At 34.9% G+C, this 138,738-nt stretch overlaps 3 protein-coding genes across 6 annotated transcripts; 1 reads left to right on the top strand and 2 right to left on the bottom strand.

Moving 5' to 3' along the window:
- Positions 1–16: 16 nt before the first annotated feature.
- Positions 17–4,107, bottom strand: LOC129754658 (putative zinc finger protein 286B). The gene is made up of 6 exons (XM_055750836.1): positions 3,874–4,107; positions 2,569–3,803; positions 2,306–2,513; positions 1,057–1,226; positions 846–987; positions 17–782 (listed from the first exon to the last, which is right to left on the bottom strand). Exons 1-6 carry the CDS (start codon positions 4,027–4,029, stop codon positions 630–632), a joined length of 2,064 nt encoding a protein of 687 aa, XP_055606811.1. The 5' UTR covers positions 4,030–4,107; the 3' UTR covers positions 17–629.
- Positions 4,108–17,046: 12,939 nt separating this feature from the next.
- On the top strand, positions 17,047–35,296 carry LOC129755277 (zinc finger protein 718-like). The gene is made up of 4 exons (XM_055751693.1): positions 17,047–17,398; positions 17,471–18,694; positions 18,753–19,263; positions 34,979–35,296. The coding sequence occupies exons 1-4, from the start codon at positions 17,240–17,242 to the stop codon at positions 34,993–34,995; spliced, it is 1,911 nt and encodes a 636-aa protein (XP_055607668.1). The 5' UTR covers positions 17,047–17,239; the 3' UTR covers positions 34,996–35,296.
- On the bottom strand, positions 24,856–108,936 carry LOC129755278 (uncharacterized). 4 transcript variants are annotated; one of them, XM_055751694.1, is made up of 6 exons: positions 108,497–108,936; positions 77,275–77,415; positions 54,048–54,213; positions 42,307–42,653; positions 35,065–35,264; positions 24,856–25,997 (listed from the first exon to the last, which is right to left on the bottom strand). In XM_055751694.1, the coding sequence occupies exons 1-6, from the start codon at positions 108,591–108,593 to the stop codon at positions 25,743–25,745; spliced, it is 1,206 nt and encodes a 401-aa protein (XP_055607669.1). In that variant the 5' UTR covers positions 108,594–108,936; the 3' UTR covers positions 24,856–25,742. The 4 variants fall into 4 exon arrangements, with proteins under 4 accessions (XP_055607669.1, XP_055607670.1, XP_055607672.1 ...); XM_055751695.1 differs by having other exon boundaries at positions 42,376–42,653; positions 108,497–108,935; XM_055751697.1 differs by having other exon boundaries at positions 42,382–42,653; positions 108,497–108,935.
- Between the last annotated feature and the right edge of the window lie 29,802 nt (positions 108,937–138,738).

Below are 138,738 nucleotides of genomic sequence, written 5' to 3'. Positions count from 1 at the left end.
GAACATTTTTTCTCCGCCACAGGATGCCACCTCGATGGAACCGACCGAAACGTTCTCGGAACGGGTGGAACATTTCCGAACGGATTTCACCAACCAGCTGATGGCATTGCTGCGCAAAATCACCGTCATCGCCACCCAAAACCCATCGGAGAAGTTTATCAATCTCATTCACAGGTAAGCTTTTTTAAAAGTCTTCTCATAAGAACGTATCACTTATCGGTTATTTTTTCTGGTTTTTACAGAGTCAACTTCAATTCCTACTACAGCGACAACTTCGATAGTTGAATTACTGTAAGTCGGTAACGTATCACGCTTTCAAATTTACTCGAATCAATCATCATAATCTCTCTACTTGTGGCCAAAGCGTACCTGTTTGTTCCTTAGTAGCTAATCGATCTGTCAATCGTCAGAGCCCAGTGTCAGCAGCACACGAGAAACAAATCATAAATGCGGTAATCGGAAACGCTTAAGCAAACTACCTACCTACTCAAATAATTGTCTACCGTGGTTGTTAACAGTCTAAAGAATCTCTTTCCATCGCTAGGTTTAGCCATAATAAATTAAACTAATCCCGTGAATTTTGACAGTAGGTATATTTTTCTTCATAGAGAAAAAGTGTTCCTTTTTTGTTAAACTTCAGCTGACGGTTGTATCGTTTTGTCGTCCCCAACGGGTTCTATTTCGAAAATGACCACTTGCCCTTCGCAACTCTCCATGTGTTGTTTCTTGAGTTTTCGAGTTGCGAAAACATACTCACATTTAGTGCAGCGTTCGACCGGTTTCTGTTGAAAGAGAAAAACAAAATTAGAATTTTCCTTACATCAAATGATTTCAAGTTTCCTAACCCTCATGGCACGTTGTTTCCCCATCAGGACACCCGCCTTCGGTTTGACTCGTGCATTTATGCTGACCCCATGGGTTAGGAACATGTGACGGTTGAAGAAGGAATGATACCGGAAATCTCGTCCACAGCACACGTAGTTATCCCTGAAACCGAGGTAAAAGACAAATTTTATTTAACCTTAGAACTCCCAAGGTAACACTTCCGAAACATACTGGTAAGTGATGCACATGTGCTCGTTAAATTCCTTGGGAGTGGTGCAAGCCGCCAGACAGATGCCACACTCCATTTCCTGGGGACTCTCGTGCCGCTGTTTGTGCTCCTCCAGCTTGTCGTTCGTTTCGAACGTCACGCAACAGATGTCACACACGAAGTACGTTTGGATCTATAAAATTTTCCAAAACGGAACTAGAGTTATTATTTAGGTTCATCAAAAAGGATATCTGTACAAACACGTGAAAAGGATCTATCTCCATATATGGCGAATCGAGAAAAACGCGTTTGAAAAAAGTACAAACTATTTTAAATCGCTAATTAAAAATTACTTGAAATTTTTTATCTTTATGATAGCTTAACGATTTTTAGGAGCATCCTCTATATGTTGGAATAGAGGAATATCAATTTTCATGAAAAAACAACGCGCTATCGTAGATAGAACCTTGATCACGTAATATTTTATCTTACTTGTTTATACACCCTTTGCTATTTTCTCATTTCTAGCTTAAGTTTTAAACTCGCGTTCATTTGCAACTATGTTTTTATGTTGAATAAAGTGTCAAATATTTACCAACACACACAAAAGATCTATATCCATGATGGCGTATTGAGAAAAACGCGTTTGAAAAAAATACAACCTATTTCAAATCGCTAATTGAAAATCACTTGAAATTTTTGATTTTTATGAAAGACAAACGATTTTTAGAAGCATCCTCTATATGTTGGAATAGAGGAATATCAATTTTCATGAAAAAAATAACGCGCTATCGTAGATAGAACCTACTTCACGTAACATTTTGTCTAACCTGTTTATACACCCTTTGCTATTTTCTTATTTTTAGCTTTAGTTACAAGCTCGCATTCATTTGTAACTATGTTTTTATGTTGAATAAATAGTTAAATTGATTATTTTGAGTTTGTTTGCGGAGTAGTAGCGAAAAATGGTTTCGGAGTAAAGGGTGTATATCCATGTAAAGACAGTTCTGGTTTAAGAATGTTTATAGATCCTTTACTCAAATTGAGTTTTTAATGTAACGGAATCTTATTTTCTCAAAAGGGTTTTACCGTTAAGTAGTGCAAGTGTTGGCCTATCGCGAGGTACTGAAAATGGTTTTTGTTTACTTTTGGAGATAGATCCTTTTCACGTGTTGGTACAGATATCATCAACGTTTCGAACTCCAATCTCCAGCAGTCCCGTCATTTCAACAACATTGACAGAAAAGCTACCCGATCTGGTATAATACTCACATCATGAACCTTCTCCATGTGCATCCGTAGCTTATCCCGGCGACCGTACGACATCGGACAGTGTTCGCATGCAAATCGGATTTCCGAGTGGACCGTACGCGCATGACGCCGCATATGGTTAGCCGTTTTGAAGCCCATCCCGCACTGCTCACAGTTGAAGTTACGCTCCACCGAATGCGTCAGCATGTGTTGGTTGAGCAGCATTTTCCTGTAATAGTCAAAATTTGAGTCAATCGTCGATTTTTAAAGAGCTCGCAACATACTGTTTGAAACCCAGTCCACACTCTTGACACTCGAACAAAAACCGAACGGCATGTTGCTTAACAGCATGCCTCTGAAGTTCCGGCTCGGTGCAAAACAGTTCCTTACATATTCCACACTTGATGGTCGATTCTCGCTTCCGTTCGTGTGAACGGACATGATTTTCATAGGCGACCAAATGCCTCATCACCTTATCGCAAATGACGCAGATGTGTGTGTTGTGGAAATCATTTTTATGCTGTATCAACAGTTCTCGGCTAGGAAACAGCTCCCCTTTACATCCTTCTCGGAAGCACGATAGAAGTTCCAGCTTCTTGGGATGACGCTTCCTCAAATGCTTCTCGAAACGGGACGGCCTATCTGTGGAGAATTTACAATCCTCAATCGTGCAGTGCTGTTCATCGACTGCTTCTTCACGGAGGCGCAAATTTTTTCTACGTTTCTTCTCAGCTGGCTCCTCGTCTTCATCTTGCATCAAATCGCAATCTTCTCCAGCTTCCATCAAGGTGTACTCCGAACATTGTTCACCGTCGTCATCGGAGCTTTCATTGTCACTTTGCAGCTCTTGATTTTCCAACGTATTTGAGATTAGATCCTCTTCTGGTCCTACAGTCTCTCCGTAGAAATCAGATATATTTTCTTCCACAGTAGAATCGATGATGCTAGACATTTCAACATCTGTAAGGCTTTTTTGGATATGAACATCATGTTCATTTTTCGTGACTTGAACGAAATGTACATCTTTTATTCTTTCGGAAGGATCACTTACATCCAGAATCGAAATTTCCTCGAGTGACAACTTTTCCGAAAGTTCACTTCGGTCAGTTTCCTCCACTAAACTCCTAGGAATTTTAGTTATTTCAAATATTTCATAATCTTGCTTAATCAACCCATCCAAATCAGGTTCCTCAACCTCAAGCCCACCATCGGTTTCGCTATCACTCTCGATTTTGACGCATATGGCCGAGGAAATTTCGTACTGATCAAACTCGGCCAACAGATCTTCGGCCTCCACATTCTCCCGGGTGCAAAGATTCAAATCTTTAAAGAGCATCTTCAGTTGGTCTCCTTCCAGCTCGAAGAGCTGATGCATTGCCTGTGGGTTGCCACATTTGATTTCGGCCAGCCCGAACGAGAATCGCTGAATCAGATGAATCTTGCGCTTGTACTTGTAGAAGAATTCGAACACTCCCAGGCACTCCTCGCAGATTTCCATCGGAAGAAAGACCAGCTGTTCCTGATTTTAGAAAGAAAAATATAAATTTCCTCCAAAAAATATGCTAAATTTAAATCTAAAAAAAACTTACCTCCGGTACTTTGAAGGTGACTAGTTCGAGCATCTCGGCAATCGTTTTGCCGAACTGGAGCCGGAAGCTGTCCAGCGAAAGCAGTTCTTCCTGGGGTTTCGACTGCAGACATAGCCGGCACACTAGCGGGAAGGATTTCAGGTTGAAGGTGGTCATTTTCACGGTGAAATTAACACTATTTTAGCGAAAAATTCCGTTGAAATCTGGTGAGAATTCGCCCTACAGAAATTACTGTTGTTTGTAAACAGAAAAACTAGAACAAGTTTTGAATTCGACGCGAATCTTCATACGCCCACACAAGCAAGTGGAAAAATATTTTGATTAAATTTTTTTTATTTTATTTTTTTTAAATTGAAATGGAAAGAATGAAAAACGGGAAATAAAAATTAAAAAAAGGGTTCAGAGAAAATTTTGATAAAACTCATTTATTGGAAATGCCAAGAGATCTGCTCCTGCATTAGACCGAAAGCAAAGATATTATATTATTTGTCGATTGTAACAAATTTAATCAATCTTCATGTCTTATAAAAACCTTTGTTTCTGCAACCTAATTTTTTTTAAAGTATTTATATGTATATGCATATCTCGCGTGAGCTTTCATTACGTCGAATGAAACAAAATTTGAAAAACTGAGATATTCACTAAAAAAGCTTCATTATAACATTATCTACCTATGTGATTGATAAAACAATCAATTTAAACCCTTTTAATATATAAAATTTAAGACTTCCAAAATGACGAATGAAACAAAACCTTGATTGCCAATTTCAATGTTGCTTACGTCCCTTCTTCCAAACGGCGAATGTGCAGAGGAAGAAAACACTAGCACATTCGCTATGGATTCTGTAGTATCCAAGAGCTGGATCAATCTGCTAATAAAAGTTACGTGTATCTTATAGAATGAGAAATAAGGAATTAGTGTGTGTAAAATAAAAATTTGAAGGCGAGTGATCGCTTATAGAGAAAATGCGAAATGTTTGCTACATCTCACTCGCACACGTGAAGAATCATATTGCGGTTACTGGGAAAATTTCTAATCGCGCGACGGTAGCCTTCCGTGCGGTAGGCTAGCCGGAGCAGTAAACACAGTTAAAAAAATCACTCTTATTCACTAATTTCATTGAAAAGTTAAGAAGTAAATTCTTGAATCAATCTTCAAATCATTATTTTGCAAGAGAGGACACATGAAGTCATCGGAATGAAATATTATTATTCTTAGTATTCATGGAGATTGAATTAATTACGAGACAAAACAAAAAACAATCTACATTATTGAAAACACATTTTTCCATAGCCTGAGAATTAACGAATTTGGCATGACGAAGATTTTTGATGCGATAAATGCGTCTTTGATACTTTATATGCAAGCTTTATATGCAGGTCGAATTCAATTATGTTGTCGTAAAATGTAACAAATCGTATATGAGAAGTTAAAAAAAGGAGTTGTGTACGGTGAATAATCTATTAAGGTACACCGGGGTAAGTAGGGACGCGGGGTAAGTGGGGACGGTGGCTATTAAAACAATAATGTGAACTATTTTTTCAAACTTTAAATGCAGAATGTTAAATTTACTTGTAATCTATCCAATAACTGTAAAAGAGATACGGTTCCGACAATTGCGGATGTTTACGGTGACTTTTTGTAAATTTTCTATTTTTAACTACGATGTGGAGTTGATGTGCATCATTTTCAATCACAAATTTCTCGTAAACTAGCTGGCTCTTGACGAAAAACTCTACATTGAAACAATCCTTACATTCCAACCAACCAGTTAGGAAAAGAAACGACGGGTAAAAATTGCGAAAAAAGGGTTTATTTGCAAAAATCTAAAATTGTGTCTCCAAACCCTACCTGGGGTAAGTGGGGACGGCTTTATACATACTTGATGTTTACGCATTTTTTCAATTTTATCTTCTTCATTCAATACAATTTAGCTTTATTTAGCATTCAGATCATGAAAAGTTGATAAAAGTACTTGTTTTTTTTTCTAAAATAAGTATATATTTTCGATAATATCGGATTACACACAATAATCATTGAAAGATGCCTTATTAATAGTACCATGATCTTTTTTCAAAATTTCGGACGATTCGAGCAATAAATTAACGTAACGTTAACCAAAAAAACACACATTGAAAATTTCCTGAGAAATCAAAGGGAAACTCTACCGTCCCCACTTACCCCATAAAGCGGGGTAAGTGAAGACACCAGCCGTCCATAACAATTTACGTGATAACTTTTTTCGCTTTGCGTCTATCAAGCTCATCTCTTCAGCATTTGTGAACAACATGTTCTGCATCACATTGAATGCGATTTTATCAAAAATGACCCACTGCTGAATTTTTAATGATTTTTTAAAGTTGCACTATACAAAAAACCGTCCCCACTTACCCCGGTGTACCTTATAGGAAATAATACCATTCGCATCGCAAAAAATTGGACTGCGCACTCATAACTGCGAAATTTGTGCAATCTGTCGAATCAGTATAAAGTCTGACGGTTTTCTACACGCTAACCGCTTTTCAGTTAAACTTTATACGGATAACTCCGACTGCAAAACATAGCCCGAAATCCAACATTCAATGAATGATCGCTACCGTGTCGTCGAACTCTAAACTTATTTAAACAACTACAGGTTTTCATTTTTTTTCGTGAATTTGTCCGCTGATTGAACCCATCGCAAACAGGTTTTTTTTAATATTCATTTTTCCGTGATTTTGACCGCTGATTGACCAAGCTCAAGGCAAACACAATTTTTTGTTTTATAAACAATAGATAATCCGATAATAATATTTGGTATACATGTTTGTTTGACAACTTTTTATTAAATCATCATTCAATGTTTTCCGCTTGTTCATCCGATTTAATTTCAGTCGATAAATAATCCTTATGTAGAACAATGCTCATTTTTTTCTTGAATACTGTAATTTTTTTTACAGTGGTACCCTACGGGAGCCCAAATCAGCTATCGCAGAAATAGAAAAAAAGAGTGCATCAGCAATACATCGAATCTGTGCGTGAACTTATCATCAATGGAATGAGAGTTAATGATGATGTGAGAGCGAGATGAATGTTGATGACGTCGTATTCACTTGCAGTGAATGGAAAGGTGTAAATGAAAAGGCATGATGTTGGAATCGACGATCCTGATGCATTCATTTGATTGCGTCATTCAGTTAACGATTTTTGGGAAGGAAAGCTCGCGTCCTTTCGAATAAAATTTATATTGTCATTGAAGTTGAAATCCGAAGTTTTCGCGCTGGTGATCGGCAACCTTGCCAACTAGCGACGTTGTGAAATATCATTACTGGCAACGCTTTTGTAAAGTAATAACCAGCGTGCCTATACAGCTACGGGTGGTTGCATATTGAGCAACAGTAGGCAAGGAGTACCAAAAGTTTCTCATTGGTGGGGGGTGGAGACGGAGCGTTTTTTGACAGCGAATTGTTCGCCTACCATGCCTATGATTACGATTGCCTGCCACAAGATGGACGATTCCGTGTATTCACGCAAAGTAAACTTGAATTTTGGAACGAATTAAATCTGACTTTGATTCAAAACATTCATTTTTTTTAATCCAGCTCCTGTTTTCTTTGAATCAATGAATTATAGTATTGATTGAAAAGAATAATTTTTGAAAGAAATAATAAATTTTTTGAATTGAATAACTTTGAACTTTGATTTCAAACAAATTCTTTGATTCAAAAGAAATTTGTTCAATTGCATATTTCTTTAGAAACAAAGTAAATTTTTTTTCAACCGAAGAAAAATGTTTTAAACTGAAAAGAATAATTTTTTGAAACAAAAACTTCAAACTTAGAAGATATTTTGCATTTACTTGCAAGAAGAACAGAAAACCGAAAAATCGAATAAAGTACGGCCGCTCGTTTTAAAAATCAAACCAGTGAATCGGAGTAAGCTATAAATAAGGAGGATTCAGGATGCAAAATGGTAAGTGTAAGTTAATAAATACTGAATATTTAAGTGAATTCAAGATTTTCTAAAACGCTTGTATAGTTACAGGACCACGGCCGACGGATAGATTTCCAAGTCTCTCGAACATGGAGAAAGCTGCGCAAAGTAACACCTCCCCAAATCCCGCGGTCGTATTTTTTCGGCCCGATCTTCAACGGCAATCACCAGTCGGACCAGCCAGCAGCTGGAGTGGCTTTCGGAAGTTTATTGACCGGCCCACGGAGAAGGCGAAACTTTGTCAACGATATCAAGGACCCTATTCGGTTATAGTGAACCAGTGTTTTATGTGTTTGTGAATAAAAAAGAATTTAAGAACTAAAATTGTATCTTTTTATTATTCAAACTCCTAATAGGAACTTCGAAACAACAGGGTAAAAATCTTCCAATTGGAATAAATGGAAAATGGTTCAATGAATAAATGCTTTTAAATCTATATCTAAATTACCTTTGAGCAAAGATAATAACTTTAAATCAAATGAAACTGGTTTTTGTATCAAAGCATTAATATTTTGAATCTAAGATTTTTCAAAAGAAAAAATCTTTGAAACAGAAGAAAATGCATTTGAACCAAAGGATTTTTTATTTATACCAAAACCAAAGGAAAAAATCCTTTGTTTTTGCGGCACTTTCCTTTGAAATAAAAAAATTTGGTATACCCGAAATAAAAAATTTTTGGTACACCCGAAGTTGTATACGTTCTGATAATAACTTGTCGCCAGTGAGTGTCGCCAGTAAATGTCGCCAGCGCTCATTGACGATAACTCCGGTTTGGGGATTCAGCGACTTGTCATTGAAGTTGAAATCCGAAGTTTTCGCGCTGGTGATCGGCAACCTTGCCAACTAGCGACGTTGTGAAATATCATTACTGGCAACGCTTTTGTAAAGTAATAACCAGCGTGCCTATACAGCTACGGGTGGTTGCATATTGAGCAACAGTAGGCAAGGAGTACCAAAAGTTTCTCATTGGTGGGGGGTGGAGACGGAGCGTTTTTTGACAGCGAATTGTTCGCCTACCATGCCTATGATTACGATTGCCTGCCACAAGATGGACGATTCCGTGTATTCACGCAAAGTAAACTTGAATTTTGGAACGAATTAAATCTGACTTTGATTCAAAACATTCATTTTTTTTAATCCAGCTCCTGTTTTCTTTGAATCAATGAATTATAGTATTGATTGAAAAGAATAATTTTTGAAAGAAATAATAAATTTTTTGAATTGAATAACTTTGAACTTTGATTTCAAACAAATTCTTTGATTCAAAAGAAATTTGTTCAATTGCATATTTCTTTAGAAACAAAGTAAATTTTTTTTCAACCGAAGAAAAATGTTTTAAACTGAAAAGAATAATTTTTTGAAACAAAAACTTCAAACTTAGAAGATATTTTGCATTTACTTGCAAGAAGAACAGAAAACCGAAAAATCGAATAAAGTACGGCCGCTCGTTTTAAAAATCAAACGAGTGAATCGGAGTAAGCTATAAATAAGGAGGATTCAGGATGCAAAATGGTAAGTGTAAGTTAATAAATACTGAATATTTAAGTGAATTCAAGATTTTCTAAAACGCTTGTATAGTTACAGGACCACGGCCGACGGATAGATTTCCAAGTCTCTCGAACATGGAGAAAGCTGCGCAAAGTAACACCTCCCCAAATCCCGCGGTCGTATTTTTTCGGCCCGATCTTCAACGGCAATCACCAGTCGGACCAGCCAGCAGCTGGAGTGGCTTTCGGAAGTTTATTGACCAGCCCACGGAGAAGGCGAAACTTTGTCAACGATATCAAGGACCCTATTCGGTTATAGTGAACCAGTGTTTTATGTGTTTGTGAATAAAAAAGAATTTAAGAACTAAAATTGTATCTTTTTATTATTCAAACTCCTAATAGGAACTTCGAAACAACAGGGTAAAAATCTTCCAATTGGAATAAATGGAAAATGGTTCAATGAATAAATGCTTTTAAATCTATATCTAAATTACCTTTGAGCAAAGATAATAACTTTAAATCAAATGAAACTGGTTTTTGTATCAAAGCATTAATATTTTGAATCTAAGATTTTTCAAAAGAAAAAATCTTTGAAACAGAAGAAAATGCATTTGAACCAAAGGATTTTTTATTTATACCAAAACCAAAGGAAAAAAATCCTTTGTTTTTGCGGCACTTTCCTTTGAAATAAAAAAATTTGGTATACCCGAAATAAAAAATTTTTGGTACACCCGAAGTTGTATACGTTCTGATAATAACTTGTCGCCAGTGAGTGTCGCCAGTAAATGTCGCCAGCGCTCATTGACGATAACTCCGGTTTGGGGATTCAGCGACAATATTAAAAAAAAGTTACTACAATGGCGCAGACGGTAGTGAAATTTTACTGGGTGTAAGCGTTAAGTGGAATCTGTAGTGTTGATGCTGCAATAAGGATAAAAAAAAAGCAAGGAATCGGAAAGAAAACGGGCAAAGAAACTTCTCCCAATTGTGTGAAGAGGTGTTGCTTATTGTAGGATGAAGAAAAATGGGTTGATTGTGGCCGGTTTTTGTTTCGACGTGCATATTGTGATTGTGATATGTAATATTGCGAATGAAAATAAGTAAAGGGATGATTTTTAAATTATTGGCAGAAAAATTGGTTGGATGTGCTTTGTGTTCAAAAAAATAGCGGGTAGCACGTACTCGTTGGTAAGTTTAGGATGGCTTGTAGGTTTAAGTGGAATTTATTAAATGTTGGCGACTAACGGTAAGTGAACTTAAAAAATTTTGATTGCTGGATGAAAATTTAGAAGTTTAAATACTATATTATGATGAGACTATGTGTCGAAAAAGTATTTCGTTTTTTCTAAGTTACATTTTAAAATGAATGTTGAGTGGGTTCAAACGATTCAAAAAAGGGAGTTGGATTCCTGTTCAATTTGATCATTTTGCCAAAAAAGTTGCATAAAACGTTCGTTCTTTGAAATTAAAATAACTCCGTTTGACAAGGATACAGTAATAAGAACCATGATTGGAATTTTGTTTAAATTATGACATGATGAACGAAATCTTTTTTAATATTATTCTGTTATGTGTTTGAAGATGATAAAAAAAACTGTGAATATCGATTATCGTTTTGATTCATTACCAACATGTTTCTCCCTTTAGGCAATGTTGTTACTCTTTGATTTTGAATATGAAATTTCGCTTGCTGTAATTTGAAATTCCGGCACTACAAAAAAAGAATTTTCAATGATAATGATCTCTTAAAGAACAGGTTTTGGATGAATTTTCCTCGTTGCTCAGGCAAGGCGGATTGTGTTAGTTGAATACCTTAATAAACTTATAACGATCAACCTTTTTTTAGGTTTGGGAAGACTCTGATCTTTATTGATTTTGGATTGGTAAACTGAGGACGATAAACATAAAGAAAATGATAATGAGAAATTTATAATATTGTAGAGGAGAAAATTTTAATTTTTGAAATATATCAAAACAACGCAAATGAATAGTTTTACGTGGTTAAAAAAAAAAAATCCGAAGATTTCTGTTCGTACTTGAGAAAATAAACGAAGTTTAATATAATCGAAAGGGGAATGAATCAAATGAATGATTGCTTGAGTTTAAGTCCAGTTTGTTTTGTGCGAAGGTCACACTCCTAATTTGAAATTATGAAAAGTTATTGAGATGATGATCAATCAAATGAAGACTTGCGAGAGGTCGAGTCCAGTTTGATTTGTGTGAAGGTCACAAACCAAATTTGATCAACATAAAAAGTTATTGAGATGATGATCAGTCAAAAGAAGACTTGCGAGGGGTCAAGTCCAGTTTGATTTGTGCGAAGGTCACAAACCAAATTTGATAAACATGAAAAGTTATTGAGATGATGATTTATCAAAAGAAGGCTTGCGAGAGGTCAAGTCCAGTTTGATTTGTGTGAAGGTCACAAACCAAATTTGTTAAACATGAAAAGTTATTGAGATGATGATCAGTCAAAAGAAGGCTTGCGAGAGGTCAAGTCCAGTTTGATTTGTGCGAAGGTCACAAACTAAATTTGATAAACATGAAAAATTATTGCGATGATGATCTATCAAAAGAAGGCTTGCGAGAGGTCAAGTCCAGTTTGATTTGTGCGAAGGTCACAAACCAAATTTGATAAACATGAAAAGTTATTGAGATGATGATCAGTCAAAAGAAGGCTTGCGAGAGGTCAAGTCCAGTTTGATTTGTGCGAAGGTCACAAACCAAATTTGGTAAACATGAAAAGTTATTGAGATGATGATCTATCAAAAGAAGACTTGCGAGAGGTCAAGTCCAGTTTGATTTGTGCGAAGGTCACAAACCAAATTTGATAAACATGAAAAGTTATTGAGATGATGATCTATCAAAAGAAGACTTGCGAGAGGTCAAGTCCAGTTTGATTTGTGCGAAGGTCACAAACCAAATTTGATAAACATGAAAAGTTATTGAGATGATGATCTATCAAAAGAAGACTTGCGAGAGGTCAAGTCCAGTTGGATTTGTGCGAAGGTCACAAACCAAATTTGATAAACATGAAAAGTTATTGAGATGATGATCTATCAAAAGAAGACTTGCGAGAGGTCAAGTCCAGTTTGATTTGTGCGAAGGTCACAAACCGAATTTGATAAACATGAAAAGTTATTGAGATGATGATCTATCAAAAGAAGACTTGCGAGAGGTCAAGTCCAGTTTGATTTGTGCGAAGGTCACAAACCAAATTTGATAAACATGAAAAGTTATTGAGATGATGATCTATCAAAAGAAGACTTGCGAGAGGTCAAGTCCAGTTGGATTTGTGCGAAGGTCACAAACCAAATTTGATATTAATGAAAAGTTATTGAGATGATAATCTATCAAAAGAAGACTAGCGAGAGGTCAAGTCCAGTTTGATTTGTGCGAAGGTCACAAACCAAATTTGATAAACATGAAAAATTATTGAGATGATGACGAATCAAAAGAAGACTTGCAAGAGGTCAAGTCCAGTTTATTTTGTGTGAAGGCCACAAATCAAATTTTTTATTAATGAAAAGTTATTAAGATGCTGATCAGTCAAAAAAGACTTTCGAGAGGTCAAGTCCTGTTTGATTCGTGTGAAGGTCACAAATCAAATTTGATATTAATTAAAAGTTATTGAAATGATGACGAGTCAAAAGAAGACATGCAAGAGGTCAAGTCAAGTATGATTTGTGCGAAGGTCACAAACCAAATTTGATAAACATGAAAAATTATTTAAATGATGATGATCAGTCAAAAGAAGACTTGCGATGGGTCAAGTCCAGTTTGATTTGTGCGAAGGTCTCAAACCAAATTTGATACTAATGAAAAGTTATCGAGATGACGATCTATCAAAAAAAGACTTCCGAAAGGTCAAATCCAGTTTGATATGTGCGAAGGTCACAAATCGAATTTGATATTAATGAAAAGTTATTGTGATGATGATCAATCAAAAGAAGACTTGCGAGAGGTCAAGTCCAGTTTGATTTGTGCGAAGGACGCAAACCAAATTTGATATTAATGAAAAGTTATTGAGATGATGGTGATCGGTCAAAAGAAGACTTGCGAGAGGTCGAGTGTAGTTTGATTTGTTCGAAGGTCACAACCAAATTTTAAATTAATGAAAAGTTATTAAGATGATGATTAATCAAAAGAAGACTTGCGAAAGGTCAAGTCCAGTTTGATTTGAGCGAAGATCAAAATTGAATTCGATGTTAACTAAAACTTATTGAGATGATGATAAGAAGACCAGCAAGGGGTCAAGTCTAGTTTGATGTGTGCGAAGGTCACAAACCAATTTGATATTGACGAAGTTATTGAGATGATGATCAGTCAAATGAAGACTTGCGAGAGGTCAAGTACAGTTTGTTTTGTGCGAAGGTCACAAACCAAATTTGATATACATGAAAAGTTAATGGGATGATGATCAATCAATAGAAAACTTGCGAGAAGTCAAATCTAGTTTGATTTGTGCGAAGGTCACAAACCAAATTTGATAAACATGAAAAATTATTGAGATGATGATTTATCAAAAGAAGGCTTGCGAGAGGTCGAGTCTAGTTTGATTTGTGCGAAGGTCACAAACCAAATTTGGAATTAATGAAAAGTTATTGAGTGGATGATCAGAGGTCAAGTCTAGTTTGATGTGTGTGAAGGTCACAAACAAAATTTGGAATTAATGAAAAGTTATTGAGATAATGATCAATCAGAAAAAGACTTGCGAAAGGTCAAGTCCAATATGTTTGGTGCGAAAGTCAAAAATCGAATTTGATATTAATGAAAAGTTATCGAGATGATAATCAATCAAAAGAAGACTTGCGAGAGGCTAAGTCCAGATCGATTTGTGCGAAGGTCACAAACCAAATTTGATATGAATGAAAAATATATTGAAATGTTAGTGGATAAAAACGAGACTTGCGAGAGGCTAAGTCCAGTTCGTTAAGGCGAACGCCATAAACCAAATTTGAAATGAATGAGAAATATTTTTATATAAATACCTGTGAATAAATGAAAAAGAAAACTTGCGAGAGGTCAAGTCCAGATTGATTGGTTCTACGGTCACAGACGAAATTTAATGGGAATGGAAAGGTTATTGAGATGGTAAACAATCAGAATAAGACTTTAGAGCTTCTAAGAAATAATTATGAAGCGTTAGGAAAGCTAATTTCAACACAATATTCTAAGTCAGATATGTTAAGACTGATTTAAACGAGTTATAGTTTGCACTAGAGGCCACAAATCAAATCTGATGGAAATAACCGGAAATAAGCTTGCAATAAGTCAGATGAGCTTGGTTTGTGCAAGCTAGGTTTAGTGAAAAAAGGAAGATGTCTGAAATTATGACCAGGGCAAGGAAGGTTTTGAGCAAGTCAAGATAGAGATAACAAATATATTTTGTTTGAAGGATCAAAGGTAAAAACTCTAACGAAAGGTCAAAAACGTTTCGGTTTGTTCGACGGTCGCTTATCAAATTTTATGAAATTTGAATGTCAATTGAAATTAAAATATCAACCATAAGACTTGGATTTACTTCAAGGTCATTTATGATATGTTTATGGAAATTCGAAACATTTTCGTTTTCTGCTGTTATTTTGAGCCTACATGCGCAATGATGTGGATAAAAGAGGTACTTAATGGATTATTTATATGTGTTGCTTTCTGCGTAGTTAGCTCTGCTTGTAATAATTAGTTCGGATTACTGCGGATGAAACGCCCGAATAGAAAAGACAACGGTTTTAAAATAACCGAACAATGATTTTCAGTTTAACAGTAATCTTCATCGTAGTATCTAAATATCTATCAACTGTATTTTATTTTGAAATAACGTTGCGCGAAATCCAATCTTTATCAACAAAAGACGACTTGAAGAATGAGGTCACCATGAGATGATGACACATATCAATAAGTTGGTTTAAAAATATAATCTGTTGCACCTAAGTTAGAAAACTGAATGGGAATAGGGGTTTTTCTACTTGAACATTTATTTACAGTCGAATGTCTTTTTAGTAAAGACAAAACAAAAAAAAAAAAAGGTAAATCCAACTGCACGAATACAATTAGAAAATTTAAGACAACTTACTTTGAGTTTTGTCTATAATATGAATTCAAAAAAAATATATTATAATAAAATTAAGTTAAGCTAAGCTTTGTTCATAGTCCCCAACAGTAGTAAAACATTTTTTGATCAAATTTTAGCGACTTTTTATCTGATAAGTTGGTATTGTTAAGGTTTCCTGAAATATCAGTAGTATTTGATGCTTTTTATTTCATCATTTTGTCAGAGTAGAGACAGAAGCGAATGTAGTATCCAAGAGCTGGATCAATCTGCTAATAAAAGTTACGTGTATCTTATAGAATGAGAAATAAGGAATTAGTGTGTGTAAAATAAAAATTTGAAGGCGAGTGATCGCTTATAGAGAAAATGCGAAATGTTTGCTACATCTCACTCGCACACGTGAAGAATCATACATCGAATCTGTGCGTGAACTTATCATCAATGGAATGAGAGTTAATGATGATGTGAGAGCGAGATGAATGTTGATGACGTCGTATTCACTTGCAGTGAATGGAAAGGTGTAAATGAAAAGGCATGATGTTGGAATCGACGATCCTGATGCATTCATTTGATTGCGTCATTCAGTTAACGATTTTTGGGAAGGAAAGCTCGCGTCCTTTCGAATAAAATTTATATTAAAAAAAAGTTACTACAGATTCCATGAGCAAACAAGTGTAGGTATACAGGTAGAGGTTTTCAGAATATCAACCTGGCAATGAATATTATTTCAGATTCTTCTTTTCAAGCGTTCTTAAATCGATACTCAAGCAGGCTTTGGAACGCTGTAAAATAATGCAGCAAGGAAAAGAAACCGAACAGCAGCAGTAGCAGCAAACCTAACTACTAACTGCATCAGGCTGAGCGGCAGCAGCCTGCTGCTGTTAGTCATCCAATCACCCGATTCACACTTTTATTACGCATTCACTAATAAATTTACCGCTGCACTCGACAACTCAATAAGTTAAAATTCACTATGCCGAGAAAATTGAAAATTTACCGGTAATTGCCTCAGAAACATTTGGGCGTAAGTGCAAGTTGAACGAATCAAAGGACGAATGAGACAAATTTCCCCTCCAGCTGGTCGGCAACAGAAAGCTGATCAGCAGCAGCGAGCTGGTTTGACCGATGGCGCACCCGGTTCACACATTTCATTATGCATTTACTCACCAATTTACCGCTACACTAGATATTTCACTTATTAAACAGCCACTATTTGCATCAGAAACATTTGGGCGTAAGTGCAAGTTGAACGAATCAAAGGACGAAAGAAAAGAGACGAATGAAACAAATTTCCCCTCCAAACGACGAATGTGTTCAGACGTATGAACGATTTATGTTTGAATATGTCGTATGTTTCTCTATGATTAAAAAATAGCTCTAAAAATTGTAAAAAAATAAATTCATAATGTGGAATATCTGACACAATTAGTTTCCATGAATATTGCGTATTTTTTGAAGGGTTATCGGCGGAGGAATGAAAATAGGATTTGAAAAACACTCTTCAAATTTCAGAAGCGTTTTTTTCGGTTCGGTGTTTCTGTTTCATTCGACGTAATGAAAGCTCACGCGAGATATTTATTTTTTAATTAAAAGTTACAACTACAACAGTGTTTTTGTTCTCATTGCTTGAAGGTTTTAAGATTGGGAGCCACTGGCCTGAAAAAGGGCTAACTTGGTGCTAATGAATTTGGTCCTCCATTGTTTGTAAACAAACCGATCTCGCAAAATATTTTTCGATTTTTTCTCAGTTTATCGGTTTTTTTCAACGGATTTTTGTGAAATATGTGATTTTCGAAACCAAGGAACACTTTAAGGTATATACTAGAAAGTAATATAATTCACTTTCCAACTGCCCCAATGGCGGTGTACAATTTATCCACCTTTCCGGATGTGTGTCGACTGTGTCTGCAGTCGAAACATCCCGACGAGCTGATATCGATAGACATCGAACGTCCCCAGATGGACCGAGCCAAGTTGGGCGATTTGCTGGAGGAGCTGACTTTCAAGATTCCATCGGTTAGTAGTAGACTGAACAGTTTTATATTCTAGACTAGAGTTCTAAATATAATTATGTATTTGAAATTTTAGAGAGTATCCAGTCTAATGCCGAAGGAAATTTGCTCCATGTGCCTGGAAGTGTTTGAATTTTTCTACAAGTACAAACAGAAGGTATATCACATCCACCAGTTTCTGGTGGCCTTTGTGGACGTTCGGCTGGGAAACAGCAGTCCATTGGTGCAACTTTTCAACGATCGCAACGAGTACTATTCGATGTTATTCAAGGATTTGGACCTATGCAACAAGGACGAGCTGCTGGTAGAGGATATGTTGGCTGAATATCCGCAGTATCTGATTGCCTCACTGGATGTGAGAGTAAAGCAGGAAATCGTAGTCGAAGATGTTGATGGAGATGGGGAAAGTGAAAAGTATGATTTGGAAGTTCTGGAGAAAGAAAACCCGGATGTTTCCTTAGTTGACCATTTACAGATTCAGCTTGAAAATGACACTCGGCATGATGACGACTGTCTAAAAATCATGGCAGAATCAGAAGATCTTGATACGATGGAACAAGAACAGCTCGAGGTTTGTGACTCAGAGTCAAACCAGAGCAGTTTGGATCAAGCGGAAGCTCTGTCGAATGTAAATCAGAATATTCTGTTGGAGTTTGTAGACACTGAAGATACTGAAGACATCTCAACGGAGGTTTCAACAGTTAAAAAACGAACAATCAAGAAACGATTAGAAAAGCCAATAAAGACACTTATCACCAGTAGAAGTAAACACAAAAAACTGGATTCTCTTTCGGAAGGAATCCATTGTAAATACAAAGGCTGTTCGGAGGTTTTTTCTACCAGGGAACAGTACCAAAAACACCAAAAATCCGACGCCCACAAGCAGCATTTATGTCCCATTTGTGGCTTTGCCTTAAAGCACAAACATTCGCTTAAAGTACACATGGCGAGACACGTTGAGAATCCCGAGTTCCGGTGTCAGTTCTGTTCGGCCTCTTTCTACACCAAAACGGAACGCAAAAATCACCAATCGTTGGTGCACAGCATCGGAGCCAATTGTAAGTGCGATCAGTGCGGGCTTCTGTTCAAATCTAAAAAGCTTCTGAACCAACATCAGGAATCGCACGTACTGGAAAGGAACTACACATGTGACACCTGTGATTTTGCCTTCAAAACCCATCAACACCTTCGCAGGCACGTAACATCCGTGCACTTGGAAGTTCGGTATAATTGCGACCTGTGCGAAGCTTCCTACAAGCGAAAGGATAAATTAAAAATGCACATGGAGAAGGCACATAGTGTAAGTCTTCCATTTTATTGTATTTAACGTTTGAAAAAGTATCAATTTCTTATTTCAGATCCAATCCTACTTCATCTGCGACATTTGTGTGCGATCGTTCAAAACAAGTGAAGCATTAACGGAGCACAAAGACCACCACGCCAATCCGAAACCCCTAGAATGTTCAACCTGCCTAATAGCGCACGACAGCAAAGCCGCCTTCGATACCCATGAATGCATAACCTATCGAGAGGATTACATCTGCTGCGATAGGGACTTCCATTTCCATCTGCACTACAACCGACACATGCTGACGGCGCATGGGGTTCGGTGTAATGTGCGGGTTAAACCCAAGGATGGTGTTCTGGTGGGTCAACTTAAACGGGCTTACCCGAGCAGCAAGAGACCGGTGAAACGTTGTGGCCAGTGCGGTAAAAGTTTTCGGACTGCGGTCGCTTGGAGAAAGCACGTTGGATCCGGAGGAAGTTGTACAGGTGCCGGTGAGATGGGAGAGGAAGAACATCTAGAGAACATGGATGACATGGAGAATGAAGGGCAGGATGAATGCTTAGGACAATCCAATGGTGAAGGTGAAGTATAAATGTTTTTAAACTCATTTTACGACTAAGCAAGTGACTTTCATTCTGGATGACATGTCCTTTAAACGTTTAAAAATTCGATGTTTTTTTGTATGATATAAACCGACAAAAAAAAAACTTAGCAGCGCTATTATGACCGAGAACCTTTAAAAAATCGCTTGGAGGAAAAGAGGGTATTTGATGAGCGGTCAGGCTCATACGAGATTCTTCAAGCAATTCGGAAGGTAAAAGGACGAACTCAAACACGCGGTTTTACGAGTACAAGAGAAACTTTATTATAGCTCACGACAGCGATACGTCTGCTCGCGATAGTGGACTAAAATGAACAAAAACGATCATCACGCAGTGTTGCCGATAGCTCTGTCAGTCAGGAAACGATACACACTCAATATGGAATAAGCACAAGTGTGCACATTGCTTCCCAACACCCCTCCCTCAATGGTATCACTTTCAAAAAAGTTCAAGTAACTCACAAAACTTGTTGTGCTTCAGCGGTCCCAACGGTTTCGTAAAGACGTCGGCAACCATATCATCCGTTCGAGAGTACACGATGTCAACGACTCTTCCTTCGACCAGACCTTGGGCGAATCGCTGCTTCGTGTTGATGTGTTTCGTACGACGCCTCGAACGCTCCGTGCGCACGAAAGTAAGAAAACCTTTGTTGTCCTTCTTTATCACGGTTGCTTGCTGTTGTGGTTCGTGGAAATCGGCAAGAAGCTGTCGAAACCAGACAGCCTCCTGACATGCCGCGCTCAGGGCGATATACTTGGCCTCCATCGATAACAGACTAATACTCGCCTGCCGACGACTTGCACATGAAACAACTCTTCATGCGAAACTGAACACAAGTCCGGACGTGGAACGACGGCTGTCGGGGTCGCCCGCCAATCAGCGTTGGAGTAACTGGTTCTGGTTCTCCTCCTGGGCGGAGCCAATAGTCCGCTGTCCTCTTGAGATATCGAAGGATTCTTTTGGCTGCAACCCAATCGCTTTCTTCCAGTGCCGCAAACTTTCGACCTAGTATTGAGGTACAGGCAGAAATGTCCGGCCTACAGACGACGGGTATAGATACAGCAATTCTCTAACTAAACTTCTGTACAAGGTTGAATCTTCAAAGGACTTGTCAGTTTCACTCTCGAAATAGCCGGTATTATTATGGTGTTTGCTTCGGTCTTTACGTGACGCTAGATCATTTACTTGATATAACTTCGCTATCGTACATGGAACACACCGTTCTGCAACTTCACCTCCATGCCAAGGAAATGCTGGACTTATCCGAGACACGTCAATTCAAACGCTTTGCTAAGATCATCACAAAAACTTTCAAAACTTCGTCTTCGTCTTCGGTCGCAATAAGAAGATCGTCCACATAGACTGTAGGATCGTCTTCTTGCTCCCTTGCTTCACAAACATTCATGGGTCACCATTCGATACTTGGAACCCGACTCTTTCCAATACTTCCGTCAGCCGCCGGTTCCAACAGCGCGCTGATTGCCGCAAACCATAAATGCTACGATTTAGTTTGCATACCCAAGCTTCCTTGCCTGGAGAAGCGAATCCGGATAGTTGTTTCGTTTTTATTTCCTCGTTGAGTACTCCATTCAGGTAGGTGGTCTTCACGGCTAATTGAAGTGGTTCATTTTTATTCTCAGTGTATGGCAGTGTAGGCGCTGTTCGGACCGCGGACGTACCTCGGAAAGCTACGTAGACACAGTGGTCGGAAACAATGAGGTTAGAGCGCGAACTTGGGAGGGGGCTTTAATGGAGTAAATAAAAAAAATCTGAAAGCACCTGTGGTTGCCCTCGGTTTTGTTGAAGAGGTACCTCCACTGCTGACGATCCGGAGCCAGCGTCTTGACTAGCTGCCAGCCAAGGTTCTTGTCAACTGTGCGGATTTCAGCGGCTAGACTACGCCGCCACGAGCTTCTGGGCCTGCATCTTCTTCGATGCCCAGCTGGATTCCAGTCAAGCGCCTCTCTGCAAATCTCGTTTTCATCTCTTCGCAGCGTGTGCCCAATCCATCTCCACTTACGTTCCTGAATCTCAATTTTTAGCGCCTTTTGATGACACCGCCGATGAAGTTCCACGGTCGAGATCCAATTGCCAGGCCACCAAGCGCGAATGATGTTCCGCAGGCAGCGATTCACAAAAACTTGCAGTTTTCGCGTCGTCACCGCATATATGCACCAAGTTCCACACCCGTACAACAATACGGATTTGACGTTCGAGTTGAAGATTCGGAATTTAGTTCGTAGAGAGATCTGGCGTGAGCGCCAGATGTTTCGGAGACTCGCAAATGCAAATTGGGCTTTACTGATCCGGGTTTCGATGTCCTTCTTGGTAACCCCCTCAGGTGTAATCTGGCTACCAACATATTGGAAGCACTCCACTTTCTCAGCCTGTTGTCCAGCTACCACGAAATTGGAACGGTTTCTGTGTTGATTTCCATCGACTTGGTCTTTCCGACATTGATTTTGAGGCCTGCTGCCTTGAGCTTTCGGTGAGGTCGTGTTTGCTCTGCATGTCTTGTTGTCTTTGGGCGAGCAAAACAATATCGTCTGCCAGGTCAAGGTCGTTCGGTTGATCCATTGTCGAAAGATTCCACGGCAGTCCTTGGCTTGGTCTACAGTCAATCGATCAGTCAAGATCTCATCCATTACAATGAGAAAAAGCAACGGTGATAAAATACATCCTTGTCTCATTCCAGCAGTTACCGGGATTGGTTCGGACAAGACACCGTCGCGCAAGACTTTGCACGAAAATGCCTCGTACTGTGCTTCGATGAGATGGACTAGTTTCTCTGGGACCCCTCGTCCTCTTAGAGCAGCCCAGATGTTTTTGTGGTTCAGTCGGTCAAATGCTTTTTTTCGGAATCAACGAACACCAGCAGAAGAGAGTCGTTGATTCCAGTATGATTCCAGTATTCGTAGCGTTGTGATGTGGTCCACACATGATCGTCCGGATCGGAATCCAGCTTGTTGCCGTTAGGAGTGTAGCGTCGATTTTCTCCTGGATCCTGTTCAGGATCACTTTGCAGAGTACTTTGAGAGTTGAACAGATCAAAGTTATGCCACGCCAGCTACCGCACTCGGTCAGGTCTCCTTTCTTCGGAACCTTTACAAGGATACCCTGCATCCAGTCGACCGGGAATGTTGCAGTATCGCAAATGTCAGCGAAAAGACGGTGAAACATTTGTGCTGACAAGGCAGGGTCGGCATTGAGCATTTCAGCTGGAATGCAATCGATTCCAGGCATAATCCTGGTCACGGCACCATTTTATGTAAGGGCAGGTCAAGGCTCGCCGTTTGTCCACAGTTCACTAAGGAATCGGCCACAGATTATTGTCCACAGTTCTTAGGATCTAAAAGCTGCTGCACCCAAACGGAGGTGAAAATTTAATGAAAATCACCTTTTTCATTTTCCGGACACTTTGTTGTGTAATAATTCACTCTGGTAAAGTACTTTTCCCTATTACAGACCTTTAAAGCCACTTTTTATAGAGAAAAAATCAGCGTTTTTAGGGAGGTTGAAAAACGGAGTATAACTTCTGCTCTTAATTGCTATCAAGAGAACACTAACTGCCTAAGGAGTGTATCAAAAATTAACTATAAACATATTAACTATAAACATATTAACTATAAACATATTAACTATAAACATAATTCGTGTGTTGGACACTTGGATGCGAGAGAAGGACATCTCGATGAATGAAGTGGCGAAACGTTTCGTCATTCATCCGGCGAGCGTAAAAACTATCATCATCCACAGGTTCAGACATACAAGAAGCAGAAAGTGCCCAAACAAACGGCTGAACAAAAATCACGAGCCGAAACCAGAGCCCGGAAGCTGTATCATCGGATTTTGCAGAAGCCAGATGCATGCATTCTCATGGACGATGAAACTTATGTAAAAGAGGATTCCAGTGCTCTTCCGGGACCACAATTCTACACTGCAGCTATTGGGGAGGATGTGAGTGACCACGAGAAGTCGATTGAGGTGGAAAAATTTGGCCAGAAAGTGCTTGTTGTTGTAAATATGCTAATTATGTGCAACAAAGCAGTCCTAGAATAATTAACCATAATCCTAGAAGGCATGTAGTTATTAAGAAATAAAATATAGTCAGTCAATGTTCAACAGACAAACCAACAAGTTGTTTCAATAATCACTGTTCTGCAACACTTGTGTGGCAGGCAATCTGTTCCTGCGGATTGAAGCCGGCGAGTTTCTTTACAAAAGGAACAATAAATGCCGATATCTACCAAAAGGAGTGTTTGCAGAAAAAGTTGCTGCCACTATATAAGAAACATACGACTCCACCATTGTTCTGACCGGATATGGCGTCAGCCCACTACGCTAAATCCACTCTTAGATGGTTTGAGGATAACGATGTAGATTTCGTTGAGAAAGATATTAAACCACCAAACTGCCCCCAGCTTCGCCCCATAGAACGATATTGGGCTTTCGTCAAGAGAGTTTCCAAGAAGGATGGTAAGGCCAACAGGACCATGGCGGTTTTCAAGAAAAATTGAAATGCTACGGCCAAGAAGTGTGATCAATCAGCTGGACAAAACCTAATGAAACGCGTCAAGTCGAAAGTGCGAGAATGTTACCAATAATTGAATTTTTAATTGTATTTCTTCATAAACTGTAAGAAAAAGCTTTTCAAAACACTTCCGAACTGTTTCTTTGTTTGAATCATCAATAAAATCAATACAATGAAAAAAAAATGTGTTTATAACTTATTTTGCATAAACTCCCAGCAAACATTTTTGTAGGTATATTTCTCAATAAACTTTGCTATACGTTTCATATACATTATTAAATCATCTTATATAACTCGAAAAAACAGCATTTACGTACTAAAGTGGAGGCAATATACATACATATTTTTAACTTCTGGCTTAAGCGATAAGAGTTGAAAAAATTGGACGATATACAACACCTTTTACCGTACATCCTGACAGTATGCGAGAGAGCGCAAGTTTTGCTCTCAATGCATGCAAACCGTTGCCAGCGACAATATTTGCTGCTTCTCTCATTGGCCAGTTTATCCAAATGCTCTCCAATGCTCTCCAAATATCCTCTGATTTTTAGAAATCTGGTTGCACTGCTTATCGTAAAGAGAGCAACAAGGTTGTTTTCTCATTTAAATCCCGCACGCGGGAGACAAATTTGCAAACATGGCGGACTTTTGTCATATACGAGTCGGTAGACTTTAACTAACCATTTTTACGATCATTTACTTGGTTTGGTAGGATTTACGATTCGCATTAACATTGTTAACGAGTTGAGCTGACATTTCTAATGCGATGTTATGTTTGCTGGGCTCCTTATTTGAATAATAGCTACGAAGAAGCTGATCAAGCAATAGTTGGAGTAACTCATGCGAGCACTTTATCCGTTCTCTGTGGTGGGTTCGGAGCATTTTGTATAAAAATTATGTATAAAAGACTTATAAAAACCTTTATTGTCTTCAATTTACATTTTTTTAATTGAAGAGAAATTTTATTTTGAAATATCATTGAGTTATTTAATTAAAAAAAAGCATAAATTCGGATATGTATTCAATTAAAAATATTTGGCTATTTTTGAACATTTTATTCTAATTTGTCGTTGTCGTTTTACGCGTTTCACAAACACAGCGAATATCTCTACATCACTACGCGCATACGCCTCAATTCTCGTTCTTCTGTGTTCGAAGTTATATCAAGAAGGATGTTTGAGTTGGGTTCGTAACACGCTGTTGCGTTCTGAATTAGATTTCAAAATTGTTTAATTTATTGTTTCTTTTGTTTGTATATTTCATTCAAGTTGGTAAATTTTAAATAAAAAATCACGTGGCCTACAAATCCAACGCAAAAATCTCTTTAGATAAACTTCTCTTACATTTTAGCCTGCCAAAATGAAAACTGAACCTTTTCGTTGAAGCTTGAATGCTCTCTAGTACTTCTGTTTTTTTTTTAATTATTCATCAGTACTGTTTCAACTTCCGACTTTCGACCTTCCGAAGTGTGTGTGACAAATGCATGATTGTTTTTTGTTTAAATGTTATAATGCTTGTGATTTTGTTGTTTTCTATGAATGATTTGAATGATGTGATTTAGTAAATCCTAGCCGACTGTTGGCATTAGTTAAATAAATAAATAATTGTATCAATAAGTTATGTCAATAAATAACGATGTGGCAAAGATGGGCAACAACAATGAATGATCGGGATGATTGATGAAGTGATGAATGAATTTTTGAATGAATGATTCGATTTTTTTATCTCGTTTGTTTTCTTTAAGATGAACTAGCTTGCAGAATGTATGGGATTGCAGTTAGTTTGTACATGATTCGATGATGACTACTGAATGAAGCGCGCGATGATGACGATCGATGATGGACTGATGGGTGGATGGATGGGATGACTACGATGAATGAGTGATTCGGGAACCGTCTTGCCTGGGAACGGCAGAAGTACGACCTCTTCAGGCGTATGGCCGCTGCTGATGGTACGCCATCTGGTGGGGATCGTACGGATAGTGGCTGGGACTGTTGGGTACCTGAGAGTACTGGGAATGGACGTTGGAGTAGACTCGATCGTCGGCCCGATCCTGGGCATAGTATCCGGCGTTGTCATCATCGTGCAATCCGTGCAGGGATCGCTTCCAGTAGCCGCCATATTCTCCGTCGCCATGTTCGTCGTAATGATGCTGATGCTGGGCATGCTCGTAGTAGATTACCTGTAGTTCAAATGGACTTCCTTTAGTAGGTTTAGTGCGGCGTGTTCTGGCCGGTGCTGTTCCCCGGATGGGATGTGTAGGGCCGTATTCCGGATTAGGGAAAACATGGGAGGGAATTTTGTGCAGGGTATGTGCAGAACATTGTTATTGCTTTAGTTTTGTATAGGATATTGCCTCACTTCCATACCTTTATAATGTATTATACCCCAAAAAGCCAGGTGAAACCGAAAACTGTTTTTATTGATTATTCTATTAAATTCTCAAATGCCTTGATTTCAATTTATAAGGGTATTTTTAGATCTTTTTCCGGGAATTAATTTTTTTAATTATTAAAAACAATCCCGGGAACTATTTTTCTTAACATGTGAAAATTAAACCTACTTATGATAGGATTTGATCCCTCTTGTTGCGGTTTGGTTTTCTGCTGCACAATTACATTAATAAACTTCTATCTGAAATGAAAAATGTTTGTAGCTCGTTATAAACAACGTTGTGAACAAATTCATATTGTAGAAGTATCGAAATTGTTGAAACTTTCAAAGGTGTCGAAATTATCTAAATTATCAAAATTGGTGGCTCTGAATTTTTGGTAACCCTAATTTTTTTTTTTTGCAAATGATAGAGAATTTGATGTACATCATTTCATCAGAAAATTTTAAGACTGTAAAATCAATTTAGATAAAATTTTTGAAAATTGGACGAAAAATCTGGCAATGTTGCTACATCCTTTTCATGAGAAAAGATTGCTCTGTTTGAGGCGTTATAACTTTGTTTTCGATACCACAACCGGTTTGCCGTCTTCGGCATAGTTGTAGCCAGAGAATTTTCCAGTATGCTCCATGCATATTGGAATTTCATGTGCATCGCGTGAGAACCAAATGTTCAGAAAAAAACAAAGAAAGTGACATTCTCCGGAAAAAATTTCGCGTTTTTCGATGCAAAATTTTAAATCAAAACCAGAGTACCTAAAGCTCATTTTAAACATCAGCAAAAAATCTGTCGTTCGTTTTGACCGCAAAATCAGAAATTTCACAAACATTTGGAATGTACAATAGCAGCTCAAATTTATTGGAAACCCAAGCAACCAAAACCACATACTCACTTAAAAATGGAACTCCGATGTTAGCATTTGGCTGAACTAAGGTTTTAAGGGACTTTCAGGTACTCATATCGCGTAAAAGTTACTCAGAAACTTCTATCGTCTTTTTTAAGGTGAAAATATCGATAACGGAACTTCTAAGCCTTTCAATGCGGCTTCTTACAAGAAGGATCCTTACGTTCTATAAGTACTTTCTAATGAGCCATCAATGAACCTTCACAGTACCTAGTACAGAACCTGTTTGAGACTTTCATGTGAAATATTTCTGTCATGTTTTGCGCTTTGTTAACATTCGAATTATTTACAATGAAATCCAGATTGAAAAATCGTAAGTAAGTCGTAAGTTGGAACAATTATGTTAACAAATTTTCAGTGTTTTTAACATCTTATTCTTTAATGTTCAGACTTTTTACCAACCACCGTGTAGTCGGGCAGCGGATAAAACTGCATGGTTACCATCGAATGCAGGAAAGATCGCAAAACATAAAAACGCCCAGCAGCACCTTCAATCAACACCATTTCGACCACGACCGGTGTTGACCATGCACTTCGATACAAGTATTTCCGATGTGCACCCTGCCGGCTCACAGTGGTCCAAAACCCAGAAAAGCTGGCAGAAAGTCGATTTTTGAAGTGCTCATATTTATCTATCCAAATATTTCATCGTGTTCCGGCATTTTCAGGCTTCATGAAACCATGAAAATGCTAGTCATAAGTTTACCCTTTTAGGAGTTCTCAAAGAAATGCTAAGAAAAGTTTGAATATTTTTTGAAAATTTCGCAAAGATTTGCTTAACCTTCCAAAGCCGTTCGCTAAATATCCGTTTCGGGGAAATATGCGTTGTAATTTGATTTCGTTCTCCTGGCTGTAAATGTTAACCGATTTTGATGATATTATATTCATTGTGTAGGTAATTTATTCTAATTACTCAACATTTCAAAATAAAGTCGATATGTATTACCAGGATTTCAGAAACTGGTTCAGAAAGTTAAAAGTCCGAAAAATCAATTTTATTTTTAAAATACTCATAACTTCTGACAGCTTTTCTGTATTTAATTATTTCATTGATGTTTGAAATTGTCAAGAATCCATCTATCCGACAATGTATAAATATGTTGGAGTCCAATGAAAGTTTTTACCGCTATGACAGATCTTCCGGTAGAAAAAAGTCTTACTTTAAAAAAACGACATCCAGTTTTTGCTTTGCTTAGCTGTATTTCATTTCTCAATGAACCGATTTTAAAAACTCAAATTTTAGTTTTTTGGCGTTAATTTGATCATTATTTTCATAGAACATACTTGGTCTGTCAAAACTACCAGTTCATCAGTATATTGGAATGATGATAAAGATGTTTGAAATGTGCGCTTCGGGTCATATTGACCCGAACGGCTTTGGAGGGTTAAATTGAAAAACGAATAGGTATTCAAATCGCGAATATATTTTGCTTTGCAATAATTTTTATTTTTTTAAACATATTTTACACCTTATCTAATCAAAATTTGTGTTAAAATTTGTTGAAATTTTTTATATGGAATCTAGTTGCAAAAAACGATAAATATTTTGAATTTTATAACTTCAACTACAGATTAAAAAAAAACTCCACATAACTCCACTCTAATTTTGCGTTGGATAGATTCCCACATTTCTCGACTACAGAATATTTGCAAATTAGGCTGCCTTTTTTGCCATTTTTGGAGAACGACGTCAAAGAGTAACCACTTTTTTCTTCAAATTTGACTTCTAACCAATAACGTTCCGGATCACGAACTGAATTGATATTTGATTGGATCTCTAGGTTGATTTTTCTTAAAAATACATTCATAAAATATCCTTTTCATATTTTGAAGCATATCAGTATGAATTTCTGTGTTATTTTTTCAATTAGGAATAACTCCCAAAACATAATTAAATTACGGTTTCCCAAATATCTCTTCTTAAATATTTCTCAAATCATAGATGCTGTTCAAAATTTATGAGAACCAATTGAAACTTGAAAAGTAGCTAGTAACTTTTACGGTACCTATTATTATAAAAATATGAAATATGAAATAAAATAAAAAATAAAAATTAAAAGTTAAATAAAAAAATAAGAAAAACTACGATTTGTTTTTCTTTTTTAAAATGTAAATTTAGTGTTTGGTGTTAAAACAACTATTGATATAATAAATGATTATTAAAGAAAAAAACTTACATACCTTGTTTTAAGAATTTTGATCAGTAGTGGCGAAAATGTTAAATAATTCTCATCCATCATAAAAATTCAAAAATTCACGTTAATTACTGGAAAATTAGAAAAGTTATCAACACCAGAGCGTTATCATGTCAATCTGTTTTGATTTAATTTCATATGTATTGTAATTTTGAGATAATTTTAGATATAATGAACCTTTCTAATATGTGAGAGGTTTTACAGCAATCTGATGGAAAATTTTAATACAAGAATTCACTTACTGAGCTATTAATTGTTTTAAAAATTCTTACAAAATAACAAAAAAAGAAAAAGAAATTTCAAATAAAATATGAAAATAATATGTTATGTGAAATTATGATTATTGAATAACTTTAAATGGTTTGAGCAAAAAATGTTGAAAACAGACTTTTTGCCAGCTTTTTTGAGAATTGGACCACTGTGCGGCTGATTATCGTTTCGGGCATCACCTATCGAATTGATGAATTGATTGAATGAATTCACATGGCTGCCCCCCGGTCAAAACCAGTGAAGAAGATCCTTGGCCCATTTCGTTCATTGAATTTAACGTGTGTGAAGAAAATAGAAAATTGGTTAGTTTGAATAAATTTTTTAAAGTGAATTATTTTGTTATTATTTACTAGCTGACCCGGTGTGCTTTGCTACACCTTCCAAAAATTAATGTAATTTTGGAGAATTTTTCAATATTTTGATTTATTTGGTCATCATTTAAAATAACATTATTCAGATTCAATCATTTTAAAATGAGTGTGAAATTGTTGTACAAAACTGAATTTTTCTAATTTTCTAGAACGATATTTTTTATTTTCAAAACCTGATCCAAAAATTATTCTTTAATCGTTATTTTAAATTTCTAGAGCTATGCACAAAAACTCACTACCTTCCCCCTACTAAAAAAAAGATCCTAAATCATTGAAGTAATATTTTTCGTATGTATTTATGCTCTCACGGTGAATAAATTCTCGGGTTGTTACATAAACTTCGTATGTGTGCCCCCTTGCTGACCATCTCCTGGAAGAAAAGAGGGGTCTCTTTGGCAAATTTGCTTACACTTTCTTGATTAATTTTCAAGACATACAACATTATATGTATGCATGGCCGTAGAAAAGAGGGGGGAGGGGGGTTTGGTTTAAGCCCCTCCCATGAGGGTCCAGGAAAAACAAGCAAGGTGTTATACTTAACACTCGAAAATTTAAATTCTTAACCAAATTTTGATGATTGTGTAAGGTTATTCAAGATTACTCAGAACTGATGTAAAAACTTCGAAAACTAATCCCAGGTTTAGAATTTTGCTACACAATTAAAAAATTTTCTTCACAATTCAGAATTTTATCCATAATTTTTGAAACTCATATGCATTAAAATAATTATTTCCCGAATATGAAAAAAAAACACAATATTAAGGTTATGATCATTTAGAATCCGGGCAGTTACAATCGCCTGCATTGAAAAAAAAAAAAAGAATCTTTTGGTCGAAAAACGTGAGCATTCTAGTGAGTGTCCTTATGCTTCTATCTATTTGAGCCCAAAAAAATCAGAAAAAAATCAACAGTTCATGTGTTTTTTTTCACCATGTCTTATTTTATCGTTAATTTCTCAATAAAAAGGTAAACTTAGACATCTGAAAAAATAGGCAAGGCAGACTTTTTCATTACCAACATAACGCTGCCAAAATTTTGGATATTCGAACTCTAGGAATGCTGGTTATCAACGAAATAAAGTGCCCGGACTCTAAATGATCGTAGCTTTAGAAATCATCCTGAGATCCGAAGTTCTTAAATTTTATTATTTAGCAGAATTCAAAATTTCAAAATGGCGATCAAGAATTAAAAACAGAAATTAAGATTCATCATTGAAAAATCATCATTTGATTCAGATAATTAATAAAAAAAATAAATACCTAAAGAATTCAGATTGCAACCCAAGACATCGAACAAAAAATACCAGCTTGATGATTGAAGATTCTGAAACAAATTTAAATTCTTGGCTCAAATAGAAATGGTTTTTTTTCATTTCAGATCGTTTTGAAACTCGGAAATAGATCCAAAATTCAAATTTCATAATTATTACTATCTGGATAATTTTAACTCATTTATAAGCTTTATCTGAATCTTGAATATTAATGCTGTATTTGAATTCTAAACCTTAATTCACATTCTACTATTCATACTATTTCGTTGAGGAATTCAAATTGCAGGAGATCGCAGACTTATAATTTTGTTTGTTATTTAAATTTCAAAATTTCAAATTTGTAACGAAAGTCAGTTAATTTTATTTTAGAAAAAAAAAACATCCAAAGGATTGTATTTAAGGAACTTATTTTTACGAAAATTATTTGCGGATTTAAAAATATGTAATCGTATAAAAACTTATTATTTGTTAAAATCAAATAAGTTAAATTGACCATATTTTAGAACAAATTAATTTAAAGATTTTAACCATCGATAAAAGTAAGTTCTCTAACTTGCTGCTGAAGGATTTTTTATACAAATCTAGTTTACCATTTTACAGATTTTCGGATATTTTCAATATTTTCTATATTTTCTAGTTGTATTACAATACAACTTTTAATGTAAAATAACTTAAAAATGGTTAAGTCAAAAGATTTTTTTTTAATTCGGGCATTATCATAAAAACTATTTTCTAGCTCAAATATCCTTCTTTCCCTAATTTGGTTCCATTTGATTAGTGTTCAAGTCATACAAATCGAAATACATAATTAGAAGCCCGTTCCGCTTCTTATCCTCTCGCTGAAAAACAGGAAGGGTCTAAAATCGTTGTTTAATTTGCTAGATAAGTTCTCGAATTGTATGAGAGACCTCTTCTCCTCTTCCTTTTTATCTCACTGGAATGAAGGGAGGGTACCAAAACATCATAGAATAGTTTTCGAGTTTTGTAAAAAAATGTATGTGAGCCCTCCTTGGTACTTCGTATTTGTATGTATGTATGTATGTATGAAAACCCACCAGTGGCTGTTAGGTCTTTCGACCCGAGTCGGTACGGGAAGTCTCAATCGCACATTAAAATATTGTTCATGCTTAACTCATCAACAATAATTGCAGCACTACCAAGGGGTCCGTTACCACTGGTTTGGGGCAGGTTTGACTCACCGAGCTCACTTCCAACTGTTCGAAACATATAAAGAATCCTGAAAAGGTACCGAAGTATCCTCCTCATGATTCTAAATATGCCGAGATACTCCGGCTGGCTTGAACCCACAATCCATTGTATATCAGCTTTCCGATCGTTTGATGCCCTGCCCAACCCCCCAAAGATCCCCAATAATAGAGTTAAGCTACTTTGAACATTCTATCAATAAATAATTATGCATTTTTATTCATATTACCTTGAAACCATTTTAAACAATAAAAATGGAATAAAATGTATAACAATTTGATACTTAGCTGAATTTTCTGGATCTTGATTAAGGCCGCATTTTTTTTTTAAGTTTTTCCATATAATTTTAATCACAGTAACCATAGTACAACTTCAAGCACCTTTTCACCATGTGGATATTGAAAATCGCCCAACGAACAGTACATATACAGTATAGCAATTTTTATAGAATGCTGCTCATCGAGTCGACATTTCTGTTATCAATTCCTAGCCATTACTATATCAATACCATGATCACAAATCCAAAAACCTTACAGGTTTTGATCAACTGGTTCAACTAATAAATCTTAGAACTTATCAATATCCTGTGTTTAGACACGCACACAAACACAAACCATGTAAAAAAAACACACGCATTGTGAAAATCATAATCTTTAAATATATGAACTCATCATATGAACTCATCGTCCAACTTATATTTCCCCTAGATTTTAAAACCACTCCCCACTAGCGCTGGAACTTGCATTTTGTCTCTTTTTCACCATGTTTCCTTCTGTCTCTTTCTGTCTTCCTTCTGTCAGGCAATTTCTGAAAAACAAGAGAAAGTTTTCCCTTATTTATCACTGTTTAAAACCAAAACTAGCTGGATCCACGATTCCGAACGACTGAGATTCCTTTTTTTTCACAATTGCCGAACGTGCATATTCTTCTCAGATCTACATAAAGGCAAGTAAAAAATTTCACTGCCCTGTTGAACTTATGAAACTTAGACATGAAAATCGAGAAAAAATAAATTTTGTGGAATCACGAAGCAAAACGCGACCGCGGAACAAATTGCAACCGCACTCGAGCAAGGCCAACTTAGATCTCCCCCCTCCTTGGTACTTCGTATTTCTCCATTAATTCTTAATCGCCTTAGAAAAATTCACGTACCAAAATGTCTTTCCATGTCAAATGTGGTTCCATTTACCTAGTGTTAGAGTAACACAAAAAATATGTATTACAGTGCTCCTCCTCGTTAACTTTCTGCCAACGTACCAATGTATAGATAGAGGGGTCTGAAATAATCATAGAAACATTTCTCTTATTCAAATAACCTCCCTCATCAAATTTGGTTCCATTTGCTTGATTGGTTCTCGAGTTGTGACAAAATTTTCATTGGAGATCCCCTCCGCCTTTCCTACCTCCCCAGTAAAAAAAAGGAAAGGGGGGGGGGGGGTGGTTGTAAAATTATCATAAAAACATTTTCCGTACCCAAGTAACTTTCCATACCAAATTTGTTTCCATTTACTCGGTAAATGTTCGAGTTACGCAAAAAAGTAGGAATTTCCACCGTCTTTCTATTTCTCCACTAGAATGAAAGAGGGGTACCAAACCATCATAGAAACAATCCTCATCCTCAGTTTCCTTCCATGCCAAATTTGGTTCCGTTTGCTTGATTGGTTTTTGAATTTTGCGAAACATTGCAAGAGACCTCCCATCAGGATTTTTTTTAACATTCCCTTAGAGGCTGAATAGCATTCTCTTCAGCCACCTCAACGAACTTCAAAGTAGCTTTAAGAACTTAAATTTTGAGCTGATTAGCATTCTCTTCAGACAGAAACAAGAGCTCTTTAAGCTTCTGTGAACCCTTTCAAACGGAATTCTGGTTGCTTGGGGATGTACTTAAAATTGTCCAAAACTATTTCTTAAATAATTAAAAACGGAAGAATTATGTTATTCATTATTGTATTTGGTGTTCTTTCCATATCGACAATATTTGCGTGAAATTTATACAGACTTCCGACCCTTGGTAGATCTTCTCAAGAATTGTCAGTTGTACAAGAAGCTTGAAAGAGGTGTTGGTGGTGTATTAAGTGTATGAGAAACTGCCGTCACTTTGGTGTAAGGTTGTATTACGATGTCGACTTTAAGGCGAGCTCAAGAAGTCTAACTTTTTTTTATTGTTGGTTTTAGAATATATTTTACGAGGATGGACCAATAAGCTGTTAAAACAACTGTAAACGAGTTGTCAAAAGTAGACGTTGTGACAAAAATTGTTGGTTACAATGAATTGGTGGAAAATTCCAGCATTAAAGTGGTCATTCAAACATCATCGAAGGATTAAGATAATTTTCCAAATTAGTGAAAGTTTGCTTTACTGTATTATGTCTTGTTTTTGTCCCGATTTTACGGTATTAAAGTTTCAATAATAACAGCGCTCCACAGAAAATCTATAATATTAGCACGTTTTACTTCGTAGCTTTTACTTCGATCAAGCATAATGCATAGTGTCATTATTTTTTTGGCATTAAAATCGTAACGTTTTGCATCTAAACTCTACCCAACCCCAACAGTTTGGCGATATATGTAACAACAGAAACGAAAGCAATAACAACCACATACGGCCCGGTGCTGCCGGGCCGGCATCCGTGGACGGTACCTTTTGCGGCGACGGCGACTTCTTCAGGTCGATCCAGAACCGGGCGATGTTGATCAGCATGCCGATGAACGCGATCGCGAAGAACTTCAGCTGGAGGTGGAAGGACAGCACCTTGAGGAGCAGCTCGATCTTTGATTTCAACACGGCACCAAGGATGAACAGCTTCATGTAAGTCTTCTTCTTCTTACCCTTTCGTTTGCCTGCGGTTTTTTTCGTTAGTGTGTGTGTGTATTTGCGTGTAGAAAAACGATTTTTTTCAAAATAGTGATAAGAAAGATGAAAAGATATTTTATTAGGTTTTTCTTTTATTTAAAAGTGTGTTATATGTCAATGGTTAGACAAGCCAATCGGTTAACAGGAACTGGTTCAAATCTACGATGGACTCGGATTGTGATTTGTCGTTGGAGTATTTACTACTGTGGATTTGTTAATCGTGAAGCATAACATAAGCGTTATTAGTAAAGCACTACTACAGTTAGGGTTTTTTATATTATTCTACTCTACAGGGTCAGTCATTCTTCGCTAACAATCTACTGGGTTTTAGTAAAAGTAAAACATTGATGCAGATGGATGATTCTAGGATGATGGATGAAGATCAAACTAAATGTTTTCTAAGGTATGAACACATCTTACCAAATGTATTTCATAATCTATGATTGTATGAAGGTATGAAGGCTACGACGATCTATATGTTGGATGAAATGTGATTCTTAATGATCGATATTTAAATCACGCACACTTAAAACATAATTGGCATGCAAAAAAAAGTGTTTGTCAAACAACACACACAAACACAAACATCTACATATTGAGGAGAAAATTTAGCTAGAATACTAACTTGATGCTTTCGATAAATACTCAATTAATCGAGTTCATTAGTACAAAATAAACTTAACACACGATGAAATCTAAGCTGAGAAAACGCCTAAATTCGGCATTCTATACATAAGATACGATTGCGTTTGACCAAATTCTAAAGATTTTGTGTTCGAAACAAAATTTTTGATTTTTGGATTTCAAATATTAATGGCAAAAACTGAGAAAGATCGCAGTACTTTTAAAATGAAACCAAATCAAAAAAAGCATCTTTGTCATTTTCTAGGTAAATTTATCCTCTTGGACAAATAACTCAAATAAAAGCATCTCAAGCAGGTGTTTCAAGCTTGAAGGTGACCGTTTTTGTGTGGATTTTTTTTCATACCTTATGTTAAAGTTTTGAGAATAACCTAGAGATGGAAATGGTTGTATGTGAAAAATAAAAAAAAAAAACCCGGTTTGAGTAAGGCATTTAAAAAATTATTAAATTTGGAATGTGCACAAACTTCTTTTTTGTCCAAAATTTCCAAATTCTTAAACTGGTACTCTGATACAGGTTCAAATATTTGTTTCTAAAATTTTAAATCTCCAAATCTGAGTTCTGAATTCTTATGCGAAAATTGTTATTTCAAAATGCTTTGAGATAAAGTTTATTTTGCTAAGGTAAATTAAATTGGATTTTTTAATTTCCATCCAACTTTATCGAACTAATGCAAAATAATGGGATGCATTAATCAATTGCTCAAAATCATGGTTCATGGATTTTTTTATTTCAAATTTTCTAGCAATATTTTTTATGGAAAAAAAAAGTTTCAATCTTAAGTATAAATACCGTACTTCTATTTCACGTACAAAATTCGCTGTTCATACAGATAATAAATCCGAACTTATTTTTGATTCATATTTAGAAATAAAAAAGGATAACAAAAATATTGTAAAAAGTAAAAAAAAAACCTAAAACAAATTAAAACTAATTTAAGTTTTAAAAATGAAAAAAGTAAAAAAATAGAAATCAGAACTGAAAACTTGAAAAAAACTACATAAATAATTAAAATCCTCAACCAAATTAAAAAAAAACACAATAAAAACTACAAAAAACCAAAGCAACAGAAATATTTAAAAAAAAAATAAAAAGAACAAAAAAAAAAAATAAAAATAAAAAAAAAAAATTAAAAAAAAAAATTAAAAATAATAAAAAAAAAAAAAAAATTAAAAAAAAATTAAAAAAAATTCACGAAAAAAATAAAAAAACAAAAAAAAATTAAAAAAATAGAAAAAAAATGCAAAAAAATTAAAAAACAAGAAAAAAAAAACAAAAAAAAAAATAGAAAAAACAAAAAAAAATTAAAAAAAAAGAACAGAAAAAGTTAAAAAAATAAAAAAAATTGAAAAAAATTCTAAAAAAAATTAAAAAATAAAAAAATTTGAAAAAAATAAAAAAAATTGAAAAAAAATAAAAAAAAATAAAAAAAATTGAAAAAAAAATAAAAAATCTATTTATATAAAAAAAAGAAAAAAAAACTAAAAAATAAAAAAAAATAGTTTTTTAAATGAATTAAAAATAAAAAAGAATAAAAACAATTAATTAAAATAAAATAAAAGAATATGAAAAAAATTAACAAAATTAATAAAAAAATGGAAACAAATAACAAAAAAAAATATATAAAAAAATTGAAAAAAATGAACAAAAATTAAAAAAAAAAGAAAATATAAAAAATTAAATCAAAATTAAAATACATAACAAAAAATTACAACAAAATTAAAAAAAAAAACAAAAAAGGAAAAAACCTTGAATAATGAGAAAAAAAACACAACAATGAAAACCAAAAGAATGGAAAAATTCAATGAATTCTGAACAAATTAAATAAAAACGACTAGTCGAAATACAAAACAGAAGAATACAAAAAAAAAAATGAAAAAAGGCACAAAAAAACTAAAGTTGAAAAAAAAAACGGAAAGTATAGAATTAAAAATTATGCTGAGAGTACAGCAAATAGCAGTCAACTAGTAAAATAGTATTGAGAAACAAAAAATAAAAAATAAAATAAGAGAAAAAAATCAAAAACTTATTTTTAAAAACACAAAAATATTAAAAATTAACAAAAAATAGTAACTACATAATTAGCACGAAGTGCGAACATTTTAAATTATGATCACAAATTAAAAAAAATATTAGCAATTGAACATAGGTATTTTGAACGAAAAGGGAAAACAATAAAAAATAGATAAAAAATGAACAAAAAATTGAAAATCTTAGAGAGAGGAACAATTAAGGCTGGAAAAAATATCAAATTCTTTTCTTGTAACCCATCCCCCCCCTCTATTTGATTTTTCCAAAAAATCCGATGGGGGGAATAAATATAGTTTAACCCTTTAATGCATGACTTTTTTTAAATGAGAATATCAGCTATTGATTCATTGAAATAATAACATTTTAATTCGAATAACACAACACAACAGGTTTGAAGTCGTTGTTTTGAGTATTATAAAAGTTATAGCCAATCAAAGTTGAAAAATATTTTTTGAAATTCTTAATTAATTACAATACGATTTTACCAATTTCTTCCAAACCTTGATAATTAGGTGCAGGAAGGTGTTTCTGATTGATTAACATTAAAAAATTTGTTAGAACTTGCAATTCTGAAGAAATAACAACGACTTTCCAAAAACTACTTTTTTCAAAAAAATAAATAAATTTGATTTTTGCAATTTTTTCACATACTTTGTTCGATATCTCACACATACGTTAGAATATCGCAATAAAAATACCATGGACTACTTTCTTTTAATCTTTAGAATATTTTTTGTGAATACATCACTCAAAAATTTCCACGCGTTTTCGAGATATTTGGATTTCGATTAGTGTTGTTTTAAAACAACACTATGCATTAAAGGGTTAAGGTATTTTTATTGAAAAATTTGGTTAATTCTCCGAACATTAAAACTGTTGAAAGAGCGAAAGTCAAACTGTAGGAGATCGGATTTGTATCCCCTTTTCTATTCGGAATTTTTTCAACCATCGATTTTTCGATGTTGTGCAATGTAGATTGTATGCAGGTTTGTTGCAAGCAAGCTTTTGTCCAATTTATATCAATTTATTGAATATTTGGATTTATTTTTAATTATCCCCCTCCCGTGATGTTTCAACTCCAAGTAACAAAAGAAGGATTTAAAAATTTTTCCGACCTAATTCGTTTTTGCTTGAAAAAATTGTATAATATTTGATTTTTTCAAGCAAAAATGAATTTCGAGATTTGTTTTGCCAAAATCGACATTCGTATGAAGGAAATGTAACCAAATTGTAAATATTCCGAAAGATCCAAAATTCCCATTTTTTTTACCATTTTCGGAATGAATAAACCAAGAAAAAAGAGATAAATCACATGACTGCTTTTTGCTAGTTGCGAAGTTTCAAAGATGATAATATTCGAATAGCGAAAAACTTTTTCTTGCAGCTAAATCCATAGTTTTGAATTATATTTTGTTGATTTTGAGTAAGATTTTACAATAAATATCATATCACCCAAAAACCAAATCGAGACATTTGTTTTTCGAATTTAACCCTCTAGTGAAATGATTAAAAATATGATAATCTATCAATTCTTGTTTCTGAAAACTGTTTGACTAGCAGTTTCCAAAAGTAACAGCTAGGAGAAACTTTTAAACATGAGAAAACTGTAAATAGATCTATTTTATGAAAAATGATCAATTTGAAAAATAGCCTCAGAAATCCTTAGTCAAAGTATTTTTTTTTTTTCTAAAATAGAGGATTGACGGTTAGTTCAAAGAGTTACCACCATTCTGGATTGGTTTTTTGAGAACAAAAATATCCTAAGTTAGGAAGGAGAGATGAAACATAAATTGGGAAAGTACGGCAACAGTTCGAAAAATATGCACAATATTTACTTTCCAGAAAAGTTAAAATATCTCAGTTTTTTGTGGGTCAATTTTAACTAGAACTACATAAAAATATAGCTCTGAATCAGTGTTAATATGTTTCAAAATTTAGGAAAATGATCTAAAAACTACAACCGAAAAAGTACTGAAAGTCAAGTTCCTTAGCCCCTGTGCTTATGCAATTATTGAAAAAATTGGAAAAAAAATTGTTTTTTCCCATCTATGAAGTTTTTGTTGAACAAGAGTTGTTTCTAATGATAAAACTAAGCCTCTGTTAATTTTACAGAAAAAAAAACCAAATTTGAACTCTAAAGGGTTAAGACTAGATTTTTTTCTTTTTAATCTTTACAAAACTTCAAGAATCAAGAATGTAAACTGTAACCCAGATTCTTTGGCGAAATTCGCTTATACGCCTGTGAAATCATAAATTCTTCTAGGATTTCGACCACCTTTCTTAACTACCCACTATTCGATTCTTTGAACTTTAAGTTAAGTTCCTCATTACGATGGTTCAAAACGGAGTTCTAACTGCGAACTCAAAACTAATCCAATTTGTGCCATTTTTGCCGAACTGCATTTTGCGTAGCTACGAATAAAGGCATAAAAAGGTCAAAATGGAATTCGATTGTCGAACTTAGTTTTGAGTTTGAGTGAGAACTTAGTTTTGCGACTGCCCAGTCAAACTCATCGATCGATCTAATGAACTAAAATTTGAATCCTCTTTGTGTATGTTGAACTGAAAGGACTAAGCGAGTTCGGCTGCCGAATTGCATTTTGAGTAGCTACGAATAAAGGCATGAAAAAATCGTAATTGAGTCCGGCTGTCGAATTTAGTTTTGAGTTCGAGTCAGAATTTAGTTTTGCGATTGCTCAGTGGAACTCAAAGTTGAGGGCTGCCACTGAAGTGCTGTTTTGAACCAAAACAACTTAATTTTGAGTTTGAAAAAAGGAGCGTGTAGTTGAAAAGCATCTTGAATATACACCGATTGAGAAACTTATGATTTTTTTTTTCAAATTGAGGACTCAAATTTTATCATCACATTTTAATTACATTAACTTATTTCATTCATTTTATTCCTAGTTTGATTTATTTATTCATTTTTTTACCGAAATAGGATGATCTTGTTGTGATCAAAATTCCCCAATTTCAATGTCATTTTCAATGCCATTTCTAAGAACTAAGTACTCATAATCTAGAAACTGGAATTCAGAACCCAGAACTCAGAAATAGGATCTCATAACTTAGAACACAGACCTTATTAGAACCTAAAGACCTAAGTAACAAATTAGAGGCAAATCTACCAAGCAAGCCTCTCTAATAAATTAAATTAAATTAAATTAAAAGTAACAAATATTATAAAATTTCAATTCTCAATTCATAACTCTGAACTCAGATCTTAAATTAAGGATAAAGAATTCAGAACTTATAGCTGAGAACTTAAAACTCAGAGACAGAAATAATATCTCATAATTTATAACATTAAACATGGATTTAGAACCGGGAACTGGAAAGACAAAATAAAAAATAAACAACAACTCAACGAATGTAAATTTTCGCTTTTCCATCACACTTAGAATGATCTCTGTTTACAGGTGGGAAATGTGGGTGGGTGGGGGTCGGCTATAGGTACAACACTTAACTATTCTAACTACGGTTTTTTTTTTTTCTAACATGACTAGGTTGTAAAATGACACTAAGTTGTAAATAATTGTAAACTGAGAAGCAATTTCTTGTTTTTGGCTTTGGTTTACTGTCGATTAGTCTGTTACCGAGCAGCGTGGTCTATGACGCGTATGTAAAAATGGCTGTAAGAAATAAATGATTAATGGATTCAGAGGGTTGACTACTGAGAAGAATAGAAACTGGGAATGGGCGATGATAATCTATCGAAATGTTCTAGTTTGAGAGGGCATTCTAAGATGATAGAGGTGTTCATCGAAGTGGAGATGAATTGAACCTCCTGGAAACCCTACGGGTTTATAATGAGGGTATAGGTCGTAAGAGAGAATTTTACACAATAATATAGAATGGGGATGCGCTCTTCTTGTTTGTTTTTTTAGAGAAGCGCTGAATTTTTTGAAAAACACCAAAAAGAAATTTTCGCCATTGACGGCAGCGTAGAAGAATTTGGTACGTTTGCTGAAAAGGATAATGTTTTTTTACATGAAAAATCTTACATGTTTTGGGAAGTCGTGGTAGATTTGGAAACTACAACATGTAACCGAAAGTTCTGTGGAAAAATTGTACAAATCTGTAAAAGAATAGAACAAGATTTGGGTGGGGTTTCTTGAAATTCCACCACGAAAAAAGTATTGTTGTGGGCCCAGTTGGAAAAATAGTTTTCTGGTCGGGGGGGTCAAAAGAATCACAACAAATCGTACTGCGCCGTTTGATCCTCTGTTTAGCCCCGGCGCGGCCAGTTTCGTGCTCTTCCTCATCGTCTTCCTCCTCGTCCGTTTCTTCGACATCAACAAGCGCTCTCGCTTCTTCTTCTTCTCCTACGCCATCTTCGCTTTTGTTGGACCCACCTCCACCGTCCTCCTCCTCTTCACCACTTTTGTTATCAGATTCAGTACTCTGGTCACCCTCTCGCTTGCCTCTACCAATTGCTTTTTCCGGCCCGGCGCCAAATCCGTAATCCACCAAACCATCCTCCACTGCGGAGACATCGTCATCGAAATCCCGCTCCGAACGTGCAACACTCGCTTGCTGTTGTTGATTTCCATCGACCATGGTGGCATTCGCTTCCGGTTCCCGCTCGAAGTTCATACCTAGCAGTTTCTGGATGTGCACTATCTGGCCCAGGTCCGTCTTGCCGTTCGCGGTTTTCTTGAGCTGCTGCAGCATCGCCGATTTGCTGTCCGATGAAACGTAGCTGCGGGGAGAAAAAAAGAAATAAATTTAGAATCTTAAAACGGGCGTTTTCGTGTTCGTCTTCATGGAAAATTTGATGTTTTTAACATTTTTTTTTTTTTTTTTTTTTTTTTTTAATTAACGTTTATTAGGCATTTAACTTAAATATAAAGTAATAATTTGCCGAGGGTCACTTAATTAAATTATATGTGGAAAGGGGATATGGGAGGAAATAGGAAGTGGTGGATATGAGGAAGAGAGGATATTAGGATTTCTCTGGTGGCCGCACTTGCTGCATACTGCGCGTCACGATTGATCGGGTAGAGTGTGATACCATTTCTTCACGAACAACTTCTTTTGCCGAAGTTGCAGGAAGAGAGGATGGAAGAGGGGTCCTTTTTCGAGGCGGTGAATCTGAACCCAAACTAATGACATCAGTCTGGGAGGATTGTTGCGGTGCTGTTTGAGTGTGTGGTTTTTCTAGCGTTCTTTTTTGGTTCTGGCTCGTCTGTTGGTTTGATTCTTCTTTTGTTTTATCTTGTGGCTGATGTGTTGTACTCTGTTGTTTCTGGTTGGCTTTAACTGCGTTCGCGTAGCTGGTTGTGCTGCTGCTCGTGGTTATCATTCGTCGGGCCTCGTTGATCGGGATATTTTTGTCGGTGCTGAGTTTTTGTGCTGCTGATTCTGCTGTCCAAATGGGGCACTTTCTATCCAAAGGGGAATGACCTGTTGTTTTGCAGTTTCCACAAAAGGGTTCGGCTTGGCAATCGGCACTATCATGACTTCGGGAGCAATTTTTGCAAGCCAACAGATTTTTGCAACGGCTTTTAGGGTGACCGTATTGCAAACATTGTCGGCATAATAGAGGCTGCGAATAATATATGCGGGTGCGAACACGAAGGAGTCCGAAATGGATAAATTCCGGGATTATAGTGCTGTTGATTGTTAAAATCAACGTTGATGTTCCTATGATCCCTGCGTTGGTTTTTTTGGTTATGCGGCGGACGTCGATGATTTTTTGAGAGGATAATTCTTCTAGCAGTATTTTATCTTCCATTCCATCCACTTCTCGGCAGGTGACCACTAATTTCCGTTGATTTAGGCTTGGATGACGACCTATCATAATCGGTGTACCATCTAATAAGGTAGTTAACGTTGTCAGCTGTCTTCCTTGGTTTTTGTTCCTGATCTTAAGCACGTACCAATTCCGGGACTTTTCGTAAAAGGCTCCTTCAATTTTACCCGCAAAATTCTCGATGGAACGTCCAATCAAGAACGGGTTTTTAGGCAATTGTTTTCCTTTAGCACCTTGAAGCGTTAAATAGTATAACCGACCGTGTAAACTTTGGGCATCCATCCATTCCGGAATGGTCCGGTTTGGATGGTCACCCGGTGATGGGCTCATCACCACGCGCTCTACAACACTTTATCAATAGAAAGAAATTACTGCCTTTTGATCGAGGATCGAGAGTTAAAAACATCCGACTCCGACGAAGGCTAGAAGCAAAACTCGACTGTTTTTAACATTTTACTTCAGCCAATTTACCTCACTAATCTTATCATATTTTTCCATTCTGAACTTAGAAATCCGAAATTTATATTGACATAAAACATTAAACTGCTGGGAGCACGTACAAAATTTCAAAAATCTGTGACATCTGTGAATATTCCTAAAATTCTGTGTTTGTTTGCTAAAAATTCTGTAAAATTACAGATTTTTCTGTGATTTCGGCAACTTTGCTTATGAGGATGACGACCGTCCGGATTGCAACCCTGCTCTAGATAGTTCTAGCGGGTAAGTAAGTATCCTCATATCATGAACAAAATTACTGCCCGATCAGGAGAGCATATTAAAATAATAACTCAAACGTATCTCACCAAGATATTTACATATGATTCAGTTATAATTAAGTACTCTAAATTTTCGATTTTAAGTTTCTTCGATCTGAATTATATCTTATTCTGATTGACAGACTTGAATGGGGTTGAGCTCATTGTCAATGATAAAGATTTTTTTCGGATTGTTCTAAAATAAAATGATTATATCATATTTTGATATACGTGCTACTTTTTATGAAACACGGACATCGAAGTCAACGTCCCAAACCGTGCATTAAAGAGTTTCGCTCAACAGATCCATAAAATTGAATCCACTTTTGGGAAACCAAAAATGGAGAAAGGTTTTAGCATATAATGCGGTTTATCGACATTCCATGAAATCATGAAATAAGCATATCTTAAATTTATATAATTTAGCTATGATCGCATAGATTTTTTTATATAACTTTAGATATTTTAACATCCTACGGATACTGAATAATAACTCATTTAGATAGGAAAAAAATAGTATCAAAATATCTCATCTTAATATAATTTAGTTTTTCCCTCCCGATCGGGTGACGATCTGGTCACAGATTTCTACCATTGAAAACTCGAAATGATTTAACGTAATATCGCTAGATTGATTCTACTGAGTTTTCAATTTCACCTTGCCTTTGAACGACACGATTCCCGACCTACTAAACGAAACTAAACTAGGTACCGTAAACTGGGGGAACTTTGATCAGCGGGGTAAATTTGATCAACATGAAATTTTTGCAGATAATCTTCATTAATTATGTATGAAGTTAAAATATCTAAAAACTGTTTACTACGTTTGAAAGCCTGTAAATTGAGTTACCAATAACCTTAATTTGGTTTTTATTAGGAGATTTTTTATATTACTTAAAATATCATTTTAAAATCTTGAAATATCTGGTTTTTTGAAGGCTTACAAACAAACATCTCTCCTGATCAAATTTAAGCATTTAGGAGCAAATGGGTTGTTTTATGTGAAAGTTAATCTTTTTTCTTGGTTTAGGTTTAGTTTAAGTGGTATTTTTATGGTCATTTGATGATAATTTTTGGATAATGAAAACGAACGGTCATTTTCCATGAAAAAGCCCGAATTGAAAAAATGGCTAAAACCCCTATCAAATGGTTCATTTTGAAGAAACAAAGAACATGGGAATAGAACGAGGACTTGGGGAATTGCATGAAGGTAAAATTTTATTTGTTTTTGAGGCCAAAAAATATTAGGAAAGGTTTATAATTTTTGCCCCTAAATGTATGCAGCAACATTGTCCATCTTTCGAGTATATTTGTTTTCGAAAGAAAACGTTGAAAAATTCAATTGAGTCCAAACAAAAAAATACAGTTATCGATGTTTTGAGCATTCTGTGCTTAATGGCATCAAAACAATAAATTTGATGATGTTGAGATACGTAAAAACCAGAGTGATCAAAATTACCCCGAAACTCGAAATCTGGTTTTGTAACAAACGTTTAATTATAACCACCAATGTCGTTTGAATTTACTGCAATCAATGATCATGTTTAATACTCCTCACCTCAGTAAGGGTTTTAAAGCTTTGAAGTATTACGAAAGAGCAACCCCTTCCAAAATATTCGAAAATGAATGAAAAAAGTGATCAAAGTTCCCCCAGTTTACGGTACTTAAAGGCGCTTAAAGTCTGATTCATGTTTAACGAATCAAAGTTGTCTTCTCGATTTTCGGTTGATTTTTCTCGGTGATTTTAAAATAACTTCCATTTAGTTTACGTTTCGGTTTACTTTATTAAAAATTTTCAACCATCTTCAGAACTGTTTAAATAACGGAAAAAAAATAAAAAATTAACTTATCAATTAAAAATTTAAAAAATATCTTCTTACACTAAAGCTATTATACGCCTGCTGGGGCAATCAAATTTTAATTTTCGCAGTCACTGTTGTTGCTGCTGCTGCCGCTAACTGTCGACGCTACTACTGTTTTCCGCCTGACTTCCGCGTCGTCTTTTTCTCGTAGCTTTTTCCACAGACCGTTGTAGACACTTGAGATACCTTTGGTATCCTGTTGGATGTTTACCGCTCGATTCTCTCGCATTTTGATGTGTAATTTTTCGGCTATCCGTCGGTGGGTCGTGTTGGTAATTCTCTCCAATATTCTCGTTTTAGAGAAACCAAAAACATGACCAGGACCGTTGTCTAAAGCGTGTTGCGCCAACCCCGTGGATTTTTGTTTTAGGCGTACGTTATTCTCGTGCTGCTTGATGCGTTTGAACGATGTTTGAGAAGTTTGTCCAATGTACTCGTTACCGCAAGAGCATGAGATGGCGTACACGACATTCGTTTGCTGCATTAACGGTATTGGGTCCTTGAGCTTCGTGAAGATGTTCGACTTAATTTTATCACACGGCTTGGGAGCAAAGTTGGCTACACACATTCAAGCGTGCTCTGATACAACTCGAATGATTCCCGGTAAATAAAATTCACTCTACTCCGCCACAGATAGCTTAACTGGAATTGCCCTACCTTGCGTGATTTTCTTTTTCCTTACAATAATCACTGTGGAGAAGCCACAGTTCCAAACGTATGAAACGACACTGTAAGGATATTCCCCAAAAGTAGCGTTGTCCTACTACGTGTGAGATATACATAAACTGCAGGTCCTGGACCTGGTGACATAATGATCCAGGTTATAGGCATAGGTCGAGTAGGGGTTCTTAAGGTTTAACTCCAAGAAGTATTTCAAGTACCAAGACCTCATACATACCTAACACATAAAAATGAATAAAAACTATGAGTCTGTTTTCAGTTGTTTTTGACGATTTTTGAGGATTATTTTTATTTGGGTGTATAAGCACTAACTTTCATCTATCAATAGACGTGAACAATGTATTAATACAGTGTAAGCTAAATCTGCAAGATGTACACAAAAGAGATGGTGAGGGTGCCATCAAGCTACTGTTTATCGCGTATTAAAAATGTTCTCTCCATGAACAAGTCCAAGGAAGACGGATAGTGGAATGCCACGGTCTGCACGCACTGTAATTATGATAAAACTGTTCAAGACCTAACTGGAGCGGAATCTAGTAATAAAGTCTGTTTCACATAGAATCTGGTCGCATCTTTTCTTTTACTGCAGCGCCCCTAGTTGTCACATCGCGAACCTATTGACAGTTTTTTGATCCGGATGGTTTGTTTACTTAGTGGTGGAAATTTCATCAAGATTGAAGCAGTCAGTCAAAAGTTATCGACGATGGAACGCGAAAGGCAAGAGAAAATTCTGCACACTCACGTAGAGAAACCAACGTGGTCAGGGGTAAAGATCGCGAAATTCCTGAAATACCCTAAATCGACTGTAAATTCGGTGTTGCAACGTTACCGGGAGACCCTAACGGTGGATTGAGCAAAACAAACCAGGCGTAAAAGTGGAACATATGACCGGAAGCTGCGAGCAAAGGTAATTCGATCAGTTCACAATAATCCCGGAATCTTGCGTGATTTGGCGAAAAAGTTCAAGACGAACCACAGTACAGCTCGACGAATTTGTTTTCGAGAAGGCTTGCGGTTGTATCATGCAAGCAAACACCCCAACCGGACGCTGAAACAAAACCTGGTTTCCAAAACCAGGGCAAGGAACTTGTACGAGAAAGTGTTGACCGAGTACAACGGATGCATTTTGATGGACGACGAAACTTACGTCAAAATGGATTTTGGACAAGTACCCGGTGTTGCGGGTAGATTCAAGTTTGTTTTCGCAGATAAATTTGCTCGTAAGTTGATGATTTGGCAAGGGATCTGTAGCTGTGGGAAGAAGACTAAGATTTTCATCACTGGGGACACAATGAATGGAAAAGTTTACAAAGAGGAATGTCTCCAGAAGAGGGTTTTGCCATTCATTCGGTCCCACAAAGGTCCGGTGAAGTTCTGGCCGGACCTGGCAAGCTGCCACTACAGCCGGGATGTCGTTAAGTGGTATAAGGAGAACTAGATCAATTTTGTTGAAAAAAGTATCAATCCACCAAACTGTCCGGATTTTCGTCCCATCGATAAATATTGTAACGTTACTTAGATCAAATGTGTGTAAATACGGATAATGCACTCAAAAATGGGTAAATGCGAATCACAGTGCTGTAACATTGGTCGAGGGGACATGACCGTGTGTCGGAACAAGAACCCGACAAGAAAATTTGCGACAAAACAACCGAATTCAACTCGGCCTCCTCGAAATCGTGGGGGGGGGGGGGGGGCGAAGGGATGCCACGCGGCGAGTAAAAAAGGAAGGATCGGTGCGTTTTCGATAGGCGGCTGGAAAATTTGGATTCAGCAAAAAATCTTTCTCTAGCGGAAAATCAAGCTCCATTCTTGCCGGAATTTCAGCGTATAGCTGCCTCGGAAGCTGGTTCGTGTTTGAAACGCGGAGAAAAGGAGTGACCTTTCGACGTCGCCCAGAAAAGTTGACTTCTCTCGGAGTTCAAATTATCCGGGAACAGAAGGTTAGGTTTCGGGCTCATTCTTGGGCTGGCGGAAGTGTGCGATTGAAATCACCCCGAGTCGAGTGACGGGAGTGCGTGTGGGTTCGTTTGGACAGCGTGGTACCACTGGGGAAGTTCCTCGAAGAAAAGAGATCAGTGGTCACGCGGCGGAGGAGGAAACAAAGTGCCACGGATCTTTAACGAGCGGTCTGGGTTAAGTATTAGTGCTGTCTCTGCTAGGCGTTCGGTGCGACGGCAAATTCCGAGCCGGCCAGCAAGTTCCAGAAAGCTTGAAGAACTCCAGGCGCATCAGCAGAGCGTGGGTCACGAAGCAGACGTCATCCGGAGAAATCCAAGCACTCCAGGGTGTGCACCGGAAGTGGGCGTATCACACGGAGGAGAGCACGCATGTAAGCCGCAAAATCTTTCCCATTATTACCGAGTGCACGGCGATAAGCCGATAACCAAATAGCCTTCGCCCATCAGCACTTTGATTCAATTATTTAGATTGGCCACAAATTTCGCCAAGCCTCTCTCATAATCTCATGACTCGTTACAATATTGGGCAATAGTTAAGGGCAAACTGAAGAAATGTGGCAGAACCATGAAAAACCCCCTCAAATGGAAAAGTGGTGGAACAAGATGGCGAATGAGGTTACCAGCAGTACTGTGCAGAAAATGATGGGTGGTATCACAAAAAAAAAGTTCGAAAATTCATCCGAAAAGCTGACGAATGATTTTTAAGTATTTTTTCCTTAAAGTGCAATAGAAACCCTACAAAATGACATTTTTACTTTTTTTTATACTTTATTTCTTTGCGGAGAAATGATCTATTTTATCCGACCAGAATCTATGTGAAACAGACTTTATCAATCCAGAGGCTGGCAAAGGAAGCGAATATCTCAATTTTTTTTCATGCAACGATTGATCAAAGATGACTGAAATGCATCATTAAAGGCAAGAGCAAAGCGCCATTTAATAACAGAACGAATTAAAGCACTGCGACTTGAGCGCTCGAAGCGATTTCTAGTCTTAAATTTTTTTTGGGATTGATCTGGTGTCTAATTTACGTACGGATCGGTAGGGGAGAATGGGGATACTTGATCCCCTTTTCAGATTTTTATCATATCTTTTCGGAAAAATTTAGCAACTCGCCGTATTTTGCATTTTCTGACGGCGTGTAACATCAAGTTTATATGCTCCAAAAGTTGGAACGGTACATGAACCCGTAAATGAACTAGAAGCATTTTTGTGGAAGTAAAAAAATTGCTATATTTTTGAAGTTAAGGGAGATTTGATCCTTTTTTGAAGGAGACTTGATCCTTCATTGTGGGGGCCCTAGTCCTTGGAAAAAATCAAACAAAATTTCAAAAAAGAATGTCAATTGACTATTTTGTTAATTTTTTTTTCACAATTTATAAATGTCAGAAGAAGAAAATTCCAAAACTATGTCTCAACCCTAATTTCATTGCATACTTTAAGGCGCTATTTTCTGAATTTAAGAGAAAATCAATTTTCTTAGCCTTTTTTGCCAGACAATAATTATATAAATATCAGTTATTGGATAAATAATCGTAATCTGTTAATTAGCAATGATCACGATCTTTTTAGAAGAAAAAATATCTTTTTGAAATCTAGGGATCGATTGAACCCAAAATGAAAATTTTAGTAAACTTTATCTGAAAAATGTTGAGAGTTTACCATTGTTTTGAAAATATGGTATTTTCAAGTTCATGTTACACTCTATCGATTTATGCATTGGAACATGCATAAGTGATTTAATTTTTTCATGTCAGAAACAATTTAAAGTGATAAAAAAAGATCTTCAAGTCGCATTCTGTGAAATTTGTCGAACAAAATTCAATAACTCAAAAAATTTTTTTGCTGAAATTTTTTGAGCTAATAGCATGATTGTTTTGCTCCATTTAGCATATTTTTCAAGAAAATTTGATCCTTGTAAGCCATTCCAGTTTCAAGAAATAGCTAAGGAATCAAGTATCCCCAGGGATCAAGTATCCTCATTCTCCCCTATATTTCAATCATGAAAGCTAAGCATCTTCCACCAGAGAATGTGAAATTTTTGTTTACTGCTGAGCATCTCACCGCAGCCATGGTATTTGAAGCAGTTGCCTCGAATGAATTGAAGATGCCTCCTGTTTTCATTAAATCTGGAGTGAAAGTTAATACTGAAGTCCACATAAACTTTTTGAAGATTCGGGTTCTTCCATACATTCGGGCAAACTTCGGTGAACCCGAGAATGTAATTTTCTAACAAGATGGAGCCCTTACCAGAACTCGAAACGGACCCAAACCTGGCTGGAGGAGAATATGAAATTTTAACAAAATGATCTTTGGCCTCCAAGCAGTCCGGATTTCAACCCCCTCGACTTTTTGATAAGAACGTAAGTGGACGTAGGCCTATGGACCCTGTCACTCAAGTGTCGATTCTCAGGAGGCTTCCACCTCTGAGCTGTGGGCTTATATTGCGAAGGTATTTATGCTCCCGATTCAGATCTCGCCTGGAGAGAGTAGTTGAGAATGAGAGTGGACACATAGAGTTTTTTTTTAAATATGTTTATCTATATGCCTGTACGAATAAAAAAAAAATTAAGTCATGTTAATATCAAGAAAAGGGTTTTTGAACTTTGGTGATAGATTTTCGCATTTTTTATGGGTCATTCTGTATATGTGCTGACAGAGGAAGTTATAAAAGACAAAGCATAGATGTACATCTTTAACCACAAAGTGACCATCAGCGTTAAAGACCTGGATGATCTCACAACACTCGCCTTTCAACTCCAAATTTTTTGGTAAGGTTGAAAAAGAAGTATACTTGAGTAATCATTGCGTAACTTTGCTGAACCTAGGTTGACTTTTAATTGTTCTGTTGTTATGGACCAAAGGGATGTGCCAAAAGTGAAAAGACACAGACAGCCCCACGATTGTCATAGCGCCACGAATTGGTTCTGATTTGATCTTTCCAACAATGGAATATAAACAGCGCGTATGAAGGGACCGGTTAGCGCAGCTTACGAATTGCTGTAAATAGAAGGATCAAAAGTGGGATGGACAGTCACTCAAATGTTTCCGGTGTATGGAGTACGCAGGGGGCTGCAATTAATTTGTCTATGTATCGTGTGACCAATATCTATTTGCTAAGTGTTAGTGAAAATCGTTTAAAAGCTTTTTTTCCTCAGATTTAAGCCTTTTTGCATTGAGAGCATTGGAGATGAAAGCTCAAATCTGAGAAAAAAGATCAAATCTGAGAAAAAAGCTTAAATCTGACAAAAAAGCTTAAATCTGAGAGATGTGCTCAACGCGGTTTGAGAAGAACTGCATGAGTTTGAATGCACACTACCAGTTCATGGGTGTTTCGGAGTGCCAAGATGTGAGCACTGATAAGCTGATATAACTCCCCTTGCGTAGGAAAAAATTATTAATCGCCCAGAGCTCCTGGCGCCACCTAACTCATCATTCCCGAAGCCTCGTTTTCCGATCATGTAATGATACCATTAACTAAATTTTGACTTTTCACGTAAATCATTTAATTTTAATGAATAATTCATAAATATTTTTCATTGAGAGTTATTTATCTCAGTTAGTTAAATTTTGGTTTCAATGAGGCGGATCAATTCCTTTGTTATTGAAGAGTGTTTCGAGCTTTTGAAAATTTTATCCAAAGGGGAAGATTGAAAAAAAAAGATGATCTTAAGAGTATATTCTCTAATCTCTAATCTCTAATCTCTAATTCTTCTCTAATCTTATTTTGAAGAAATGCGATTCTTTTTCTCAATAAGATTCGCTTCGAAAATCTTCAAATCTATGACTTTTTTACATTTACTGAAAGAAATATAAAAAAAAATCATTTTAATTCGATTCTATTATTAATTTATTTTTCAAATTTTACTATCCAAATCATTATTTTTAATATGAGGAGTTGATTTTTATATGGCCTGACTTCGACCAGACCGAACTGAACGCCACGAGAAAAATTTTATACTGCTGATTTTGGAACTCATCTTATTGTTATGCGAGAACAAAAATACTTGAATAATTCACCGGGATGTGTTTCTCGAATTATAAACTATTGATTCTCGTTGCTAAATTTAACAGATTCCGTCTATTGTTGAAAATATTTGTACATTAAACTCAAGTGACTCGAAAAAATGCTGTGGAACACGTGGAGTAATTTTTGAATGCTAGCGCCATCACAACCAGTGTATCAATCACTTACACTGGTCGAATGATCACATCGTTGGAGGGCATTGGAGTTTAGTGCTTGCGACCCTGCGAGTGAAACTACTAAGCTAGGGCATCAGAACTCCTAAGGCTCAGTGGACCTTCGAGTATGTCGCTTGCGTTCTAGGATAAATTCGTCGACGGAGATTACGTAATAAAACCTGTTTCGGACAAGTGAAGTTATAGGGATAAGACATGTCATGCTTTGTAGTGGATTTCGTATGACGACCTATGTAAATCGCTGGTAAAAATCATTCAAGTCGGCGTAACGTGACCTCATCACCAGGTATTACCTAGCTAATTAGTAAGGTAGAAACTACGGATGCGTTCAGAGCAAGACGCATTTTCTAGGGTAGAAGAAGTTTCTTGAACGTGCAAGTAAAATGTGAAGGATAAGCGTCTGCCGATCGACACAAGTCTAGTTGGGTAAAAAAGCCCATGATTCCTGAAGATCATAGTTCACAAATGATTTCATGCTGAGAGAAGATAGGTTGATATGTAAATAGTGCCCTAATATTGCAAAGTATAGTTTCGTCATGGTTTTTTGAGAGCTCAAGGTCGGAGGTCCTATGTTAGCTTCAGAGTGTAGGGCTATACCGAATCGATCCATAGTATTGAAAAGATCTCAAATGTAAAGTAATATTTACAGAAATGAGTTCGGATATAAACCTGTCTTCAGGGTAACAAATTTGCAACTTGACTGTTTTGAAAACTCACAATCGATCATTTTTTTGCTGGTTTTGTGTTTCGTAGACCTTTTTTTAAGTTATGTGGTTTTAAAGGAATTGCTCACGAATCATAAATCATTACTGTAATAACTGTTGATAATGGATTTTTACTATAATTTCTACTATAACGACTATAAAAGATGAAGCTACTTACTCATCGACGCCGTCTGAAACGTAATCCGCTACCGCCTCCAGTCCTTCCTCGATCTGTACCATCAGATCTGAGGGTGTAATTTTGTTGCTCTGCTTTGGTGCGCTACCATCCTCCGGATCCTTCATGTCCCGGGCAGCCCGCTTCCGGTTCTCTCGGTCCGCTTCCTCTGCAAATGGGTAGGAGAAAAGAGCAAACAATACCTTTTAGTCTTGAATCATTTTTTTCCATTTTAAAAATAAGAGAATGATGAACAGGATAAAGAAGCAGAAGTAATAAACCTTTGATTTTTTAATAAATAAAATGCATATTTCATGATCAAGTTTTCTCTCCCCATGTCGAATCGGAAGCTATTCCTCGCCCACATATTTGAGTTAATTTTTTTTCTTCTTTCGATCACATCACGACATCCCCCATCTTCTGAACTTTCTAAGCTCCCACGTAATCCCAATAGGTATATCAGCAGGTATTTTTTTCCCGGAGAAAATCGCGCCGGGAAAAATCGGTGGAAAAAAGTTATGCGCTTCCTCATATCGTCAGGAAGAAGTACATATTAGGTGGAATCAATCGATTCGAAAAGCGAAAGCATTGTGATGCAATTACCCAATCAATGTGTTTTTTTTTCCGTCGCGTGAGTTTGTTTTTTTTGCTTTCTTAAGCTTCTTTCCCGATCGGTAGGAGGGGGAGATGATTCGTTCCAGTGTGGTACTATTGAATCGGATATGGTTCGTGACTGGAATTTTCTAATCCCCAGGTGGGCTCCGTTGGAGAGTTTTTGGCGTCTCGTACTTGTGATATGATCTTTCCCGTACGTACCTGATGTTATGTCAAGTCGAAGGAATGCAGCGACTTTTTGCCGTATGTTAGCGAAAACGGCTTATGTAATTACGTAATGATCTAAAAAACTCTACTAATTTTCAGAAACGAAAAGTGGCAAAACTGACAGAATCGATAAATCTTAAATAATATCAGTTGTCAATGGTCTTCCAAACTTTTCATATAAGAAGCTTCAAGGGCAGTTTCACAAAAATACGAAAGCTGGTTATCCAAAAACAATTTTTTCTTTAATTTTTCCTAATTTTTTTCCTCCATAAATATTCGTTGAATCTAAAACAATCATTTATATATTTGGTTTTACCCAATATTAACTATCGTTGTTTGACTACGAATAAACGAAACTACCTATATAAACTAAAAAAAAGTATTTTACATTCAACTTCTGATCATTTACTGCCATCCAACGAGAGACATTTCAATGCAAACAAATACACAAATTATGTCTCGTTTAACTCACATCAAGCTTTCTGCTGACAGATGAAAAGAAAAGTCCATCGACTGTCTACAGGGCACGTAGAAAATCACCAACATAGCTCTGGAAGCCCGGGTCCAGAAAAGGTGCCGCGCCGAGTCACTTTTCACTTTCATCTTCGGAGCTCCTGTTTAAATACCTACGAACGACGAGGTTCGCCTCCCGGATGATAGGAAGGAGGGAACCGATGAATTTCTTCGTTTTTCCAAGCGCTTGGACCACGCGATGGGCTTGTCAACATCGATTATCCATTTCACAAGTTTTCCCTTTTTTCCCATCGTCTGGATCGTGCAGGAGTGGAAAAAAAAGGAAACTACCGACGGGAGATCGCTTGTCGTAGATAACCTTTTGGCATGATTCGTGGTGGCTCCAGTCGCGAATTGAGCAGTTAGCGAAGCCTTACCATGGTAGTATGTGGGAAGAATGTTGGAGAGTATGGGGGATCGGAAGACGATCTTAGTATGGCTTCTGTAGCAAAGCGAAAAGGAAAAAACGTTTTTCTGCAGGTTCGAATACATAGTTTTCTCCTTTCCGGGGGACATGCAACGCTGTCTGGCCTTTTGGCATTTGAGTGACATTGGAATATCGTTACCGTAAGCGATTGGATAATTCCGGGTGTATTGCCGAACGAAGGTGAGGAATAATTTGAATGATTTTGCATAAAGCGATTTGAAGGAGATGGGTCGATGGATTGAAAATAGATAAGTCAGTATAGCTTTGAAAATTAATTAAATTTAGCTTAATCTCCATCACCATGAGCAGTAGACTGAATCGATTTGAGTTCATTTTTGATTTTCTCAAACCCTGGGGTCTAAAAAGCCTCGTTTCGGTTCAAAACTTATTCATGATTTTTTGCAGAATTTTTAAAGAAAAATTTACATGAGTAAATTTGAAAGTTTAGGTTTGTACTGGAAAATTTTATACTGAACTGTACTGAAAAATCAACATCAGTTTTGTTTATGGTTTGCTTATGATTTTTGCCAATTTATAAATTCTCTAAAGGAAATTTTTCGCTGAACAACAAGCAGTGATGTCAATTGAATGTATTGTATTTCAATGCCAAAAGATATACTCCTGTTAAACAGCTTATAATTTTTTTTTATCTAATAAGATTAGAAATAACGGTTTACGAGAAAGTTTTCTCAGCGGAAAATTTCCTTAAGAGAATTTATAAATTTGCACAAAACCATGAGCATGCTCGGTTCAAGAAACAAAAGTTATATTAATTCTCCAGTTCTTAAAAACTCTGCAAAAAAAAACATGGATGAGTTTTGAACCAAAACGAAGCTTTTTAGTACCCCCGGGTTTGAGAAATTCAATGACCCCAAATCGACCCAGTCTAATGGCCCATGAAAAGTAAGTGGACCAAAAAATGTTTCAAGAAAAACGTTTCGAATAATGTCGACGCTTCTAGCAATTCGAACTCCGAAGATGACTCAAAACCAACTAGTACGTTATTTATAAAATATTGACAAACGTGAAACGATACTCCATTATAAATCGCAAGATTAATAGATTAACGTTGAGCACTAAAGTGCCACTAGTAAGTCTAGTATAAAAAGTTAACATTTGTTTTATTGTGGCTAGAGTTTTGAACAAACGAGAGAATAGATAATCTTATAAACTAAACATATGTTTACGAACTAGTTGCATAAAGAGTTAAATTAATAATAATCCATAAATCAAACATAACAAATATACATTATACAAATATGATTTATTTATTTTTTTCATCTCATGCATCTAAAGTATAGTGGCAGACTGCAACAAATTTAGATTTTTTAATATTTTTCTGTTATTATCAATTGTTTCAATAATAAATAAAATAATATTAGATAATTTTATATCATGCGACAAGAAGTCTGCACTTTATAAGTGCAAACAAACTTAATAATTATCTTTTTGAAATTAAGTTTTTAACAGTATCATTCGATATTTATTTGAGACGGGAATTGTTTATGTGTTTGTTTGTGTTTTGTTGCTGAGCAAAATAAGATTGAAGATAAGAGCAGATAAAAAAATGAGAATAAAGGTCCTTAGTTTGTTATCAAAACTGTAGAAGATCACAACTAGCTTTGGGTAGGTTCAATAAAAAAAAAACAGAGATTTCTTAAATGCCTGTGTTTGTTGTGCATTTGGGTTAAAACTAAAGGACATTTGTGAGTTCTGAAATTTTAGAGTCGAATGTTGGGAAATTACTGTCTAATTTCAAAATTATATGAAAAAGTTGCATGAAGCAAACTTTTTAAATTGGTCGATCGGCAGTACAGGAGGGTTCGTATCCAATTGAATTTTTATTTTTCAGCTAATTTCATAATTTTAACGGTAGATCGGAATAAAGTGCATTTAGCACTAGATTAGAGTGTCCCAAAATTGCATAATTTCTGGGAATCTGGGGGCTCACCCTCCAAATGGTAGATTAGGATGGGGAGGGCCGTAGAAAGAGCTAAATCATGGGGGGGGAGGGGGTGGTGACGATTTTTTCTAAGACATTTTTGCTCAAAAATTCATGAATTGAAAAAATTAAAAATATTTATTGTTTTAATACTATTTCATTATTCATTTTTAAGTTCATTTTTCTAGTTGAATAAAAACTAGTTTTTCGTGTTAAATATATCCTACAATCTTTAAAATGATAATAAGGATTTGTATAAAGAATCTATGGGGTGGTCGTTTAGCCTAATGGCGAACGTCTTTGACTTATAAGCCAGAGATCCTCGGATCGAATCCCGCCACCCTAAAATCTAAGAAAATTACGGATAGCCTGAGCTCTGTTGAAGCAATACATTCAATAAAACCGGCAAAGCACTCGCCGTACTTCCTCGAGAAGATACGTAATAATTTGAGTGCTTTATCAAAACGTCGCTTTACTATCACCTTTGTTTGGGTTCCCTCTCATTGCTCGATAGTGGGTAATGAGAAGGCAGACTCTCTGGCTAAGGTGGGGGCGATGGAAGGCGACACGTATCCACGTGAAATCGTCTTCAACGAATTTTACTATTTGGTTCGAAGAAACTCTCTTGTTAACTGGCAGCGCAAATGGGACGAGGATGAGTTGGGTCGGTGGCTCCACTCGATTATCCCAAGGGTAAGCCTTAAATCCTGGTTTAATAGGTTGAACCTGAGTCGGGATTTTATTCGTATATTTTCCCGTCTCATGTCTAACCATTATTCCTTAGACGCGGTACTTTATCGTTTTGATATTGCTGGCAGCAATTTGTGTGGTTGCGGCAAAGGCTACCATGACATCGAGCATATTGTTTGGTCGTGTGAGGTCCATCTTGTCGCCAGAACGAATTTAATAGACTCCCTTCGGGCCCGAGGAAAACCACCTAACGTTCCAGTGAGAGATGTACTAGCTGTGCTAGATTTGGACTACATGTATGAAATCTACCTTTTTCTAAAAGCTATCGATCTTCGTCTATAATCCTTTTTATTTTCACATTTCCCTTTCTATCTTCTTTTTTCTTCTAAAAATGTGCTAAGCTAAGCAAACGATTGTAAAAAGAAAACGAGTTTGGCTCCTTCAAACCTAATCGTATGAGCCGTTTCAAATAAATCAGTTAAAAAAAAAAAAAAGGATTTGTATAAAGAATCTTTTAGCACCAAAACAGGAAACTTACTTTCATCGATGGTTGATCTCAAGTTTGCATCAAAATCTAGTGAACTTAGCTTAAGATTATACGGTTTTTTCTTATTGACTTTTTTCGGTGAGTGAAACAACTTTTTTAAATTTTACGTAACGTTTCGGGTTACTTTTCTTCACCCATCATCAGACGTCTAAAAATATTTACTTTAATTAAAAACTTTAAACTTTTAAAATTAAATTACATTTATCAAAATTACAATACTTCACATCACTTACAAAAAATAAAGCAGCACAATTTTATTCTGTTCGGCTGCTTGTCGGTTTGTTAACTGTCTCTCCTCTCAGTTTGGCTATGAGACCGTTGTAGGTAGCTAGTTTTCCTACTTCGGTTTGTTGATTCGATGTTCGCTCCTTTCCTCTTACTTGGATGTGTAGGGTTTCGGCAGCTTCTCTGGTTTCCCGAACTCTCAAATTCCGCTCGAGTACTCCTGGTTTCTTGAAGTCGAAACAGTGTTGCGCTTCTATTGCGTGTTGCGCTAATCCCGATTTTGGTTCGTTTTTTGCGATTAATTTTTCATGTTCCTGTAATCTTTTTCCAAGCATTCTACCTGTTTGGCCAATGTACACTAGGTCTTGGCAGTCCTTGAATGGTATGGAATAGACCACATTTCGTTGTTCTTCTTTTGGAATAGGGTCTTTCATTTTAGTGAAAACTTCGTCGCGAATGTTATGGTCAACCACTACAACTATACGAAACAACCTAGGCACACACAACACGAATGGATTATTAATATTAAGATATTGGGAGGACAAAAAAAGTATTTGCGGGAAAACAACAATTTGGTGGTAACGAAAGCCAACAAGGGCAGTAAAACTGTTGTCATGGAACGTGACGAATACCATCAAAAAATGCTTGCGATGCTGACTGATGACTCAACCTACAAAAAAATAGGTGAATATCCGAAGTCAGACCCCACACCCAATATCCTACGAAAACAAGGTATACTCGCCAATTCTTGGCTCGCTGGTAAACATATAAATGAAAAACAACACTTCAAACTCAAAGTTTCTAGCGCTAACTTGCCGAGAATATATGGTTTGCCAAAAATACATAAACCGGAAAGACCTCTGCGGCCTGTTGTTTCCACAATAGGATCCGCGACGTATTGCTTGGCCCAATTTTTAGCTAAAATATTGGGAAAAGTCGTTGGTAAATCAATTTTTCACGTACGCAACAGTTTCGAAGAAATATCAACGGTTCAGATACCTTTGAATGCCGTATTATTCTCTCTGGACGTGACGTCTCTCTTCACCAACGTACCATTAGATCTGGTTCTGGTATGTATAGATGAGCGATGGGGAGAGATCGAACAGCACACAAGTATTGAACGCCACAGCTTGGTTGCCGCGATCAAACTTGTGATGGAATCCACCTTCTTCGTGTACAACAAGGTTGTTTACAAACAATGCTATGGAGTTCCTATGGGCTCACCTCTCTCTGGAATTCTCTCTGAACTAACACTAGAGAAACTAGAGAATGAATGCTTACGAAAACTTCAGGAGAAACAGATCGACATGATATTCTACCGCAGGTATGTAGATGACTGTTTTTGCGTTGGTATGAGTGATCAAATTTCAGTGATTCAAGAAACTTTTAACGATTTCCATAACAAGCTCAAATTCACGATCGAACTGGAAAGTGATAGAAAAATAAAATTTCTTGATATGCAACTAACAAGAAATAATGAAAAAATACAAAAAACTTGGCTTCCAAAACAAAATTGTGGCCGATATTTGGATTTCGAATCAGAAAGTCCATACACTCACAAACGTAATACAGTTATTGCTCTAACCGATCGCGCTATAAAATTAACAGATGCGACGAATAGACCACAGAAGATTGAAAAAGTGAAAAACATATTAAAGAAAAACAATTACCCGACATATTTTACTGAATCAATCATCAAAGATAGAGTACATAAACACTACAACACATTACAAAACAACAAAGAAAATGGTTTTAAGAGATATGTTTCAACACCATATGTACCCTGTTTAAGTGAAAAACTGCAAAAAATACTAGTGAAACATGATATGACACTAGCCACAAAACCGAAAGAGAAAATTAAACACGAAGTTTTCACTAAAATGAAAGACCCTATTCCAAAAGAAGAACAACGAAATGTGGTCTATTCCATACCATTCAAGGACTGCCAAGACCTAGTGTACATTGGCCAAACAGGTAGAATGCTTGGAAAAAGATTACAGGAACATGAAAAATTAATCGCAAAAAACGAACCAAAATCGGGATTAGCGCAACACGCAATAGAAGCGCAACACTGTTTCGACTTCAAGAAACCAGGAGTACTCGAGCGGAATTTGAGAGTTCGGGAAACCAGAGAAGCTGCCGAAACCCTACACATCCAAGTAAGAGGAAAGGAGCGAACATCGAATCAACAAACCGAAGTAGGAAAACTAGCTACCTACAACGGTCTCATAGCCAAACTGAGAGGAGAGACAGTTAACAAACCGACAAGCAGCCGAACAGAATAAAATTGTGCTGCTTTATTTTTTGTAAGTGATGTGAAGTATTGTAATTTTGATAAATGTAATTTAATTTTAAAAGTTTAAAGTTTTTAATAAAAGTAAATATTTTTAGACGTCTGATGATGGGTGAAGAAAAGTAACCCGAAACGTTACGTAAAATTTAAAACCTCACCGAAAAAAGTCAATAAGAAAAAACCGTATAAAAAGTACCGGTGATAAACTTTAATTCATCATTAGCTTAAGATTGCCAAAAGTTCTGCCGCACGTAACCGGGTAGGGCAAATCCGGGCTATTTTATTTAAAACCTGGCAAAATTTGGACATTCAATTTTCAAATTTTCAAACCTTCATTCGGCCAGTATTCGGAATAATAAGACAACAATCCACGAACTATTCCACAAAAATCAAGGAAGAAAAATCGACTGATTTCTTTACCATCAATTAATTTTCATTAAAAATCAATTCCTGTGGAAGGATTTTTTTTGCAAAATCAACTTTAATTCTACAACATTTTTGTCATTTTCAGTTGAATTGTGCAAACGAACTGACTGTGGTTAAATTTTAAAATCGAAGTAACAATCAGAATAATCATCCTACAATCTCTTGCAATTTAAATTCTTACTGAAATAGTCACCTGGATCATTTGATTTCGATTGTGGAACTTATTTACGAGCTGAATCTGAATCTGAATTTTGAACTTGAATTAAAAATTTGAATTGTCAATCTAATTCGGAATCTCAATACGTTCTCTGAAATGTATGAATTCATAATATAAATTCGAATGTTTTGGGTTTCAATGAATATTCTTTAATACAAAAATGTATTCCTTACCCTACTTGCAAATCTAAATAAAAAATAAAAATTTGGAAGATGAATCTATATCGCTATTTTGATGTTTTATTATGTTTTAATTGAGGCATAAGAATAAAGTTTATGAGCTTAGAATCTGAATATGACATAAAAAAATCTAATTTATTTTCACATTTGGAAAATTATTTACTAAATGAAAAAAAATGTGTATGAGTTTCGAAAATCATGAATCAAATTTTAAAGGAAATGTTAAACCAAATTCAAACGACACGATTTAAAACACAGCTTTTTATTAGATTTATTTTATGATGATTCGAACCAAAAACAAGAATCCTAAACTGGATACCTAATCCGGAATTTGAAAACCAAATGCAATTTTTATTTTGATAGTAAGGAACCAGTATAAAATTTAGTATTAAGGAATGAATTACTCCATAAGTGAGAAAATTTTGAAAATATGTGGCTGAATTCTGAACCTGGAATTAGTTTTCGAGGTTCTAGTCAGTTTTGAGTCAAGATTGTTACTATCGATTAACCTTACTCCATCATCGAAATTTGAATAAAAATTTATATTTTTTGAGTGTAAAGTTGAATACTTCACGTGCTTTTGATGAACCCTCATGAGGGGGGGGGGGGGTTAACCCCCAAAACCCCCCCCCTCTCCCCCCGTTCCTACGGCCATGATGTGGAGAATAAAATTTTGTATGTGGCCAACTAAAAAAAATCATGTTTAGAGGTTCCGCAAGGGCGATCTTTGAAAAAAGTCCCCTTTCAAAATATTTGATTTTAAATAAATTCTTGGTCCAAGAACTTATACAAAATTTATATATTTTATATTTTTTCAAATTTTTTTTTGGAATAAATACTACATGTAAAAAATAAAAAATGAACCAAATTCGTATCAAAATTGAAAATAAGCAAGCTATTTTTAAGAAAAAAAAATTTTTTTGGTCAAAAAATTTTGTATTCAACTGTTCAAAATGTGTACCTAGCGTAAAATATTTTTGATACCATGCCATCAAAAGGTGCGGATTTTCATGCAAAAAAAAAGACTTGAATGGTTTACAGGAATCATCAGAAGGCTATATGTCAAATTTCAGCTGACTACGGAAAAGGGTTGCACTGAATCTCAAGTGTGAAAGGGATTCTGAGACATTGTGTTCTGAATAAGCATAAAAACTGGTTTTTCATCGAATTTTTTTTCTTCACCAATCGGTTGCTTAATTATGTTTATTTTATTAAAATTTAAATTATGACTGACATTTCACCTGAAGACTGCTACTCGAATAGACAAACAAGTTATGACTGTTAAAAGATTGTATTTTGGTCGCAAATTGTACTGTAAAACACAATGAGTAAAATGTACTCATTGTGTGTTAAACTACAATTTGTACAATGTCTCAGAATCGCTTTTACACTTTAAATTCAGTGCAACCCTTTTCCGTAGTCAGATTCAGCTAAAATTTGGCATTTAGTTTTCCTGTAAACCATCCAAGTCTTTTTTTGCACGAAAATCCGCACCTTTTGATGGCATTGGTATCAAAAATATTTTACGCTAGGTACACATTTTGGTCAGTTGAATACAAAATTTTTGGACCAACAAATTTTTTTTTCTTAAAAATAGCTTGCTTATTTTCAATTTTGATACGAATTTGGTTTATTTTTTACGTGTAGTATTTAATCCAAAAAAAATTAAAAAAATATAAAATATATAAATTTTGTAAAAGTTTTTGGACCCAGAATTTATTTAAAATGAAATATTTTGAAAGTGCGACTTTTTTCAAAGATCGCCCTTGCGGAACCTCTAAACATGATTTTGTTCTCCACATCCTAATCTACCATTTGGAGGGTGAGCCCCCACATTCCCAGAAATTATGCAATTTTGGGACACCCTACTGTAGATGCTACCGGATCTAGCAGTCCAGAATGATAAATGTAATTCTGGTAACGTAACCAAACCTATCTTACTTCCGTATTGGACGATTGCGATGCCAAATGCCAATGCCAAACAATCAGTAAATAGTTTTCAAATAATATTAAAAAAACAAACCCGTTTTTGAAAGATGTCAAAATACGAGTTTCGAAACATTAAAATATTAAAAGCAGAAAATTTTCGTTAATCATGTTCTTTCTTCTATTTATTATTATTGAAAAACTAAAAAAATTAATTATACTCTCGTTGTAAAATTTAATGTAATATATTTTCGTCACTATTTTTACTCAAAGGGTAATCCAAGTTTTTTTTTAATTCAATTGAATTTAGTGAGTAACCAGATTATTTTTCATTTTAATTATTTATGTATTGAATGTACTTGCTGTTTTCGTTTATCAGCTCTGAAATATTTATAAGTTTCAATAAACCAAAAAAGACGATATCCGATAATCAATAGAAAACATATTTCAACTTTATTTAGAACGCAAAAAGGCCGTTTTGGCATCAATCAATAAGTATTATGTTGAATATAAAGTTAAGTAGTAATTAAATTTGAATTCATAAGATAAACCAGGTAATGAGGTATAGTAAGGGAAATGTTAGGCACTATTTCAATATGCAAACTTTGTCGATATCTACCATGTTTGATTGTTTATATTTAGCCTTTGAATGTATCAAATGTTGATGTGGTAAAGATTTTTCGTCATTCCTGATAAGGTTACATTCAGGGGTTAGACCGAATCTTTTGAGACGAATTATTTTTTCGTCGTTTTGTTAATGTTATTAGCAAGCTCAAGCTTTCTCTTCTCCGTAATAACGAAATCAATATAAGGCAAAAATTAGTATCGTATTGACAAGTTTCCAAATACGACCTTAATCAATTTCATTCATACGTTTTTGACAATACATCAATATACTAGGAAAATAAGTAAGCTTGAAGATTTTCAGAAAATATGCTTTATTCGCTATAATTGCATTATGACAATACTTTTGTGTTTCAGAAAGCTTTAGAGCCTTTCATCACTGCCTCATTGATAGAAGTGGGAGTTTCCTTATGAATAATCTAGAACCATAGAAGGTGTAGGAGAAATGATCGCACCATTTACCAAAATGGATCCTGATCTAGAACCTATCCCCTACTAACACAACCCTTTCCTTGGATATTTGAATATAGATTCGCAGATGTACAGACGGTTTCTATAGTTGGTGATAATGACCTACCTTTGTTTTTGATTTTTTCAATACTAGTCTTTGAAACATTTAGGGACTAAAGGTTGTTGCTTGAACCTAAAGAGTATCTTACTAACATCCCTTCATGTTTCCCCCATTGACTACTAGGACGTGGCCGGCGCCGTTATTGATCTTATTCAAAGGGAGAGCATGAGTTTTGTGCATTGTGAATAATCTGCTAGTCCCAAGCACCATTCTTTTGGCCCTTGCAAAAAATAAATGGCCTCGATCAACGATGCACAATGCAAAATTAATTTTTGGAAAGTCAACAAATTAAGAGGAGGACGATAAAACATACATAAAATGGACTATGGAAATTTTCCTGGCCAAAAAATTTGAAATTGACTCATTGTAAAGTGGTGATCTGTTTCAACCGTCTGAGAATACACATTTACTCGTTAGATGATGATGATTACATATTAAGTATGTGCTAAGCGTTTCAAATCAGTAATAAACAAACATCACGCTGGAATTTCATCAATTTTTACGATCGTTGTCGTGGAAATTCTTCAATGACGACTTTCACTTAACCGTGAACCACCTATCTGGTTTTTCTCAACGAAATTGATCCTTCTCCAAAATGTATCCCGTTTGAAGCGAACAAGTCAACTTTCGCTACTTTGAAGATCACCACTTAAACAAACCGTCTAAGTACAGACAGATTAAGCTGATTTAAGTGTTTATGCGAACACATTTATTCCGCGTAGGTATAAACCTTGGTACCTCCAATTCGGGAAAGACCTTCTTCGAACCGGACCCGGAGGGAAAAGCGAAACCTTTTCGTTATCATATCGTAACTATTCAGCTCGGCTTGTTAAGGGAAACTTTCGATTTAGCTGGCTTATGTGATGCTGCCGCTTAGTTAGAGGATCAATGGAGATGGTGCGAAAGTGCCCATCCTCTCCCCAAACATGGGGGTTTTACACACCAATGGAAAGCCTAATCAGGGCAACACTATCCGTAGGATGGCGAGATGCCATCTGTGAAAGGTTGCTCCTGAGAAAAAAAAATCCAACTAAGGGAGAAAAACCAGTCCTGATCACACCGCCTGATGGACATCTGATACCTTAACGAAGGTGCCCTCCTGATGGAAGATTTACCATCTTCTTTTAGATCGTAGATAGTAGATTTTCACCAGATCGTAACGAACGAGTTTTTCCCAGTCAGCATCCGAATCCGGAAAAGCATGCCCATTAATTACCGGTACAATCGTACGGTACAAAAAAAGGGAAAAGAAGGTCCCCATGTCTCATGTGAATGGCCGTTTGATTTTATGGATATTAGGCAATTTCAAGTTTTGTGTCAACTCGAAGCATTTGAAATATTCCATCGTTTGTTTGAGCATTGGAAGGAATTGCAATGAATAAGAAGTGAAAGTTGTCGCTCTTATCGAGGTTCCTTGTCATCTTTTGATGTCCAATTGGAAGGCCCACATACTAGTCGGAACTATCGGAAACTTTACTAGGCATTTTTTAACAATCGAAACGGATGTGTTGCCTTAAATTGTTTTCTATCTTTATGTAACTTCTGATTTTCATTTTTTAAATCTGAAATTATTCTGAATATCTTCCTCTACATTTTGATTTTTGATTTGTACATTTATATTTCTGATAGAGAGGTTTAGGATCTGTGACTTATTCAATCACTTTTTTGATAAAACCAGACTTCGGTTTTTCATTACACAGGTTTTCAAAATTCCTTTTTTCCATGGTGCATGAAATTTCAGAACTGATTTTTACAATATGTTTTTAGTAACAGGTCTACTTTTAGGAAAACACATTTTATAATAAAAAAATCACTCCTCAAGGGTGTGACTACTTTTGGCATCACTTCAAATGATTCTTGATTAATGACAGAAATAAATAAAGTATTTAACATCATAAAAAAAGCTATTGAACATTCAATTTTAAAGATTTTAATTCATTTAAAAACTTTGTTGAAGACTGCAAAATGCTTTGATTTACGGTTTTAAAAATATCAAAAATTCAATTAGGTTTATTTTTTATTCAAAATTTCGTCAAAATTGCCGTTTTTTGCAGGTTTGGAAAAATTAACAAAAAAAAACTTCCATAACTTCTTTCTAGGAATTCAAAATTACTCCCGGTCTTTGGAAAAGTTAAACATTGAGTCAATAAGAATTTGTATTTTACAGTCTTGTCAAAAAAGTACACAATTTGAATAACTCATTTTTTCCTTATTTATCTCGAAAACTAGAGCTGACAAGAAACAAATTGAATAATTGGATTCAGCGCCCCTGAATAAGTTAAAATCCGTTCTGAGGTTCCTTGCACCTCGAAAAAATGTGAATTTTGTTGTCATGTGTTATGTGTGCTGCTATTTTTAAAAATTTCATAGGCCATTCATGCCAAACATTGATTAAATTGAGTCATTTTACTTCCAAATTAATAACCCACATTACCAAAGTCATAAGATTTTCATGATTCAGACATAGAAAGATAAAATTAATACAATTTATGAAATCTGAAATTTCTAGAATAAAAATGTAGACCGCAGCATTGACAAATCTGGTTAAAAATATGTAAAATTGTTGATTTTTCATGATTTTGAAACCTTGTTTAACATCACAATGAATTTATTTCATATAGAACTTCAAATTTAAAAAATCACCGTTTATAGTAATTAGACTACATGACAAAATTTAAATAAATTGTGAAAAAAATTTTCGAAAATGGGCACACAAAAAATCGCTATGGTTAAGCTTAAATAGTAGTGATGACAAAAATACCATCGCATCGGTTCGAACAAAAAAGGGTGTTTCTTAGAAAAATTCAAATCTTTTTACAAACCATGGAAAGACTTTCATAATTTTTCGTTTTAATAAATAAAAGGGAAGTAAATGATGTGTTCTTTTTTGTAAAAATTGAATATTCGATAAAAATTTCAAATCAATTAAAACATTGAAATTATTGAAAATTAATGAAGACTTATTGATGAACCTATTCGATTTAGGCTGGTTTAATGAACTTAAATTTAAAAAAAATGTTTATGCATGTAGGTACATACATAAATTCGTTTTATTTATCCTTTTCAGTTTTTTTTGTCAAAAATTTTTCGTTTTGAAAAATAACAATAGCGCTGCAAACTATTATTACTTATATTTTTATATTAAAAGTTACCCGTTGCTTCAAAAGGTTGCTCACCCCTGGTATGAAAGAACGACTATGACAAAAACTGATCATTTTAGTGATTACACAAAAAAAGAATAATTGTTAGAAAAATGAAACAAAGACATAAAAAGAATGATGAAAGAGAGCGAAAACATGAGTATAAATTAAATTAAATTTTGGTTTTATGCTACGACCGGATATTGTTCATTGAATATTTTTGGCTTTTTCGGTCTTTTAAGTATATCAAACAACTTTGTTTAGAAATACCCGACGTTTCAACCAGGTTAGGTGGTCTTTTTCAAGAGAACTATCAATTTTTTATTGAATTACAAATTTGTTTCGAAGCGTTGTTAATTAATAAATTATGTAGTGTGTAACTCACTTATCAGTCTGTTGTTCTTGTCAGTGTCATTTTTATCCAACGGTTAGGAGTCCAGAATTTGCTGCTCTTCTGTGGCAGACAATATGTTATTTTTGACTTGTTTGTTACATTAACTTGAACCTTCACACAAGTAGTTTAAAGCTGTCGATAATAAAAGCCCTTTGCTCACATTTTCACCAACAATTCCTTTCTTCTGCTGAAAGCGCTCTAGCTTTGACCTTTTCACCTACCAATTTTCATTTCTGTCTTAATACTCTCTAATTAGAATTAGAATTTGCCAATATGCCCTAAACTTAAATAAAAATATATCCCAGCTGCGATTAAAATTAGATAACCAAACAAATATCTGACAATTAATGGAATGAAATTGAATGTGAAATTATTATTAATGAATGAAAATGGATAACAATTAATATTAAGTTATTGAAAATTAATGAACATCAATTAAAAAAAAAAATATGAGTGAAAATGATTAAAATGGGTGAAAATTCATTGAAATGAACCAAAACAGAAGTTTATGGAAATAAGGAAAATTATTCAAAAGAACTGGAAAACGATTAAATTTACAAACGAATAAAAAAAAATTGTTTTTTAACAAATAAACTGACATGCACCAGGTTAATATAAATAAAAAAAAGGAATGTGTCAAGATGAAATTTCCCATTTAGCACTTGTAGTTACTCATTACAAGAAAGTACGCCGGTGATAAGTTGTTAGCGCACCTCAGATGTTCAAACACATATCGATATCACGGCTAATTGATTGGCTCTGCCCACTCGCTTATTGGCTTCGCCGCTCCGACATGAAACGTCCACTATCAATTGCTTTGCCATTACTTTTTTAACGACCGTTAAAATGTTCCATTATGCTGCCGACCATTCAACCATTTCAATTCCAGCTACTGATCGTATCGTAAACATATTAAACCAATTTAAGTCAATTTTCTGCAGGCGTAGTATCTTCTAAGCTGTGCGCCGAGTAGGCAAGCAAAGGAAGTTAAAATCTTCGGTGGAAAAAATAACGCAAAGCAACAGGGTAAACTGCTTCTTCGCATATATTGACTCGTTGGAGTGAATTGATTCAGCAAAATGAAAAAAAAAAAAAATGGATGAAACGAGTCGAAGGCATCAACTAAGTAACTTTAATGTTCAAATGTTTTGTTCAATAGAATTTAAAGAACTTAAAAACAATTTTAAATTTTAAAATTTATTATTTTAGATGAATCTACAAACAAACGCCAGGAAATCGACAAGTCATACTGCGAGGCAAATGAAGAGGCGAAAACGAAAGACTTGAACAGCGTTCAAGACACGAACCCGGTAACTGACTTCACAGCTCTTTCGATCCTGATGATGAAGAAGCGCGCGATAAATCGGAAGCCTGCCTGTTTTGTTTGTCTGTTTGCCAGTTTCTTTCGTAGAATTTGTTTTTTTTTCTGGCTTGTGCATATTTAGTTCGAAATAATGTGTTAACTGGAGTAACGATGCCGCCATAAACATGAATCATCAACGCGAATGAATGATGGCGGGTGGGTAAATAGCATTGATTAGGATTAGTTAAAACGAAACATGCGCATCATTTGCCGGATAATTGAGGCGCGAATGATAGGAGGATGTTTAGATCATTAGTTCTGGATTGTTGTTGCAATGCAGCAATGTTGTAAGATTTAGTTTAGAAACAGATCTTCACGAAATTTAGGATGGTCTCACATCCAGTTTTCAAGTTATGAATAAATACATTAAGTGTTCGAAGAGAATTTGCTGCAATCTCTTTTAGAAACGACATAATCAATGAGTGCGTTCAGGCTGCTTATCTACTGAATGAATTGAACTTTTACTATTAGTCTGTGCTTTTACTGCCTTTGACGTGTCGGTTAAGAAGAAAAAATCTGGTAATTTAAATAGACTGCAGTGCCGATTTCAGAAAAGTAAGTCAATACCACATCAACAAAAACCAGTCGAAATCTGAACAACATAAAACTTTAAGGACTGTATTCGAAAAAAAAAATGCAGCACTTTCATTTGTGGATAACTTTTGAGCGGCTGGATGAAAAATGATGAAATTTTCAGTGATACTACTTAGTAAGTTTTTGAGATAACATCTACTGAGTAAGTATATTGTCTAAAAAATTTAAGGAACATATGCGCCATTTATAACTACCGTTTTTCTAAATCGATGCAATTTTCGTTAATGTTTTTTTATTTCCTGGAGTTGTATCTTCAAAATTACTCAAATTCTTTTTGTTATATGGTAGTTATGACAAGTTTAGCAGATTGTTCACCATCAGCAAGAAAATAACATAATTATTTTTTTTTTATCACTCCATCACAGTTTTCGCTTAATGGTACGATTCCAGATCTAAATAACCAAAACAGAGTTATAACTTTGAGAAACTTTTGAAAGTGCTATTGGAGAAAAACGGTCGCTTTTGTGTGCATTTTTTGGTGTATTTTGCCGTTAACTGTGCCGTTAACTGTACCACTTATCGATTTGCATCTTCAACGGTTCTCAGCCAAATTTAGTACTTGTTCCCCGTTTTTACCCTTTAAGCGGTGGTTTGTAAATAATATTGTTTTCTCATAAATGCACTATGGGGCAGCCCCATATAATGGGGCGGCAAAAAATATATTTTTGCAATTTATAAACTTTTTTGAAGATGAAATAAGTTGTATACATCCAAAACCCAATATAAACTTCTCTCAGCTTTGGTTTTACATGGGCAATAAAATTGGAACATTAACTCGTAAAAATGCATAGTGTAGTTTTGAAACAATATTTGTTAAAATAAACTTATTTAGTAAACGCCTGAATATTTTTGAGTTCTGTGTTCACAAAAAATATTTGAGGGATTAAGGAAAAACCACTCAGGCTATTTTTGTTCATGATGATTCAGTTTTTTATAAAGAATTAGAGAGAACACGCAAAAAAATGCAGTATTAAAATTTTATATTTTTCGGGAAATAATCTTAGTTATTTCTGCAGATATCGAAATTCTATCGTAGATTTTGGTCACAATCTTGCACGTTATGAACAATGTTTGCTTCATGATTAGCTTAGCTATGTTTAAAGACAAAACAAGTTTTGGGAAATGTTAGGTAAGAAAAAGGACCAAAATATTAAAACCTTTTGAGTTAATCATAAAACTACTCATTTTTTATACTTTTTGATAACCGTTTAAAAAAGAAAAATATTTCGAAAAGAGAAGAAAATCAGCTTTCTAACGATGTATTGGGAATTGATGTAGCATTTCTTTTAAAGGAGAAAAGTTGATTTGAATATTATTGGATCTGAAGTATATTTTTCAAAATTTTCTAAGTCTAATGTCTGTGAAACGATAAATGCATAAGATAATGATGATGAAGTAAAATTCTTAGTAAAATATGATTTTCTGAAAATAAATCTTAAAACTCACGAAAAATGTAATCTTGAATCAAATATTATCATTAAAAAGTATTACAGCTTTTTAATGATACAAAATTCTTAAATTTCTGTCATTAATATTTAAAACACTTTCACTCCCCGCCAGCTCTATCAGCATAACAATAGCCAAAACTTTTTTGAGTTTACTTATTTGTATTTTATTTGCGTAAAGCTGACAAAAATTATAAATTTGCACCTTTTTTGATTTGTTAGTATTAAAACAAAGTTTTGGTGAAGTCAGGTCTCAAAATGGAACATCAAATTCAATAGTCTCCTATATTTGGACCCTTTACAAATTTTCCGTAGGCTTACAGCCTTGATCGTTATGCAAGCGTTACTTTTCGCCAGAAATTTCTTCTTGGTTGCAGTTTTTCTAATTTTTATATATTCCGTAGCTGCATGACTGTATTTAATATTATAAAAAGTAGAAAGCCTCCTTATTTGAATTCTTTATTCATTCCACTACGTAGTTTGCGCTCATCCTGTTTTCTTTTACCTCATCATACTTCATTGTACTACAGTAATTCTTTCATTGTTAGAGGTATAAAAAACTGAAACCAACTCCCCATTCAAGTTAAGATGAATTTTTCAAAAACACGTTTCAAAGGGGACTTGCTGGTTTGGCTTAATAGAAGTGTTTAGACTCGTAGGGGGAAGTGTTCCTAAATGCGCATGTTAGGTAATATGCGCATACAGCCGATTGACGATATGGCTAGAGATTCATCATATCTAATCAGTGCAGTTTGAGGGTAGTACGCTTTTAACACAAGGCAAGAAAAAATTATATTGTTATATAAAGTCTAAAAAATTTAAAAATTCAAGCAAGATTTTTGTCAGTTTTGTTATAATATATTGAACTTTAATTATCGTGCGTACAGATTCTGTGAACAAAAATTTTAATGGTTTTTCTTCCTTATTCATCTGGAAATCGGAAATTCAACAAGTTGAAGCTTTTGGCAAAGTTGTAGATGATAAGATATTAGAATACGAGACAGGTTCTGAATGCCCATATCAAGGCAGGTTAAATGCCTATATCAAGAAAAATAGATTATTCTTATAAATTTTTTACTTTCTATCATTTAAACATTAAATTGACGCTCAAATCACGATCTTACAGCGAAAAAAGAAGAATTTCATATTGATCCGATAAAAATACAATATGAACAAAATATTACCATGAAATATGGCCATATGGCATACTTAACTATGTTTCATGCAAAAGAACTAGTGATGTAAAAAATTTTACCAAAATTTCAGCCTTGACGTATGCTTAACATCCGTTTCTACCATTTTCAATTAAATAAAATCAAAATATTGCGAGTGTAAATGAAATATAGCTTAAAACATAAATATGCGCATTTAGCCCGCCGGTTTCGGAAATCGGCTATTTTGACTTCTTTTATTATAAAATTATTTTCACAAAAACCGTAAGAGATTTTAACAGAAAAATTGCTCTTAAGTATAGAAAACAGATGTCCGCTCATGTGCATATAGTTTTCAGGCTCCTATCTATCGGAATATGGGAGAAAATGAGTGTTTTCCTTAATATGAGCATATAGCCCGCCTCTCCCCTACGAATATTTAAGAATTCTCCCATCAACGTCAGGATTAGTTATACCAATTTACTTGAATTGTTCTTATATTTATTACAAATCTGTAACGAGTTAAAAGATCATTGATCTTATGTTACATGTCAATAAAGAAATAAATAAATAAATAGATTCACATATTTTGCAACTACAAAATATTGCAATTTCGGTTGCCTTTTTCTGCCATTTTTTTGGAACGATTTCGAAGAGTAGAACTATTTTTTCTTCAAATTTAACTTCTAAGGAAATAGCTTTCTGAAAAACACGAACTAAATTGTTTTTTTTTTGATCTATAGGTTCAGTTTGCTCACAAATTCATTCATAAACCATCCTAATCATATTTTGAAGCACTATCATCATGAATTTCTGTGTATTTTTTTTTTATCATAAATAACTCTCAAAACATGATGAAATTTCGGTTCCCCAAATATTCTTCTGATTAATGACCACATCATAAAACCTTTTTGCTGGTCAAATGAGAACCAATTGAAAGTTGAAAAATAGTTTGAAACTTTAATAGTATTATTTAAAATAAGGTTGCCAGAATTTTTTCAGCACGTATCCGGGTAATTTTATATAAAAATCTGACCAAATCCGAGCATTTCAAAATTGACGATCATAAATCCGGACAATAACCGAGCAATATCCGGGCAGACATTTCAACTAAGATAAGACTTTTCAAGACATACTTATTGCCTCATTTTTTCTATTGTGACTTTATTTATTTTAATGCTAAATCAACATGCTTGAATAAACTAAATGTAGCCTCCAATGCTTCTGTGAGATATGTTGTTAATTTGTACAGGTTTTCCAGAGTGTCGCATCTAAATAAAAGACTAATCCGGTGCCACTTTTCGAACCTTCTTCTTTACAGATCCTTAGTTTCGATTCACAAGATATTGACAGTTAAAAACCTCATACCTTCGTACCATGTTGCAAACTTACTTTTTCCTTATCACAGTTCGTCTTATTATAGTAATTTTTTCCTAGTAAGAGGCATTGTAAACTGGAATTCACTACCTAAAGAATTAAAACAGATTAACTCGAAAAGTATCTATAAAAGAAATTTATTGGCATGGCTTGGCGAGGGGCAATAGAACTAAAGCAACATTTGCAGACTACGGAGCATAGTTAGTGAGATAGGCGCAATTGAAATGAACACCTCAAAAACAAATATGATTTCTTTTCTACCTACCATTTGTAACGAATTAAAAGATGTAAATCTTAAGTTGCATTAATAAACCACACCTAAAACTAAAAAAAATAATTGTTTTCTTCTACATGGCTCTCGCGAATTAACACGCTTTTTGAGCAAAAATATTCCAAGTCCTGTACGTAAACGACAGATTTCATACCGCATAGAAAAACCTTAGTGTATAAAACAAATAATAATTTGAGAAAAAAAACTACATACCTTAATTTCGAAATATTGATCAGTATATGCAAAATTGTTAAACAATTCTATTCACCATAAAATTTCAATATTAACTCGTTAGTTAATGAAAAATAAAAAAAAGTGTTCAACACCAGAACGTTGCCATGTCAATCTGTTTTAATTTAATTTTATTTAAATTTTAGTTTTTTATTGATTTTAGATTAAGAGTTGCCTGAATTTTATCAGCACGTATCTGGGCCGGACAATTCGTAGCTCTTTTTTTTTTTTAAAAACCTGAAAAATTCCGAGCATTGGTTTCAAAATTGACAAGCCAAAAATCCGGGTAAATTTAGTCAAATCCCAGGAAATACACAACAAAAATTCAGCCAAAAAAAAAAACTTGGGAACCAATTTTTGCATCAAAACTCAACATCAGATTTTGAATGGTTTTTTAGGCTTCCTTAAAATCTTTCACGTTTATTTTCATAAAACATGCTCAAAAAATTTCGTTTTGGACACCTTAATTAAAATTTTTAACGACACAATTTGTTTTATTTATTATTTGATTTGGAAAATAAACTAGTATTTTTGAACAATTTTAGTAACTTTGAAAAAATACTTTTTGTTAGGGTTTTTTTTTTAGGAATTGGACCACTGAGCGTGATCTGCATACATTTGCAGTTTCCCATTTAATGGTAGTTGGAAGATATCCTTTACGTAAATATTAAATAATAGTGGAACAAGAACGGGTCCTTTGGGTACACCATATTAAATAGTTTTCGATGAACTAAAGTTGGACCCTATTTAATCTGATTCAGTGAGATTTGACAGGTATGATTCTATTAACGAAACGGCAATCGTTTCAAAGCCAATTGCGTTCAATTTTTTTAAACAAAACTTTCTGATGTACACAGTCAAATGCTTTACTCAGATCGATTAACAAGCAAGATATTTCATTTTATAATCGAGATGCATAGTTATGTCATTCATGAGGTTTGCAACTGCGGATAGGGTATTTGATTTAAGAACGATATATACTTTCATTTCTTCTAACTTTCTATCCATCTATAAAATTTCATAATCTTGAAAAGTTATTACTATAAGGACATCACTTTTCACCTAAGTAGGCTGATAAATCATTAACAAACATAACTAACGATGAGTAATTTTTTTATAATATTATGAAAATGTAAAAGAAATTTATGGAATATCAATGAAATTGAATGAGTAAAAGAAAATAAATAAAAACTTCAAACAGCTTAATTTTAATGAATGATAATGAAATAATGAATGGAAATGAATGAAAAGGTATAAAATTAACGGAATTAAAAATGAATGTAAATTGATGAAAATCAACAAAACTTAATGAAAAATTAACGAAAAATGTTAAATTTAAATTATTGAAAAAAAATTAAAATGAAAGAAAACAAATGTAAATTTTTGAAAATTAACCAAAATTAATACAAAGCAAAATGAAATAATGAAAATGAATGAAAATGCATGAAAATGAATGAAAATGCATGAAAATGAATGAAAATGAATGAAAATGAATGAAAATGAATGAAAATGAATGAAAATTAATGAAAATGAATGAAAATGAATGAAAATGAATGAAAATGAATGAAAATGATTGAAAATGAATGAAAATGAATGAAAATGAATGAAAATGAATGAAAATGAATGGAAATGAATGAAAATGAATGAAAAAGAATGGAAATGAATGAAAAAGAATGGAAATTAATGAAACTAATCCGAAAATAACTTGAAATGATCATTAAATGATTTAAAATTTTCCGAAATTAGTGAAAATAAATGTCCATTACTAGCAATGAATAACAATGAAGGAACTTGGATGAAGAACCTCCATTTGATAAACACAATCGGAGGAAACAGTTGCTAAAATTCAATGCAAAACTTACCCATCATCTCTCGCTTCTTGGTGTCGAGAATGTCCTCCCAGTTGTCCAGCATTCGGCCAGCCTGCTGTCGAATGCATTGCATGGGACTGGATCGGATCACGCACAGAACGCCCTCTAGGAGAGCCGAGGAATCTATTGACACTGCAAAACAATGAGAGAGAGAGGAAACAAAATTGGCGTAAATAATAGAGTACACAAAGCAATAACTGTACTAAGCTAGTGGAAAGAAGACTATACCCATTAATGAGTGATTATGGGAGGCAAATGGAACAGTTAGTTATTAGGTAAATTAGAAGATAACTGTGCTAATTGACTCATACTGGAAGCGTCTGTGTCAAATGACGCTCAACTGATGAGTGTTGAGATAAAAGAAGAAAAAAAAATGCATTGATGGGTGTACTCAATATGCAATTTTTGTGGACTTTAAATTAAAACGGAAGCATAAAAACTATTGTCTGAAAGTCGGAGGATTTGTGAAGCATAGGAAGAAGAATGGTTGGAAAGTTCGTTTCGATGATTGGTCATAGACGGTTTACGGACCATCCGAGTGAGGGTGATTTTTTGCTGGTCATGGTGATTCTTCGACAGTTTTTTTTTCTACAATTCGTCTGTCTTGATTTTCATCGATTTATTTAACGTTTTTGCTATTGTGCTCTTGATGTTGTATCTTAGGAATTTCCTCTTACCCATTGGTCATGCTTCTGTTTTCGCTGTTTTTTTTTCAAAGAGATCTTCTCCTATAGTTTTTTTTACTAATTTACATCATCTCAAACAATGTTGTGGTCCTTACTTATGCAGACCATCACTATCGGTCTGTGATGCAACAATTTAAATGGGTAATCTACATGCTTCATGATGCGCGTACCTACGATTGTGAACGGTTGTTTTTCCTTCTTCCCCTTTTAATAGTACCTATCACTCACGCTTCGTAGTTTTATGGCTAGTTTGCACTCTTGTCTGATGAAAGTTATGGTCGCGCGAGTCGTACAACTTCATCATCATAAGCGAAGAGGGTGCAATAAATTTTATTTCATGTTCTCAACGGCCGGTTGACAGCAAATAAAAGTGTCTTGTTAGATTTGAAACTAGAAATTTTCGTTATCGAAAAGTGAAGAAAAATCAGATGGAATTGAAAATAAGATTTTTATAGAATTTCACACTTGTTGAACCAAAAAGTACATTAATTCATATAATCATCGAAAAGAAAATGTTTCTCAAACTTAAAAAAAATTAAAACACCTGATAGCAGAGTGCAAATATGAAGTTTTGAAACATCTAGAAGCTAGGAACATAAAACATAACTAAAGCTTAAAACAACTCAAAATACATCTCAAAAAAACTTTCAAGAGCCTGAAAACTATTTCGTGTTTTAGAATATCTTCAGAATGATTTTAACTTAATAAAACAAATGAATAAAACATATGATAACACAAATAAAATACAATTAAAAAAATTATGAAATAACAACGTAAAAACAAAAAAAAAACGAAAATAAAAACTCAAAAAGTTACTAAAAAATAAAAATTAAATAATTTAAAAAAAATAAAAATTAAATAAATAAAAATGAAAAAATTAATAATAATTAAAAAAAAAATGCTTAAAAATAATAATTTAAAAAAAATACAAAAAACAAAAAAATAAAAAAAAATACTAGAAATAAAAATAAAACAATGAAATTCAGGAAAAAATATCTAAGAAATAATGAAATAAATAACTTCAAGCTTCTATTTTCGCAAGTTCGTTCGCTCTACAAGTTTTTCCACTTGTGGGTCGAACCACGCTTGGCCTACTAATGTGTGGTGGTAGATGCAACTTTTTCTGTATCTACCACTTCATAGTAGCAGGCCCGTGAGGAACAAAAATTTGATATGTGATGATAATGCTTCTCAATAAATTATACCTGCTCATTTTCACCGTCTTTTATTTCATCTAACCTTCTGTCCATCTATATACAAAAAAATCATAATCTTTAGATGTCCCTACTAAAAAGGACATCACTGTTCACTGATAAGGTCGATAAATTAAAGCAACAAACATAAATTACGATGATAAATCCCTCTTAAAAAAAACCAAAATAAAAAAAAATCAAATAAAAAAAAAATAAAAAAAATGAAATAAAAAAAAAAAAATATTAAATAAAAAAAATATAAAATCAAAATCTATATATATAAAAATGAATTTCTGTCTGTCTGTCTGTCTGTCTGTCTTTCTGTCTGTTCCCTATAGACTCCGAAACTACTAAACTGATTTACGTGAAACTTGGCAGGTGGGGGTAATGGAGGCCGGGGAAGGTTCCTATTCTGGTTTGGGACCCCTCCCCCTAACAGGAAGGGAGGGAGGGGCCTCCCAAATAAAAGACAATTTTTTGCATAATTCGAGAACCCATCAAGCAAATGGTATCAAATTTGGCATGAGGTGGTATTTGGGAACGGGGAATATTTCAATGAATATTAGGTATCCCTCCCTCCTCTCAGTGGGGTGATAGGAAGGGGGGAGGGGGCTACCCTACAATTTTTCATACAACTCGAAAACCAATCAAGATATTGGAACCAAATTTGGCATGGGAAGGTATTTTGATATGAAAAATATTTCAATGATTATTTGAGGACCCTCTCTCCCTGCAGTTAAAAGGGGGAGGGGCCTCTTTCATATTTTTTTCATAACTCAAAAACTAATAAAGCAAATGGAATCAAATTTGGCATGGGAAGGTATTTGGATACGAATAATATTTCAATGATTATTTAAGACCCCTCCCTCTTTCCAGTAGGGAGATATAAAGGGGGAGGGGCCCTCTTTTTAATTTTTCACATAACTCAAAAACAAATCAAGCAAACGGAACCAAATTTGGCTTGGGCGGATGTTTATGAACGTGACATGTTCTAATGATTGTTTGACACCCCTTGCTTCTTCCAGCGGGGAGAAAGGAAAGAGAAAGGGAAGTTTCATAAAATTTTTATTGCATAACACAAGAACTACAACAACAAATGGAACCAAATTTGGCATGGAATGATATTTGGGTACGAGAAATGCTTCTATGAATATTTTGTATCCCTCACACCTTCAAAAAGGTGGATGAAAAGGGGGAGAAGAGGTCTCCCTGACAATTTTTAGTATGACTGGAGAGCTGATCGAGCAAATTGAACTATATTTGGCATGTGAGGGTATTTGGATACGAGAAATGTTTCTATTATAAATTGAAGCGCCACCTTTTTTCAACGGAAAGATAAAAAGGGGGAAAGGGGGGCTTCCATACAATTTTTTTTGCATAACTCGAGAATTAATAGAGCAAATGAAATCAAATTTGGTATCAAAAAGAATATGAGAACAAAAAATACTTTTATGAATATTTAGTTCTCATCCCTCCATTCAATGGAGAGTACGGAAGGGGGATGGTACTTCCTTTCAAGTTTATGCATAACTCAAGAATTTACAACGCAAACAAAATTAAATTTGGCATGGGATGGTATTTCAATACGAGAAATTTTTCTATGTAAAACAATTCCTTTCTTGCAGTAGGATGATAGATTTGGGAATATAGAAAGGTAAGAGGAAAGCTTACATTTTTGGGAACGAAAAAAATGGGTATGATTAAAGATCACGATCTCCATTCAACAGGGGGAGAAGGAAAGGACAGAGGGGGGGGGGGGGGGTGGCTCCCTTATCAGTTTTTTAGCATAAATCCAGAACATATCAAGCAAAACATCCATTTTAAGTTAGATTGTTTACGAACGATTAATTTGGAAACCTCCTTTTTCCAGATTAAAATTATCAGATCTTTAACACAAATTTATAGATCAAGATTCAGCTGCAACTCTCATATAATAGCGGTTGCTTATGAATTTCGTTATAATTCGATTTTAAATAATCCCAAAAAAACAATAAAAAAAACAATTTCTGATTTTGAAAGGTGTAGCAAAGCACACCGGGTCTGCTAGTAATCAAATAAAAATCAAATAAACAAAAAAAAAAATCAAATAAATAAAAAAAAATCAAATAAATAAAAAAAATCAAATAAATAAAAAAAAATCAAATAAAAAAAATCGAATAAAATAAATCAAATAAAAATGAAATAAAAAATAGAAAAATCAAATAAAAAAAAAAAAATAAAAAATAAATAAACAAAAAGAGATAAAATTAAAAAAATCAAGTGAAAAAATTAAAAAAATTTAATGAAAAAAAAAGTTAAAAGAAAAAAAAAATAAAAAACAATAAAAATTAAAAGAAAAAAAAATTAAAAGAAAAAAAATTAAAAGAAAAAAAAACGAATGAAAAAAAATAAAAAAAAATCAAAAGAAAAAAAAATAAAAAAATCAAATGAAAAAAAATTAAAAAATTAAATGAAAAAAAATAACAAAAATCAAATGAAAAAAAAAATAAAAAAAATCAAATGAAAAAAAAAAATAAAAAAATCAAATGAAAAAAAACAAAAAAAAATCAAATGAAAAAAAATAAATCAAATGAAAAAAAAAAAAAAAACCAAAGGAAAAAAAAACAAAAAAAATCAAATGAAAATAAAAATAAAAAAAAATCAAATGAAAAAAAAATAAAAAAAATCAAATGAAAAAAAAATAAAAAAAAAATGAAAAAAAAAATAAAAAAATCAAATGAAAAAAAAATGTTAAAATCAAATGAAAAAAAAATTAAAAATTAAAAAAATCAAATAAAAAATAAATCAAATAAAAAAAATCAAATAAAAAAAAAAAAAGAAATTAATTAAAAAAATCAAATAAAAAAAAATTAAATAAAAAAATCAATTGAAATAAAAAAAAAAAATCAAATGAAAAAAAAATTAAAAAAATCAAATGAAAAAAAAAATCAAATGAAAAAAAATCAAATGAAAAAAAAAAATCAAATGAAAAAAAAATCAAATGAAAAAAAAATAATAAAATCAAATGAAAAAAAATAAAAAAAAACAAATGAAAAAAAAAAATAAATCACATGAAAAAAAAATTAAAAAACACATTGGAAAAATTTAAAATATCAAATGAAAAAAAAAATCAAATGAAAATAAATATAAAAATCAAATGAAAAAAAGATAATAAAAAAACAAGTGAAAAAAAAAAATATAAACATCGAATAAAAAATAAATAAACAAATCAAATTGAAAATAAATAAAGAATATCTTGGGAATAAATAAAAATCAAATGGAAAAAATGAAAAAATCAAATAAAAAAAACGAATGAAGATAAAACAATAATCAAATGCAAAATAATAATAAAATTAAAAAAAAATGAAAAATAAAATAATTAAAAAAAATTTAAAAATGAAAAAAAAAATAAAAAAAAAATAAAAAAAAAAATAAAAAAATAATAAAAAAAAAAATAAAGTAATAAAGTATTCAGAAAAAATAAAAAAAAAATAAAAAAAAAATAAAAAAAAAATAAAAAAAAACTTAAATTGTAAAAAAAATTATAAACAAAATTTAATAAAATTAAAGGAATAAAAAAAACTATAAAATTAAAAAACAATTGAGAAAAAGTAAAAAAAAATTAAAAAATGAAAAAAAAAATTAAAAAATGAAAAAAAAATGAAAAAATGAAAAAAAGGAATTAAAATAAAATAAATAAAAAAAATTGAAAAAAAATTCGAAAATTTAAAAAAAAATAGAAAAATGAAAAAAAATGAAAAACAAATTAAAATTAATAAAAAAAAACGACCAAGTTTCTAACCAAATTTGTAAGTGAACTAACATCCATTAGATGTCGCTACCAGTACACCTGTTTTTTCATATTTTCAACACGCTCATAAATTAATACTCATGGCTTAACTCGAAGGAGGCCAGTGCAATATATGACAATACAGGTCGGACTCGATTATCCGGAATTTTAGACTCGATTATCCGGAGTTTAAAAAAAATTTTTTTTTAATTTTTATTTTGATTTTTTAAATGATTTAGTTCTATTATTCACAAAATAATATTTTTTTCAGCTTTGGACGGAGTAAGGGGGGTCAGGGGCTAGTATAGTAGTTGTACTTTATATTAAAACTCCGGTTATCCACAGTGTATTGTTCAAGATCAAACTCATTAGCTCTATAATACATAATATAAATATGTGGTCAAGCAAGAAGGTAGCTAGGAACAGGAGGGGTAAGAATAAGAGTTGTCAATATGTTTAACCCTCTACATCCCATGGTAGCACAAGTGATCCACAACATTTGCGTCTTCATCAAGTTTGTAAATCTACTATGATGCAGTCAATAATTGTATAAACTTCCTTGTGTACTCATTGTGCTTGTCGATAAGCCTTCTTGAAATTTAGATATAGTAACTATTGAAAAACAATCTAGCAAATATTGAAACAATCAAAAACTTTTTTCAACGAATTACAACTTTTGAGACCAAGGGGAACAACTTTTGTTCAAGCTCTTTCCTTACAAAAGCTTTTTTATTGTTCAAATATTTAAAAAAAAATCGTGGGAAGTAACGGGTTAGTTATTTATTATCTAGTTTAATAAATTATTGATTGTCTTTGGTTGAAAATGAGTGGATTTTGAAATGTATATTAGTTTATTTACAAAGTATGATCAAATGTGCAAACGTGAACGTAGTAAAAAAAGAGGGACTTAAGCTAGGGTGTCATTTCAGTATGTTCCCCTTTTAATATTCTTTTTTGTTACATTCTCATTTTGGATAAATAAAATACATATTTCTTGTCAGGAAACTTGTCGTTTATTTAAGCTTAAAAACAAATTCATTCATTGAATAACGAAGCATGAGAACAAAAATCACTTCCGAGATGTGTCAGGTCAAGGTAAAGTGAAACCAGTAATTCAAATTTGTTTTTTTTTTCTTATCACGGCTTTACCCCTTTTTCCTATAAAAATGATTTCTGGCTACGCCACTGCATTTTACAAAAATAATGCACAAAAAAATTACAATTTAACGTCCTCAGACTGAAAAAAAAAAACATTTTTTTTATGATTCGATTATCCGGAGTGAAAAAAAAAATCGATACTCCGGATAATCGAGTCCAACCTGTAACACAATTTTTTGTGTAAAATTTTTTAAAAACATCATGATTTTTAAAAAATGCAAATCTTATTTCAACCACACTTTAATCGCTGTCATATGCTCCATATTCTTGATTTTACTATCATTTTTCTAGAACAGAAAATGTGAACATAAATGTTATGTGATCATAAATGTTAAAGTCCTCATGTATCGATCTCAGGTAACTTCAACCGAAATATCGACCCGTTATTTACAATTATAACATTTATAGTCACAATTTCTGTTCTCGAAAACTGTTTACTGATAGTAAAATCCCAGCACATACTTTAAAACTTGGAATTCAACTTTCAATTCGGCGCCAATATTGATTGAACAATATGGGGTATATGACAGCGATTAAAGTGTGATTGAAATATAATTTGTATTTTTTTTTAGCTCCTGATGTTTTTAAAAAATTTTACACAAAAAATTGTGTTATTGTCATATATTGCACTGGCCTTCATTAAGATAAGCGATGAGTATTGATTTCTGAGCGTGTCGAAAATATGAAAAAAAAACAGGTGTACTGGTAGCGACATCTAATGGTTGTTAGTCCACTCACGAATTTGGTTTAAAACTTAGGTAGGTATTCTCACGCCCGTTTTGAGCTTCAGCCCGAACTCTGTTCTCTGTGAAGAGAATCCGGTCATTTTTTCACAAAACGATGTAATCTGTTGCCGACTTTGCCTAACAATCAATTTCGAGAAATAAAAAAGATCATGGCCACCTTTGGTTTGTTTCTTTTGTTTTGAAGCGTAAACATTCGTTTTATCGAAGAAGGTATATTGTTATTTAGTTCTTTTTGAATATTACGGGGTCTACTTTTTAGATTTTATTGAAAAGGCTTCACTACTGGCTTAATTTTTAGGTGATTGTGTCGCTTTTTCAGCATTACTTTTGGACATTGTATAAATTATCTAACATCATTAGAAATTTTTGGAAAATTTGTTACTGTACAGATTTTATAAACAAATATTTGTCCTATTCGGCCGAATGCTTAACTCAACTTTTCGGTATGACGAATATTCGGCTTAACGGTCTTGGGTTAATAGGCTGGCCAAATATTCAGTACATTTTTACTCTTAACAGCCTCAGGCAATATAAAAAGGATTGCAATAGTTTGTAATTCCTTTACAAAAGTCTATAAGTCATTCCATTGATTTTTTTTGTTAATTTGCAAAGTTGAGGTTGTTCACATTCCCAAGGTAAATAATCGATTGCTGCTGCTCGATTCAAGCTACCATACCTGACATGGAATACCATATCAGTTGATCTGATTACGGGCGACAACAAACAAACAAGATATTTCAAGGTTGCGACCACTTTCTCCCCTGCATCCGATATCGACAAACGCATATTATTCCGCTTACGTCAACTCGACTTGAGCCCAAGAATAATAACCTCTTCATGAAGCGAAGCGTACCTTCGAGCGTATTCAATATGTATAATTGCAAGAAGACAAGAAAACTTTCTTCCTCAGGCATCTCAGTCTCATCGATCGAGAGTGGTCCATCGACTGCATCCTCCCTCCTTCGTGATGGGGATGCAGTTAAACACATTTTTGCTCCTGGTATGGCAAAGCGAACCTGTAAGAAGGAAATCACTACTCGAGATGGCCTGTTTCTTCCAGGCTATGCATCGCAATGTTGTTGTTCCAGAAGTGAGTCAACCACTTTTCTGACAGTTGCTTTGCCTCCCAAGCTCAATCAGCAGTAGTGTGGAACGTCGTTGTAGTCGGCCCACTTGAGCCGAGTGAATCTCTAACATGTTTTCTCACATACTCGACCACAACTCGACATGAATGATATCGCTTTCAAGAACATGATTTACCAGCTGGCTAGTCCGAAACGGAATGATTACGGTTGCGGACAACATGTCCAGTTTTTTCTTCCAGTTCTACCATCCACTATGTGGGATCTGAATATGGGACGTTTTACTTTCCGTTTTGTTGAGGAGGAAAATGTAACGTATGTTCTGTTTTTCGCGAAACTTGTTTGAAAACATGTTAGGTCGGGTGCCCATGGCTGCACAGAGCCAAATGTGGGTCATTAAAACTGGGATTTGTATTTAAACGCGGTGGTGAAAATAGCAAAATACAGTTCGGACTGTTTTGATCAATTTTGAGCGATTCTGAAAAGTGATTTTTTGTATGTAGGTCGTTTTACTAAAGATCATATGAAAGGGATTCACTGCTATCTAAACCAACCTCACTAAAGTGATCAGCACTCTTCGATTGAATATCATGATGCCTTACATAAATACGGCAAGAATGTGATTCAATGGTTCACAAAATTACTTCCATTTTCAAACAGCTGAAATAGTCTGAAAAATAATTGAAAAAATTATGTGGAGAATGTTGAAAAAATTATCTAATACACTATGCAGGATTTGAACCCGCAAACTCCAGCCCGCTATGCCAAAGCATTACCGACTAACTTTACTAGAAGAGTCAGTAGGATTAGATTGAGCCGATTGTGAGTCTCTTAATAGATAGATATATCCCAACCCTTTTGATGTTTCTTTAATATCTTGAACCAGCCATTTCGAAGGGTATTGTATATTTTTCCAAATTTACGAAACTGAACTATCTGTATTGGTTTATTTTCAATCATCATCCGAAAAAAGTCTATTTTTTTAATGCATACGTTCTCATAAAGGTTAATACCCATTAATGTATGTATGTATGTATGTAGTTAAACCCACCAGTGGCTGGTAGGACTTTCGACCCGAGTCGGTACGGGAAGTCTCGATCGCACATTCAAATATTGTTCATGCTTAACTCATCAACAATAATTGCAGTACAACCAAGGGGTCCGTTACCACTGGCTTGGGACAGGTTTGACTCATCTTACTCCCTTCCAACTGTTCGTAACAAATAAAGAATTCTGCAAAGTTTCGCAAGTATCCTTCTCAAGATTCAAAATTTGCCGATAAACTCCGGCTGGCTTGAACCCACAATCCATTGTATATCAGTTTTCGGATCGTTCGATGTCCTGTCCGACCTCCCACTAATTCCCTTTAATAGAGTTAAGCAATTTAGATTGTATAAATTTAATAAATAAAATACACATTACACATTTCCATCATCTTACCTCGAACAATTTAAAGAGGATACTACAATTTCTTCAATAAACATACGAATGAATAACTTCTAGAAATAAATAAAAAATTAAAGAAAACTTAGATGCGTGCTTCGATTTTGTTCAATCAAAATTCTTCCGGAAAATCACTTACAATACCACTTAACATTGAATTTAAAATCAAATAAAAAATTCAAACAATTTGTAATTTTAAAACCAGAAGAAACATTTTTCACGTCCTCCCAACTCCCAATCCAAGGCCTGCTCCACTTCCTGCTAGTTACAAGTAAAAAATGCTGTAAAAATTATATTAATGTATCATTTTACTATTAATCCAATGAATTATCATCAAAAATTCAAACACCTTTGAAAAACAGTTTTGGTAAAAACTTTGTATGGCGTCGCTTTATAGTTTCCTGAGCGGATTATAGAGACTCAAGATTATAGATACTCAACTTTACTCACTCGCTTGTAGATCCTAACTACTAATCTGACAGACCCCTAAATTTCGTGCTTTTTCTATTGATTTTCAGAATTGCGTAGTAACGTTTAATCACAAAACTCGCAGCTCGATCCGTATTATTTTTATGTAAATTTATTTTCAGCATATCGGTGAAAATGTATATTCTTGGTGAAAGAATATCAGAATCAAAAATTGATAAGATGAATAGAAAAGTTAGAAGAAAATTTCACAGGTGTTGAAAAGAGCGAAAGAGCATTTTTGCGAGGAATAGGACCGGGATAGAGATGGTATTAACTTAACCTATACAATGAAATTTGGTTGGTCCGAAGCTTATTTACATGTGGTGAACCCAAGTAACACCGATGGTTTTATAAAACTCCTCAAGCCCCTTATGAAACCAAAGCTTGATCTAGCAGCCTGCTATAAAACTTAAAATGTTACTTGGGGAAGACGTATATGGGGTAAAGTATGGTGTACGTTAATAAGTTTTCCTCTCAAAAATGTTCTTTCGTTCTTTTCAACACCTGTAAAATTTTCTTCTAACTTTTCTATCCATCCTATCAATTTTGAAGTCTGATATTCTTTCTCCAAGAATATACATTTTCACCGATATGCCGAAAATAAATTTACAAAAAATGAATTTAAACGGTGGTTAACTTATCTTAAAAATCATAATAAAAGAGTTATTTTTCAACGTCCCCAGCTTTTTTCTGATGTTTAAGCAAATTAAATTTGTAGGTATTGTCGCTCTTCGAGTGACTATTTTTTCAAGTTTCAAATTACAGAAAAAAAACGTTTTAAACTATACACTATCTTCAAGCAAATTTTCAACCAAAAATACCAAATGGGTAATTTTCCACAGTGTTTGCAAAGTGATGCAATTTGATGAGGAAACCTGTTTTTTTCTCACGCATGTTGGAGGGGTTTCAAAATTCAAATTTAGTTAGAAGTAAAAACAATTAAAAAAAAAACACAATAAATAAGGAAATTGATTCCTAAAAATCATAACCTTCTAATGTCCATCACACTAACTCGTAAAAATTATCGATTTTACTGATACGCTAAATCAGAATCGAAGTTTCAAAACAATGCTTTTTCCGGTAAGTCGTTAACCATTGTTCAAAATGTGCCCCTCTGAATTGGGGATTTGCTTGAAAATAAATTTTAAGCTATCTAGTTAACAGATTAAAAATCAGTATTTCCGAAACACCAAAAAACTAGTTCGAAGTATAATTTCGAAGAAATCCAGGATTAAAAGTTTCGGACACAAAATTCAGTGCTCAGAAATAGAAAACATAAAATATTACATCAGATTAAAAAAAAATACATGATTAGATTGATTGAAACATCCCGGGGTATTTTTCTTAATTTAAAAACACATATTTCATCCCTATTTAAAATGTGAATTCTCCATTGGGGATTAAAATTAAAAGGTATCCCTTTTGAACAAAATACAGAGTTATTCTATTTGAAAATAAAAAGAAGAAATTTAATTTTATTCGAAGAAGGCCAGTGGTGAAAGTCAAAAAATGAAATATTTTTTTACATTCAAATTTTTCCAGTTATCAAAATCAAAGACTAAAAAAGGTCACTTTTAAATATATATGTTATGCAACATTTTCAATTCATTATTGAAAGCTTAGACTGATAAAGTATAGGTTGAGAAATTTGATTTCTTAAATGAGAAACTGTAAAAAAAAACATGAGAAAAATCAAGTTTTGTTGTTAATATTGAAAGAAATTTTGTTGACATTACGCATTAAAATTAAGCTTTAAATATTCAAATCATTTTTTGAATGATTAGGTAATTCAAAAATCGTGCTTTATTCAAAAAAGAAAATTTACTAAATACTGAAAATAAGTGAAACGTTAATATTGTCAAACGTTAAAAATTCCAAGCTTCAAATATGTTGTCACCGTCAATAAAAATATTTTGCTATGAAAGTTCTGATGATTCATTTTTCAACATTGTGATAGGTTTTATTTCTGTATAAAAACTTCTTACCAAATCGATAAAGAAAGAAAGAAAAGATACTAAGTTGCTATCGAAATACCGGTATCTGAACTTTTCATTAACCATGGTTGGATTAAAAAGAATCTTCCGATTGCTTTTATTCAGTTGAATCATTTGATCTAGTAGGCTCACAACACTATAGAGTCAAAATTTTATTTATAAAATTCAATGGAACTGCTTTTTTATGCCTATGGTTTAATTTTTGAACGTCCTGAATTCGAATCATTTGTTAAATTTTGTCTACCACCTCTAGTTTTCATGATATGGCATTTAGAAGAATCAGATTTAAGTGAAATCAATCATTGCCAACTGAGGAACCAACAAATCTACATGAAAACCAAAAAATAAATCTGAATTTATTTAACATCCTCCATTCTATCAAAGAATATAATTTTACCTAGATATATTGTTATTTCAGAGGTACAATGATCGAAAATAGTTTTCTTCAATGATTTTTTACCTATTTTCAAAAGTTATTTCAATGACAAAAGCTGTTAGAAAAAAATCAACTGCATATTTCGATTCAGGGCACCCAAATGAATCAATATAAGCTCTGAAATTCTTTGCACCTCGGAATAATGTGAGTTTTGTTGCCTTGCGTATTTAACCAAAACCCTTTTGAATGTGGATTTAAACATTTAAATGAAATACACCCAAAATAATTAAAAAAAATTTATTCTACGGTATTTTTCACGTAATCGAAGATTTTGTTGCATCTCATCAATTTTACGTGATTTTTTGATAACTTCATTCCTTCCACATAGACGATACATGAAATTCACGTAAAGTCTAAGTGGATAATCTGAAATCCGTTTTGAGCTTTTTAAACGAACTTTTAGCATGTGATTCATATAAGAAAAATAGAATAGTCATACGTCAGCTTTGTCCCCACAAACTTTGCTCGAAATTTTAGTTAAATAATATAGTGTTCTCGTTGGTTTTTTAAGGTTTAGTGTGCCCAAAATCGATGTCCAAAAGAAGACAACTGTAAAAAGGAGACAGCAACCCATACAGTGAGTAGAAACAATTTTTTTTCGATTTGCTCTAAATTATTCATTTGTTTTTTTTATTGTTTTCTAGAACTGAACGACGACAGTGGCTCTGGTGTCGAGGAAAAAAAGACGAGATCGTGATGCGTTTTTCAAGACTGGAGGATCGAGGCATTCGGGGAAAGGCCGGAGGTTGCAAAACTGGTGGTCCTCAAATGCATCTAACGGTTAGTCAAGATTGCAGGAGGCAAAATCATATCAATTTTAATTTTTACTATAACCTTACAGGCACAGCTACACAATAGGTTCGATAAGTAGCAGCAGCAGCAAAAACAGATGCAATGGCAACTTTACTATAAGTTGAAAATATTTCGCAATATAAACGATTTTACGTAAATTTATGGTAGAATTTTTATTAAAATGCTTTTCGAAACATAATAATAGTATGAATAAATAAAAGAAACAAAGAAACCAATCAAAATAACACCTCGATACGAAATTAATTTCACGTTTCTTTCACTATCAAACCAAATTGAAACCATTTTAAATTCATATAAATTTTAAATGACATTCATGAAGCACCGATACGTGAAAATCAATTGGATAAAAATTTTAAAGTTTTTCACGTAGCCGCTACGTGCAGATTATTTTGGGTGTAGTTACACGAAATAAAATTGATGCTGAAATGGGTTTTGTTGAAGAGTATTTCATATCAGCATAAAATTGGTAATGACATAAACGATTTATTTTATTCTTTATTATAAAATAGTAGTAATAAATTTATGGATATAAGGGTTTAGAGTGAATCCATTTTAATGTAATGTAGATTATTTTTGTCATTATTTTAGCATTACCCAAAATGAAATCTTTTTGCAATATATTTTAATTGCAAGAGGAAATTTCCATCGTGGAGCTCCTCGACACAAACCCTTTCTAAAAGCTAGGTTAATCAACGATTATATATATGATATACTTAAAAAAATCCTTTAGAATAATAAAACCTTTGAAACTTATTTCAAATAGGAGATTCGGAAATAGGAAATAACATAAGTTCAAATGTTGTCACTTAAAAAATGAAGCTCGGCAATAAACAAAAACTTGAAACATATTATATTTATAAATGAAATATTATTTAAATTACATTTAGTTTTGCATAAAACTTAAAGAGCAATATATTTGTCCATAAAGTTTGATGGATTGATATCTGCCATGAGCTCGCCAAATGCAACCGATTTTTTACATTTTTGAAGAATAGAATCAAATACAGGGTGTGCATCAGGATGTATCCGATTTCAATGTCGCGTCGTATAACTCTGCAATTTTTCAGCCGATTTTTAAAAAATAAACAAGATTTTTAGATTTAATTTATCGGCCTAGCGGTGAAAATTGATGTCCTTTTTAGTAGGGACATCTAAAGATTAGGGAATTTTTTCATATAGGTGGATATAAGGTTAGATGAAGTGAAAGATGTTGAAAATGAGCGGGTAGAATTTATTTAGAAGCATATCATCACATATCAAATTTTTGTTCCTCACGTGTGATGATATGCTTCTAAATAAATTCCATCCACTCATTTTCAACATCTTTCATTTCATCTAACCTTCTATCCACCTATATGGTCAAAAAAAAAATAAAAAACACGACACGTCTTTAGATGTCCCTACTAAAAAGGACAGCACTTTTCACTGCTAGGCCGATAAATTAAATCTACAAACATAAATTACGGTGATTAATCCTTCATAAAATAAACAAGATTTTTTCAGGATGTTTATGTTATTTTTTTCAAACCCGACTTTAACAAGCATCGACGTTGTAGATGAAATGACCGCCGATGAAATGACTATTTTTTATGCAAAAAGCAGCTCTTTTGCGCATATTCTGCATAACATTCGGCAGCATATCGGACTTTAAAGCGTTGTTTCAGCTCGTAGACTAGCATACAAAACTCTCGTACGCCCCTGATGGTGTGGGTTTGATCCTCATCTTGTTGCTCGTTATTAAATGTTAATCTTAAGTGTTACAAGTTTATTCAGTCTGTAAAACCTAAATCGGCCAAAAAGATGAATGTATTTTAATATAATTTTGGTAGAAAATAGTGATCAAAGAAAAATCTGGCATCATATTTGTTTGCTGTGAGGTCGACGTGGGATATTTTAGAAAAAAAGCGGGACATGTCCCGGTTTTTCGAGACGGATGGCAACCCTAGTCTCATTGGATAAATTCACGACTCGTGCTAAAAAACAATATTTGCAACTTGTTAAATAAAATGTTGTTCCATTTATGAATTAAGTTTGTGCTTCAGTTTTTTTTTTGCAAATTTCGTTTTGGTATTTATGACGCTTTTGGTATAATTCTAATGCCCTAAGTTCAGAATGCCATAATTTAAACGCAAGTTTAATTTATTTTGCCTACATCTTGATTGGAAATTTGTGAACAGTTTCAAATCAGCGTATAGAAATGCTATTGTGTGACACGAATTGCATGAGCAATTCTAAGCACCCGGTGAACTTATTTTCACCTATCAATTATGTATACAACCGACTTCTTTGACTGTTAACTGGAAACTTGGAACATTTTCCCGTTCCTACTAATTTCAATTCGAACTGTTCGCAGAACACCACAGCGATGAAATTTTTCCATCATAAATGATTCATCCACTGTAGAAACACCGGGTTGTTTTGGCTCGAACTCACCCAACCAGACAGAATTGAAAATGCCCAGCTAGAGACCTCAACCACTATTATAGTAACTCGGAAATTTCCTCCCAAACCTCTTCATGCCTAAGTTGTATACGCAACGCATGGAAGCTGTGAAATAGCTCGCGTGCATAGATTTTCCGCTCTGACGAATTCCCTTATGATCGAACTTGGAGCTGGAAAATCTGTTTGCGGAATGTGTTTTCATATTTCCCGGTGCAAATAGATCTGTGAAAATGACCATGAGGTTTGTGTAAGGTGCCAGTCAAAAAACGAAAACAAACATTTCTTTGGGCGATAACTTTCGCCCTTTTTCCTGCTTCAGGGTGTAAAACGTTTCGACCAACAGATTTTCTCACTTTTGATGAAGCTTTCAGAAAAGCAAATTTCGATTGAATTGTGTGGATTCTTTTCCGTTGGCTGAGGAAATTAGTAGATATAAGCGAAAAAAAAACTCTTAACAATTTATTTGGAGTAATTTTGTTGATCCATCTAAGATTTATATAAATCTTTCTCTATCAACGTCACGTCCTACCTCAACTTGTGCGAAAATTATCTAACGATTTCAAGGCTCGCAATCAAATCTGCTGCTCCAGTTACGCCAAAACACCCACATAATCACCGAAAAGAAAATTTTAAATTGCTCATTTCCGAAGCTGAAAGTATCCGACCTCGAATACCAAACGGTGAAAACACCTCCAAAAGCTCTCGAAATATCTTTCGGTATAGAGTTGGTATCTTGAACAGAGTTCAAGAGGAATACCAATTGACCACAAGCCCCAAGAGGCACCCAACAGTCTACGACAAGACATCGCGTCAAAACCTCTCTCTCCTCTTTCATCGAAATAAATTACCCCCTCAAATCAATTGCCCAACACAACACCATTTGGCCCCACAATCGCGCGCGCAATCATCAGTGTATGACCCAACCTGCCGGAACCGTCTGACTCCTTCACCTCCTCAACTCGGGCCATAGTGTCTGATTTGGTCTGGGTCCGGGGTCCAAATTCGGGCAAATGAGTGTAGACGGCGGGATAAGAAATGAAGCTTTCTTCACTTTCATCGGTGGCAGTGTCTCATATCTACCCCTAACCTAACTGCCTACATGTTTGGCGAATGTTCGGCCATCGATCAGTGTGTCTACTGCCGTCTGACGCGCGCGCCTTTGATTGAATGAACTTTCAAATCGGAAATGCGTGCGAATTAACCCTGGTTATTCACAGAGGTTAAAGTCTTGTTTTGGGTTATGTAAAAAAGAAAACCAAAACTTTAAGGTGTGAGTTTATTAAAGTTCACTGTCGAAGATGGAAAATATTATTTTTCTTTCAAGGCGACTAAAATTAAAATCTATAATTTTCAATTATTTTTAAATATTTTACTATTTGAAAGACTTCGTTCGAGGATTATGGCACTTTCCTCTTTAAAATCAATTATGCTATTGGCAAACAAATTTTACTTTCTAATAGGTTAAGAAACCAATTAGGTATGATGTTTTTCTTTTAATGGATAAAATAATAACGGCTTAAAGGGTGCAGAGTAAAGTTGTTTAACTATGAACAGAAATACTCTATTCTATAAAGATACTAACCAGAGCCGTTGGAAGAACCGACTGTTGACTGACAAAAAATTGAAAAAAAATTATGTTTGTAACTAGGTATGGGAGCATGGGGAATCATGGGCCTTTTTTTCTATGTTCCATAACTTCTTTATTATGAAAGATAAAATGAAAAAAAATAAATGGTATGATTTTTGACATTTCTAATGTATCATAAAACATTTTTTTCAAATTTCCAATAAGTTTCTTTCCCCAAGTTCTAACTGTTTTGAAAAAAGCAATATTTTTTTGGATTTTGAAAAATGGTGGGGAATTTTGGCCACCAAATCCAAATTGATCAAATAACATGCAAAGTAATTTTTTTTAATTTTTTTCAAGCTTTATAAATAAAAGAAGCATATGATGCGAATTTAAGTCAACAACATATAGAAAAATATGCTTACGCAAAGTGACGGCGATGACAGTTAGATTGAGATTTTTAAATCATCACACATCTAAGATATTAAAAGTGGCCCTCGTTTCCCCATGGCTCACGTTACCCCACTCTCCCGTATATAATTTTTCAATACTGTTACATTAAAAGTTTTCGTATAAAATCGTTATTTTAGAAATTTTGTCCTAAACCATAAGGGTGAGCTAAATTCACTTTCTTGGATGGTTAAAATCTTTGATTTTGTTTAAGAGTCTGGTAGATAAAACTTAGTTGAGTTGAATTCGAATTCCTCACAATTTATGTTGATTGTTAAACTTATTTACAAGCTTAATCTTTTCCTGAATTTTGAATCTGCATTCTGAATCGGAATTCTAAACTTCTAAGTTCAAAAATTGAGCTTTTGAATCTGTATCCGAATTTCTATACGAGTCGCAGCAAGCCATGCTTGAGAACGAGCGTGTTTTTTCCAACGTCGAGTTTTTCCAGTTTGTTTTTTTCGCGATTATCAGTTTTGGTGGATTTTAAGTGTTTTGAGACTTCTGTTTAGAAAGGTACATATTGCACGTAATTGAAATGCATCCAAATAATTGAAATAGATGCTTTTCATTTTTTAATTTGGTGTTCTGTTGTGTGAGAAGAAAATCAATCGTTGGTGATAGAAAAATGAATTCTATTTCTCGTCGTTGTGATTTTTATGTTTGAAATCAAATAAGTTAAGTTTCGGTTGGAGGGATATTCATGATTGTGCATAAATCGATGAGTGTATTTCTGTTAAAATTTTGGTTCTCGGAAAATGCTTATGTAGATTTCTCCGAGTAGAAGAACGAAAAAAAAACAAACTGGAAGTCTGAGCAGAGAGGTAATCAGAAGACTCGAGATCGATTCCTTTTCGAGGTTATTTTTTTATTAACCATTCATGATCGATTATTTCGATCGTTGCATCATCCGCTAAACGAAGCACTAGAAGCATAATGTAAGAAACATTTGACTACCTCTCCGACACCTAACCAATAGGCTAGAGCATGGGTGGCCAACATTTTTAACAGGCGGGCCAAATTTCTGAAATAAGATTGACTCGCGGGCCAAAAAAATTATTTGTTTTTGAGTATTAAAAAAAAACTAACAGATTTTTGAAAACGCTATAAAAATATTTGCCTAGGTCACATCGAGTAAATATTAAGCTTGCCAGATTGCCGGATATTTAATACAAAATTTGGGAAAAGTCTGGTCCGGCTCGGATACTCGGATTGAATTGAGAAATGCTCGGATGCCAAATCGAACAAAAACAGTCAAATTGTACTGTAAATTTTTATAGTTTGAATCCAAAAGGAGAATTTTCGATTAGGTTTTACAAAACTAATCATGAAAGGTTTTGTGGAAGCCTAAAACACGATTTAAAATCTGCTGATTACTTTTAATAGACATTTTTTTTATCAAGTTTTTTTGCTTTTTATTTGCTATTGATATTGCCTGAAGATTTTGTCGAAAATTATGAAATCAATTGCCCGGATTTAACCACGTTTTTAGACGGAAAATAGTCCGGATTTTTCCGGCCTAGATACGTCGTTTTTGTTCTTGCATATTTTTACAAATTTTGTTCCATTTGAATATTACGCAATACGAAATCAATTATCCTTATGTACTATGAACGTCAATGTCTGCAAAACATTTAAAATCTTATCGGTTTATTCATCCCAGAAATGTCAAATGAGGTGACTAAAATGGACATAAACTCAATTTTATAGTCTCCAAATATAATAAAAATGACCGCCCATTTTCCAAACTTTTCAAGTTCACCGTTTCCTAAGAAAAATTTGATAGGCAAATTAAAAAAAACCGCAGAATTGTATTGTTGAAAAAAAAGCGTTCACCAGCTTTTGACATTTGAAAGAATATTTTTTTCGACGAATTCTAGTTACATATATCATAAATAATATCGATTTTTCAAAGTACGGACGTCAACCTCAACTCAATCCAACTTTTTCAATATTGCGATTTGACAAGTGAATTTGGAAAGCCTTCTTTGAACAGGATAAATACGAAATTGAGTCTTTTTTTAATCATTGCACTTTTTTCAAGTTTAACTTTTGCTTAAAAAAATCGCACTTCTGAAAGAATTGTCAGTGCCAAACCGGTTCTTGTCGAATTTCACTATCCAACTGTAAATTCTGTCTTGTTTTTCTTTATTTATGTTCATAAATACAGAGCAAGATGCCAATTAAAACAAATATTTAGATTTGGTTTAAATCTCTCGAATAAATCCTTTTTTGTTTAAGTTTAGCAAACAATAACAAATTACAAAAATATACAGAGAAAACTTTTGATGTTTTCTAATTATTGCGAAATTATTGAAAAATGCAAATGTTCGAAAAATGTATGGAAAATGATCAAACACAACAATTTAAAAGCGTGTTTTCTCGAAATTAGTTTTTTTACACTTTAACCCCTGGCCTTCTTTGGATTATATCACTTCGAAGAGATTTTCAGATCTTTGTTTTGAATTTAGTTAAAAAAATATTGAGATATATTTTTCCAAATGATATACGCAGACCAAGAAAACCGATCAATTCTTAGAACATGGCTTTTCCAAAAAGTAATTCGCGGGCCATAAAAAGTTGATCGGCCATGGTTTGACCACCCACGGGCTAGATCGTCAGTTGTAAACTTGTCAAGCTGTGGCCCTATAATGACTTCATCGAGTTGAGCTCGCTACTAGATTCTACGGCAGAAAATTTTCATCGTGCCCCAATCAATGGCGCTCTATACACCCCGAGTCAACAAGTTAGAGTAAAAACGCGTTTTCAAGTAGTTTATTGTGAAAAATAAAAAAATGATGATGGTGAAAATTGAGAAACAATGTGTACATCATGTTGAAGTGCGTACTTTATAGATCAATATGATTTAACGATCATAAATAAGAGCTTATTTTCCAGTGCTCAAAATTGATAATATTTTCGTCACTTGAGAACCTAGTTGGTTTATCTATATATATAAAAATGAATTTCTGTCTGTCTGTCTGTCTGTCTGTCTGTCTGTCTGTCTGTCTGTTCCCTATAGACTCGGAAACTACTGAACCGATTTGCGTGAAACTTGGCAGGTGGGGGTATTGGAGGCAGGGGAAGGTTCCTATTATGGTTTGAGACCCCTCCCTCTCTCATGAAGGGGGGGAGGGGTCTCCCAAACAAAAGACAATTTTTTGTATAACTCGAAAACAAATCAAGCCAATGGTATCCAATTTGGCATGGGGTGGTATTTGGGAAAGAGGAATATTTCTATGAATATGAGGTACCCCTCCCCCCTCTCAGTGGGCTGAAAGGAAGGGGGGGGGGGCTACTTAACAATTTTTCATATATCTCAAAAACTAATCAAGATATTGGGACCAAATTTGGCATGGGAAGGTGTCATATTCGACCATCGAAGCAATCGTTTTAAATTTAAATCAATCTAAGCAGTCCACTGAAAAAGCACATGTTAGTTTTGTCATTCCATTTGTTACTGTCAGAGAATAAAGTAGTAATTAATAGTACATCCAAAGTTTCTTTATTCTGGAAGCATCTGGAAGACATATCAATTGGCGACGAGGACACTTCTGGAATTCAAGTACTCATCCAGAATTGAACCCGAGGAAGAATGGCAGCAAATCAAGAACACCAAGCAGCGATTTTGCAGATGACGAAACTTCTCCAGCGGTTGGCCGTTCCACAAGCAGCAAACCCAGAGCAAGTTTTGGAATCGCTGTCCACCAACATCAGCGAGTTCAGGTTCGATCCGGAGAACGGCACCACATTCGAAAAATGGTTCGCCCGTTACTCGGATTTGTTCGAAAGCGACGCACGCAGTCTCGACGATGCAGCAAAGGTTAGGCTCCTGCTCCGAAAATTGGACACGTGTTCCCACAGTCGCTACGTGAACTACATCCTTCCTCAATTGCCGAAGGACATCCCTTTTGCTGACACCATCAAGACACTGCAAAAGATCTTCGGTAGGCAAACATCCGTTTTCAACAAGCGCTACCAGTGCCTACAGCTGGTGAAATCGGAAGCTGACGACATCATTTCCTACGGCGGTCAAGTCAACAGAGCATGCGAGGAGTTCGAATTTCAAAATTTGAGCATCGACCAATTCAAATGCTTGATTTTTGTCTGCGGTCTCAAAGCACCACGTTACGCCGACATTCGAGCAAGACTGCTTTCCCGCATCGAAGGAGGAACGGACGGAGCTCCGGTGACAATTCAAACTCTTATCGACGAGTTCCAGCGAATTGTCAATCTCAAGTCGGACACCACGATGATAGAACATCCATCAAGTTCCAACAAATCGGTCCACAGCATTTCGGAGAGGAAATCCGGCATCCAACAACGTCCATCGAAAACGGAAAATAAGTCCACACCTCGCACTCCCTGCTGGCAGTGTGGACAAATGCATTTTGTTCGCGACTGTCCCTTTTCCGACCATCTCTGCAAGGCATGCAACCGCATCGGTCACAAAGAAGGCTACTGTGGCTGCATGAGAAAGTCAGGCGATTCTTCTATCAAACCCCAAGCGAAAAAGAAGAAGCACTTCCACAAGAAGGTTGGCTCCAGAACCGAAGCCAAGGGCATTTACGTGAACCACATCGCAAACAGTTCCCGGAAGCGCAGGTATGTGACTGTCACCATCAATCAGGTCGCTATCTCGCTGCAATTAGATTCCGCAAGCGATATCACCGTAATTTCCAAGGCAACGTGGCACCAGCTTGGCAAACCGAAACTTACACCATCATCGATTGAAGCATCCAACGCATCCGGTGGTCGACTCAATCTCATCGGCGAATTCAATTGCGATGTCACCCTCAACGGCATGAGCAAGAGTGGCCAATGTTTTGTTACGTCATCACCAGACCTCAACGTGCTTGGAATTGATTGGATCGACATGTTCAACCTTTGGTCGGTTCCATTCGACACCCTCTGCAGTCAAATTTCATCGATCTCCAAGCCATGTTTCGAGGAAATAACATCACAGCTTCAAGCAACACATCCGACGGTTTTCGACAACTCGCTGGGCCACTGCAAGAAAACAAAGGTAAAACTTTTTCTTAAATCTAACGTCAAGCCTGTTTTCTGTTCGAAGCGACCAGTTCCATTCAACACCATTTCACTTGTGGATGCTGAGCTAACACGTCTACAATCGCTCAACATCATCACGCCGATCGATTTTTCGGAGTGGGCCGCTCCGATAGTAGCAGTACGCAAGCCGAATGGTAAAGTTCGCATCTGTGCGGACTATTCTACTGGACTCAACGAAGCGCTGGAGAGTAACCACTATCCTCTACCTGTCCCGGAGGAAATTTTCGCTCAGCTGAATGGAAGTTCGATATTCAGCATCATCGACCTTTCTGATGCGTATCTGCAGGTGGAGGTAGACGAGGAATCGAAAAAGCTTCTAACCATCAACACACATCGGGGGCTTTTTCAATTTAACCGCCTCGCTCCCGGGGTGAAGTCAGCACCTGGGGCATTCCAACGGCTGGTTGACACAATGATTGCCGACATTCCTGGTGTTCGGTCATTCCTCGACGATGTCATCATATTCGGACCAACCTGGGAAGCACACAAAGCGTCATTGGATCAACTACTTCAGCGATTGGAGGAATATGGTTTCCACGTCAAGATGGAAAAGTGTCACTTTTTCCAAACTGCAATCAAATACTTGGGGCATATCATCGACAACAAAGGCATCCGCCCTGATCCAGAAAAGCTCCAAGCCATCGCCTCCATTCCAGCACCGACCAACGTTTCAGAGCTGCGCTCATTCCTGGGAGCCATAAATTTTTATGGCAGATTTGTCCGTAACATCCATGAACTTCGACATCCACTCGACCAGCTACTTAAGAAAGATGCGAAGTGGCAGTGGAACAACGATTGTCAACGGTCATTCCGGCGATTTAAGGAAATCCTGCAGTCCGAAATGTTGCTGACTCATTACGATCCGAAGCTACCAATCATCGTGGCTGCGGACGCTTCAAGTACGGGCATCGGTGCAGTCATTTTCCACGAATTTCCAAATGGGCACCTAAAGGCAATTCAGCACGCATCAAGATCCTTAACTGCAGCAGAGCAAGGCTACGGGCAGCCGGAAAAGGAAGCACTTGCGCTTACGCACGGTGTGACGAAATTCCACAAGTACCTACTGGGTCGACGATTCACTCTTCTCACGGACCACAAGCCGCTACTATCCATTTTTGGTTCGAAGAAGGGAATTCCGTTGCATACCGCAAATCGACTTCAAAGGTGGGCGCTGATGCTGCTCAATTACGATTTCGACATCCGTTACGTTTCCACCAACGAATTCGGTTGCGCTGACATGCTGTCCAGATTGATCGACCGTACCAAGCAGCCAGAGGAGGACTACATCGTTGCAGCGATCTCGCTCGAAGAAGACATGGTGAGCATAATTCATAACACTGTCCATCAAGTCCCAGTTTCATTCGCAGCTATCCAAACCGCAACGAAGACAGACAAAGCGCTACAGGCAGTGCTTAAGTTCATCCGTGATGGCTGGCCAACCGATCCACGGTCAATCACAAATCCAGACGTGCATTCCTACTTGAGCAGACGAGACTCCCTCACCCATGTCGACGGGTGTATTTTGTTCCGCGACAGAGTAGTCGTTCCGAGCAAATTTCGAAAACAGATCCTGAATCAGTTTCATCGCGGACACCCTGGTATGGTTCGCATGAAGTCGATTGCACGCAGTTTTGTCTATTGGCCAGGAATAGATAAGGACATCGAGGATTTTATCCGGCGGTGCACTCCATGCTGCACAGCTGGGAAAACACCTACCAAATCAACGCCCGAATCTTGGCCCATGCCCGACAAGCCGTGGTCACGTATACACGTGGACTATGCAGGACCTGTGGACGGATTGTACTTCCTGGTTATTGTGGATCCTTACACCAAATGGCCGGAAGTGTACGCAACAAGAACCACAACGACGAAAACAACAACGAAGCTACTTTCCCAGTCGTTCTCAACATTCGGTGTTCCGGAAACCATCGTCTCGGATAACGGTACCCAATTCACTAGCCACGAGTTCCAGGTTTTCTGTGAAAAGCAAGGTATCCGCCACATCCGAACAGCACCGTACCATCCTCAATCCAACGGGTTAGCTGAACGTTTCGTGGACACGCTGAAACGCACGCTCCGGAAAATTCGCTCCGGGGGAGAAACACTGGAGGAAGCACTGCTGATTTTTCTCCAAGTTTACCGAACAACACCAACAGCAGATCTCGGTAACAAATCTCCAGCAGAAATAATGTTCGGTAGGTCAATCCGAACTGTTTCGTCGATTCTTCTACCAACCACATGCATTCCAGCAACGCAGACTGAACAGCAAACCGTCAAGAATGGTGCAGTCTCAAGGCAGTTCGCTCCTGGTGATTCTGTGTACGTCCAGGCTCATCAAGGTAATGCATGGCAGTGGCAGGCCGCCACGGTCATCGAACGAATTGGAAGAGTCAACTACAACGTTTTCCTTCAAGATCGTCAACGACTCATCCGCTCACACATCAATCAACTGAAGCATTGTGTGACCAAGACTGTTCCCGATCCAGGTGCAAACCAAGACCCGAGTCCATTATCAGTGTTTGTCGACGGATTTGGTCTTGAGGTGCCAACTCGAGCCGTTCCAGCAGTAGTACCGAATCCACCACCCAACGGAGACGTGGACTCTGACGGTTCAGAGTACTATTCGGATGGAAGCAGCGAAAACGACGATCCGCCTCAGCCAGATCCAGTGCCAGTTCCGGTTGCAACTCCTGTGAGGGAACGACGACAAACCCGGTTGCCAACGAGGTTCGAGCCGTACTGGATGGCTTAAGGGGGGAGATGTCATATTCGACCATCGAAGCAATCGTTTTAAATTTAAATCAATCTAAGCAGTCCACTGAAAAAGCACATGTTAGTTTTGTCATTCCATTTGTTACTGTCAGAGAATAAAGTAGTAATTAATAGTACATCCAAAGTTTCTTTATTCTGGAAGCATCTGGAAGACATATCAGAAGGTATTTGGATACGTAAAATATTTCAATGATTATTTGAGACCCCTCCCTATTTCCAGTAGAAAGGGGGAGGGGGCCTCTTTTATATTTTCTTTTCATTACTCAAAAACTAATAAAGCAAATAGAACCAAATTTGGCATGGGAGGGAATTTGGATACAAAAACTATTTATATGATTATTTGAGACCCCTGCCTCTTTTCTGTAGGGAGATGTAAAGGGGGGAGGGGCCTCTTTTGTAATTTTTTACATAACTCAGGAACTAATTAAGCAAATGGAACCAAATTTGGCATGGGTGGGTATTTGGGAACGTGACATGTTCTAATGATTATTTGAGACCCCTTCCATCTTCCAGCGGGGAGAAGGAAGAAGGGAAGGAGGAGTTTCATACAATTTTTACTGCATAACTCAAGAACTACAACAGCAAATGGAACCAAATTTGGCATGGAACGATATTTGGGTACGAGAAATGCTTCTATGAATATTTGGTATCCCTCAATCCTTCAAAGAGGTGGATGAAAAGGGGAGGAGAGTTCTCCTTCACAATTTTCAGCATAACTGGACAGCTGATCGAGCCAATTGAACCATTTTTGACATGTGAGGGTATTTAGATACGAAAAATGTTTCTATTATAAATTGAAGCCCCACTTTTTTTCAGCGGAAAGATAAATTTGGCATCAAAAAGTATATGAGTACGAAAAATACTTCATGAATATTAAACACTCTCCTCCATTCAATGGGGAGAACGGAAGAAGGGATGGTACTTCCTTTCAAGTTTATGCATAACTCAAGAATTTACTACGCAAATAAAACCAAATTTGGTATGGGATCAGAAAAACGAGAATACGAGAAATTTTTCTATGTGAAACAATTCCTTTCTTGCAGTAGGATGATAGAATTGAAAATATAGGAAGGTAAGAGGAAAGCTTACATTTAACTTTTTTTTTACAAAATCCGAGAAAAGGACAAAAATTAACATGGAAAATCATTTTGGTATGATTCTATGGTTATCTGACACACCATCCTTCTTTCTGTGAGTAGGTACATAGGAGGAGGGAGGTGAGCCCAATACAATTTTGTTAGCATAAGTTCTCAATTTATGTTAATGAAGCCAACAAATGGAAACAAATATGGCTTGGAATGGTATTTGGTTACGAGATATATTTCTATGATTGTTATAGACCCTTAAGCTTTACAGTGTAGAGAGGGGAAGAAAGGAGGGGGCTCCATATAAAATTTGTTGTAAAGCTTAAAAACTGATCAACCAATGCAACTATATTTGATATAAGAGGATTTTTGGGAACGATAAAAAATGGGAATGATTATTAAAGATCACGACTTCCATTCAGCAGGGGGTGAAAGGAAGGACAGGAGGGCTCTCTTTTCAGTTTTTTTGCATAAATCTACAACATATCAAGCGAAATCAACCATATTTTATAAGTTAGATTCATTGCATACAATTTATTTGAGACCCTCCTTTTTGAGAGCGGATTAAAATTATCAGATCTTTAACACAAATTTATAGATCAAGATTCAGAATATAATGTTAAGTTATCATTGTGTTGCAATTCGAAACTCCAGCTGCAGCTCTCATTTATAGCGATTGCTTATGAATGATGTTATAATTTGATTTAAAATTATGCCAACAAAACAATAAAAATTTGAATAATATCTGAAAATATCATTTGATTTTGAGAGGTGTAGCAACGCACACCGGGTCAGCTAGTTTTAAATATTTCTGTAAAGATGATAGAGCTGCTGAAAAATTAATACTATAGGAACTACAAAAAAGTTCTTCATGAAAATTTATTTGAGAAAATTCGTACTTACTTCGAAAATGGAGCGCTTAATATGTCCCGGATGCTCGTTATGCCTTTATCTCCCCTATTTGGTTTGGTGATTGATGATAGGCGGTTGAAATTGAGGGAACAGTGCTGATCAGAACATGTGAATGCAACCAATTTCTAGATGACCGCAATCAGGAAAAATTGGGAGATAGCACCGATGTAAACCTTTCACATTTCAATGGAGTTTAATGAGGTCGTTTTTTTTTTAAATTACTCTTTTAACCTTAATTCGTCCCAGATTTTTCACTATTACCAGTCAATCAATAATAATAGCAAAATATCATATGAAGCGTTTGGAAGGGAAGGCCACGCTTCGTTCCTCCTTTGTTCCTGAATCTTTCGCGGTTTTCATCACATGGTTGGCCTGGCCGTAGTAGAATCTGCGATGCATGTTAAAATGTAACAGATAATACGCTGAATAGAAAAATGAAAGACGCAAGTCTTTCATTTTCCAGGACGCCTACATGTTTTAGCCATGTTTATGAAAGAAGAAGAAGAATCTGTATCCGAATTTCTATACGATTTCTGAAATGTACAAAAACTACGAATCTTTATTTCAGATCAGAAATTCATGAGCCGAGTTTTAGAGCCCTCATTAATTTATCTTTTATTTAAATTCTGTAGATCAAGTTTAATCTAAATTCACTATTTAATTTTTTTTAATTTTCAATCTATATTGAAATTTGAATCTGAATTTCAATATGAATTTCAAATAATGAATCTGAATCTGAGCTTTCAACTTCGGTTTGCTATTTGAATGTTGCTTTAAATGTTTGAATTTGGTGTAAAAATTTAGTTTAAGAATATATGTTTGGAATATAAAACAAAATTACCTATCTTTTTTATATTTGGAAAACTTATTAAAATATTAAAAATGCATATGATTGCGAAAAACATGATACAAATTCGATATGAAATGTTAAACCAAATTGGAACAGGATTTGAAAGCAGCTCCTCATGGGAGGGGTTCTACCACCAAACCTTCATCCACCTCCCTCCACCTGTTCCTACGGCCATGGTACTAACAATTTGTAGAAATATTTCATTAATGCTCAAACTTTGAAAATTAACCAAAATTGAATTACCGTAAAACGGGGTAATTTTGATCATCGGGGTAATTTTGACCAACAATAAATTTTTGCACATTATCATCAATAATTAAGTCAATTGATAGAACATACATACCTCAACTCGATTTTCGTTTGTCAGAGACATAAATTTTGTTAACGTCTGTAATTACAAAATTTATAGAGTTAGGCTGAAAAGTTATAACTGAATGATGGATAATCTCATTATTGCAATAGATTTTTCAGCTTGCATGATCATGATGGCGCAAACGACGTTTGTTCATAATAGCCTCATTTAACCCTATATGGAAAAATAGGAAGACATCTAGAAAAGTTTCTTCAAAATTTTTTTTTTCGCTGTTAGAAAAATAAAAGTTTATAACGTTTCGAAAACGACTTAAGTTATGTCCGATAGAGCTTAAGTTTTGCCCAGTTTTTTGGGTCGATAGAAAAAAAAAGTTGGTACATGGTTGTGTTTTCTTAAGTTTGCTAGACCATTTTGACCGTAGATTAGCCAAAAAAACTGACCAAAATTTCAGCTGATTCGGACTTGATTTAGGGGTGCTTTAAAGCGCTCAGCGTTTCGGTTTTTTTAACCCTCAAAAATCACCAGAATTCGCAAAAATCCAAATATTAAATCGGAAAAATGGAAATTTTAATTTTAATGTCAAATCACCTAAAAATGCATAAAACGTCAAAATCTGGTGTGATCTAGAAAAAAAAATTTTTACGTTAATCGACTTAACGATTTTAAAAAATTACATAAGGGAAGACAAAAGGAAATCCAAAAAAAAAAAAAATGAAATTATAATTTTAATGCCAAATGACTTATAAATGAATTCTCGAAATCTTTAATTCTGCATCATTATTTTTTTTTTGGACGCAACCTGAAAGCCTGAATTTGACACTCCACACTTGATCGCACACAATCGCTTTATGTAACTCTCTTGTTTCTCCACCGAATTAAACAAAATCCATAGTTTTGGAAACCTCGTAATGTAACTAAAATATGTTTTTCAGACAATATTCAGCTACAATACTTCATTTTTCCTTTATTCAAGAAGTAAGGAAAAAAATTCAGAAAAACATGCTTCGGAAAAAACTTTAAATCAGCTACGGAATGATCAGAGAAAATTTCACTTATTGTCCAAGAAAGCTGTTTTTGTATTTTTCATCTGGTTAGTATTGTTTGATTATGATCTTTAGGTTTTAGATTTGAAAAATGCATTTCATGTTTTGTCAAATTGAGCGAGAATTGTTTTATTTGCACAAGAGTTTTGTAGAAATTTGTTCCAAGCAATGAGCATATTGGAATCATTTTTGGAAATCACACCTCTTTTTCATCACATGGTGATAACATAATAAATGTTTTCAATGTTGGAACGATTTCAAAATGATGAAAACAAAGTAGGAACTAATTTTCCATTCAATCGTTTTTAAAACTGATAATTTTTTCTAATGTTAGGCAGATTAATAATTTTCAAAACTATCTTCCGTCATATTAATGTTACAGTTTGTTTGGTGTTAGGAAAATTAATTATTAACAGCAACTCGAATGTCACTTTTCTTCACAAAAAAGTATGTTCATAAATGATCTATGCACAACGTTTGCTTGTCAACTGAAAACCAGCATTATATGCTGCAAATAGCAAAACGACAGCACACCTGCTAAATTGCGCGAAAGATTTGTTCGACACATTGCGGAAATGTCGATGTTCTTCTTTTTAGCTATTCTTTATTCGCTTCTCGGCTTTTAATTTACTATTATCACCGTAGCAGAGAGGTGTACCATTTCACTTCTGTTGTTGTTGCATTTCCGCCACTTTTTACCAACTATCTACTATCACACTTTGTTGAGTTTCTATGCTGCGGCTTCCCCATCTATCAACAGATTCCGAACGCAGTTGAGGAAAAAAAAATTGCTCTATTCTCCTCCTCATCATCTCATGAGCCAAATGAAATATCCATGCACTTTTTAACAACATTATTAACATCATCAACAACAAACGCCTAGCGCCAAGCGCCGAACGCCATTAAAAGTGTAACTCATACCTCTTTTTTCCGCTTTCACGGCATCCGTCAACGTGAGACAGCCGCTGGTGACCAGTATCAGGACAGCGGCCAGCATCAGGGGCCTCGGCCTTATCATTGTTCGTGTTCAATATATCCAATCACTGAGTCACTTTCGAAAATCGAGCAACGAAAAAAAAAACAACCAAAAACCGAAAAACACACACGCACGATCACCCGCCGATTGCCGGAAAAATTCGAACGCCACACTCCCCCGCCTTTTGGGTCAATTGCTTTATTAGCCACTACTTAGCAGTAATTGGCCTTTTCCCGGAGCACAACACGCACGAATTTTCGCATTCGTATAATTTTTTTTGAAAACAGAAAAATTTCACCGGATCAGCTGTCCAGAGACATAAACCACACGACACGGTAGTGCAACTCCACCGGTTCAAGATCAAGGTGATATTAAGCGCGATTTCTTGCCAACATTTTGTTTTTATACCACGAGGATTGAACCGTCCGACTCCCGGACTACCCCAACTTTTGGTGAGCAACTCCTCGGAGCAAGCTGCTGGCTGAGAGTTGTTTTGCCGAGCTGCTTGGGGAGTTGAGTCAACTATCGAGTCTGGTCGAATCGGTCCTGGGCTGGGAGTTGTTTGGGGTCTCTTTTAGCCGGTTTGCGATAGGGGTGGTTGAGGTACTCGTTCCGCAAATAATCGGTGTGGGATACCTGTTTTCGGACATTCTTTCTTAGATAAGGATAGGAGACATAAAAATTGAAGTTTTGGACATGATGGTTTCGTCATAGATCTTACGAGTAAGGTGCATCGTATTTTGCATGGAATACTTATTCGACTCAGAAAATTATTTAACTTTTTAAATGACAACAATATTCTTCATAGATATTTAGCTTACAATACGGCTTCAATGCTGAGGTGCTGTACAAGTTGAAAGACTCTAATATAGAAAACAGATAGAAATTATGATAGGACTATGTACCTGGATTTGAAAGAAAGCTTTGACGAATTCCTCCTAAAAAAATAAATAAATGGCTATCGTGTAAGATCAAAATAAGAGTTCTGTGGAAACTCTTTATGTGAGTGTACCACAAGGAAGTAATGTAGGTCCACTATCATTTTCATTGAACATGGATAAATTATGCAGTGGTATTCCCAGACTGTTTGCAAATAACAACGCATTGTTTTATTCTGAGAGCTGCCTCAGAGCCTACACACTGAATTTCCGAGGCTCTACTTACTTAGCAAAAAGAGGCCCTTACATCTCGTTAGCAAAATAAGTCTGTTGGAAAAATATAAAAAAGTACTTTTACTTTTTCATTCAAATATTAAAATTAATCTGAAATCTTTTTTCTACATATATTGAAGATGAATAAAGTTGTTATCGATCATTTGAACTTATTTAGTTTGCGTTTGATCAACAGTATTTTTGATGTAAGTAAATTAATTATAGAAATAATGATAAAAAACGCCTTTTTTTAGAGAAAACTTTGTTTCATCGACAGTCGTAGACTCGATGGTAACATTTTAAAATTAAGATTTTCTATGGGCCTTAAATTAGGCTCACCAGATACTTTCAGAAAACAGCGGGATATTTCACAAAAAAGCAGGAAATCGTCGAAAAAAGTGGGAAACTGCTAAAATCCGTATTTTTATAACCATTCCCATACATATGTAGGCAGTACCATACGTTTCAATGCTTATAAATTGTTTGATATATTCACGTTGGAAGCACATTTGATCCTTATGAATGTCATGTTCTTTGAGTAAGAACATTTCTAGTTTTGAAGATCATAAATAGATAAAAGAAGTTTAAAAAAAAACAACATTAGTTGAAAACGATCGAGGAGAGTGTAGTGATTTTTGCCATTTTATTGTAACTTTTCTTCGATTCAAACCCGAAATGAAAACACTTCCAAATGTCCACAAATGTCTTATGTCTACAGAGAGATTTTATAAGAAGCGTTTTAATCAAGCACGAACCAACTATTTTGAAGTCGTAGAATCGGAGAAGGTTGAGTCTACCGCAAAAGTTTTCTCAGGAAAAGCGAGACCTTTTGATAAAAAAAGCGGAACGGCGTGACATTTTCTAAAAAAGCAGGACGGATGGAAACCCTACCTTAAATGTTATTTCAAAAATCTTTGTTTTGAAATGATAATTTATCATAAACGGTTGAAAATTGAAGAAGTTATGGTTACCTCACGGATTTTGCGCCAACTCGACACAGTATCTGACATGACCCTCTCAGAATTGATTGAAACTTTGTGTGTGTTTAGTCCTCACGTAATTTAGGCACTTGGCATACTTATACCGTATTTGTTTATGCCGAGTGTTGCACTGGTGCACCACTAGGTGCTGTCAAACTGTTTGTTTATTCGGACAGTGTTGCACTGGTTTTGACCTAGTGTTGCACTGTTATCGGACGGTGGTGCCCCGAAAATGTTGTCCTTATTGCGAGAGAGCATGTGAGTGAGTGAGGTAGCAATACACTGGCGACGGTTTATGTTAATTTTTATCGGGTACGGTGGAACACTGAACGAGGGGAGAAAACAAATACGGTATTAGTTTTCTCAAAAAAGATCTAGACTAACATTTGAAAAGGGCCAAACTTGTCAGGCCAATTTGAATTTCAACACAAATGTGGCCTACGGGAGGGTTTTAGAAAAATGATTGAATTTTTAAAAAAAATATTGACAAAAAATATTTTCAAATCCTACACTGAGAAAAATGAATTTAAATAACTAAAAATCAATTTCTTAAAAACTGCCATCGCCGAATTCTGTGAAAGAAGGGTAGTAATAATGCCTACGTCTATACATTGCAACTTGTACGTATAGTTTAATGCATTGGTGTATTTTTTTTGAAAGAAAATACAAATTTTAGATTAACTGAAGCTTATTTCTAAAGTATATGTTGCAATGTAACGACAGCGTGTGGGCCTCATTACTACGGCTTAGAACAAAAATTCATCAAATTCTGGTATTTTTGAAAATTGAGTTTTAATTTTCTATATGCATTTTTCTCAGTGTAGGATTTGAAAAAAAAATCAATATTTCATTCTAAAAATTCAAACATTTTTCCCAAACTCTCTCATGAATAGGCTTACCAGAATAAAATTTCGGGAAAAAGGACATTTTGCTCAAAATACTATGAAAAAGTAGGACGTTTTTCAATCTGAAGTAGGACTGAAAGTAGGACGCTGTTTGTGATTTTTATTTAAAAAAAAGTTTTTAAAAAAATGTTTAATAAGATAAGATGATATCACAACAAATTAAGATCAAAAACGTTTTTTTTTCAAATTTTGTTCGTCGATTGTTATAAATTTCCACATAATAATTATCAAAATCTATTTTTTTTCAATCTATTTCTCGGTATATTTTTTAGAAATATATGCTTTAAAAATGCTATAAGCTTCACATTTTAAAATTTACATGATAACGTTATGATAAATATATTTTTTTGACAATGAAGTTTGACATCGGAGTCTGAACATCGGATGTATAAAAATAAAACTTAAATGGTTGACTCCTTGATTGGACTAAACATTAAATCTGGGTTTTTATGACACGGTAAAAGAAAAATACCTTACTTTGGATGAAATATTATAGTTTTGCATTGAAATGGAAGGGGCCAAAAAGGATTTCGTGAAAAAATGATCGAAATAATAAAAAACGAAAAGTTAAAAAATTCGATAAACAAGGTAATGGTTCTTACCGTAAAAAAGTAGGACATTTTGGGTCCAAAGTAGGACGGTAGGACAAGGGTCGTGTTCGGAAGGGAATAAGCGCAAGGCGGATAGGGCTTCAGGTGTGTTCTTATACCAATGCACGGAATCGGCCATCTTGTGACAGGCAATCGTAATCGTAGGCATGGTAGGCGAACAATTCGCTGTCACAAAGCGCTCCGTCTCCACCCCCCACCAATGAGAAACTTTTGGTACCCCTTGCCTACTTTTCCACAATATGCATCCACCCGTAGCTGGAGGCACTCTGAATAAGCGGATCCTTGTAGCAGCGGTTTTATGTGCAGCTCAAAGCTAAAATTTTAATTTAATGATAATAACAAATTCGTGGCATACTTAGCTAGCTTAGCTTAGCTTGTTTGACTACTCATATCCACCTTAAATCATTAAGCCCGAAATGCTTTAAGTAGTCTTCAACAATACTGCCAATTTCTCATGGTTGTAATACTATATTGTGTCAAATCATTTAACTTTTGTGTCAAATCATTCAATGCATTTCGAATTTCATGATCGCTGGCGTGGCTAAGTAGAACGAGTTCCACATCGCCAATGGTTGCTACTCCGTGATTGATCGAGGCCATAAATTTTGTACAAGGGCCAAAAGAATGCAGCTTGGGATTAGCAACTCATTCTCAATGCACAAAACTCATGCTCTCCCTCTATAACAAATTCGTGGCATACTGTAAATAAACTTACATTTGTATCCGCCTCAACCTTTTACAATTTAATGATGCCTTTTCCTCTAGCGAAACTATTAATCTGCAATCTAATAAATTAGGAGTTAATGTTTGGCAAAGTTCCTGCATGTTTCATAACCTCTACCTGATAGATTACGGATCGATTAGTGGTGATGTACGAACCACTTCGCTCGTAGCCTATTGCTACCTAAATCTGTTGCAAAAAGGTCGAATTTTACAGATACAAATAATAATAGTTTAAGTAAGCCTGTAATTACAAATTTAGGATCAAATGATCAAATTATTAAACACGTTTTCACTAGTCAGAATAACCGTTCTTCTTTTTAGGTGCAAAACTATCTTATACCGTATTTTTTTTCACCTGGAGGCAAACTAGAGGCAACCTAGGTTCGCTCTAACTGCTGTCATCGTGCTCATTTATTGCTCAAGAGGCAACCTAGGTTCGCTCGAAAAACGGACGGAGTCGCCCTGAGAAGAAAGTCAGTTTTGCGAGAAGTTCACCAATACTCTCAACGTTGTTGTCAAAACATTAAACAGCTGTTTTTGGCTGAAAGTAAAACAGTTGAAATAATGAACGGGAAAATGATTATTGCCGCGATTTTGAGCCTCTCAGCCAAGCAAAATCGTACTATCTGCTGTCCAGTGCAATCCGGACACGAAAAAAGGCAATCCGGATGTGAAGAACCGAATGAAGAAATCCAGAAGGGAGAACAAATTGACAGCTGCATGTAAACATTGCGCTCGTTCTCACGCACACCTACGTATGGAATAACTCGAAACCCGAAAATCATTTTTTTATTCTGACAGTTCTATATCCAAATCCGGAATCGAAAAAAAATACGCCATTAGTCCACTCGCCACTCTCGCAAGACCATAATCTCCCTATCTGTCATCTAATTTTGTTTCACTTGCTTTATCTGCTTTCGGCGCCCACAGTGGTGCCAGAACAGGTCGGAAAAGTAGGAGATGTCCTACCAAAGTAGGACGTCTGGTAAGCCTACTGATGAACCACATTTGTGAAGGAATTGTAATTTTCGAGCTAAAAATGTTTACAAATTTTTTGCCCGAAAAATTTGGTCCTTTTCAGATAATTTTTGGGGAAACTAAGTTTGCCAAGTTGCTTTACTAGGTAAGATCTTTATGCCCACAAAGTTTCATTGATTTCTGAGAGGGTCAAGGGTATTCTCATCCAAATTTATTCACATAAAGACAATTCAATTCAATACCAAAAGTAATGATAAAGCTTAGTTCTTTTAGAAACGGGACAGTTACGAATCCGTGTATCTCAAAAACCATTCATTTGATCGAAATACTTTTTATTAAGAAAGAAATTTCTAACTTAATCTTCGTCTAATCTGAATTTTAGGTGACTGCATCCTCCTCTTCAATTCTGCTACTTTTTGGTCAAATACTTCTCTTTTAAAAGAAACTGAGGGAAAGTTAGTGGATACAGCTGACTCGAAATCAACAAACCTTGATTATTTTTGAGCTCCTTTAAAGCAGAATTTCTGTTGGCAAAATCTGACAATAATGAAGTAAAACCATCATGAGATTGAACTTTAAGTATGATCGGTTAATATAGATCGTAGGTTGTGAAAGGTACATACAAGAACTCTTTGAGGTCTTTAAATGACAGAGAAAACCAAAGTTTTCGTTTTGAAAATTGTGATTTTTTTTCCATGGAAGCGGAATCTGGGCAAACCATTTTTTTTTATACAAAATAACCAGCAAATACAAAATTTTTTCGCCTAATCTTGGCATGAAATTCCACTAATTGAGGTTTGTATGTATGTGTGAGAACGAAATCAGCAGGCAGACGGTAGCCGGCAGCCGGCAGCCGAATCGTCGGCCGTTAATGCACAGTGGTCTGGAAATTTAAAACCAGTCGAAAGTAAAAAGAATGATTGAATTGAAATAACTTAAAAATACCATAAATGTATTTTGGACTATAATCAATTTATTTATCTCTCAAGCGTATTTGGCATCTTAGTTGGAATTATAATACTAAAAGTTTAGCTGCCTGGTTTTTTGGTAAATTTCTAGAACTTTTCCTTTCAACTTCTGAGCACGAAATCAACAGGATTCGGATCCGAATCGATATCTTGGATCTCAACGTTGAAGTAACTTTATTCATACCCAAAAAAGAAATCTACAAATATAAATAAGGTCCAACGTATTTTGATTTAATTGTATTTGTGCTGGAGATGAACATTTGCTGTTTATGTGTCGCTTTGAAAGGAATGGTTACAAAGTTCAAATTATGACATTCTAAATATTATGTTTATTTAAAAAAAGTAGTTGCATTACAATGTTGAAAAATTATGTTATTAAGAGCTAAATTTAAAATATGTAGGCTAAATTTTAAATATGTAGGTATGATTCAAAGAATCGTTCGCTTACTTGAGTTTTAGCTTTAGCTTGCTTCTTGCCTCGGTCATAATGGTTTTTAAAATGTCTCTCCTCCTTTTATGGGAGTGAAATAAAAAAATATGAACATTCACTATCGTATGTCAACTTCAATGGAAACAGATATATCATGATTTCATTTTAAAAAATTGAACAAACGATTTGTTTGCTCGGTTAATAAACATATTTATGTTAAACAATGCAATATTTTGGAACCTTTTTGTTCTAGATTGTCATTCTGATAATAGAAATTTTAAACACACCTAAAACTGAAACAAACAAATAAAACTTTTTTACGTAAGATTATAATTCTGCACGCAAATATCAATTCTAAAAATTGGTTGACATTTCGTACTTTCGACTTTTTGAAAACAACACAGAACATTGTTATGCTTCCTTCCAGGATATTATCAACGAATCCGTGGGGGCTGTTGTTGTATTAGTGAGGCAAATTTCTTCTAGAGGCGGCCAATTTAAGGAACTCATAAAGGGCCACAATTCGGAACGGGAGCCACAATAAAGAGCATTTCAATCGATAGTTTGATCAGGTTTATATCAAATTATCCACCGCTTTAAAGCAAGGACATATTTTTACTACATTTCAGGCTAGTAAGCAATCATATTTGTCGAAGGACTTTTGAAGGTACATATTACAGGAAGACTACAATCATGGGAAATATAGTCAACCATGCCTTAGGGGCCAAGTTCGGGTACATTTACCCTAGACGAAATTTTTTTGGACATTTCAGCGATCTACACTAAGTCTTTCGCTTATTCAATATTAAAAATGCTGGTATGAACTTGACCTTCCTGATGACCCTTAACAACCGTAGTTGCCGATCATGTGCTTCACTCCAATGCTTGATTTGAACTTTGTGGACATTTTGGAAAGTGTTTGCATACTTTTCCACCACTCGCATACAGTAATTCTTTGAATAATCAACGGTTTTGTCAGCTATCGATTTGTTTATTTCGTTTTCTCTTGCATCGTTAATATCTCTAAAACGCATGAATTCTAAATTTCAGAAAAAATAGCTCTAAAAGTACTTTTCACTGGCAACAAAATGCTGTCAAAAATTGGAATGTCCGATTAACAGTAAATGAGCTATTAGCAAAAGAAAGTGTCCCATTTCTAAAAGAACTAAGCTTTATGTAACTATTGATTTTTTTTGAGGAAATAGTTCGAAACAATAAGTAGTCAAGATTTCGACGAAATAGTAAACGATTTGAAACCCATAGCTGGTATCGAAAATGTCTCCCTAAAAATTTTTAAGGATTCTTTGCTGGTATTAGTCAACCCGTTGAGAAATATTATAAACACGAGTCTTCAGTTAGGAATAATACCTAATACATGGAAGTGTTCTATTGTAGTTCCCATTGAAAAACAGAATAATGCAGAAGAGGCGACGTTTTATCGTCCTATAAACATGTTAGAAATTCAAGAAAAGGTTCTAGAATTAGCTGTAAAACAGCAAATCTTACGCTTTATTGAGCGTGAAGACATATTGATTGCTGAACAGTCTGGATTCAGGAAGCAGTATTCAACTGAATCTGCAGTTAACTTAATACTTCGAAATTGGAAGATTAGTATTGAAAACGGAAACTACATAGTGGCTGTGTTTCTAGTCTTCAAGAGAGCATTCGAAACTATTCTTCGGCTACTGCTGTTAGAAGTGTTGGTAAAAATTGGCATCAATGGTACGGTTCTAAGCTGGTTCAAAAATTATTTGGAGAATAGAATGCAACGAACAAAATATGGTTTATCTTACTAGCGATACAGAGAAAATAACCTACGAGTTCCCCAAGGAAGTGTGTTGGGTTCCTTGTTATTTATATTGTACGGCCGTGATTTAAGCACATTTTCATGTCATTGAAAATGTGCTTAAATCACGGCCGTCTCAAGCTATTTGCAGATGATTGCGTCTCCTATTGGAGTGGAAATGACCTAGAACTCGTTGTACAAAAAGCAAATGCTGATTTGAAAAATATTGCAGATTTTTTGAAACACAGAAAATTATGTTTAAATCTTGATAAGACCCACTGGATGATTATTGGAAATCTCAAAAAAGGGGTAAGCCCTAAGTAGAGATGTACCGAATAGTGGTATTCGGCGAACAGCCGAATACCGAATATTGACCTTTTCAACTATTCGGCCAAACGAATATTCGGCCGAATATTCGGTCGAATATTCTATTGAGTTTTAATGAAAAAAATTTAAGCGATTATTTCAATGCTTTCAATTTCTTCCATATTAATGCCTCTCATGTTTTAAGTCGATTATTCTCAACCAGATGATATTATCGGATGATATATTACAATATTTTTTTTATGTAGGGGTCTTTGTTGTACGTTTATTTAAAGAGGGGGTTTAGCCTTTAAATTTTACTCTCAGTAGGTGTCTTTCTGATTTTTAAAATGTTACCAATAATTGAAATGGCATCAGATGACTAGTCGCTTCTAGGGCGTTTATCACCAAGGAGATTGCGTTCCTATGAAATCTGAGATAAAACATGTGGAAACAGGTGCCAAGCTATTTGAATTTTTTTTTTTTGTTTCGATTATAGTCGTTTTACCATTTTTATGGCATTCGGGACTTTATCAACGTTGCAGTTGGTGGATCGTTATTGAAAAACTTATCCGGAACAACTGTGTTCGATGTTTACTCTTGGGCTCGAACTCGCGGACATCGGCTCAGGAGACAATAGACTTGCCAGCTGAGCTATATCACAAGCCTCTACTATTTGAAATTGCTTATCTGATATTGAATTACATAGATGAAGGTCGAATCTCCGCAAGGTATCTTCAAAATAGTTGATGAAAAGATAGATAATCTTTAACCTTAAGCATACCATACTTTCAACCACACGTATCCACACGATCAGGCATTCAGGACGATTTTTGAAAAAAAAAAAAATTCAAAAAGTTCAAAATTTATGAATATTTTAGAAATAGTTATTGAACACAAAATCTAAAAATTTATAAAGAGGAATTTAAGTTTTTTATTTAATTTAGCGGATAATCTGAATAAGTCCGAACAAAACCCAGGAAGTTGCAAACAATATCTGGACATCCCGGCCAGATTTGACTTATCAGGATTTTTACTGGATTTATGGGCGAGCCTGAATATATCCATAAAATCTGGAATAAACTATAATCAAAGTATAAAGCGACACCGCAGCATTCTCCTGAACGATCTACAGTGAAAGATACGCGGATACACCATAGATGTTTTGCTGAAACCATAAGTTTGTGATTGTGTCGCTTTTACAACATTACTTTTGGATATTTGATAATTTATCCAGAATTATTTTAAAAATTTACAAGTCTGTAGTAGATATTCGGCCTATTCGGCCTATTCGGCCGAATACTTAGCTCAACTATTCGGTGAACCGAATATTCGGCTTAACGGTTTTTCGGCGGTATTCGGCGCCGAATATTTGGCCGACCGAATATTCGGTACATCTCTAGCCCTAAGTTATTAATCGATTGTTGTGAGATCGAAAGGGTTCGTCAAGTCAAATACCTAGGAGTACAATTCGATGAAAAATTGAATTTTATAGCTCACATAGACTACACAATCAAAAAGATTGCCGTGAAATATGGTGTACTTTGTAGAGTAAGTAGATATATGACTTTCTGGTCGAAAATAATCTACGTTAAATCTGTTATTATGCCACACTTCGACTATTGCGCTACAATTTTACTGCATGCATCTGATAAACAAACAAAGCGCCTACAAAGAATTCAAAATAAGATCATGCGAGTAGTGATACGATGTAATCGATACACACCAAGTTCATTGATGCTCGACATACTTCAATGGTTGTCAGTGAAACAGAGAATTGCGTATAACAGTTTAATTTTTATATATTAAATGAAGAACGGAATGTTACCGGCTTACTTAATGGACGGTCTGCAGTAAGGCAACGATGTACATAGCTACAATACGAGAAGAGCCCATGATTTCAGATAACCGAATACGAGAAAGGAAATGACAAAATGATCAGTTTTCTACAACGGTCTAAAAATGTTTAACAGCCTGCCGCAGAATATCAAAGACAGTTCAAACATAAAAACTTTCAAGAAACTGGCAATACAACACGTTAAACAGACAATTTGAAATATTGACTAATCCTAAAAAGGATCATATGCTTGTGTTGAAGATCTGGCGAAATACCAGATATCAAATTGTACGGTGATGGACATACGCGGGAGTTAGACAAACAAGTTGTACAGAATAAAATAAAATAATGCAAACAAAATTATCCATAGGATAAACTGTCCCTCCCACTTCTAAAGAAGCGTATGGGGTGGAGGAAGGACAGAATTGGGCCTGTGGGACCATCACAAAAAAAAAGTTTTAGATCAATTTTAGAAATACAACTTTTGCTCCTACTTTTCCGAACACTATCTATTCTTTAAAGCTATCGAATTTATTCTGTATACTTTTTCTTAATTTGTTACTAATTTTAAGTTTAAGCAAGAAATGTAAACAGTGCGAAAACAAATTCAATCTTGGCTCCTTAATGCGGATGGAGCCGTTTCAAATAAATGATTTAAAAAAAAACTTGTACGCCCTTCGAGAACGTTTACTATTTTCCTTTCCTCAATTTTGTACAACACCTCAAACCAAACGTTTGAGCGCCCACATGCTCTTTCCATTAGGGTCATCTACATTTCTCTCCCTTTTTCTCTTTCTCAGTTACCTACCGATATGTTGAGGTAGGTTTTCCAACAACCTTTCGGGGGAGTTTGTTTTTGGCAACAATCATCTGGTACCTAGGTGGGACTACCTTGGGCCGTTAACAAGTCTCGCCAAAAGTTTGTTTGGCAATGCCCCCGCCTTCCCGGAAAACTCTCCTTTAAATCCTAATGAATGAACATCTTTGAAAACATTGGACTGCTGCATAGTGATCAAAAGGTTTAGAAACTTAGAGTGATGTGAACTTTTTGTGAGCCTAAAACGTGCTAAATTCTGATGCTTATTTTCAATGAAAAAGATAAGAACATGTTGTCTAATATTTTTTTGAAATATTCATTCCATATATTGTGAATTGTTGATCATTGTTAGATTTTCGAAGTCCTATTCAAGCTTCTCCCTGTGTGATTGAATCATGGGGAGTGTGCGATTCGTTGCAGTTGCACATCGAGTTGGGGATGTTTTTTGTCGCTGATGCTTATTTTGATACCTTTCTTTGGCGATAGTGATTGCGGCTTTTCTCCAGTTGTTTTTTGGAGTGTCGTGACTCGATTTGTGGATTTGTGAGCAAGCGGACGTCGTCGGTGAGGAGGACGCGCGCGCCAAACGTTGCCTTGTCGACGACTTTGGAGACGATTTTGAAGCGATATCAAACCGCCCGTTGACAGTGGACAGGAGCGTCACCCACAATTTGAACAACGAGCTCGGAATAATTTGTACCATTTTCTCTTGGGCGTATGTTTTAGGCTTTTATCAACGAAGACGGTGTGTTTACTCATGCGAATTATTGAAACAAATTTCAACATTGTGTTTAGGGTATAATATTGATGATTTCTCAAATATTTAGTGCAGCATGTGTTTTGACTCGGAAGATTTTTTTTTATTTGAATGAAACAATCAATGAAATTTATAGAACCTTCGAAAAAGTAAAAACAAATTACAATTACAATAATCGTAGGGTACTGATGATCGTTGAAAACAACGTCATATCACTGTCTATTTATGCTTTTGATCATATTTCACATCAAAACTAAAGAACGCTTTAAATACTTAACAACCTTAAATTACCTGGATAGGTAAAGCTATCAGGTTAACACTGGTTAGAAAATTAGGTTTATGTTTTCGACCAGGAATGATATATGGTAATTTTATTTTGGCTTTTTCGGTCTTGAAAGTAGATCAAACCACGGTGGTTTTTGAAATACCCGACGTTTCGATCAGTTTTGTTGGTCTTTTTCAAGGGAATTTGCTGTCTGTTGTTTTTGTCGATTTCGTTTTAGTCAAAAACAACAAACAACAAATCGACAAAAAAAAGCAGCAATCAATGCACAGTGGTCCAAAAGGGCCTTGAATGGAACTTTTTTCCTGGTGCCTTTGTCTTTTATTTTAGCTATTAGATGTCTTTAGAACATTTACTAGTAAGATTGTTTCCCGTGATGTGAAAATATCAAAAATTAGCAACAGCCTGCTACGATAAAAATAAAAACACTAACTTTTTTGTTTGAAGAGATAGAGACCAAATTTGTTCTACAAAGTTGTAGATGTCATCAAATTATGAAATTTTGCTGAAATAATAAGAGCTCTATCTCTATATACTCTATATATACTCTCTATATACTTAAAATTTGTTTTTTTGTACTTAACTATTGTAAATTTTGAACTTACATGAATATGATGTTCACAACATTTATTGTGATACTTAATACGCACATTTTGCACTAGATCTAATGTCTCTACGACCTTGTCTTCATAAGTTATCACAATTTCAAGTTTTATTTTTCCTTAATTTTACGAATTTCTAGGGTAAAATGGTGAGTACGGTCGGCATAAATTTGTTGAATTCTTAGATTTTAACGAGATAATAGAGTTTTATTGTCATCGTTGAAATAAAAACATGCTTAAAATTCAAATAACTTTATCAGTTTTCAACTGAAATCATCAAATAGCACATCAAAACGCATTGAAATTTTAGCACCTATTTAAATTTTAAACTTAAAAAAAAAATTATCAAAAAACATTTCCAGTTAAAATCGTAAAAAAGCTTTAAAAATTGTTTAAAGGTACAAACAGTATCATCAAATATTCCCTTAAAAATACCATTCAATAGCTCGTTTGATGTTGCAACTTTCATTTGAAGACACCAACACATAAAATTCATTCCTTGAGAAGATATGACAGAATTATTAACAATCAATCTCTATTTTCTCGTTAAAATCTATGAATTCAACAAATTTATGCCGACCGTACTCAAAAACGGGCACGTGGAGACAAGTAGTTTCTGGCTAAGTTTGAAGAACTTGAATCATACTTTAAAATGTGGTATTTAGTTTATGGATCCACTTGCCCCATTTTACCCTAGAAATTCGTAAAATTAAGGAAAAATATAACTTGAAATTGCGATAACTTATGAAGACAAGGTGGTAGAGACTTAAGATCTAGTTCAAAATGTGCGTATTGAGTATCGCAATAAATAATGTCATCATCATATTCATGTAAGTTCAAAATTAACAATAGTTAAGTATAAAAAAACAAATTTTAAAGTATGTTTTAAACTAAAAGCTTTATAACCCTGCACTGAATAGAGATAGAGCTCTTATTATTTCTGCAAAGTTTCATATTTTGATGACATCTACAACTTTGTAGAACAAATTTGGTCTCTATCTCTTCAAACAAAAAAGTTAGTGTTTTTTTTTTAACGTATCAGGCTGTGACTAATTTTTTATGCTTTCACGTTATGAGAAACAATCTTACTAGTAAATGTTCTGAAGACAACTAATAGCTAAAATAAAAGACAAAAGCACCAGGAAAAATGTTCCATTTCAGACCCTTTTGGACCACTGTGCAATGGACTCTTAGCCGTTGGACTAAAACGAAATCGACAAAAACAACAGACAGCAAATTCTCTTGAAAAAGACCAACAAAACTGGTCGAAACGTCGGGTATTTCAAAAACCACCGCGCACCGTGGTTTGATCTATTTTCAAGACCGAAAAAGCCTAAATAAAATTACTATTGGTTAGAAAAGTTCGTTCGTACGTTCCAGTGATTCTTTCTCTTCCATGGCGACCGTTAAAAACTGATCATCCGGTTTCTCAAATATCTATGACAACGTAGAAAAATGTGACGAAATTTTATGAATTGTGTGTGAAAATTTATGATTTGTGTGGTTAAACATTTTCTACATATGATGGGATTTTTCTGTTTCCAAGCATTTGTTGAAAATCGGGAAGTGGTAGTTACAACTGTTTTCAATAATCTGTTTCTATCTCTAATTCGTTGAAAAACTTTTGTTTACAGAAAAAGTTAAGGTTAAAAAAGTTAACTTTACAGAACTTTATAACTGTATGTATGTATGTATGTATGAATCCACCTTGGGTTTGCAGCAGCGCCGCGATTATGGCCAAAAAAATAACCCACGCGTCCATATTGGCTACCATGCAACACAATTATAACCTCTCAATGAGACTTTTAAAGGAATAGAATCGCAAGCAGAGGCACTTACGGTATCCAGGGTATAAGTGGAGTAGTCTCGAGAAACTATTACCATATTGTTGACTAATCAAAATAGCATGTAAATTATAATCCCGCCCCCAAGGCTTCCGAAAAAAGAGTGCGTCCTAATTTTACAAAAAGTAATCAAATACGATCTTTTTCTCACTCATGCCAAATTCCCTTGACATAAATTGAGAAACGTCCAGTATTCGAAACGGGTAACGAGCACATACCGCTACCTGCTCCTTTTGCAAAACGAGGATACCCTGATGCCCCAACCCATTTTTTCGTTCATTAAATACCATTTTTATAAAATAATATAATACAATACAATAAAATACAATGAATATAACATTATAAAATTATAGAAATCAATATAATTTTACATAATATAATGTAATGTGAAATAAGAATATAATATAATTAAAAAGATTCATTTATTGTTTTCCTGAAAAACGTAAAAATTCAGTTAATGCATACATTAAAAAAAACAATAATTACGCTGCAGCCAAGGAAAGATTCAATTCTGATAAAATAACTATAATGTAAATAAATAAAAAACATTTTTTAACAAAAATAAAAAAAAATATCTAAATAAATCAAAAAGTGTTTTCAAAGATCATTCGCTGGAGATAGGCTAAAGAAAATATTAAAACATATTAATATGAATTATATTATTCTGTTGCCTCGGCCTAGACAGGAACATGAGGTACAGTGATGCTGAAAATTGTTATATGGTTAATACAGTGATGTAAATATATGATATGAGTATAAAAATAACTATGTAAATGAGAATGAATATTCTATTTTATATATGAAAATAATCTGAATGATATGAAATTTTTCAATTTAACATTAAAAATAATAATAACAGTAAAAATATAAAACAAAACAGTATGAATAAGTATAAAATAATATAATGTAAAATCAAATGATAAAAAGGTAGTATGAAATAGTATGATACAATCAAAAATAATATGACATGATGTAAAACAATGTAGTAAAACTAAATAAAAAAGAATATATTGTAAACATGGTAGAATGATCATATGTTTCTTCTGTCTTTGAAAAAATAAATAAGTACAAGGGTAAATTGTTATTTTCATTGGTTGGATACGATCAATGTCAATGATTATGAATAAGTGAATTTGAAGTTGTATGGCAGAGGTTTTGAAATTCATATGATGAACTCAATAAAACTAAAGTTTAATTCAAGAAATTTCTGCGATGAAGAATTCGATGATTTACACGATGAGAACTGAAATCTTAGATTTATATTAAAACATGGCGCTTTTGGATAAGTAAAGTTGAATGAATGTTAGTAGAAAACACACTATTATTATTATTAAACTTCGAGGAAACCTGTACATAAAAACTTTCCATATTTTTCGTTGTTGTTAGAAGCTGTAAAAAAAAATTAATTTAAAATCCAATTTAACCTATTCGGTTTAACATAACATAATGTGGAAGTATAAACTTTAGTAACATATGTTGGACAACTGCAATAAATAATAATTATGATCGAGTCAGGCATTTTTAAATGCCAACAGGAAAACTGCAAAAAAAAAGGTTTATTTTTTAAATTTTGAAATAAAAAAAAACAAAACATAATAAAGGTTTAGTTATCTTCAAAAAGTAGTAGTAAAAAAGATTAATTTTTCAATTTTGTAAAAAAAAACAAAATGAAAATAGTAATATACAACCACCTAAAACTTTCAAAACTTTCAACTGGTTCGGTTGACACACGATGCTTCAAAAACTCTTATTTTTATATTCTAGTGTTATTTGAAGTGCTGATGCTGAAAAAATGAAGTAATTACAAAAATGTTATGAAAAATACAACCTCCAGGATGGAAACATGATCAGAACCTTTATACAAAAACAATTGACGATGAGCAACGAAATCGCTGAAAATTTATGTAAGAATACTATTAAATATTATTAAATAGGTATTTATGTTTAAAAATTAGTTGATATACAACAATGAATGTATAGAAGTATGATGAGGGTTTAAAAAACTAACTATTAGTAACAGTATTAGTAGTTCATTATCAAGGGGGAGAAAACCCAATGAACAATATGAGACAAAAGATGAAGTAGTTATACAACGATCCACTAAAGTAGTTTTAAATAAATAGGATCAGTTACTTGCCTGCAATTTCTCTATCTTAACTACCTGTTTAAACGTAAATTTAATATAACAAAAAAAAATGTCGTTTGTAGTTTGTATTGAATAATTACTTTTGAAATGTTTCCAATGCTTCACAGTGAAAAATTTCGTGACTTACTGCAAAGCATTAAGCTGTCAAAAAACTAATTCTAGAATTGAATATTTTATATTTGCGATTTTTGCACTAAATTCAAAAAAGGGATATGAAAGTAAACAATAAAAATACTTATTCCTAAAGTGGAAAGATTTCTTTGCAGTTTTCTCACCAAGTTCTAATTAAATGGTAAACTAAAAACATTCATAACACAGAAAAAAAATTAATAACTAAAGACAAGGCTTCTAGACATTCTTCCGAGGTAGTTAACCTTTCTAGTAATTAGAAGCAACTTAACTTTCTGATACTGTTATCGAATTAATTTATCATGTTTTTCGGACTCTTTGTAGCAAAACATTAATATATTTCATTTCAAAAGATTAAACATTATTCATAGATTCATAGGATAACCAAAGAAGGATGAATCATCGCCGAGGATGACAATCCCGTACAAAAAAGACTAAAAAAACAAAAAATCTTTGAAAATCCTTAGCAGCGCTCAAAAATCACTCATCAGATGTCGCCTCTATGAAAATAAAATTTACTCACCAGATGTCGTTAAAAAAGAGCTAAATAATTTAAAAATGTAACACTTGGTAACGGTAACGCCAGATGTTTGAATCTTCGGTAAGGTTTGTGAACGCCATCTCCATTCGATTTATTCTGAGGTTTTCTATGATGGCCGAAACTAATGATGCGTCATCACACAACCAAGCTTGCTAATCTTATGAAAAAAAAAATTAATTTACCTGCATCCGGTGACACTTTTACCTTAACCTCCATGATATTAACGATCACAAATACTTCACTTATTCACGATCTACTTTAAATGTAAATATCTACAATTCAAACACCCAAAAAATGATTTTAAAATTCCTATTATGAATACTGCGTCCTGCTCGATCCAGGGTTCCCAAACTTGTATGAACTTTACAGAACTTTATAACTATGTATATAATGCCAAAAACCTTGAAAATTTACAAAATTTGCTTTTCTTTACATTTATTTAATCTACATTATTGGAAAATCCAGAATCCGAAATTTTGGTAAAAAGAAACAAAAGTTTTAAAATAAAAATTTGATGAATGATGAGCCAGCCGCAGAATGCCAGTTTGCCTTGAACTGCTGCTCGTCCTTAGCAGTTTTTTTTGGTCTTCTTTAAGTTCCGCTTGACAATAGCCCAGTATTTCTCAATTGGGCGGAGCTCTGGCGTGTTGGGAGGGTTCTTGTCCTTGGGAACCACCTGCACGTTGTTGGCGGCGTACCACTCCATGGCCTTTTTACCGTAATGGCAAGATGCCAAATCCGGCCAAAACAGTACGGAACAACCGTGTTTCTTCAGGAAAGGCAGCAGACGTTTATTCAAACACTCTTTCACGTAAATTTCTTGGTTGACAGTCCCAGACAAGCTATGAAAATGCTGCTTTTCAAGCCACAGGTACAGATGGCTTGCCATACCAGATATTTATTCGCGAACTTTGACAGTTTCATGTGTTTGAAAATATCTGCTACCTTTCCCTTTCCTTTTGCCGTATAAAAGTCCTGTCCCGGAAGCTGCTTGTAATCGGCTTTGACGTAGGTTTCGTCGTCCATTTCCACGCAGTCAAATTTCGTCAGCATCGTCGTATACAGCCTCCGGGATCGCGCATTGGCCGTCATATTTTGTATATCATCGCGATTTGGAGTCACTACCTTCTTGTAAGTCGATAGTCCGTCTCGTTTTTTGGCTCGATGCACGGTTGTAGACGATACATCCAGCTTATTTGCCGCATCTCGGAGAGAGAGGTTAGGGTTTTGCTTGAAACTACTGGCAGCTCTCTTTGGCGTCTCAACGGCTTCCGGTTTTCGATTTCACCCCGATCCAGACTTCCTGGCTGTCGACAAACGTTCCCCAAACACTTTAATTACATTTGTAACGGTTGATTTGGCAACTTTTAGCGATTTTGCCAGCTTTGCGTTCGAATAACTCGGATTTTTGCGATGCGCGAGCAAAATTTTGATACGCTGCTCTTCTTCCTTGGGCGGCATTTTGACAACTGAAGAGTAAATTCCAAAACCAAAATTGGAGCAACATTCTACACACACACAACTTTAAAATGAGGGGTGTTCAGGTTTTTTTTAAATGCAAAATTGAAAGAAATACGTCAAGTTGATATTGACCAAATTTTGACCGTATCACCCTTTAAAACCCCGCTTATCCGAGTTTAGGAAATTTCGGATAACATGAAAAACCGTATTCTGTTTTTTTTTGTCATAATTGTTAAGGTCGAAAATTATGGTTTATCCTACACAACAATTCAAGATTTCAAGCACATTTGAAAGTTTTCCTTAAAAACATTTTGATGCTCAAAACTGTGGTGAAATTTGTGGAATTCGAGGAGGAAGTAGGCATTGGCTGAACGTGCAGCACGCGTTTTTTCGGAGCTGCAAAATTTGTATTGTAAAATGCAACCATTTAAAGTGAAAATAATAGTTTCGAATTGTAGATTTAGTGTTCTTTTGTACAACTGACAGATTGAACAGTGAAAAGTGTTAATTTCTAACGGCTATTGTTTTTACGGTGTTAACTGTGACTGGCTCAATGAGAACTGGTTGCGGATTCGGAAGAGACATCGGTAGCTTTCATGAATCATAGTTTACGAAGATAATTTGTGTTTCAAGATGTTTTCCTGTCTTTAAAGAACAAATTCAATTCAAAATATTTAGTGATGATGAACGATAAGGGTCTGTGAAAATTAAAAAGGTTTAAAAACCGGAATTTTTACTGGCGTTCTGTACGCGTTGCGTGGCAGAGGACTAGACAAAATTGTACCTAGTTGGAATTGAGCGATGACTGCGATTGCTGCGATTGTCAAATATTTTTGGAGAGCAGCAAAAAAATATTGCGAAGTTTATTATCCAGGGAAATTATTCAGTTAAGTATTTGTCTTATTTTTTTGTTTTTAATTATTTTGAATGCGAATTTCGTTTAATATTTTTATCAATACGTTTCTCAATGTGTATGAATATGTTTCTGTATAAATTTTCTTAATCAATTTTACAACTTCGTCTTATCTCAACCAGCATCGTGATTGGACGTTTCCTTTGATCTATTAGTTGTTTTGAGAAGGTCTCTTGTTCTTTGTTCTTTATTTTCTCGCTCGTGAAGAGTTTTCAAGGTTAACGAAATAACCTAGAAAAAAAAGTACAGTGTGTTTGAACGTTAAAAACCAGCCTCGTCGCTATGGCGACAGAGAGGTTTCGTAGAGGAGACGATTTCCCAGCTCTGGGATCTTTAATCGCAAATCGTGGCGAAGTTTTCTACATTGTTGTGGAATTCGATAAAGAAAAAGCGGAAAGTGATAAGAAAAATTTTTCCTTGGCCGATGTATCACCATTCCTAATTCATCGATCCATCATCAATTCAATTGGAGATGTGGAGGATTCACGTACAGAACAAAATGGCGCACGAATTGTTCTAAAAATAAGAGGCAGATCAAAACGTGAGAAACTACTTCAACTGTCTCAACTGGCTGATGGTACCCGGATCAAAACCTTCGAGCATCCGTCGCTGAATTTCTGCAAGGTAGTAATTTTTGCCCCGGAGGTGAAGAGCGTTGACGATAAAATCATTTTGGAAGAGTTACGAGATCAACACGTGGTACAGGTGGACCGTATAAAAAAGAAGGTGGGTGAAAAACTCGTCAACACTGATAGCATCGTGCTGACTATTAGACAGCAAACGGCTCCGGCTTTTATCAAATTCGGATTTACAAAAAAACCAACACGAACATATTATCCCCGTCCTATTCGCTGCTCAAAATGCCTTGAGTATGGTCATGTCGCACACAAATGCGAAAAAAGTAAAAAATGTAAGAACTGTGGACAAGATTTTCATGGCGATGAATGTGCACTTACTCCTGAATGTATAAATTGCTCTGGTCCCCATCCCGTTACATCTTCCTCTTGCCCTGTTTTCAAATCTGAAGCAGCCATCGTAAAAATTAAAATTGATAACGACATTCCCTACCCCTCAGCTCGCCGCATTTATGCTGAACGAAATGAACATAAATCATATTTAGATGCTTCAAGAAATATCTCAAATCGATTAAATGTTTCCCAAGTTGTCCCACTTCCTCCCCGCCAATGTGGTTGCAAATGCTCTTGTCAATCTCAATCTCTTCCTCTCGCAAGTTCAATTGATTCATCAATAATAAGTAACAAATCACCAATTGCTCTCTCGAAAGTTATTCTCCCTCTCACTCAACGAAAAAGCTCTGAAAACACTCAACATAAATCCCAATCTATTACACCCGTAAGTTCAACTGACTCACCAATTACTACTAACAAATCTCCAATTGCTCTATCGGAAGATCTTGTCCCTCTCACCTCACCAAAAAGCTCTGAAAATACTCAACCTAAATTAAATACGAATATTGTGATATCCGAAACTAAACAAAACCCTAAGACTAGAAGAAACGATCAATACTCTCCGAACATAAATCGATCAACAAATTCACGATCTCCTGTGAAGAACCCTCTTTCACCTAATAGTAAGGAACCACCTAGCAAACATAACCGGAAATCTAGTCCAACAATTGATTCTCGCAGTGATGCCGATATGTTCGATGATGACGTTGATGATATGTTTATAGATAATATTTAAAATGTTTATTTTATTTAACTTTTCTTTTTTCATAACTTTCATTTTCAACATTTTACAATGGAATTTGAATGGTATAAACTCTCATCGAAATGAATTAAAGCATCTTATTTCTGATTATAACCCACATATCATAGCGTTACAAGAAACTCATCATAAAAAATCCTTCCAATTAAAAAACTTTTTTGTTTATGATAAAAAAGGTGTGGACTACAACTCAACTTGGGGTGGAGTCTCTATTGCAATATTAGAAAATATCCCACATACTCAACTACCCTTAGATACACAACTACAAGCTGTTGCAATCCAAATTTTATATCCTTTTAAATTAAGTATAGTATCCCTCTACCTCCGAAATGGACATTGGAACAAATCTGAAATTTCGAATCTAGTTAAATCTTTATCACCACCTTTTTTAATATTAGGAGATTTCAATGCTTGTCATCCTGATTGGGGAAGCTCTGAATCAAACAGATCTGGAAATATTATTTCAGAAATAATTGACGAAAACGATCTGATTTTATTAAATAATGGCTCTGGAACTCACTTCTGTATAAACTCAGGAAATATTTCTAGTATAGACTTGTCAATAGGCAAAGGAGAAAAAATAATTGATTTTTCATGGAAAGTTTTAGACGATCTATATGAAAGTGATCATTTTCCTATAATGATCTCCATTGATAATGAAAATATAAACAGTATAAATAGACGTTCTCATTGGGTTACAAAAGCAGCAGATTGGAATACTTTCGAAAGAGTAATTGACGAAAATCTTCCAGCAGGGGGCTCAGCGACAATAGAGGAAATAAGTAGTATTATTTTTGATGCAGCCCACCAATCTATTCCTCGAACTTCAGAAATCCCTCCTAAGAAAAGAGTTCCTTGGTGGTCAGAAACAGTTTACTCCGCTATTAAGCGAAGAAGAAAAGCTCTTCGGGCTCTTAGGAATATTGGAAAAGATCATCCTGAATATGCTAGTTTTCTCGAAGAATTTAAAAAAGCTAGATCCGAGTCACGTAAAATAGTGTGGAACGCAAAAAAAGAATCATGGGAAACTTATACTTCAACTTTCAATTCTGACACACCGCCTTGCGAAATGTGGGGGCGTATTCGAGCGCTTCGGGGAATCAATAAAACATCCAAAATAACGATCATAGAAACCACTGAAGGACTTACTGATGATCCTTTAAAAATAGCCAATACACTTGCTGAATGTTTTGCTGAGAACTCTAGCAGCTCTTCTTATGATTCCGAATTTTTAGTTTATAAAAATATTAAAGAGCAACCAATTTCTTGCAATTTTTCTGAAAATGAATTATATAACAATCCTTTCTCTATCGAAGAATTAATGATAGCTCTTGACAAGGGCAAAGGTAAAAGTTGTGGGCCTGACAACATAAATTACTCCATGTTGCAACACCTTCCTTTTCATGCAAAACACACACTCCTTAAAGAATACAACCGTCTTTGGACAGAAAATATTTTCCCTCAAATATGGAGAGAGTCACTCGTTGTACCTATCCCGAAACCAAACAAGATTCATACTGACTCTAAAAATATACGTCCCATTTCTTTGATTGCCTGTCCTTCCAAAGTAATGGAAAGGATGGTTTCTTCCCGACTTGCATCAGAGTTACACAAGAGAAATTTGATAGATCCACGACAACTAGCTTTTCAGAAGGGTAGATCAATGGACGAACATGTAATAACACTGATAGGTGATATAAAAGAGTCGTTTAGGAGAAGACATATTACCGATGCTGTTTTCCTAGATATTTCGAAGGCCTACGATGTAACTTGGCGTTTTCTGATACTCAAGCAATTAAAACATTGGAGAATTGGTGGAAATATGTTTCGATTCGTTAAAAATTTCCTTCAAGAGCGTACTTTTAAAGTTATTGTTGGTAATTGCACGTCGGATACCAAATTATTAGAAAATGGTGTTCCTCAAGGGTCGGTTTTAAGTGTTCATCTGTTTTTGATAGCAATCAATTCTGTATTTAGTTACATTCCACGTGATGTTAAGATTCTAGTTTTTGCAGATGATATCGTTTTGTATGTATCCGGAAAAAATGGAAATTTATTGCGGAATAAACTACAAAAAGCTCTTACAAAAATTGGAAACTGGTCTAATCGCTCAGGTTTTAGGATTTCTCCAGAAAAAACTGTTGCTATGCGTTTCACAAAGAAAAAAACTACTGTCATTCCAAATATCTTAGAACTGAACGGATCCGAACTGAACAATGTAGAAGAAGTTAAATGGCTCGGAGTGGTTTTAGTACCTAATTTGAGCTTTTTACCATTTATAAAACAAACTGTAATGACATGTTATAAAAGATGTAATATACTGAAAGCAATATCAAATATAAAAACTGGAGGTCCATCTAATGTAATTCTTAACATAGGGAAAAGTATTGTTTTTAGTTGACTTTTCTTTGCAATTCCTGTATTAATTTTCTGTAACAAAAGTCTTTTAAAAAAGCTCGAAGTAATCTACAATAAAGTTGTTAGACTAGCTATAGGAGCCTTTTGCTCTAGCCCAATCAAAAGTATTATGGCTGAATCAGGTCTTCCACCTTTTGAATACGTAATGTTGTACAACACTGCTAAATTTTTCATTAGGTTCCAAAATGTTGAAAATGAAAATGTCAGAAGAATTATGAACTACTCTATTTTTACAACAAAAAAACAAGAATTAGAATTTCAATTAAACTGGGTTTTACCACCTTCGGAAAACTTACAGAAATACCCTTACAAATGGAGTTCAGCACCTGCTAGAATCAATTGGGATATGTTAGCTTACCGTGATAAAAATTTACCAAATATTGCCATCCAGAAAATTTTTCAAAAAATTGTTGATTTAAATTTTCAAAATCATTTAAAGTATTTCACTGATGGTTCAAAAACAAATAATGCTGTTTCCGCAGGATTTTTCCATCCCCAAAATTGCGTTTCTAAATCCCTTCCACTTCCTAACTTCATCAGTATTTTTTCCGCAGAGGCTTTCGGTTTAATGTCAGTATTAAAAAAAATTGAAAATGCCACGTTACCACACGTCGTATTCACTGATTCCGCTATCGTTTTGCTAGCTGTTGAATCATGTGATAGTCGACACCCCTGGGTCCAAAGTATAACAAAAATTGTCCGAGAAAATGATCATATAGACTTGTGTTGGGTCCCTAGTCATAGGGGCATTTTTGGTAATGAACAGGCTGATCTTGCGGCTAAAAACGGACTGACTCTAGAACCTTCCTTAATTCCTATTCCTCAACAAGACGTAATTAAAGAAATTAGAAGAAAAGTTGGCATTCTATGGAATAATGAGTGGACGAATATAGCAGAAAATAAACTAAGGGAGATAAGGTGCACAACACGTCATTGGAAATACAATACCACGTCAAGACGAGAAGAAGTTGCGATTCGACGTTTAAAAATAGAACATTCATGGGAAACCCACAGATCCTTGATTGATAAAAGCGACATGAACTGCGAAGTTTGTGGAGTAAGAAGAACCGTAAAACACCTTCTATTGGACTGCATAAAATACGAAAGTCAAAGGCAGGAATGCGAAATTGGAACAACGATAGGCGATATTTTGGCATACACCCCAGAAGCAGAACAAAAACTTATAAAATTTATAAAAACAAGTGGTCTTATCAAAAAATTATAAAAATCTAAATATTGTTTTAGTTTTAAGGCTTTTTGTAATTAATTTTAAGTATTTTATAAGTTAAGACTCGAATGAACACTAAGTGTTTAAAAAGTCTCAAATAAAATTTAAAAAAAAAAAAATTTACAACTTAAACGTTATTTATTAAACTTGGGTTAACCCGTGAAATAGGAGTTTGTATAGAATAATACTCAATATCAACAATCTCAATCTTATCTCAATCAATAATCTGTGACACAGATTCTGTGAAAAAAATTGGCTCAAAATTTTGTGAAATTATAGATTTTTTTGTGATTTCGGCAACTTTGCCAGAAACTCGTGGCGTCAAAGCCTAGCCGCCGAAATCCGAACTGTCGAAGAGAGTCTTGACTGGGACCAAGTGAAGACTGGCTCCGGATCGTGAACAGTAGTGGAGGTCTTTTAACACGGACCTATGCACCGGAGGATCGGCGCGGGAACATTAAGATAAGCTCGTGTGGTACCTTAGAATAAATGAAAGATGATAAAATGAGCGGGTAGAATCTATTTAGAAGCATTATCATCACATACCAAATTTTTGTCAGGTACGGGCATCCGATTCGCCCCACAAACGGAAACTTGCAGAGTTGCAGTGCGAACGAATTTGAAAGTATTTGATGTTTCGGTGGTTTATAGCTACTGGATTGTATTTAGTGTGATGTATTCTAACCGGGTCAATTTTTTCTCAAATTTAATGTTTTTTTTCTAGTAACCTCCGGTAAAAAATTAAAATGCCTCAAAAGATTCCTATATTCAAGTTTTCATATTTCGGAATGTTCTCTGATGTAGCACACCTCTGCCCCTTTAGGGGGGTGGCAATCGCTCCAGGAAGGCTCCCCATTTGGGGTTGATCGCTGCTGGAAGCTCGTATTTTGTACCCCCTGTTTTCCCGGAACCAGCCTCAGTTAGTAAAAGGTGAGAGTACTCAGAGCCGTCCAGGCACCTACCTACCTATCTTCAACCAGCAGAGGTAACCGTTTGCTACGCGCACACGTTATCCAAATATCCGGTCCATCCGTGGCCGCGTGCATCAGCTCGTTGGCGGTGAAAATTGTGTGACCGTTTAAAGGCTTCTACTCAACAACCTGATATCGGAGAGGATGAAAGCGGTGCGCATCGAAGATTAGAAGACCTGGTGCTGAGGTAGGAAGGTACATTGACCGAACCCGAGACCAGACTAGAGATCCTCTTTTGGCTGCTGCTGGGCCCGCCAAAAGCCCATCGAATCGAGCCCATCGGATTCCTATAGGGGCTTTAAAAGATACACGTGATGCTGTTGGTACTTCGCAAAGGTGAAAAATATTTATGTTGCAACTGATTCGGCTAGTTGATATTCAAAACGGGGGAGAAGCAAAAAAAAACTAGCGGAAAACAGATAGTAATTCCAGACAGCCAAGCCACGCTTGGCTGTCGCGCTGCCTGATCGGAGAAAATGGTAGACAATTGAAGGACTTTTGTGGGAAAACTAATGTCATTGCTTCTTTCTTTGAATAGGATCGGGGAAACTAACCGGTTTCTAAATGTTTTCAGTGTAGAAACTTTTGCCAATGCCCATCATCAAAGACTCATGCCTGCATTCCATTCGTTCGAAAGGCAGGTGAACATTAGATTTTAAAGCTTAGTTCTTTTAGAAATGGGACAGTTACGAATGCGTGTATCTCAAAAACCTTTTGTTTGATTCAAATACTTTCTATGAAGGAAATGAAGGTAATCTTATGATAATTCATGAAAAAATTTAAAAAAAATTATTTATCGTTTTTTTGTAAGAATAAATTCTACTTTATTCTTGGTACCTCCCTTCGGTCAGCGCACACTTTTTTCAGTCATGATAATTATCAGTTTTTCAAACTAATACTTCGTCTAATCTGTATTTTAGGTGGCTACATCCCCCTCCTTCAATTTCTGATACTTTTCGGACCAATACTTCCCTTTCAAAAGAAACTGAGGCCACTTAAGTGGATACAGCTGTTTCGAAATTAACAAATTTGATTATTTTTGAGCGTTTTCAATGGAATTTCTGCTGACAAACTCTGGCAATATCGAAGTAAAACCATGAGGAGATTGAACTTAAAGTATAATCGGTTAGTATAGATCGTAGGTTGCGAAGGGTACATAAAATATTACTCTTTTTAGGCTTTTGAAAAGAGTGAAAACCATAGTTTTCGTTTTGAAAATTGTTGTTTTTTCCACAGGAACAGAATTTTGGCAAATCATTATATTTTATACAAAATAATAAGCGAATATATACTTTAATATACTCGGGACCTTGCCACGAGCAGAAGTAGTATAGGATTCAAACGCTGGAATTTGTTTAAAATAGGGTATTTCATAAGTTTTGTCGTTCATCAGAAATCATCTGAACCATAGCCTCGGAACCAGATATACAGCTTACGAGCTGTGGATCTGGCAAAAAAATTTGGTTTTAGGTTAGGTTTGAATGACTCATTAAGAGGCAACACTTTCAGCTTATCGGAGAAATTTTTTTTTTGAAATTTCAGCGATCTACCCTTAGTTTTTCGCTAATTGAAAATTAAAAATGCTGGTATGAGACTTGACTTCCCTGATCACCCTTAGCCGAAGTTGCCGATCATATGCTTCACTCCAATGGTTGATTTGAACTTTGTGGACATTTTTGACAGTATTTCCATACTTTTCCACCACTCACACACAGTAGTTCTTTGAATAATCAACGGTTTTGTAGGCTATCAATTTGATAATGATGGATTTTGAATGAAACTGTGCAAAATTATTTTTTCCTTTTTCTCTTGCATCGTAAATATCTCAAAATCGCGTAAATTTTAAATTTTGAAAAAAATAGGTCGGATAGTACGTTTTACAGGCAACAAAATGCTGTCAAAATTTTGAATGTACGGTTACCTGTTAATGAGTTATCAGCAAAAGAAAGTGTCCCATTTCTAAAAGAACTAAGCTTTATTTGAATATTTGAATAGAAAATATGATGCAGATTTACATTGCAAGCATAAAAATAATAAAAGCGAAAAGTTTGCTAGGGGAACTAAGTTTGAAAACCCCATGAAAAAATCACAAAAATGTATAAAATTACTAGAAAAACTAAAAAACAAAAATTTATTCATTATAATTACAAAAATATGTAACAAAACACAAATTAAAATAAAAACAAAAAAATGCTTATGCTTATGCTTATGCTTATGCTTATGATACGTACACAGCCAGAACTTGTCAGCATCCCGGTGAATAGCAAAAATACATTCACTATTCATCTTATCAAGGCCGGGCCCACTGTGCAGTATTGGACGCAGAGACGACTGGAACCAGGGGAGGAAGAAACGTGGACAACAGTACCATACGTTCCCATGTTTATTTGATATTAATTCGTTGGGAGCATAGATGCTAAGATATTTCTATGCTCCTTGGTGTTGGGCCTTGCAATTCTTCCTTCAGGGGATGGAAATGAGGTTTTTCTACATAAAGTCCAAAATTTAACAATACAATAATTAAAGAAACTTTTCTTTGACCACCATACACTGTTTAATTTTGGATCCCTGTACCTTCATCTCGGGTCATCGACCATGGTTATAGCGCCATTGCTCGCTTTTGAAAAGATTTGAAAGAGCAGAGAAATTTTTAATACAGTCCGAAATCCTTAGAATGTTTCCATTCTAAGAGATTTCAGCGCCAAAAGGAATACATACACATATAAACACACATTATTTTTCTTCCTACATTTGTCATCATTAACAAAAAGAATTCCTAATTGATCAAAAAATTAATTGTAAACCTTTTATAAAAATGCAAACATATCTTCTTTATTATATTAATAATGAGTAGTTGATAGGTAAAACAAATCGAATAGAGAAAATTATCCATCGTCCAGATGCATGTTCATCCAACTGTCTTCTACATCACTTCCAGAATCTGTTTCGGTAGTCGCATCTTCCACATCCGACACTTCGCTGTCCGAGAATTCTCGTTCTAAATAAATTTTAACTGCTTCTTTTTGTAGAGCTCCGCGATCTTCTAACAAGTGTTCGAAGTCCTCAGTAGTTTTTCCGCATGAACGAATATCTTTTCCTAGTGAGGTTAACCAGGTATCACATGGGCGGCAGAATCTCTTAGAGCCAGGTATTTTAAATTTTAAGGCAGCTTGAAGAAGATGATTCTCACTTCTTCGGTGGATATGACCCCAATATAATATCCTGTATACTTTAATCTTTTTTGTAATAGTTCTACGTTGTAGCAGATGTTTGGTAGAAACGTCCCTTTTTCCACCGCTTGCCTTAAACCATTCTTGGATGATTCTCCTTTCATATCTTCGCAGCTTACGCCGATTACTTGCTGTCAACGCCATTGCACATAGTCCGTACACAATTGTAGGAACGATGACAGTAGCGTAGATTCGCCGTATTATGTTCCATGGAGGCTTAGCTTTTTGTATAAAAGGAAGTAGCATTTTACTTGCCCTCAATCCCTGAAAACAGCGGCGTTGAACATTTTCCGGGCGGTTCAGTGTACCTGTCAAAAAGATTCCCAAATAGCGAATCACTTTTGATGACATAACATTCAAGGGACCTATGTTGAAAAGCTCCTCAACCGCCGTTTTCGTTAGAAACGGATCACGAATCAGAAGTTCAGATTTATTTGGATGGATTTG

The sequence above is a fragment of the Uranotaenia lowii genome, chromosome 3 (assembly GCF_029784155.1).
Source record: "Uranotaenia lowii strain MFRU-FL chromosome 3, ASM2978415v1, whole genome shotgun sequence".
Classification (NCBI taxonomy): domain Eukaryota; kingdom Metazoa; phylum Arthropoda; class Insecta; order Diptera; family Culicidae; genus Uranotaenia; species Uranotaenia lowii.
This window is presented reverse-complemented; position numbering and strand designations above follow the sequence as displayed.

What these genes read in the sequence shown, in the direction of transcription:
- LOC129754658 (XM_055750836.1), bottom strand. Translation starts at nt 4,029, where the DNA reads ATGACCACCTTCAACCTGAAATCCTTCCCGCTAGTGTGCCGGCTATGT. An exon ending in ACATGGAGAAGGTTCATGAT is followed by an intron (nt 1,227 to 2,305) that starts GTGAGTATTATA and finishes AAAATTTTATAG; the next exon opens with ATCCAAACGTACTTCGTGTG. An exon ending in CACATGTGCATCACTTACCA is followed by an intron (nt 988 to 1,056) that starts GTATGTTTCGGA and finishes CCTCGGTTTCAG; the next exon opens with GGATAACTACGTGTGCTGTG.
- LOC129755278 (XM_055751694.1), bottom strand. Translation starts at nt 108,593, where the DNA reads ATGATAAGGCCGAGGCCCCTGATGCTGGCCGCTGTCCTGATACTGGTC. An exon ending in CGTGAAAGCGGAAAAAAGAG is followed by an intron (nt 77,416 to 108,496) that starts GTATGAGTTACA and finishes ATTGTTTTGCAG; the next exon opens with TGTCAATAGATTCCTCGGCT. An exon ending in AGTCGCCGTCGCCGCAAAAG is followed by an intron (nt 25,998 to 35,064) that starts GTACCGTCCACG and finishes TTTGAACTACAG; the next exon opens with GTAATCTACTACGAGCATGC.
- LOC129755277 (XM_055751693.1), top strand. Translation starts at nt 17,240, where the DNA reads ATGGCGGTGTACAATTTATCCACCTTTCCGGATGTGTGTCGACTGTGT. An exon ending in TGACTTTCAAGATTCCATCG is followed by an intron (nt 17,399 to 17,470) that starts GTTAGTAGTAGA and finishes TTGAAATTTTAG; the next exon opens with AGAGTATCCAGTCTAATGCC. An exon ending in ACATGGAGAAGGCACATAGT is followed by an intron (nt 18,695 to 18,752) that starts GTAAGTCTTCCA and finishes TTCTTATTTCAG; the next exon opens with ATCCAATCCTACTTCATCTG.